This window comes from Hibiscus syriacus, unplaced genomic scaffold, assembly GCF_006381635.1.
Source record: "Hibiscus syriacus cultivar Baekdansim isolate YM2019G1 unplaced genomic scaffold, ASM638163v2 tig00112864_pilon, whole genome shotgun sequence".
Taxonomy (NCBI): Eukaryota; Viridiplantae; Streptophyta; class Magnoliopsida; order Malvales; family Malvaceae; genus Hibiscus; species Hibiscus syriacus.
The window spans coordinates 4,566-116,557 of NW_024063414.1; the positions used below are offsets into that span (position 1 = coordinate 4,566).

Here is a 111,992-nt window from a genome sequence, read left to right on the forward strand (position 1 = left end):
ACACATATAAATACAATTAATCAATTTTCAAGAATGTTCGTCGTAAAACAGGCGTGAAAAACATATCTCTATAGGAGAAGTGTGATTCGATGACATTCAAACGAAAAGTGAACTTGAATTTAATTAATCAATTTCAATAAAAATGATCGTACTTTAATTATTGACTCGAAATTGCGATTTCCACTATTATGACAACATATAAGCGATTAGCTACCGATTTTGAGCGTTGTGTGGGTGTTTACCTTTCCCCATGCGTAATCGACTCCCGAACTCTTAAAAATGAATCTTTTGTAAATGCATACCGATTTTTGTCTTTAAAATAGTTTTTTTTAATTGTTTTAAACGATAATTTTAGGTATTCGACCTACTTAAACTAAAGGTTGATGACGACTCTAAATTTCACATTGATTCAAAATCTCATTTTCTTAAATAAAGTCATAATTTTTTTAATTCAATTATTTTCATTTTAAAATGGTAAAGAATCAATTTTCACGAAATATCACGTGTAGAATAAAAAGTCATTAGGTAAAAAAGTACAAAATTATTTATATCTAAATGTGATTTAAAATTAAATCAACTTACTTCTAAATCTTAATTTGAAATATTTATTTATAAAAACATATTTCTCATTTATATAATAAACTTGCATAAAAAAATAAATGTACTCAAATTGAATTCCTTACTTTTTATCGTGTAATGAAAAGAGCGAAATTTTACTTGGATTAAATTGTTCCTCTTGTTACTACAGATTTTTTTTTAATTAATCATTGGTATCAGATTATCTATTGACCGACTAATCCAGATCAGGTACTGCAAAGGCGATGACGACTCTCACAACACAATTTACTCCATTCACAAACACCAGGATTCAAACTCTTGACCTTACTTAAGAGATCTAGTGCCTCATCGTACTAAACCAACTGGTTAGTCTTTTAAGAGAAGTTTTTCTACTCATTTTATCCGATTTTTTCTTTTGGATAAAACAATTTTAAGACACAAATACATAACTAACTCCAATTTGAAAGGCACAAGCCACTGAATTTTCTTATTTCCAACCCCAATAAAGATTGATCCCATCCACCATCAACAGTCACAGTAAATAAACAAATAAAATAATAGATACGAACCAATTTATCTCAGTGGTTAAAAAAATCGTTGTTTTCTAAATATCATGGGTTCGAACACCAGCGACTGTAACAGAGTGATTAGACGTTTATTTAAAAACGATCGAGAGTATTTAGAACATATATTATTTTATATTTATCTTAGCTTAATAAAAATAAATAAATAAAATAACAGAGAGTGCGGTTCTAAAAAAGTAAAAGACGAGCTGATGTCATACGGGATCCGATGCTGGGGGTGCCGGTGCGTGTGATCTGAGTGCTGGCTTGAAACGGCTAAATGGGATAGCGGCGTGGGATGGCGTTTGTGAACGCGTTCGAGGCCCATGCGCCGTTCTTTGTCCTCTGTCTGGTAGACAGTTGAAAACTTTGATTACCTTTCTGGGATTTCGCATTTGGACGTTTCCTCGTTTACACACACACACACACATATATATATATATATATATATATATATATGGCCTTTGGGTATCTAATCATTAATTATTTTATCTCCCATTGTTTTACCACTTCTGCTTGTTTACAATGAGGTTTCTCTCTATTAAAAAATAATCATGTGATTATAGAATGTTATTTTGTTAAGTTTATTGATTATTAAATGTTACAAAAATGGTCATTCGACTATTTATTGTATTTTAAACTTGTCCTTTTATGTTAAAAACTGACAATTACCTAAGTAGGACGTTAACATGATGACTGAGATATGATAGTTGTTTGAGATTATGAGATCATATTTTATCATATCACAGTTAATATGTTAACGTTCAACTTAGAATACTGTCATTTTTAACCAAAAAGGACGAGTTTGGAACATAATGAATAGTCGGGTGACAATTTTGTAATTTTTAATAGTCAATGGACTCAACAAAGCAACACTCTATAGTCAAATGACTATTTTTAACTTTTAATAATTGAAGGACTTAATAAAATAATATCCTAAAGTCGGGTACCATTTGCGTACTTTACCCAATTCATAATCCACACAAATCAAACTTATCAAAGTATACAAACTTAATTTATGGGACCGGATAATTAATTATTTGAATTTATAATGATCTTGATTAGAAATAATTCAATTCCAAATTCATAATAATTAAGCTATATGAACGGCAGCTTAATAATGGGACGGTTCTAATTTGACCACTAATTTATTATTTTATTTCAATCAAAACATTTAATTAGGGTTAATTAGGGCGCTAAATGTTAACTTCAAACAGAAATATTGACGTCACAGTTAAGTAAATTTTTATAATTTCGCTTTTAGTCTTTCATATTTTATAAAGTCAGTTAATTTAGTTGTAATTCAAAAAAAAAATTAGCCCTTAAATTTGTAAATCTTTTTAATTTGATCTTGATTTTAATTAGAAATAATATAATAACGTTTTTCAATTTATGACCAAATTGAAACAATTTGTAAATGTCGAAGGCTAAATACACTCCAATTAAAAATTAACGTTTAATAACTTAATTGATACCATTTAGATAATTAGTGGCCTGATTGAAAAAAAATAATATATCAATAATCAAATTGAAAATGTCCATAATTAAGTGAGCTCACATTGTCCTTATTTTCAAAAACTTTAGCAAGTGGAGCTCCCATTATCATTTAAAACTTTTCTTTAAACAATCTAATTTTATGGGTCAATGTGATTGAAAACTACATCTATGGCCCCAAAGCTGAAAATATTTTAGGGTTTAGTGTTTATTATTTCCCCATCATTGAGCTAAGTCAGTCCCTCGAAATTGTATAATTTCTCTCTAGTCCTTTAGAAAACTATAATTTAATAAAATAAAATAAAAACATTCTAATCCCTCGAAAATTAATGATTTAATCTGGCTTAATATAAAAATAAGTGTCCAAATTATATTTTTTTCATTTAAGAGCCTAAACTCTTTCACGATCAATTCAGGTGTCGAACATTTTTCACGTTACATTTTTAGGTGTTTAGACCGTTATCGTAGTTAAAATTTACCGTTAAATGACACTTGACGACTTTATATAATTCTTAAAATTTATATTTTTAAAAAAATTCTAAAATTACCTGAGCATGACACATGTCACTTAATGACAAAACTCAACATCTGTCACGACCGGGGCACCTAAAAGTGTAACGTTGAAAACGTTATACACCTGAATTGATTGAAAAAACTTTAGGCACATAAATAAGAAAAATTATATACTAAACCGTTTAATTTTTAACATGTCCTGAAGTAATATAAGAAACCCTAGCCGCCACTCTTTTCTTTGAACCTAGTTTTCTTTCAATGTTAATGATATGAATTATATGATATGATATAAGATATATGATATGAACATAATAGATCATATAAACAAGAGAATAGAAATATGAATGATAATAATATGATAATGATAGATTAGAAGACAATTATATGCATGTGTGGATTTGATATATGAATGGATATATGTTTGGGTATGAGGTGATAGCAGTAATTGTTCATGCATGATTACAAGTTATAGTTTTCATTATATGTTTATTGCCTCACTAAGTCATAGACTTAGCGTGTAAGTGATTTACACGTAGGTTTTAAGAAGAGTAAAGAGAAATGTGGAACAAGACATGTCAGTTCTCCTTACTGAAGGTCAGATCAGAAGAGAGGTGAATAATATGTATTTTATATACATAAAGTTTTAGTTGGCATGTATGGTAAAATAATATATTGTATAAGCTCTGAATAGTTTTGTAAATGTTTTGAATACGTTTTATATGTTATAAAAGTTTTAAATTACCCACTATTTTATACAAGTAAATATTTTGAAAAGTCAATGTGACACCTCAGACTCGTATTCGGGTTGAATATGGGTTGGGGTGTTACAAGAACGTTATCATCGTTAAATCTTACCGTTAAATGATACTTGATGCTTTTATAAAAAATTTAAAATTTATATTTTTAAAAAAATAAATTTTCCAAAAATTATCTAAGCGTGACAAAGGTCACTTAATGACATAATTCAACATCTGTCATAATCGGGGCACCTAAAAATATAATGTTGAAAACGTTAGACACCTGAATTTATCAAAAAAAACTTTAGGCACCTAAATAAGAAAAATTGCATACTAAACCATTTAAATTCTAACATCTCCTAAAGTAATATAAGAAACCCTAGCCGCCTCTCTTTTCTTTCAATCTAGTTTTCTTTCAATATTTTTTGTGTCTTTTCTTCTTTCTCTTCGATTTTTATTTAGCCGGCAACGGCACCAATCTTAATGTTGGTTGTCGACCGCCTGTGACTATTAGTTCTCTTGTATTTTTATATTATGTCTTTTTATCTTTTTTGCTTGAGTCTTTTTAATTTTGAATAAGATTCTCTGTCCTTGTGACATGATTTTTCTCTGCTCTTATGGCACGTGTTTTCTCTGCTCTTGTGGCATGATCCTCATGCTTTTTGGTACGTTTTTCGCATACCTTTTGCGGTCGTTTTGGTTCTCGCACAAAATCTATCACGACATTTATTTTCTCATTGGTTAGTTGGTGGTCACGTATAGTCAGATCCCTTCATTTGGTAAAAGATTGCTTGTCGATGTAATTAGATTGTATAGCGAAACAGCTCCATATAATTTGGTTCGCTCTCCACTCCTTTATCACTTAGTTAAGTGTCTCATTCGACAGAGACAATAAGCTTTTATGAAGGTTATTGGATTTTGATGTTGATCGTATTTTCATTGAAATATTTTATTTTTCTTCGTAACTTCAATTTAATTTTTTTTTTGTATGAGTATTTTGATGACTATTGTCTCCAAAATTATGTATATATTTTGATACTTTGTAATTTTAATTTCTTCCATTATTAATAAAATCCAACACAATTTCGCTTTCGCTAGCCTGCTGGCCGCAAGATGAAAGAGACACTTCATAATACGGTGGCCTAAATGAATGTATATATTCGGAGATGCACCAAGGGGTGAATGGGACAATCAACTCCTATAAATTTAAAATTATTATATATTTTAATTTTTTTTAATATTTTATTAAAATCTGTTTTTATCCTCCTGAAATTTTTTATGTTCAAATTCATCCTTATCACCAATCTCATAGGGAAAGCTTTTCGAAGGAAGTGTCGATAAATGGCCGGCAGGGCCGATCACAAAAGGTGAAACCACAATCTCACCGCTGACTTCGCAATACAGCCAAACCTTTCATTATCCCCACTTGTATTTTTCATTTTTCTCGTGATCAAATCTTTAAATAAAATATGTGTTGTGAATAATAATGAGTGATTGATTATAAAATAATAACTATATATATTACGTAAAAAAAATTAAGAAAAAAATTACTACATGACAGAATAAATACATTATAAATTACAAGCAATGCGCAACCAACCCTAAACGCATTACTCTATGTACTAAAACTTACACGAATCAACTTACTAATTTATCTCAGTGGTTAAAGGAATCGTTGTTGTTTCTATAAAGGTCAAGGGTTCAAACACCAACGACTACAACAAGATGATTGAACGTTCATTATCAAATGATTAATAATATTTCGAATGAATACAATTTTATAATCATCTTAACTTGATATATATATGTACACCAACGACTACAACAAGATGATTGAACGTTCATTATCAAATGATTAATAATATTTCGAATGAATACAATTTTATAATCATCTTAACTTGATATATATATATATATATATATATTAAACCCTATTAAAAATCTCCGAGTACACCACGAGTTTTTCTTGTCGTTTCTTCTTCCATCAAGCTTTGAAATGGTGTGTTCTTGTCCCACCGCCGTGAATGGACAGCCACTTTTACAATTATTTTCTTGAAATTCAAGTCACTGTGTGCCCTACTGGGATTTGACAAATATAAAAAGGTGTGGTATGATTCATCCTTTTCCTCCTACTTTTACATTGTTTTTAAAAAAGATACATAGTTTTGTATTAGGAAATGATTATCCAGCTCAGTTGGTAGAGCACAAGGTTCTTAACCTTGAGGTCGTGGGATCGAGTCTCATAGAGGGCATTTCATAATTTGGAGGTCTCCTACGGAAGTTACTCTCAACCTAGTGTTGGGAGTAGCCTACTATCTTACCTCCCACTTACCCCATTACATATGAGAACAAGGGACATCCATTTTTTTTATACCTAGTTTTGTATTAGTTGGGAATTCTTTAATTTAGTACGTGATTACCACTCTTTTATTCTTAAAAGTTGATCTTTGATATTATTCAATCTAAATGAAAAATAAATCTCATTACTCGTCATATTTATGTTCAATTGGTCATATTTAATGAACATCTTTGATTAATTTTTTTGGTTAAAAAAGTTTAGATTAAGGGTGACTTCCTCAGTCCAGCGTCAGGGCATACTTAAGATAAAATTGGGATCCATATAAGAATTTACAGATTGTTCACCAAAAGTGACGGTGGTAGGATTTGAATTTGAACTTACAAGCTCAAATTATTGAATTCAAACCACTTGTACCAACACCTGTTGGCGAACATCAATGATTAATTACATGTATTTTTAACTAGTGAATCCACTCAATTACATCATAAGTTTATTAATCTTATGTTATTGATACGATGATTAAAAACGGTCTTTTGAACATGGATTTAATATAAAAAATCTTAATTATTAGGGTTCTATAAAAGTAAAGAGAGAACTGTGGCTCAAACATGAGCTGACACAAACCAACTTACTTCAATGGTTAAAAAAATTGTTGTTGTTCCTAAAGGTCACGGGTTCGGGCACTATAGACTACAACAAGGTGATTGAGCGTTTATTGTCAAATGGTTAAGAGCATTCAAAACATATACTACTTTGTAATCACCATAGATTATTAAAAAAAAACATGAGCTGCTGACTAATGGTGTATTAAAGTCAACAATCTTACAGAACAGAATCTTAACCCAACCAATACTAATGATTTTGTTTTGAAGTCGAATACACTAGTTAGATCTAAAGTCGGTCCATTTCTGAACCAAAAACTGAGACCAAAATGCAAAAGGTGTTCCATTTAATTCTTCTTTTTGCCTACGATTGGCATCTTTTAAACCCTAAAATTCTGAACACCCATTGTCAACTGAAAAACTGTTCATTCGAGAAAAATGCCATGGTTTAAATCTTAATACAAGAGGTTTCATTTAATATGTTCTTTATAATTATTATGATAGAGGATCAGTCACATATCCAAAAGTATTTTGTATTAATAACATAAAATTTTCGTATGGGATGGGCATAACCAATAAAATAAATAACTAGTCGAAAAAAAATTAGATTTCAAAATGGGAACAACCACTAGAGAGGATGTGTGCTCCCTAAATTTGAATCCAATCAAATTTTAAAATAAATTAATACAAATTTATCTAAAATTAATACACATATTTCTTACTATCTCTAAATGCATCACACAAATTGAGATGTCAATATATACATATATATTTGGTTAAACTAGGCATAGTATTTAAATTTTAATTTTTTCAAAATCATATCTAATATTTAGTTTTTATTTCATTTTAGTACCCATCGTTAAAAGCTTAATGCATTTAGTACATAAACTATTAGTTTTCGTCATTTTTAGTAACCAAACTTCCATTTTCCCCAAAACTTAACGTTTTATTTTGTACAAGAGTACTAAAATAAAACAAAAACTAAATTTTAAGTATAGTTTTGAAAAATAAAAAAATTAAGTACTAAATCGATCAAAATTAATAACTTAGGTACTAATGCATAATTTATCCTATATTCGTATTTCAAGTGCAACAGAACTGGTGGGTTGTTTTGAAAAATAAAAAAATTAGGTACTAAACGGATCAAAATTAATAGCTTAGGTACTAAATGCATAATCTACCATATATTCGTATTTCAAGTGCAACAGAACTGGTGGGTTGTGCCATTGGCATTGCTATTGATAGAACTGGTGGGTTGTGGCATTGCTATTGATAGAACTGGTGGGTTGTGCCATTTCTATTGATAGAACTGGTGGGTTGTGCCATTGCTATTGATAGAACTGGTGGGTTGTGCCATTGCTATTGATGCACAGCAAGCAAGGCAATGACTGAGCAAAGTAGACTACTTTTACCCTACTGTCAATAATAGGGTAATAAAACTAAAAAGTTGGCCGTCAACACTTTTATTTATCTTGAGCTGAGTGATTGAGACCATTGTTAATCTATCTATCTATATATATATATATATATATATATATATATATATAAAAGAATAATAATTGATCCAGAAATTTAAGAATAAAATTTAATATTTAATATTTTTAAAAAGTAATGGGTATATAAAAAAATTTATTTTTTCCATTTTACTTAACATATTAAAATAAATTTCACATTTTTTTCTTGACCCCACAGCATCTGCCCTTGACGAAAAACCCTAAAATGGCAGTTAACAAACCACCTTCATATTTAAATTTAATTAAAGTAAATAAATAAAAAATTCAAATCAGACTCGATATGATATTCCCACTTTTTATCTCGTCAATGAGAATAATACGAAAACTCCAAGAGCCTTGGAAATCGAGTTAGTGGAGTTGTTTGCATTTCCCCACAAACATGCCTTTAACCCAACTCCAAAAATCAAAAATTTTACTCGAAAAACATTTTAATTAAATTAACCAAAAAAGAAAAAAGAAAAGCAAAGCAAAAAAAGCTAGGTTGTGGCCTTTATATACGACCCATCATGTCCCCTCACGCCTATATCCAATCTTTTCTTCACTAAAACTATTCTACACATATAGCTTTACAGAGTTCAGACCCTGATTAAACTCAACGATGGTTACCGGCAACCTGCGACGATGTGTCGGTATCGGCCGTGAACACAACGGAAGCGACGGCGGTGGTTGTCGGTGGCGCGACGACCGACGGTTCTTTTGTCATTACTGGTGAAAACGATTAGCAGAAAGGAAACAAACAAGGCTTTGCAATTGCGCTCTCCTGAGTTTCTAGCTCGGTGAAAGAGGCAGAACCGGGAGAGCAGCATCGTTGCATCGCGGGGAATTGAGGGTAGCGGTCCGATTTTACTTTAGAAAAAAAAACCTTCTTTCTTTTCCTTTGTTTAAACACGTGTACCCTGCATGTTTTTTTTTTTTACCTTGTGTTTTTAGGACTAAAGTAGTGTTGAATTACGGGATGTAAGAGATGCATACGAGGTAGCTAGCTAGATAGCTTGTATGGGGCTTTAGGTAGGTTTTGTTAAACATAAATGCTGCTGGGAATGCATCGCTTACACCTATCATGTGTATTTGCTTTTGTGTTGAATAAAAAAAATGGTACTTGGTTTCCATTTGTTTGAATTAGGCCAAGTTGTCTGTACTGTAGTAACCCCTCGCAATTTTCGAGTTGTCGTAACAAAAACGATGTCGATCCATAAAGATCGAAAATGTTCTACGTTTTCTTAAAATTAAACCAAAATTAAAAGTTTAAGTAGTAAAATTAACCTAAATCGGTAGTTTAGGTATTAAACGTATTAAGTTTTACTTCGATAGTGGACAACTCCAACTGGTTTTCCCCTTGCTATAGCCGCAAGCTTATCAGCTACTTGGTTGGTTTCCCGATAGACATGGCGAACGCTAGTCTGCCTATCCATTGCAAGCATCTTTCGAACAATGGATATTTACACCCTTTCGTCCCTGTTCTGGGACGGTCCCAACACAAATATATATAATTATTTTTTATTAGGTAACAACTATTCATAAATATATAAAGATTAACTATATTATATCTTTAGTATCGGATCGAATATTTTAATCCTAAAATTCGACTCGACCTTATGTTTCAAAAAACCAACCGGCTGAAACTCAAATTCTGAAAGAAAAAAACTTGATCTCATTAAATCAAATTAGATCAAATGTCTATTCGTATTTACAACGGTGATCGCCTCCGGCAGCCATCGGATCTTTTGCTAAATTGTGTATTTTGCATTTGTCCATTGGCTGGCATGAGGCCTTAATCAAAGGGCCAATGTTTATTCTACTTTTTCCTTTTGATCCGTCAGTATGTGATCCGTCCCGGACCGAATCGAGATTGGGGCTGCCAATTATTGACCCAAGTTGACTCGTAGCAGCAGCATACCATGTAGGGATAGTAATTTAATTTGAAATCGACGGTTTCGACCCGATCCGATTTGATAAGGTCAGTTTTTTTTTAAAAAAATAGGTTTGGGTCAAATTGGGTCGTGGTTTTTAAGGTAGTGAGGTCGTGTAAGATTAGGTTCATGTAATGTCATTAAAAAAATTTATTATTATTTTTAATGAAGTACTTATTTTATATCGAATCAGACTGGATTTATACTCCGAAAATTTGAATCAGGTCAGAGTAGGGTGTATAATATATATTTTTCATGTCGGATTGAACTGGATGGAGAATATATAATTGAGTGGAAGATATATATTTTAAAATCAGATCGAATTTTGACAAAAAAAATCAACGTAATCCGACCCGTTGCCGTCCCATTGCATGTGATTGCCATAACTTAAATCAATTCAATACTGTAAAAGATAATTTAAGTAAAGATTTGATCCATGTTGGAGTTAAATACACACATGTAGCCTGTCATTTCAATTTGGTTTCCAAGGCCAATATTGAATGCACGTATATGCATATGTAGATCACCGAATTCAGTGATTTTTATAAGTGTATTTTAATAATAATAAAATATCAGCTTCCTCTAAATGCGACATTGATATTGCTGTCGGGTGTCGTGTAGGGCTTTGAGTTTGATTATGTAAAATGACTAATAATACTAATAATTGTCTGTCCAGCTTAGTTGGTAAAACATAAGGCTCTTAACCTTGTGGTCGTGAGATTAAATTTCACGGTGGGCAATTCATAATTGGAAGTCTCCCGCGGAAGCTGCTCTCAACCTGGCATTGGGAGTAACCTACTATCTTACCTCCCCCTTACCCCATTACATATGGGAATAGAGTCAGCTAATTTACTAATAATTTAAAAAAGGAGAGGAATCTGGGCATATGGCCATGAGGCTTGCTCCCCCCGCATTCGTTTTTATACCATACATTTTGGGTTTACTTCATTAAATTAAAGGGTAAAATACATTTTAGGTCATTTAGTTAATAATTCAATTATAAATAGATTATCTTCTTAAGTTACGATTTAGTGACTTAATTAAAATATTTTTACAAATAATTTAGTGATTGTTAAATTTGAAATAGACGTGTCTAATGTAATTTGATATAACAATAATTTTATTCTTCAAGTTTATAATATTTCAGTCAATAAAATAATCTTTCATATTTAAAAATAATTTTGTTCTTTCATAAAACAACAAGTTAATGTTAAATTGTTATTATACCATAAAAATAATATAAATTTTATGGAGAAGAACAAACGCTTTGAGAGAAAAAAAGATTAAATTAATTAAACTGATTTGAATCAATACCATATTGATAGAACCTATAAGTTTTGGGACTAAAACTATTACTTCCCCTATCGCGTTAAAAGTGTCTTTTTGGTTTATAAAATGTTCCCATTTAAAATGTATTATTAAAAAAGTTAATAAATAACAATACTCATATTTTTTTCTACCCATATATGTATCACTTTTTTACACTTACAAAAATAAATCAGTTAGCTCTATCAATCATCTTTTTAAGGATAATTTTGTCATTTCCCTTAGTAAAATATACCTCCTAAAACTAGGGATGGGCATGGAACTTGAAGCTAAAGGGGTTTCGACCTGACCCGATTTGATCGGGTCAGTTTTTTTATTTGGGTCGAGTCGGGTCGAGTTTTTTATAGGTAATGTTCGAGTTGGGTAGGGCTCGGGTTTGGGGTGAAAAATACCCAACCCGACCCGAAAAAAATAATTTACCTTATATATTTAGAGATAATTATAATAATACCCATCTATATATTATTTTTTTCAATTAAATTCTTATTTTTATTCATTTATTGAATAAAAATAATATTTTTATTATTATTTCTAGTCGGGTCAGGCTGAGTTCGGATTTTATTTCGATCCGTGCCCATGCCTACCAAAAACTATGTGTATAGTTAATATATGACACAAATTATGGGACGGAATGAGTATTATATCATGTCACATTACTATTCCATCTAATATTTTACGATTAGTGACTTATTTGTAATAATATTTTAATTGAGTGACTAAATTATAATTTCTAGAAGAAAAATAACCCTTATAATTGAATGATCTAAAGGTTTATTTTACCCTAAATTAAAACATTTTGCTTTGCTGGGTATGATTAGATGAGATTTTGGAGTAAAAAAGTGAAGGTTTTTGCTATATTAATTTGACTTTATATTAAGAGTTATGGCCACCTCCCTACCCCAACCGGGTACCCATGCCCCACCGGCCCGGCACAACCACGAGTCCTCGTCGTTATGCTGTATCATTGCCGGAGTGTCGGGACATGAAGCCAACGGACAATTAAAAGTTCCATATTCTTTTCTTCTTCGTTGCTATGCTTTCAACTTGGCAATGGAAATGACATGAGTTGGTTTTGAGGACCCCTTTATTGTTCCACTTTTCGGCTTCAATTTGTGTGGATGGTTTTTGAAAATGGAAGGCTTAATTATAAAATAAGGGATCAAACTATAGTGTTTTTTTACGAATAAGTGCCTAAATTATTTTTTGAATGATCTCGGTGCATAACGTTACAAACGTTACCACTTTAGGTGTCTAGGTCGCTAGCCGTGTTAATTTCCTCCATTAAATTGGTAATTTTAAAATTTTTCTTTAAAATTTGAAATTATATATATTTTTAAACAAAAAATAGAAAATTAAAAAATAACACCAAAACTTTGAAAATATTAATTTCAACCTCTAAAACCACGCTGACCACTGCCCCTTGTCCTAAATGAAGCTCCACTTGACCTCAACTTCCCCCAGCGACGAAAACCCCTATCAAATCGTGACTGATTGACGACCGATTGATGGTGAATCAAAGTTTTATACCCTGCGAACCCTAGGATGAAAATCATGATCTCACGCGATTCCGACAATCAATTGACGGCAACTACGTGGACATATGACCATGAGGATGACAGGGGCTACGTCGTTGGCAGTGGTCGTGGTCGGAAAGGGCAACGGTGGCAGGTTAGGCTAGGATTTAGGAATTTTAGGGATTTTGGAGTTTTTTTGTCTTAAATTAGAGTTTTTATAAATATAATAATATTTTTTTAAAAAATAAATTTCAAAATTACTAGATTTTGACATATGTCACTTAACGGAGGAAATTAACACCGTTGACGGTCCGAGCACCTAAAGTGGTAATACTTGTAACGTCAGACACCGGGAACATTAAAAAAATAATGTAAACGCATATTCGTGAAAAACACTATAATTTGGACACTTATTATATATTTAAGCTATAATGGAGAGGCAATCACTCCCATTGGGCCAAATCCTCCCTTTAATGCCCCGTATTCCGGGTTAGTAGTTTCGGTCAACCCGAGACCCGTTAGTAGAGCCCATTAGATTTTCCAAGCCAATTTTAGACCAATTTTTAAGAGTATTGGGCTCAGGTTGGCCCAATAGTTATAGGAAAGTGGTGTTTTTAAAAGTAAGTAAATAATATAATGACCTAAAGTGTAGTTTATCCTTTTTGTTAAAGCTGAAAGCTTTTCCACTCTTTTTATATCATTCCACGTAACCAAACTCCCTATAATATCTCACCCACTCTTCTTCTTTCTCATTCCATTAGTTTCTATTTTTTCTTTCTTTCAAGAGCCAAGTTTTAAGTATTCTAAGCTTAGTTTGTTATAGCCAATGTAAGAATGTTTTCCTCAATCCTTCAAGCTTTGTTTTAAGTTTCATTTTGTAAGTTTTAGATTTTTTTTCAAAAATGGGTTTTATGAAAATTAAGGGGATCCATGAATCCAAGCTTGGTTATAGTGTATTCAAGTTACCTAGAGCATCTTAAGTTTTAATCCAAGAACTTAGTTAGTTTAGTAACCCCTTTTCTTGTCTTTGTTTAGTAAGGGAGGTGGGAGAAAACTCTAAAGTAAGTGGGAAAGAGAAGTTACTCCTTGGTTAACTTGAGAGAGTTTATAGCAAGCAAGAAGCACGGTAACACACTATCAACTCTTTCATATTTCTAGTGATCATTAGAAATGAGTTATAGCTTGAGAGTAAGTTATGAAGGTTAGAGTTATATGTTAATGGTAGATTACATGATTTATATTATAAGCATGATATAAAGCCTTATTATGCTCCTTGTAATCACATAAGACTTTAAATAATGTTTGGGGATCTCACTAGGGTCTTTGGGATTGAAATATAGTATTTTCATATGTGTTTTATGACTTTTGCAGGTAGAGTATCGATACTATAGGGATAATATCGATACTATAGGGATAGTATCGATACTTGTTCTTCATTTTCGGCAAATTTATGAATTTCTAGACAAGAGTATCGATACTCTTTCAAGAGTATTGAAACTTTGGTTCATAGTTTCAACTCCCAAAAAGTTTCGAAATTGGGCATAACTAAATGTTTAAAAGTGTCGGTACTTATATAAAGTATCAAAACTTTTGCAAGAGTATTGATACTCTTGGGCTAGTATCGATACTTTCAGTTTGTTTTGGACAAAAAGGTCAGTTTTTAAGGGAATTAGACTCAAGGTACCCCAACACTTTAGTGTTTCCTCACATAAGACTTCAAGTGAGAACATTAATGATGTTTAATTCAAATGTAGAAATGAGAATAAAGTATGGTGAAATAAGATTAGCATTGTTTGAATGCTTGAGAAAACGACTAGGACACCCGAGTTCCTTTAGAAAATATGGCATAGTAGAAAGTATATATTCAGTTCGGATATACTTAGGAAGTGTGCAAGGCACTTTAAGTTGACTAGTTTGGGTGCAAGGTCTGACACTCAAGGAGTTGGCTAGTCGAGAAAGTGGTGTTAGATGTAGAGATTTCGAGGGCCATATTCTCGGTAAACTAGAGGGGTGTATGAGCTCCGAGATGTAGAACCCTAAGCCACACCATGATGTCTACCATAGAATATAAAGTGAGTATACAAGTATGCTCACTAAAGAAAAATATAACAGACTAGTAGACTATATAGCAGTAAACTTGATAGCTTGAGCATTTCAGTGATAAACTTTTAGTATGTTTTAGTTGTTAGTGTGGCGCTGAGCTAACTTCGGATTGTTTTCCGTGGGCAGGTCATTAGATTGAGAGTTCGAGGAGCAGTAAATAGGTCAAGGTCCAGACTCAGTGCAGATTCAGAGTACATCTCAGTAGTTTTTAAAGGGCATGTACATTTATAAACCTTGTTGTATCAGTTGACTCATAAATTTTATTAAGAGTCAATCTGTAATATTTTGATTGTAAATATTTATTTTGGGAGCTCACTGATATAAAATTTTAAATTATATTATTTCATGAATGTTTTATTTGTGGAAATGATCGTTTTATAATACAAGAAAAGAGTAAGGTGTTGGTCAACCACTCTCCGGTGGTTCCTTGTGGCATCCTACATTGGTTGACTGTGTGTCATACTAATATAGAGTGTTACATTTAGTGGCATCAGAGCGTTAGATTTAATGTTCCTATGGTCAACAAGTCAGTGTTGATAAAAGAGTTTATGAGTATACATGTCTTACAATGTTATGTCGTACTTCTGTATCTGCAGTAGTAGTAATTCCTCGTTTCCTCTTAATTTCAGAATTCTAGAGATGGATAAGTGCCCAAATCGTAGCAGATAGGGTAGGGAGGAGAATAAAGCTTCTTTAGTAGGTGATTTAGGAGATGAGTTCATCACAGACACAAAGTTTGATGAGCCCGAATGTGCAGTGGTAGATGAGGCAAACTTCTTTAGAAACCTGACCGATACCTTGGACCGTACAACTAGAGCCCTTCCTACAATGCATGTTCAGCCAGCCCAGCCCGTTTCTCCAGTTATAACGTCTTAGGAAACACCAGTAGAAAGGCTCCGGAGGTATCGAACCACTTAGTTCTTTGGGTCAAAAGATAATGATCCCGTAGTAGCAGACCAATGGTTAAGAAAAACCCTAAGGACTCTTCGTTAGTTGCATCTCACTCCATAGGGTATGCTAGAGTGTGTAATCTCCATGTTGGAAGGTGATGCGATAGACTGGTGAGAGATAGTGGAGATGTCGTTAGAGCCTAAACGACCTACTTAGGACTGATTCTTAGAGGAGTTCTGTCAAAAGTATGTCAAGGAGGCCCATATGGATGCAATGAGAGATCAATTTGTTTAGTTGGTTTCCTCAGAATATCAACGCTACATGAAGTTCAAAGAGGGTCTCTGACTAGACATCCTCACTCATTTAGTCGTCAATCCATTGAAAGTTTTTACCGAGTTAGTTCATCAAGCAAAGGGTGTAGAGAGAGTTGTGGGAAAGAGAGCAGCAGAAGAGGGTGCCACTTGAGGTAAAGGTAGAGAAGTGGTTGGGTTAGTAGAACTATCCCAACCATCCAAGAGGTCGAGAGAATCTCGAGAGTCTAAGAGAGCCCCGACATGTCAGTTTACCTGACCAGTTCAAAGAGTAAGTGGAGGAGGGAGTAGGACCAGTTAGCTTTGGTGACTTTTGTATAATGCATCGGTAGCTAGTGTTAGAGGATCACCGAGAGCGTATTCATATCCTTATTGTTCCCTTTATGGTATGAGGCACTTAAGAGCCTGTAGGGTTGGGTCTAAAGGTTGTTACCCTTGTGGATCCCTTGATCATTTTCTCTAAGATTGTCCAAAAACTCATAATGTAGCTCCAGTTTCGACCCAACAGTAAGCTCTTACAGTTCAGAGATGTAGAGAATTCCAAAGATGAGAGAGTTCTTTTGGTCAGACTCGTAGAGATGTCATACAACCCTGAGCCAGCGGGGAGCCTAGAGTTGCAGCCCGTCAGTTTGCGATTAGAGCTAGAGAAAAAGATGATGCAACTAATGAGATCTCATGTAACCTACATTGTTCCCTATTCCAGTAATCACCATAGTCAAACTAGCATTCAACCTTTAGAATTAGATGTTCTAGTGGTTGAGATTTTTCGTAGATACTTTGTTGAAATTTTGAGGACAAAATTTCCTATTAGGAGGAGAGATTTGTAATGCCCCAAATTTTAGGTTAGTAGTTTCGGTCAACCCGAGACCCGTTAGTAGAGCCCAATAGATTTTCCAAGCCAATTTTAGACCAATTCTTAAGAGTATTGGGCTTAGGTTGGGCCAATAGTTATATGAAAATGATGTTTTTAAAAATAAGTAAATAGAAGAATGACATAAAGTGTAATTTACCCTTTTTATTAAAGCCGAAAACTTTCCCCCTCTTTTTATATCATTTCACGTAATCAAACTGCCCATAATATCTCACTCACTCTTCTTCTTCCTCCTCCTATTAGTTTCTATTTCTTTTTCCTTTCAAGATCCAAGTTTCAAGTATTCTAAGCTTAGTTTGTTATAGCCAATGTAAGAATGTTTTCCTCAATCTTTCAAGCTTTGTTTTAAGTTCCATTTTGTAAGTTTTAGAATTTTTTTTCAAAAATGGGTTTTATGAAAATTAAGGGGATCCATGAATTCGAGCTTGTTTATAGTGTATTCAAGTTACCTAGAGCATCTTAAGCTTTAATCCAAGAACTTAGTTAGTTTAGTAAACCCTTTTCTTATCTTTGTTTAGTAAGGGAGTTGGGAGAAAACTCTAAAGTAAGAGGAAAAGAGAAGTTGCCCATTGGTTAACTTGAGAGAGTTTCTAGCAAGCAAGAAATAATGTAACACACTATCAACTCTTCCATATTTCTAGTGATCATTAGAAATGAGTTCTAGCTTGAGAGTAAGTTATAAAGATTAGAGTTATATGTTAATGGTAGATTATATGATTTATATTATAAGCATTATATAAAGCCTTATTATGCTCCTTGTAATCACATAAGACTTTAAATAATGTTTGGGGATCTCACTAGGGTCTTTGAGATTGAAATATAGTATTTTTGTATGTGTTTTATGACTTCTGCAGGTAAAGTATCGATACTATAGGGATAATATCGATACTTGTTCTTCGTTTTCGACAAATTTGTGAATTTCTGGACAAGAGTATTGATACTCTTTCAAGAGTATTGAAACTTTGGTTCATAGTTTCAACTTCCAAAATGTTTCAAAACTGGGCATAGCTAAATGTTTAAAAGTATCGGTACTTATATAAAGTATAGAAACTTTTGCAGGAGTATCGATACTCTTGGGCTAGTATCGATACTTTCAGTCTGTTTTGGGTAAAAATGTTAGTTTTAAGGGAATTAGACTCAAGATACCCTAACACTTCAGTATTTCCTCACATAATACTTTAAGTGATAACATTAATGATGTTTAATTCAAACGTAGAAACGAGAATAAAGTAGGGTGAAATAAGACTTGTCTTGTTTGAACTCTCAGGAAAACGACTAGGACACATGAGTTCCTTTAGAAAAGATAGCAAATTCGAAAGTATATATTAAGTCCAGATATCCTTAGGGAGTGCGCAATGCACTTTAAGCTGGCTAGTTTGGGCGTAAGGTCCGTCACTCAAGGAGTGAGCTAGTCGAGAGTGTGATGTCCGATGCAGAGATTCTGGGGGCCACATTCTTGGTATATTACAGGGGTGTGTGAGCTCCGAGAAGCAAAACCCTCAACCACACAATGATGTCTACCATAGAATAGAGAGTGAGTATACGAGTATACTCACTAAAGCAGAACAGAACATACTAGAAGACCAGATAGCAGTATACTTGATAGCTTGAGCATTTCAGTGACAAAGTTTTAGTTGTTAGTGTGGCGTTGAGCTAGTTAGCTCAGCCTTCGAATTGTTTTCCATGGGCAGATCAGTAGATCAAGAATTCGAGGAGCAGTAGATAGATTAAGGTCCATACCCAATTCATATTTAGAGTACGTCTCAGTAGTTTTTGAAGGGCACGTATATTTTATAAACTCTGTTGTATCAATTGAGTCGTAAATTTTATTAAGAGTCGCTCTGTAATATTTTGATTGTAAATATTTATTTTGGGAGCTCCTCGGTATAAAGTTTTAAATTATTTTATTTCATGAATATTTTATTTGTGGAAATGGTCGTTTTATAGTACAAGAAAAGAGTAAGGTGTTGGTCAGCCACTCCGATGGTTCCATGTGGCATCCTACATCGGTCGACTAAGTGTCGTACTAGTCTAGGTTGTTACACTCCCCGTCAATTAACATATGAGCAAATGCTAAAAGTTTGGTCGTTCGAGTTCAACATGTGTGGTTTTGTCCGGGGAACTCATGCCGCATCTTTCATCATCTGTCCAATTTGATGGCCACAAGTTGCTTGGTCAGTGTGTTCACTTCACCATCATGGACACGGTTCCTGTTTCCACACATCCCACTTGCCTTTTCTTTTGGATCCCACCCTAATTACGATAAGATATGTTGTCTAAAGTCCGGCTATCTATTCAAACCGGTAGATCCGATCATATATCATTTGTGAAGGTATACTCATATTGCCTCTTACTCCCGGGACCCAACTTAACAATTAGGTTAAGCAAGCAAATCTACTAAGAGATTTAGTGAGGTAGCGAAGTAAAGAGTTTATACTTAAATTTCATTGCATGCATCTCTCGTAATGATTAAAAGCAAATGTTCTGTTCATGGTGAAATAATGTAATCATTTAAAGAAGATTGTAAATCTAACAGCTTTAGTAGTCAAAGGGATTAGTGGAAACCAACTTATAATTAATAGTATTTTTAAAATGGCCAAGCATGCAAAACAGCAAACTAAAAAGATGTTTAGCAAATTTAAATAAATTCTAAAATCAAAAGAATAGGATTATGAATTTGCATTATGACTAGGGTCCCTTCTCCAAGTGCTGGCCCTAGTCTTTATAGGCAAAAAGAAGATATAGGATGGTTGGAGGCATATCCGTCTTAAAGATGGAGAGGTATTATACTATTTTTTTAAATGAGAATTTTAAAATATTTTATAATAAGATTAAATTATAAATTATCGAGCTTTATCACATCATGATTATATTTTTATAAAAAATTTAAAAAAATCAAGCATATAAAAATAAGGCACGTCACAAAACAACTTTATTATTATGACATTTTATTTAAAAAATATTATTCTTCAAACGCTTTTAAAAATTGAATCATAATATTTAAATTTTAAGACCATGTCATATATTATATGTCACACTTATCGATGAACGGGTCCGATTGGCGGTGGAGCCCTGGTCATAATTATTGAGGAGGGGTTTTTGGTTTGGCATAATCAATATGAAACATGCCTAGGTAGGATGAGTAGCTGGATTATTCTATCCACCTACCAACGTCACTTATTCTTTTGCCACACCCAGTCAGGTGCCACAAAACTCAACATCACAGGTACTGTTCCATCCCCTAGAGAGAGATAAATTTGTACCCAACATCTTATCAATGGGACACACATACACTTGCAGGTTACATTAATTGAGAGGATGAATGTTCTTGTCTCTTTGTGTTTGTCTTTGCTTGCTTTTGTTCTTTCTCACTCTCTTTTATGGTTAAATTGGCCCATTTTCATAATGGTAGATGACTTATTTTGATTTCAAGTAAAATATCTTGTAAATTTAATATTATTTTATTTTTTATTTTCATTTATCCTATTTTTTATTTTATACATCTCTTTAAGTAGGGTTGTAAATGAGTCATGTAAAGTTTGAGTATTGTTAAGTTCGATTTGACTCGAAAACTCTAGCATATAGCTTTACTCAACTTGAAAACTCTAGAATATAGCTTTACTCGACTTGAAAACTCATGAGCCTAAAATTTTTAAGCTCGACTCGAACTCGAAATCATGAACTGAAGCTCGTAAACCTTGAAAATGCTTGAAATGAAAAAAAAATCTTAAACTTAACTCGATTCAAGCCTCAAACTCGAACTTAAACCTTAAATACACAAAAAAACTTACTCGAAATCTGTCTCGTCTCATTTATAATCATATCATCAAGTTAAGTTTTAAAACCTTTTTGATTAATTTAGGACGTTTACACGTGATAATATCATAAGCAATCACTAGAGTTCGAACCCGATACTTCTAAGAATAACAATTATTCTATCATCAAGTTAAGTTTTAAAACCTTTTTGATTAATTTAGGACGTTTACAAGTGATAATATAAGTTCTAAAGACTCTCAACTATTTGATAATGAGTGTTTAAATATCATGAGTAATCACTAGTGTTCGAACCCGAAACTTTTAAGAATAATAACTATTCTTTTAACCATGAGATTGCTTAATCCGTGTATTTATTTTTTTTAAATTACATCCATCTTACTTAAGTTTGGTGAAATAAAATTAATGCATGAAAATCTACTTTCCATTATATTCCAAATCCTACATATCAATGTTGCCACCAATCGGTCAAAGATACTAAATCTTTGTGATTGACAAACCAACCCCATTTCATTAAAGCTCTTATTATTCAATATAATAAAGGCAATTAAAAATTTAAAAAAAGTTTAGCATTATATCTACACATATCATAATCACACATGATTCTATCATTTTAATAATATTTATTATCATTGAAAAATCAATTAAATTGATACTAATCATTTCATAATATCATTTTAAATAAATATTTAAAAATAAAAAATTAACTGATTATGCTTAGAAGTAATTTACTAATTTTAATGTCCATGATCCAATCATATATTTAAAATTACAACTAATTTTCCAAAAAAAAGCACGTGACTTGGAAACAACAAAAAAAATAACAGGATTGGTTTTAGTATTAAGTAACTTAATATCGTTTAAGTAAGGTCTAGGGTTCGAATATTTGTGTCTATAGAAAATTCTCATTGAAAAATTCATCTACCAAAATCAGATGTGCGATGCAGGTCGTCCGAATTAATCGAAGCCTTTATAACTAGATAGAAACGATGCTAGTTAGATAAGAGAGAGAGAGAGAGATCAAGTCAACAATCACTTGCTTAAAAATCATAGTCAAATCTAAAGGTTGAATGAATTTTGTGGAAAAGAACTTGATCCGTTCGCCAACTAAAGACAATATACATCAACCTATATAGCTCTCTAAAGGTAAGGAAAAATTTTAAAAAGAGATTTAAATATAAATATAAAACGATATTATTAAGAGAATTAATCATAATATTTTTAAATTTTATCCTCAAACTTTTATCTATTTCAATTTCATCCCTAAATTATGATTTTTTTTAAATTAGTCCTCAAACTTTTAAATATTCTAATTTCATCACCGAATTATGATCATTGTTCTAAATTAGTTCCCAAAATTTTGAATTTTCCAATTTCATGCCTAATACCATATGAACATGTAATTCAATTTAACCTGACGATTTTATTAACATGAAATATGGTTAGCATGCAATAAAATAACACTTCAACTCCATTAAAATTTGACATTATTTGATTTATTTATAAATAGAACCATTTAATGATAAAGAAACTAATTTGAAATGATTCAATAAAAAAGGGACCTATATATATTTTCACCAATTAGTTAATTAATATGTAATATAGACCAAATCGTTTTCTTCTCTCACATTCTCATCTCAAGCTTCTCAGCTCAGCTACGAATCTCTCTTTGACGAGGAAGAAAGATTAATGTCTGGTAAAATAATAAGAGTATATATGTATATATGGGACGTACATAAGTGTAGTGTTTGTTTGAGAGTGTTCCCAGATTTTGATGAATGACAAACACACACTGTTTCATTTCTTCTTTTATACCAATTCAATTTATTGATATATTTGTGTGTTGATTCCTTCATTTTTTGTCGATCTTTTCCTCTTAGCCTCGGGACACGGAAAACTCCAAGGCCCGGACCACTGCCGATCTTCTGCTCACTTCCATCGTACGGTTAGACCCTTTTCTTCTCTCAGCTTCTTCTCTTCCGTTCTTCTCACGTCTGTCTCTCTTTCCACCTGAAGCTGTTGCGTATTCAATTTCTTAACCTCAATCGACGCTGTTAATTCTTCTTTCTTACTTTAAATTTTCCGGGTTTTATATGGAAATCATGCATCCCTTTCTCTAATTTTCTGTGAGTAATTGTTTCCATTGAATGCTTTCGATTGGTTTTTTGTTTCCTTTTTAAGATGAAGTTTTCTTGTTTTCTAATGCTGTTATATTTACATGCAATAAAGCTTTTTGAGATTCGTTTGGATTTAAAAAAAAAATAAGTAAAATTTCAGCTACAAGTTAATTTTTTTCCTATCGACAGTTCATTTTCTTTGATTAGCTTAATAATAGAATTCTCGTTACTTCTTTTTTATTCTAGAACTATGCTATTTATTTTATTTTTCATTTGAAATTTAAGCATGCGTTTGGAACTGTTATTAATTGGTTTAAACCTTGCAGTAGCTCGAGTTAATTATGTTATTATTTCTCTCTTTTTTAAGAAAAAGGTTGAGCAACTTTTGATGATCAATGGGTTTATCAGTTTAATTATGATTTGCATGTGAATAAAAGTTTTCTCGTGTTGGAATGTATTTTTGTTTTCTATTTTTTCTGACTTGGAATTTGGTGATTCTGGACATGGAAAGTGATTAATTATCATTCTTTTCTATTATCAGAATGGACTTTGTATCTGTTCTTTCCTTTTCCTGGTATAGTGCATAAGAAATCATTATTGGGTGCTATTGCATTTATTCTTTTATGTATATGATCTCGTTAATGTGCTTTGCTTTTGCTTTTTAAAGTATATGGATTTGTTTCGGTGAAGCTGTTTACTTTTATGGGTTCATTTTCTGTTTGCATCTCAAGTTTTCCAAGACATAACTGCCTAGTTACCAACTATTATTCTATTTTAAAGGTATTGCCAAGCTTGAGATTGCTCTTCTGTGTTATGATCTAATGATCCAGAAATGTTTCTAGTTAGCTTCCTTTCGAGGAGTATTTATTTGCTGTTTTTAAATAAATACTGTAACTATTGTAATAGTCCTTGGTAAATTATTTTCTTAAAACAAGTTTTTTGAGAGGCACCTTAAAGTTTGGATCCTTTTAAGTTATCCTCCTACTGAAATTTTTTGCTTTTTGATGATTAAAATGACCACTAGCTTTGAATACTATAATGCAAATAAAGCAATTATATTGATATTTGTTATGTGGTTGATAGATTACAATGTAGTAGGAAAGTGGATTGTCACATCGTATGAACTGGTGTTGGATATGATTTTCAATCCTTGGCCAAACTTTAGGTACCATAGATTTAGGAATTCTCTACTGGTTTAATTTCACCTTTAATAAGGTTGTGCTTTACATCTTTCGTTATACTAGCGTACAAATTTACAATGCGTATAGCTTTGTAGTTACCAAATCTTCCTGTTTCAGTTAAGATGACAGAAAAATACAAGTTACTAATGTTGTGAGTTCGGTTTATTAATTTTTTTCATCTGTATGAAGAGAGATTTATATGCGTGTTTACCCATGAAAATGATGTAAATGTTTTGGATGACATGGAACTTACATTGTAGCTATACATTCTTCCCTTGAAACTGCATTAGTTAATGGGGAGGTAACTACTGTTTTTATATTTTTAATAGACCTTGCCATTAAGAAATAGCTTAATATCTTGCTTTTGAGAAACACCCTACATACTTCTTCCCAAGGCTCTGTTTTTTTTAACCATAAATAAGATAAAAGGAAAAGTATCTCATTTGGTGATATATCTGATGATAAGAGTTTGCCGTCTTTTCGTTTTCCCTTTTTAAAATTTATCCTCATCTTTCCCCATAATGTTGGTTAACTTTAGTTAAATGAAATTATTGTACTTTGCGTTCATATCTTTCTTTAGTCTTGTGTTGTACTTCTCTTTTTGCACGTGTAACTTTATTTAGATACAGATTTTCTCTTACTCTTATTTGTAAGATTATCATGTGTAGAAAATTTGAAGTTCAATTCCCTCGATCTTACTTCCATTGTTGTTCTGCAGTGTGTTTCTGAAACACTGAGCGTATATGGAACCTAATGGTCATCGGAGATCGAGGAGAAGGGATCATCTAGTCCAAGCAAATGGACATACTGGCTTATCATATTCCATAGACGAACTAGATCCATGGACTGCATGGGCATATAAGCCTCGTACTATTTCATTATTATTTGTTGGTGCATGCTTTCTCATGTGAGTACTATGCTTAATATTTACCTTCTCAACCATAACTGTGCAGTTTTCCTTGTTAGGTTAGCGTACATATTTTATGTTGTTTCCTCTTCTTTGCATTTATACTCATGTTTTTGTAACAAATGACTAAATGTTTTGGTACTCATCAACCATATGGTTGTCTTTTGGTCCTTGTTGTGGAGCTTGTTTCTGGTGCATTCTCCTAGTTGCCATCCCTTGTAGATATATACTTGATGATGCAACTGTGTTGCCAACTGTGCAGCGAATCAAGGTTTTGAGCATGTGATGGGGTATCCTTTCTAGAAAGGACACTATGGTTGCTACGAAGCAATGGTTTTGGAGGCGTTTTCAGTAATTTTAGGAAAATATCATGGCGGCCTACACATTTGATTTTATTCTATATCATTCAACAAATATTATTCAAATGTGGTGGCTTCTATTTTTTTTCTCCCCAGTTTGCTTGGTAAAAGTGACTGTTCTGAAAGCAAACATTCTTTGTATTATCTATTTGGCTAAGTTCTGCCCGCAAAATTATACATGTTACTTTCATTTTATTATGAATGTGATTTCTTATAATAGTGTTCCTAAATGTTTTAGTCAGGCAGAACTAGTTCCCCGTCCTTAGGTTGCATCCTACTATATACATAGCAGAAAACCATGAAGAATCTAAAATTGTTTTATTTAAAAGAATGAAACACGTTCTGCTTTTGTTTTAATATTTTTATTTAGTTCAAATTCTCTCGATTCTTATATTACTATTCTTTTATTAATTGTCTGCATATATCTACCAGTTGGGCAAGTGGAGCCCTTGATCCTTCGAGCAGTGAGTCTGGCGATCTTGTAACATCAGTAAAAAGGTTCCAATTTAGTTCTGATGACTAACCGTCTTTTCTGTTTTACTTGCCAACTCATTTTAAGTATTTGCTCATCTGACTGTTTTTGTAGGGGTGTATGGGCAATGATTGCTGTTTTCTTAGCTTATTGCTTGCTGCAGGCTCCTTCTACGTAAGTTATTAGTTTGATTTCTTCTGCTGAACTTGGTGTGTTTAACTGTTTGCCATTGGATTCTCTACTTTTTGTGTCTCTAAAGGTTTGCTTGTGCATTCTTGTCATCTAGTGGTATGACTAGATTATATTCTCCAGCAAGTCACATTGGTCTTTGGAGAAATCTCTTTTAAAAGAGTCCAAATGCCTGGGAATTTGGTTAGGCTTTATCACTTTATATGAAGAAACATTTTGAGATTATGCTGGCCAAAAACTTCTATGAATTTTCTTTATGGATTATTATAAAGTTTAATCTTTTTTTTGTGTGTGTGCTTGAAACTCTGTTATAATAGCCAGAATTTCATTTTAGTATCGTTAGGGGAATGCTTGTTTTATTGCTCTATGTAAAGATCAGGATTTTACACTTCTTTATAGGGTCCTTATTCGGCCACATCCTGCAATTTGGCGTTTAGTTCATGGAATGGCTGTTGTTTATCTTGTTGCCCTCACATTTTTGCTTTTTCAGGTTAGTTTCCTTATTTTCAGCTTTCCATTTCTTATCTATTTATATTATATGCCCATAACCATGTTCATTTATAGTAGCTTTTCTACCTATTCTTGGCCATACTGCACCTATAAACTTTTGGTTGCACTTAGGAAAACCTCCCCCTCTTTTCCCTTGTTTTCCTTTAGCTAAAGTTAGGTGGTAACATAGCGTGAGTTAAGAATATCAGAAGACACCCTTTCAAAATAGATGCTGAGGTGCACTACTTACAAATACAAATTCCGTCTCTCTCTGCTCACACATGCTTGGAAAACACATGTATCTATGCATGATGTGTTGATATTCAATATGGTTCTGGAATGGTTCATATTTAACCCACTCACACAACACAAAAGCTATCATCTATAATTGAATATATGATTGGTGATGGCTGCTCTCAAATTTGTTTTCCAGAAGCGTGATGATGCTAGGCAGTTCATGAAGTTTCTCCACCCTGACCTTGGTGTTGGTACTGCTTTTGAAAGTCTAGTTTCATACTTGTTCAGCTATTATAAATTTTATCGAAGTTTCCTTAATTATTGTTTGCATCATTATGCAGAGCTTCCGGAAAGATCCTATGGTGCAGATTGTCGCATCTATATCCCTGAAAATCCCTCAAACAGCAGGTTTAAGAATGTTTATGTATGGATCTTCTTGCACAACCTGGTTTCTGTATTTTATTCTACTTCTTTTACCTCTTCTTCTTTAGGCATTTATTTTAGTTGCATGATTGAGCCTCTATTTCTGATTGCAAATTATATATACATTTCGTACTTCTAACTTTTGTCATGTATAATATTTCTTCTAGGAAACGCTATTTGATGAATTTGTAGTAGCCCACATCTTTGGTTGGTGGGGCAAGGCCATTTTAATCCGCAATCAGCCACTTCTTTGGGTCCTCTCAATCGGATTTGAGTTGATGGAGGTTAGTTTTTTGAATGGACACAAATTCTCTTTTTGTTTTATCCTCGATTCACATTTAGATTTATGGTAGTAATTGGTAAGTCTTGAATGTCCTCGCTGTCTGTTTTGCATCCATAAACTAACTAATCTGGTGGCATATACAGTTTACCTTCCGACACATGCTGCCGAATTTCAACGAGTGCTGGTGGGACAGCATTATTCTTGATATTTTGACTTGTAATTGGTTTGGTAAGATCTCAAGAGCTAAGCCTATTCTGTATTATTGTGATCTCAAGTGCTAAGTCTGTTCTGTTTCACCTTTTGTTTTATTTATTTCTTGTACGGAAATAATGTGTTGATGGTTCTTCGACCCATCTTGACAGTATATTTGCTTTGCACATAGGTATTTGGGCTGGAATGCATACCGTTAGGTACTTTGATGGGAAAACATACGAGTGGGTTGGTATAAGTCGCCAGCCTAACATCATGGGCAAAGTATGCTCCTTGCTTTGTTATTACTTCTTATAAATACGAAAATTGCTTTGATTTTAAACCTTAAGTGTGTTTGGACATGGAAATATAGTCTATTTTCCCTTACAGATAACTTTTTCTTTTGTTGTACTGTATTTTTCTCATATTTTCCTTGTATATATACTCTTTTCTGTTTCCAGGTTAAACGAACCTTGGGACAATTCACGCCAGCACAGTGGGACAAAGATGAATGGCACCCGCTGCTTGGTCCAATGCGTTTCGTTCAAGTTCTCAGTCTTTGTATCGTCTTTTTGACAGTAGAACTTAATACATTCTTTCTCAAGTTTTGTCTGTGGATTCCTCCTCAAAACCCTGTGATTGTGTATCGGTTGATCCTGTGGTGGCTAATAGCAATACCGACAATTCGCGAGTACAACTCATACCTCCAAGACCGGTACCCTCTCTTTCTCTCACCCAATGAAGAATATTCTTGTTCAACTTAAAATACTTGGTTATTCTATTTATTTATTATTTCAGAAAACCAGTGAAAAAGGTTGGAGCATTTTGTTGGCTTTCCCTTGCAATTTGCATTGTTGAGCTTCTCATTGGAATCAAGTTTGGACATGGTATGTCCCAAGTCCCATACATAATGATAATAATATTTCATTTCTTTTGCAATCACTCTGTAATATTTAACAATTTCCGTCTCATCAGGCTTATATCCGAAGGCGATGCCGAAATGGTTGGTAATATTCTGGGCGTCTATTGGAGTGGCTCTTGTTTCATTCATACTCATTTGGTCTTGGAAACTGCAGCACAGTTACGACAAAAAGAGACGATAATTTCGGGATATGAGGTGAAACTATTACTATTCTTTCGTAGTTATTTTACTAGTGGCTTTTATTATATTGATGGTTGTAGATACCATGTATCACTTCATAAATACTGTATTGTAAATGCTTATTCTTAGTGTTGGTCTGTTAGGTAGTGAATCACAGATTCAAGTGCAAGTCCCATATATATTTTATTCTTTCTTGTTTACTTAGGTAGTCAATAATCACACACCACCTAACAATGATAATTTAATTTCATTCTCGTACGTAGTTCACCGGGGCTTGACACCGAGCAAATAGCAGCTCCTCTCGGGGTTTCCGTTGCTTGGTGGTCGGCACCGGGCATGCCATTAAGATGATCTGCATTTAGTTTCCCATCCCCATTGCCACAATCAAACATCTGGGATCTCTGAGCCCAAATTAAGCCTGGACGCCCTTTGTTTGAATCAATTATTTCCTTTCTCCGTTCCATCTTCAAACAATATTATTATTTTCCTGTTCTGGTCAGTCATACATACATGACACATACATATGTACATATGCATGTATGTGTATCAAATCTTTGGCGTCCATCTGGTCCTTCCCCTTTCCATCTCTTCATTTCGAATCTCCCCTTTGGTTCGAAGATGAGTATATCCGTACGTCACCGTGTTCATATCCAGTGGCTGTCCATTGCCTCCCACCATTCCCAGAACATTATTTTTGAGCAGATTCCGTTGCGCAACTCCATTTGTGAATAAAATCTCGTCTTCATCCGGTTGGCAAAGCGATTGAACCAGATCCGAACTCCCGCATTCTCTCCTATATTCGAGTATGATACTCGACAGCTGATTACACTCCAAAAATTTGTCTGGGATAGTCTCCAGCATCCAGTTTACATACTCGACATTATTTACATGGTGGTTCATGTCCAGATCACTCCTCTTTGGCTAAACATGATATTAATTTAAACCCCATTAGCTCTTTCATGCATAATGTATGTTGTTATAAATGTAAATTCTACCTTCAGGTCCGAGTTTATGTATTTTGCTCTATCGTCCAGCTCGACAATTTTCTCTGGTACAGCCTCTTTGATTGCTTGTTTCTCTATGAACCATGGAGAAATTTTGACAGTCGTCTTGTTTGCTCGTTCACCATCACCCATGTGCTGTTTAATCATGCATGTTTTTAGTTAATTAAGTTGTGGTTCTGCATGCAAATATACAATAATACCTAGTGGCACGAGCATAGGTTATGCCTGTGGCTTGACTCCTGATTATCCAGTCACGTCTCATCCCGTTCTTTCCCGATGCTCCGACCCATGTGTCGAGTTCGATTACCTCTCCCCTGCACCACTCAGAATTTGTGTCAAGCTGAAAACTGTTTAAAATCATCGGAAAAAACTAATCTGAAGTCGTAGTTGACGAGAAAGGCTGACCAGATGGGATAGTAATCATCCCATGTGTGGCTCCAAATCCATTGCTTAGAAGTCCAGACATCCAGACATGATTCAATGCTGTTTCCTACATAAAGAAAAATTACAATCTCTGAATAATTACCAAGTTATCTGCTGTATTGAAGGATCCAATGAGCTTTAATTTATCACCTGGAAAAGGTTAAGTAGGGTTTCCAATGAACCTGTTTTATCGATGCCAACTTCGTAAGACCAAACCACAACCGTCTGTCTATACCCGACTCCCCTTTAGACGATGAGCCCTTGACGGTAAGGGTTGACAAACTTCTCCATCAGAATCCTCTGACGAATCTTCTCCTCGCTTATATGCCCGTTTCCGAGGAACTGTATACAAGTCAAAGAAGTGGGGTTTTTTTTTACAGAAATCTCATTCACTAATGCATGATGCTTAAATGGCCCGGCAGAAGCATTCCCATTAACATTAACATTGACTCTATAATCTCCAAGGTTACCATTCTATTTCGATCCATTGGCTCTATAATCTACATGGTTACCATTCGATCTCGATCCGTAACAACACCAGAAGGTAGAGAAGTGGTAATAATTTGCAGAAAAAATAATTCAATAACCAAAGTAGAGAAGTGGTAATAATTTGATAGATAATGATGTGATTTACCCTAAAATCTCACAACTCTCGGGCTGAGTCCAGATTTAGGAACATTATCCAGTATTCGGCCCGAATAGGACTGACAATTGTACTAATTTAAATGGCCCAAAAATACAGTAAAATCCAGTAAACCAACCCTAATGATGTTTTTATTTCTCAAGATATCCACTAGAACGATTTTGTCTTGGGTACAAAGGGAAAGTCCTTCCCCTAGTAATTACAGATTTGAAGTGCCTAAATTCTACTTACAATACATACACTACACTAAACTCTAAGGCATAGTATTAAATTACGACCGTAATACAATATAACATACATTACACTATACTTTAAGGTATAGTATTAAATTACGACCGTAATATAATGTAACGACACATCGCAACATTTTTTTAAGATTATCGTAAGACTGCAAATCGCATTCGCAACTCACAGTGAAAACCGCAGTTTACTACTATGCTTTTAAGGGCTAGTCCCCATCATCTCCTGACGTCTCTTCAATGAAAGCTGCTTCTGCAATCTCATTTGACAATGGAATCTCTTTATGAACAAGTCAGCCACTCGGTCTATCTCGTCTTCCAGCCTGAACTCTTCCCCTCTGTCTTCTTTCGAGTTCTTCACCATCTCGATCACCGAACCTCCCGAGTCGGCGAACTCCATTTCTTCCGAGTCGAAAAGCGAGTGACTCAGATCAGGGTATTTTTCTTCTTCTTCATCATCTTCATACTTGGTCTGTGGTGTGCTCGGTATCCACATGGCCGCATTGCCGCTGTTGTGAAGAACGATCGACGGGCTTCGTTGATCTCCGCTCACACGATCGTCTTCTTCCTCATTGGAGATTTCCTCATTGCGCCCCATCAAGGCATTGAGCTTGTCGGACAACGAGCTCACCACCAGAAGCTTCCTGTTTTGAAGCAAGGAGAAGATGACGAGGCGGGTCTTGATGGCCTTCGTCTTGCTCTTTATGGCCATGGATTTGGCCTTCGCTATTGCGGCTAAACCATTGATTATCTGCTTCAACAACCCGCTTGCCCTCATTTTTCTTCTGATATTTCACGACGGCAAATCTGATGTTTTTGGTCTTGGTCTGCGTTGTAACAAAAGAAGGTCGAAGAGTTTAAATAATGGGTAATGGAAGAGTGGGGGGCTAAGGAAAAGAGAAAGCCATTGGAGTGAAAGTTAAAGTGGGAAGAGGTTAAAGGGAAGGACAAGTGGTTGCATTTCGTGGCTCTGATTGCCGCACGGTGGTTCCCGATGCATGGCCGCTACGTTTCGTGGATTTTTTGTATAACTTACTATTATATTGCATTAATGTTTAGGTATTGGCAAAAAAGGAAGATAATTGGTGTTTAGGTGGGGACCTTTTCGTTTTTGAGATACGTACGCACTCAAAATTCGTAAATAGAATTCTAAGTACAATATCTAAACGGTTAAAAAAATATTGTTTTTAGAAATCACGAATTTAAACATCAAAGATTATAATAACGTGATTAAACGTTTAATGTAAAATAATTGAGAGTATTTAGAACATATATTATTTTGTAATCCCTTTTAACTTGCATAAAAAAGTACAACGTATAACGAACCCAATTTAACAACAAAAATATTTCATCGATTGATTTTTAATTTCATATTGTTTTATATTTTTAGTTTTGAAATATTTTATTTTCCTTTTTTATAGTCTTTCCTTTCTTTATCAAATAAAATTAAGATTAGATTAATGTATCAACTTTTTAGAGATAACATCAAATGATTTGGTTGATATTATTTAAATAATTTTATAATTTTATTGAAAAAAAATTAAAAGATTCGTGATCGAATTAAAATGCATAGATGTTAATTTCAAGAGCCATACAATTATTTTTTATTTTTTGCACGATTAGTCATGTGAAAAGATGAAAATACTTGAGATTATGTTTAGTTGTTTTTCATAAAATATTAAATGTTGTTAGTTTGTTATCGATTAATGTTGAATTATGTTTCTTTGTTGCATGTTTATGTGTCAAAATTTTATTTAATTCTATTTTCGTTAAATTTCTAGCGGAGAAGTCGTACTAATTCTTTATATGATTAATGTGACATTTGATATTCTGTTTTCGCTAAATGTGAAATATTATATTTATTGATGTTGAAACAATTAATAGTTAATTAAAATTCTAAACTCTTAAACATCCAAATTTGAATAATCACTTATATGTACAACGAAAAGCTTATTCTATTTATCGACCATATGAGATCAGCTACGCATTTGTCACGGAGGGTTATTGTTTTTATATTTTACAAACACAGTTTATTTATTTTTAGTTACAAAATATCAAATCAAGGGTTGAAACAACTTTATATTGAATGATTTTTGCTGATTTTATATTTATTTTTATAATTTATATTGAAAAATAATATTTATTTTTTAATAATAAAGTTTAAAAATAATATAGAATGGCAATATTTCAGGCATGAAGTAGTATAAATTTTGTGAAAAAGCAAATTTGGTCATCCCCCAATCATGCCTTCCATCGCATCCCAACTTTATATATATTTACGGATCTAAAAATATTTTTCATTATAGATATTATGAATTAATAATATTTTTTTTATGAACATACACAATTAAAATTTTAAGATGGACACAAAAAATAAAATTAAAAAATAACATAAAAAAATTAATTTTCAAGGTGAACACATGTTTACCCTAACATATACATAGATCTGTCACTATATATATATATATATAATCTTAAAATTAAAAAAATAAATAAATTACACAAAATAAATAAATTCTACTTCTATCGATATATATATATATATAAATTGTGACGAATCAATATGTATATTAGGATTGAGACACGTTGATCCTGAAAATTGAACTTCTTTATGTTTGTTCATGATTTACGAGAAGAATAGAGTGGAGGGGATAATTAAATAAAGGAGTAAATTGGTGGTGTTTGTTGCTTAATGCGATTTTGTTATTTGGTAAGTGGGTAAGTTAGGGTTAATCAAAATTCTGACACCTTTTATTTAGGGTGTTCGTTGTTCGATTAAAACTGAATTAATCGACCAAATCGAAATTTCGGTCAGTTAATGATTAATTTTTTTAAAATGTTAGTTTCGGTTAACTCGGTTCGAAATCAGTTAATTAACCGAATTAATCGTATTAACTAAAATTATTAAATATTTAATATTATATATATATATATTATTTAGTTTTAGGGGTGTTTGAACTCGGCTTTAAATGAATTAACCGACCAAATTAATCGAATAAATAAATAATATATAATATTTAATATATAATATATATTATTTATAAATTCCGATTAATTCGGTTAACCTATAAATTAACCAAACTTAATTCGATTCGATTAAATTTTAAAAAATAGTTCGGTTAACGATTAATAAAAAAATCGACTAATAAAATTTGAACAATTCAATTCGATCAATTAATCAAATTACTTGTTTTAACATCCCTGTCTTCCATCACTTTAAAGTTTGAATGAATGGTTGGGATTCTTAATGTTTTGTTGTATTATTTTCAACCTCTACTTCTATGGTCAGAATGCGACAATATTAATATACAGTTAAAAAATGTATTACTAAAAACATTATAATTTTTATCGATTTTGTTATTTTTTCCACCGATTTATTATTAATAGGCATTTTACTAGAAATGATAAAAAAAATATTGATATTTTATGTAGAAATAATAATATTTTAAATAATTTTTTATTAATTTTATTATTTAAATAATAATAAAACTAATAACATATTTTTTTAATTATATATTAAAGGTGTCGCACTGTATAATTTCTCGTTTATCACCTTTACATGCTTAGCCCTTTAAGTCTGGAAAATTCTTAGTGATGCTCAACCCCCAACCCACGTGTCATCCCTTTTCTTTTATCACCAAGTGGATATTATCCTCACAACAACAATAACCTAGCCTCACCATTTTTTTTCCCGAGAAACAATAATGTTTTTTTTTCTCTATACAAAATGAATTACAAGTCTTCCTCAACTCTGGTTTTCTTTTACACTATTCATTTCAAGTCCCAGTGAAAAAGGCGTTATGGTTCAACATATTGAGAAGCCGGTAATTTTGGCCCAATACCGTATGCGGGTTAATTATTTAGCCTAATACGATACTAGATTTTTTTATTTTGAAAATTATAGTATTTACCAAAGTGACATGAAACTTTTCGCGTTGAGGTGATGAGTTCTAATAAAATATAATTTTTATTAGAATTTGTCACTCCAACATAACAAAATTTAATAAAAAAATTATATTTTATTAGAATTTGTCACCTCGACGTGATAAATATGAATAAAAAAGTATTATATGGGTGATATCGTCATGTGAGCGTGACTAGTTTACCCTGTACTGTAACATTTGTCATAGATCCAAATTTATTTTGAAGATGACTTAGTGGATTAATTTTTTCACCCGCATCCCCTATTGGGTCAATTTTGCCTTGAGAAGCCTCTCGTGGGTTTGTATCGCCCTTTTAAATGATCAACTATAAGGCTCTCATTGGTCCAACTTGTCATTTTAAAAGAAAATATATATAAAAGAGAGAGAATATATATATATATATAAATAGATATTGTGGCATTTTTTTCTCTTTCGGTGTCAGGGTTTCACTCTGATTAAACTAGATTGACCTGCATCTCACACTTAATTTTGGTTGGTGAGTCTTCCAACAAGAATTTTCTGCTTACACAAAACTCAAACATATGTTTAAACGATGTCAAACTACTTATCACTCGAACTTGACGTTTTTTCTATTATATGTGAGCTTATCGTCCCAGGTCACTGTTATTGTAGGAATGATATTCCTTCATAGCAGGGAAATCCTTTATCTATGCCACCAGGCCACATGATCTTTCTTGCATTTGCATGCTATTTTAAGGAAAAAGGGACAAAGGCGTCTCCACCGTTGTATAGATTAACCAACTATAACTGGAAAAGAATGAAAATAAAACATGTTCTTCATGCTTGAATTCAACTTCCATTATTGATATCTTCTTTCTGGATTTTTTTCCTTTTTCTTGATGTCCTTTTCAATTCGATTTATGATCTCAGATTTCGCAACTTTAGTAACATGATATTGTAGGTATTACTATTCGATTCGACCTTCATAATATGAATTATGTCGCGTGACATATTTGCTGTGTTATAAATTTTACAGAACATGTGATTTCAGAGAAAAAAATTTCGATTCATGTTCACGTGTCGAAAATAGGAGATATGTAACACTTTTTAGACTGATTTAGTTTAGATATTTTCTTGCTTTCCTAGTCCTAGAACCTTGTTTTACTTTATTATGGCCTTTGAAGCCTATAAATTTGAGGTTGCCGAGCATTTGGAATTTCATTGCTTTAATCACAAAGAGAATGTGCAGTCATATTGAAGAAGACAGTAAGCTGAGAAGAGGGCCATGGACCACTGAAGAAGATGCTCTCTTGACCCATTACATCGATCATCATGGGGCTGGTCGTTGGAATATGTTGGCAAGATGTGCAGGTACCAAAACTTCTTATCAAACTACGATCTAGTCTCCTTTTCTTTTATGTTTCCTTGTTGATCCACTTTCAGGCCTCAAGAGGACTGGAAAAAGTTGCAGACTAAGGTGGCTGAACTATTTAAACCCCGACGTTAAACGCGGAAACCTGACGCTCGAAGAACAGCTCTTGATTCTTGAACTTCATTCCCAGTGGGGAAACAGGTGAGTTTGTTCAATGATCTAGCGCAGGTTTGTTTGATACATGTGGCCTGAGTTGTGTTTATGTCTCTAGGTGGTCGAAAATTGCAGAGCGTCTTCCGGGTAGAACGGACAACGAGATCAAGAACTATTGGAGGACCAGGGTGCAAAAACAGACATGCTCTGCTTCTCATTCGAAAGGTACGGGTGCTCAAGTACCGGAATGCGTAGTCCCGTCGTCGTCGACGATTCCGGGTTCGTTTGCCGCGGAATTCGTGAACATTTCGGAGGAAGCCGATCGATTCGCCCAACACCAAGCGAGTCCAAACGTGTATGACCAAGTTCTGAATGGAAGTTACGATATCGGCGGCAGTGGGCACGGCACGGAAACTATGGCTGCTGCCGGTGAAGGGTGTTGTTGGATATGTGATGAGATGACGGATGATGGGTTATGGCAAAGTGGAGCGTTGGAAGAGATGGGCAACTTTGTGTGATAGTTATAGATTATGGTATATGCTGTGGCATATGACCCATCATATAAGGTGATGGATGTGATCTTTAGTGGATATGTACCTTCTTTAGGAATTAAGCACTGTATTTATAGGACTGGTTTCTTATGTATCCATACAACAACTTTATTAATTTCAGAGTTTTGATTAAGAATAATTATAGATTGGATCAATTTTTTCCACTTAAACCCGAATCTAATATTAAACCCCTTCATCCTCAATTCGGAATCTAATATTAAACTATTTCATCCGCATTCAATCCGAGTTTAAAAACATTTCACTCGATCTTAATTTTTAGGTTAAAACTCACACTCAACCCTACATCTCTACCTATAAATTTATTTTAATTAGATAAAAGGATTTGATTAGACAAATGATATAGAAGAGGATATCATTGTAATTTTTTATAAATATATTCCTGATAATTATTATATTATATCAGATTAAATTTTTGGTAAGCTACGTATTTAGTACCTAGACTATCAATTTTGATTCGTTTTAATATTTAAACTTTCAATTTTTTCAAAATCATACCTAACATTTAGTTTATGTTTCATTTTAGTACCTTGCCGTTAAAAATTTAACACATTTAGTACATATACCATCAGTTTTGGTAGTACATAAACTTCCAAATTTTTTCCCCGAAATACAACGTTAAGTTTTAAACGAGGGCACTAAAATGAAACAAACTTTAGGTATGATTTTAAAAAATTAAAAATTTAGGTACTAAACATGTAGTTTACCCTAAAGCATTGTCAATTTCTTTTGTGTTTGTTGAAAGTCCTAAAGCAGCCTGTTGATCGACCAACAACGCTAAACAAGAACAAGAAAGCATGTGAAGTTTTCGAAAACGAAGTATCCGATCAACGCAAACAAGAAGAGCATGCTAGGTTCGATTCTCAAGCATCCTCGTCGATCGAAACAAGCAATTCTGAAGCTACAGAAGAAAGCCGTGGCAGACTAGCAGTATCGAGTAAACTAATCAAAAACAAATTCACCAAGACGAGCTTAAAGAACTGCAGATGAAAGAACCAGGAATTTAGTTGAGTGCAACACAACACAGAATTAAAGACAAGGGCTGCATCTCATTCAACTATTGTTACCATTGTCACCTTACTTTGTACATGATTATTCGGCTCGAGATAAAGAAATAAAATGAATGAAGATCATATTAAAACAAAAATTAGCATTGTAAAGCAGCCGTAACCTAACCAGAAACATCAGAAAAATTCAACTTTGTTCTGTGAAATTCCTAATCTACAAAGGTTCGGTAACCCTGTATACGAGTCTGAATAATTCTGGTCACAAAATTGCCGAATGATTTCTTTAGACCTTGTTGCAAGTTGAAACTCCCCTTTTTACTACCTCTGCAAGAAAGTCAAAATGCCAACAAGTCAAGCTCACAAATCTCGACTCGATCATAATACAGGGATCTTAAATTAGACCCTTTTCTTTCATCAGTTTGGTTGCTGGGAATTTAGCAGAGACAGAGATGAGAAGAAGGTGGGATATTTTTGAATTAAAGAAGATTTACTTGCCGTTTTCAGCCAACTCCGGGACCTTGTAAGAATCCACCGTTACCTCCGTCAGCCACAACCCAGGAAACAAGTACTGTAGCCAAAACAATGAATCAACAAAAATGAATAAAGAAAGAAAGAAGAACAACAAAAACAATCGGAAAAGTAAAAAAATTTAGAAGAAGAGGAAACTTACGTCCAATTGCTTCTGAACGTTACGTGCGCGTTTCTTTGGCCTTCTAGGAGGGCGGTGGCCAACCATGGCCTTGAAATCCTCTTCGATCTCCTCCTTTGATAGCGATACCGAGAATTTCGGTCGGGGTCTTTTCTTATCGGCGGCGGGTGGAGCCGATGCCAACGACGGTCCCTTGTCTCTTACTCTGAGTGACTTAAACACCTCATTCGTCATCGGAGAACTGTAATTGTTGTTAGTTACTTCTCCGTCAATCGGAGCCTTACACGCGGCACGCCTTGCCCTGAGATTCCACGGTCTCGGCTCCACCTCTACCGCAGGCGAATCTTCCCTCTCTTTCTCTTTTACTTTCTGCTTATTTTTAGGCTCTTCGAATTCGTCCGCGTCGTCCGACCCTTCGTCTCTAAAAATTGCACCTTTGATCTCATCCGCCGCCGTTTTAAGATCTTTCATGATCTTCTCCCTAACTGCCTCGATCCCCGCCGCCGCCTCTCCCTTCGGTATCATCAACGGCTGCTCTCTCGCACAATAGGTGTTCTTTCTGCTGGGAGACGACGACGACTCCGGTTCGCGCCGCCGCATTCCACCAACCACCAAAGTCTCAAGCTTCGACGGGGGAGATCGGCGCCTTTGAAAGACACGACGACGACAATGCTGGTATTGATCAGCAAAAGCGAAGGATGAGTTGGTGGCGTTTGAAGCATCGTCGAGTTTCATACACCTGAGATGTCTCCGATTTCCCCACTTCAAACAGGGAAGGTCGAAATTGTGAAGAGGTTTTGATCTCCGGGGTCCCATCGCCATGTCTCTCTCACCAGAACACACCATTGATCGCATCACCGAGCGAGTTCAATCTTTAACGCCAAGAAAAAATTCAAAAAAAGCTCTTTTTTTTCTCTCGGTGAATTCCCGATGAAAAAAATATGATTTCCCTTTTCTTTTTAACCTGCTTCAGAGAAATTTTCTTTAATATCCCGCTGCCGGTAGGTATCTTCTTTTGCTATGCCGATCGCCGGGAAAGCGCAGAGAGAGTTATCGCCATATGATGGATTATATGGGAGTGAGGGAAAAGGGAGGGGGCGGTTTTAAAGTTCAGGTTATGAGATTTCTGGGGGTCTTATTGTAATTTCCTTTTTTAATTAGGGGTATTCTGCTAAAATGCACCGTGGTGCATTAAGATTACCGGGATTGGGGATTTCTTAGGTGAAGCATCCTTTTCGAGTTGGCGAAATTACACGTTTGTGCTCTATATTTTAGATCAATTTCTTCTCCTAGTCCCTGTATTGTATTTAAGTTAGGAGCTAGTCCTTATAATGGTTGTTTTTAATATTTTAATATTTTAATTCAATCTAAATGATAGATATGAAATATTTTAAGTAGAGGTCATCGCAATGCTTTATTTTAATTAAGTAGTCAGATTCTCCTTATACGTATTAGTTTTGAGTTGATTGTTTGTCGCTCGAGGAAAGCCCCAAAGGAGTTATTCGTAGTCCGTCCCCCAGTCGCACGTGATGACCCACTCTGGTCACAGGAGCAGCTCGAGCAATGCACCAACAGTCGACGGGTTCAAGACTGGGACCCGTACCCAACCCTCAGACCAATCCTTTTTCCAATATTACAAATCTATTTTGTCGACTTCCCTTACCTACATTGTTCCATCGACTAGAAGGTGTTGGAATTTGTTCGTACAAGGAGTTATTTTAGATGAATACAAATTCAAATTTATCCAACAAAAAATATTTTAAGTAAAATTTTGTTATTAGACTATATGCACTACGGTCAAGTATAGAGACTAATTGATCAAATTATAAAAATCAAATCTATGCTTTATGTTTTGCATAATAGTTGATATAATTTTTTTTAATTTCAAACTATTCTTATCGAGTTATTTGAATTTCGTATCATCACGAACTAAAACTAAATCATTTTCTGACTTCAACTAAATAATTTGATTATTTAGTTAACTCGAATAGTTTAAATTATTTTTTAGTTAACTCGAATAGTTTAAATCATTTTCTTTCAGGTCTGAAAATTGTAATTCACCCTAAGAATACTTAACATGTAGCATGCACGAGAGACGCTAAATATATTGATAAAAATCAACACATATTAACCATTTCTACGCATCTTAAAAATTTCTTGCCACCAACAAATATTTTGATCAGCCTTAACGTGACAACTGATTCAAGAGTCCCCGGAAAGAGAGGCCACGGTTTTCATTGGCAAAGATTGATGAATATTAAGGAAAAATCACGGCTGCCTTCTGGGACGGGGCAAGAGAGCAAGAAGAATCTTTTTCCTAGGGCCCTGCAAATCAAACCAGCTTCATCAGAGACGATTCGGAACCGCTGTTTCCTACTTCATAGGGCTTACTCTTAAAGCGGTCACAATAAGCGGCCTCATTCCGGTAATCAAAATTAAAGCAAAAGATGTCTAGGCACAAGACAGTTATGTTGTACTTAAGTGCTCAAATCATTCCCAGATGTGCCCATATCCTAGAAGATTTTTTAAAAAGAATTTTAAATTTAAGCCTGATGAAGAAAGTGCGATACGTACTAGACAATTTCAATTTGTGAATCTAACTCGGCGGAAATCTCTGATTCTATATTCGGATCAGTTGTTAATTTCAACACATCAATTATGAAAATGAAGAACACAAATTTAACAAAAAATAGTACAAAGACAGAAAAGGGTAAATACCATTGGTATTCCTAGCTCTTTAAGGTCGTTTTCCCCCATCTGCTTCAGTGCAGTCATGTCCACCTGTGTAAAATACCCAATACACATATCAGCTGAACGAGGAGAATACAGGGGGGGGGAACCACTAAACAAGAAATTCTCCAATCAAAACCAACTTTCAGGTCCGTGATATTTCTCTACATACAATCAGTTTGGAAGCATCAGTAAGCAAATCTCTGAAGATACTTAACATTGCTTTATAAGACATTCACAAGTTTAACAACTTTACAAAATATTGCAACCGATTCAAAGAGACCAATACAGCCACAGCTGGCAGAATAGACTTATCTGATCCACATCCTAAGATTAAATCTATGAGCTCCACAATGGAAGTCTCTTGATCTAACCACTGAATTTCCAGTTTTTGCAACATAAAACATACAGACTAGTCTTTGCTTCTATAAAGTTCCATGTTTAGTCTTATTTTGACAAATGTGTGTAGACATCTTTACATTAAGAGCAACCTCTGCCAGGACCAAGCTATAAATATATAACAAGAAAGGATACATACAAAAGTTGATACTGATGAGTAATCCCAAATACTACCAAGATCATTTGACCACGGAAAGATAAGATGCCAGAATCACAATTGATAATAATTTAATCAATGAGAAAATCACCAAACATCCCAATTAGGTGAAGATGAAAGAAACACTCTACCATCTTGCATCGCTAAACTACTGACGTACACAAAGAATAACAAGTAACAGTAAAAAATTACCAAAGATAAGATGCCAGAATCACAATTGATAATAATTTATTCAATGAGAAAATCACCAAACATCCCAATTAGGTGAAGATGAAAGAAACACTCTACCATCTTGCATTCGCACTAAACTACTGACGTACACAAAAGAAAACAAGTAACAAGTAAAAAATTACCAAGAAGAAATAACAAATCAAATGAATATGCATCATTGTTCTTAGCTGATTAGTCTTTCAAAGCATCTCCCAACACCTTTTTTCTTTCAAAAACGAAAAAGAATTTATCCTTACTAAGAATTGAAGTCAATTAATCACTTACTTCTTCTGCCTTGAAAGTGATCGCATACTTCCCCAGCCCTAGTGAATGCAGCAAGCCTTCAACAGTTTGTTGTTCAACACCCTATACGGCATCCATCCAAAGAGGAGGGGGAGGGTAAGAAAATCCATCTAAGCGCCACTCTTTATAAATCAAGGTATGCATATAGTTTATAACTATTTTGAAAGACGATCTTTAGGACCATATAAACGCTAGTTTTTATACATGAGCTGGAAAGCAAACAACATTAAGAACTTGATAAAAACAGGGTTGGAAGTTAGCAAAAATATTGTGTCATTGTGTGAAGCAAGGAGGTCAAGAAATCAAAGGTACCGGCAGAGAGGAAGATGAGAGAGGGCACATATAACTGTCCAGATTTGATGAGCAAAAGAAACAATAAGCAAAATCATTCATAGAGAAGATTCTTTGTTTATATTATGAAAGGTAGTTAAATGGGGTGCGGTCAGAGGGGTTTGTGAAGAACACGTAGCTCCTACCACTGGAAATTTTATAATGTAACACCACTACATAGGCATCTTACCATACAGTTTCAAAGAAACCCCAACTGCTACTTGTTAAGAACCAAAAGCAAACACACCAATAAATACCTAAATAATGTGATGTTATAGTTTCCAAAGGACAATCTGAATATCAAACATAAAATTAGAGGATTATTAAACTTTTAGCTTTTGTCCCATAGTCAACTGAAAGTGGAAAGATACAGACAAGTTACAATATTCTTATCTACCTCGGATGGAAATATTTTATGATAGGTCTAGACTTTCCAAGCATGGTGGTCTGAGAATGTTAGCAGGTTGGAAAGGCTCTTCTTTGTCACTGGCGGGCAGGCTGGTTCTAATTAAATCAGTCCTATGTTCACTTCCTATATACTATTTGTCATTGTTTAAGGTTCCAGCTTCAGTATACAAGACCCTAAACTCTATTATGTCAAATTTTTATGGGGGGAGGAGATGGGAGGAAGAAGATCCATTGGGTAAGCTGGACCGACGTTTGTAAACCAAAAATTGAAGGAGGCTTGGGAGTTCCTAATTTAAATACGATGAATAGGGCTTTATTGGAAAAGTGGGCTTGGAGGTTTGCTATTGAGAGGAAGGCGATTTGGAGGGAAATGATTTGCATTAAATATAAAATGGATTCTTCATTGATGCAGTTTGACAGTAAGGTTTCTCCTAAATTTTCTTGGATATGGAGATTTTGGTGAATAATCATTTTAAAGCTGATTCGATGGGCTGTAGTATCAGAAGCAATTATAGCTATAAAATTGGCAATGGGAGGAATATTCGGTTTTGGCAAGACAATTGGGCATTGGATCATCCTTTGATGGTCATGTTCCCTAGACTATTCTCTATTGCAGTGAACAAAACTGGAAGATTATTTCAGTTTGGGGATTACAGCTCTGGGGGCTGGTTTTGGAACGTCCAGTTGAGAAGGGAGTTGAATGACTGGGAATTTGAACAATGGTCAAACTTGATGGCTGTTATTTCAGATTTTTCTGTTTCTGCTGATGTTTTTGATGGACTGTTTTGGAAGGGGAATGGAGAAGGTTTTCAATGTTAAATCATGTGCCAATCTAAATTATTCGGGGAGTTCCGATTCGGAGGAAGCTAATTTTTGGAAATCTATTGTTTGGAGGGGCCTGCTGCCTCCAAGAGTGGAGACTTTTCTTTGGCAAGTTATCTTAAAGAAGCTGGCAGTGAAGACAGCTCTGGTTAAGAGAGGTGTTCAGGGCATAAATGATTCTATGTGTCCTTTTTGTAATCTAGAAGAAGAGTCTTCATCTCATCTATTTTTTTCATGTTCAGTTGTTTGGCCAATATGGACTAAATTCATGGGCTATTGGAATTTTCAGTCTGTTTTTCATGAAGATGCTAAAAAATTCTTAGTAGCATGGACTAACTTGAAGACCAACTCTCTTATGTGGTCATTTATCCCTGGAGTGGTCTTATGGACAATATGGAAAACTAGGAATTATATAGTGTTTGAAGGAGGGAAGCTTGATCGAGAGGAAATATTCTTTCTAGCAAGGTGCAGGCTTGCTTCATGGTTTCTAGCTAGGAAAACTCAGATTTCTATTTCCAAGGATGCTCTTATTGCCGACCCGTCCTTAGTGGATTCTTGCTCGTCTCATACTAATCGGATTTCTACTAAGTTTCCTTGGTCCCCTCCTCCAAAGGGTTTTATTAAACTTAATGTGGATGCGGCTACTTCTAGTGATTGGAAGAGGAGTGGTTTAGGTGTGTTCTGAAAGACATTTCTGGTTCGATTCTTAGCTCCTTCAAAGAGCCTGCTGATCCGGGACCTCCAACTTTGATGGAATTGAAAGCTATTCTAAAGGGGTTATATTATTATGAATCTATTCGCCACAGATTTAAAGAGAGATTGATTATCGAGAGTGATAGTAAGGTGGCAATTGGTTGGGTCAAGGATGTTGGCTCTTGTCCTGTCGTTTATGTTCAAGTTGTTAAGGACATTATTCAAAAGCTTAGTGTTTATGAAGGTCTTATTAGATGGGTTAGTAAGACAGCCAATATAGAGGCGGATGTTCTAGCCAAGGCTGGTATTGGTTGAGAATTATGTTCTGTTTAGGGTTGTTTCTTTTTGGCTTTTTATCTCTGGAGGGAGATTAGACTTTGTATTACTTTGTAATGTTTTGAGGTTAATGAATTCCTAGGGCACTCTTTTCCTCCTTCCGCTGATTAAGGAATATTTTCAAGTTCCATTAATCATGAAGGGGGTTTTTAGTGAGGCCTACTATTCTTATCAAAAAAAATGGTGGTCTGAGAATAAAACTAACATATTTCTTTTTACTGTTTAAAAAATGAAAACATGCTAAAATTTTATACAAAATTACAAAGTACAACACGATTTATATGGTAAAGAACAGACTGAATTCATTAACTGTTGGTTATTGATTCTCTCAATTAAAAATCCCTAAGTATTAGGCTGTTAGGCTTAGATTTTAAATTTGAAATAGTTCGTTAGATTTTTCTGTTGCAGATTCCTATAAGAGCAGATTTTACTTTGTAAAAAGTGAGAAGAAAATAAAATTCAAGAGAGTTTAGTTTCTCTAAAACTCACATTAACATAAGCAGATATTCACAAGAAAATATAGTCAGAAAAATAGATGTAAAACGTGTTAGTTGCATGATTCACTGGTAGAACAGAAAGTTCATGGAAAATAGTACATACCGTTAATGAAGGGTTTTGTACAATGCTACTTGGAGGAGGAATTGGGCATGGAATTTGGGGGCCTGGTGGTGGCATGGGCTTTGTTGAAGTGGTTGGCAATCTGGACTTTGTAACAAAAGATGTTGTACTCACAGGCCCTGGAGCATCAAGAACATCTTTGCCCATGTATGAAACTGTTCTGACACCATCGTATGTCCTGCTTGCTTGCCTTCTCTGAATTTCTCCAACATTTCTTGGGGGAGATAAACCCCTAGAAGCACCCATTACTCTTTCTGGAGACTTTGTCTTAAATGATCTAAGGTCCAAGGAGAATAAGAGCTTCTTGAACTGGTAACACGAGGCAAATCATCTGTATTTCTTGTGGAAGGAATTCTGCTCAATATACTAGTTTCCCTAGAATCTGGCACTCTCGCCCCCAGTTCAAGAATTCGCTCCCTAGAATCAGGCATTTGATGTTTCTCATAAGGCTGTCCCATTCTTGACAACTTTTCACGAAGGTCCATATCCTTCTGGTTTTCATCACCCCGAGCTCGGTTAAACACATTCTTTTGCATGAGTTTAAATCGGAGGTCATTTTTACCAATGTGACAGCTTTTTCCACACAAAAAATGAAGTGACATTAGTAATTGCATAAACAATTCATAGAACAGGAAAAGAAAGATTTTGCAACACGGGAAAAAGTTTGTTACCATTCAAGCCATTGGCATTCAAGCTTGAAGTATAACGATCACCTCTTTGTCTGTCGAAAAGGCAAACCAGCAAAATATACTTTTACACAAGTAAATCATTGATAAAATAATAAGGTGAAAGTTTAACAACATAGAAATAAATGCCAAAGGTAGGCAATGTATTACTTCTCATAGCCTATGGGGCTGCGACATTTTATTTTGCTTACAGAATCCTTGTCAAACAAATATCCAACAGTCGAGATGGAAACATGATGCAGTCCTGAACTCCAAATATACAAATAATATTGAAGAAAAAAATTAACACATTACCGTCTAACAGCACTCTCAAGTCCAGGCAACCCATATAATGGAACATATTGTTCCAGTTGAAACCCTCCCTAAACTAACAGGTCTAATTTGCAAGCTCCATATGATATGAATACAACAGTCTCAATATCTTCCACAACGAAATACAATAAAATACTAGAATAGATATTGCATAAGCACCAATCCGACGTAGCAAAGCAAGATTTAGAAATGCTGAGAAACCAACAGCGAAATTCTTGAAAGCATACCGTTTGTTATTCAGCTGAGTCCCGTGCAACAAAGAACTATCTCCGTTGCCTCCCAACCTATCCCTTACAGACCGCTTACTTCCAGAAACAGGATGAGAATCAGAAAAATCACCACCGGATGCAGGTCCAGCCCTCTTCGCCACCTACATCAACATAATCAGTAAAGTTCAACAAACCAGTCGAAAAGAAAAAAAAATAGGGGAACCACACCGGCATTTTTTAATAACAAGCTTAACATTTCAATGAGGAATAAGGAGAAACCTACCGCGCTATTCTAAATCATTCAAAGCCAATCTGGATACAATTTATGCTCAAAGGATAAAATCCTACTAGTTTCAAGCTTATTTCACAAATTTTACTAGAAAACAAACAAATATACTTGAACATCATCACACAAAATTACGAAAAAGAAAGAAAAAAAAACATTAAGAGGAAACTAAAGTGAAACAAATACCTGACCAGTACGACCGAGAGTAATAGTAACACGACCTCGCGAAGGTTCTGCCATGAAGAAACCCTAGACTAGTTAAAGATCGATTAATCGGTTCTTTCGGTAATGATTCTGAAAGATGAACAAAAATTATGCTTAGCATAGCCTTTTCAAATAAAAAACGTATAAGAGCAGTAACCCTAAAACACCTAAATGACTACAAATTAGCCCCCTTTTTTAGAGATCGAATGCAAATTAAAAGTCAGCGTTTTAAGAGTAAAACTCTAGTTCGGAAAATTTAGGGTTTCCAAAAGAGAGAAAATGAACGTAGAAGAAAAGGAAAGAGACGAACGGATGCCGTCGAGACTCGAGAGGAAATGTGGTGCTGTCACTGGAAAAATTTTCGGTGCGGTTGATCTTGTATGTTCATTTCAATATGAGACGTCCGATTCATTTAATAACTGTGGGACATCCATATACTATTTTGTCCCTATTGTTCTTTATTTGCTACTTGTTAAAATAAGGGGTAAAATGTGCTGCTATATTATAAGATACTATTTTATTAATTATTTAATTATTAAAAGTTATAAAATATTTTTTATTATAAAATATTATTTTATTATTAAAAATTACAAAATAGTCACTTGATTATTCGTTATATTTCAAACTTATCATTTTTCGTTAAAAAATAACGATTATCTAAGCTTAATTTAACGCGATTACTGAGATATGATAATAGCTTGAGATTTTGAGATTAAATTTTATCATATCATAGTCAGCAGGTTACCATTCAACTTAGAATACAATCAAATTTTTGACTAAAAATGATGAGTTTGGAACATAATGAACAATTGAGTGATCATTTTGTAACTTTTAATAGTCGAGTGACTCGATAAAGTAATACTCTATAATTAGAGGACTACTTTTTAACTTTTAATAATCGATAAACTTGATAAATTGTATCAAATAGTCAAGAGACCATTGAGTACTTTACCCCCAAAATAAGTTGAATTTTTTAAGGGAAAAAAATCAATTAAATTCACCTAAACTTATGCTCTTGATTGAATTTTCAAATATGAAATTTAAAAGTTATTTGGCTGCATTGATTTTGAGTATATTAACGAGTATTAAATATGTTGTAAACGAACTAAACGAATATGAACGAGAATATGTTTATGTTCGTTCATTTAATTTTAATCGAAAAAAAAGAATGGAAACAAATAGCTAAACGAACAAAATTTTTGTTCGTGTTGGTTAATTAAGAAATTTAGCTAATTTGTGCTCGTTCATGTTCGTTTGTTAAAATGATAAATGAATGTAAGCGAACGAACATAAAATTAATTAGATTTATATTTGTGAAGAGTTTTTCTGTTTTCAAATAATTTTAAGATTTATAATTTCTTTAATTGATTTGAGTATTTTTATTTGGGTTTTAATTAATTAAGTTTCAAAAAATTAAAGGGTTTAAGTTTTTTTATTAGTTCTCACTATTTTAGGCGAGTCTTGAGATTGGGTTAAATATAAAACAACAAATATAAACGAGCATAAATGAACGAACATAAATGAGTGGATTACCAAATGTTCATGAACGTAAATGAACGAACTAACACTTTGTTCATATTTATTCATTTAATTAAACGAACATAAAATCTAATTCATTTATTCGTTTAATAAATAACCAACTTCCCAACATTTGTTTTTCTACATACCTAACATTCCATATTTAATATTCACTACATGATAATATTATCAATTTTGTTAACGTAATTATAAATATTTAAATTTATAGAAATCTAAAAAAATAATGTGTGTATACAGTATTGTGTAGGGCGGCGTTTTTTCCGATATATCACATTTCATTTAATTTTCCTGTCAGGCACCCTTAAGACTATTTTTCCGATCTAACACCCTTTGCAGTAAGGCGCGTCCCTTACAGCGCATCCCTTACAGCGCGCTTTACGCCACGTAGGGTAATAGCGCGGGGCAGGAGCCGCGCCTTAGCTTTAACTAATACAATTATATAAAGCGCGGTTCAGGTACCGCGCCTTGTATAATTATAGCAACTTTTCTCGCTAAAAATATCATTCTCCCCCGGTAAACTCTTCACATCTCCCCTCTCAACTTATAAATTAAAACAATTCCTTCAATGAGTCAATAATTCCAGCAATTTCTCATATTTGATTTAGAAGTTCGTGCGATTTTTCGTTATAAGGTAATTTTGTTATAATTTTTTTATTATACTTATTATTTATTATGATTATTTGAAAAAATATTATACTAATTGTTATATTTTCGTTCATATATTATTCATTTAATCAGGTTTGTTTCAGTTGTTTTTCAGATATAATATTGTCGCACTTTTAAACTCAAAGAATGACGCGGATTTCAGCTATTGTTTATTATGATGGTGAAATTCGAGAAGATGAAACCGGCGTTGTTTTCGTATCAAATGAGCTTGTTAAAATATCATTTAAGAGAAACATAACTCTTGAGGAGCTGATAACGAAGATTTCGAGGAAAATTCATGTTAGAAGTAGTAGAAGAATGTCGTCGTTGCAGTATAGATTTCAAATAATTGTTGCCATTAACTTATACAACGTTCGAACTTTCGAACAATGATGATGTTGAAGTGATGGTTGAATCTCAAAGTAATTATTCAGGCGCCGATATTGAGATGTATGCAAATTTTGTTCAAGTGCGTGTTGCTCGGGGTCAGTCATTAAGCTCTCACTATGGGCTTGCTGAACAAGTTGATCAAGTTGACAGCCCGACGACAGTAATGTATAATGATTTTAATGCCATAATGGGATACATTCATCCACAACTCCTTAAGATATGTACCGAGGTGGGTCAACGAACAATTGTATGGCAACATCGCGTGCAGTTCAAGGGGAAGACATTCATCTGCAAATCCCTTTGACCTTAATATGGACATGCCATCGACGCAATAATCTGTGCACTATCCATTTGACACGATGGCTTCAAGCTCTAGGGGGAGGCATTCGACTGCGAGTTTTTTCGATCTCAATGTCGATATGCCTTCCATTCAAGGGGAATGCGTGCAAGTAGTAGGTTCTTCGACCTAAATGTGGAGAGCATGAAGGAACCATCATCTCCACCAGAAGAACCGCTTCGTGAGCCTGGTGTGGATTATGCTGAGACTGGACTATTCATTCACCCATAATCACCGCAATTCAACTCCGATGATGATGATGTAATGAAGTTCCAAGAAATGTGGCACAAACTGACCCTCCTGCACACATGTATGAAGTTGATTATGCTACAATGTACGGGCCAAATTTACGGATATGCCTCATCTTGATGACTATGGATATTACTCATCAATAAATAATAGTGATTATCTTTAGGCATGGAGTTTTCAAGCAAAGAAGAAGCGATGATGGCTATAAAAAATTATAATATCCGTAATTCTGTTCAGTCCAGAGTCGACCGCTCACGACCGAAAAATATGTATGCTACTGTGCTCAACGCGAAAACGGATGCAATTGGATGGTTCGCGTATCGAAGAGGAAGAGGAAAAACAACAGATGGGAACCAATAGTATACAACGGTCCTCACACATGTTGTGCTGGAGGGGTCAACCAAGATCATCCCAACTTGGACTCTGAAGTGATATGCCAAGTCATCATGCCCATGGTAAAAGCAAGCTCTCATATAGTTGTTGCAGAGTTGATTTAGCTATACAATCGCAGTATGGATACATTGTCTCCTATAAAAAAGTTTGGTTGGCAAAACAAAATGCCATTGTCAAACTTCATAGCGAATGAGATACATCTTACAACGAACTTCCAGGTTGGTTTAGGCTGGTGCAGACACTGAATCCTGGGACAATTGTGGACTTCAAAACCTCGTATGCATACTATAATGATCGAGTTCTACGCGATCGATGCCAATTCTATCGGGTTTTTTGGACTTACCCACATGCATTAATGCTGTCAAATACTGCAAACATGTGGTCCAGATCGACGAGACTTTCTTGTATGGAAAATACAAGCAAGTTTTATTATTGGCAGTTGTCCAATATGGCAATCGCAACATTCTTCCAGTTGCTTTTGCTATTGTCGAAGGAGAATATACAGATTCTTGGGCTTTTTCTCCGAAACTTACGTGCACATGTTATCACGAGGGAAAAAATATGTGTCATTTCAGATCGCGGAGCTGGGATCAAAGCAGCAATGGAGTCATTGGGTCCAATATGACAACCACCCTTTGTCCAACATAGGTATTGTCTCCGACACATTGCTGCGAACTACCATGGAAAGTACAAGAAGAATGATGAGCGTCAATTAATTGTGCGCATGGGTAAGTGAAACTGATGTAGTTTATTTTTTTCGATCATTTTATTTTTGCAAAGAAAGCAAGTTAGTAAGTTATACATTTTTTGATCATGTTACGAACTACTTCCTCGAACGTTTGAATCAATGCTTCAGGATTTGCAGGCGAAGAACGAGGAAGGATACGATTACATCAGCCAAATTACTGGTGATGAAGGATTTGCGGGCGAACAACCAAATTGTCGAGCACGCGATCAGTGAGTGCCACTCGACGATCGCATAACAGATCAAATGGACCATCGCCATCCAAACATCTAATGGGCCCCTCAACTCAGGTGAGATCACCATCCTCACATCATCATTAGAATATGAAACCCATTCAAATTAAAATAAATATATATTTTTATCAAAATAATAATCTAATTATACAACTATAATCTAAAATCAATTTTTAAACATTAAAAGGCATACATATGTGTAAACCTTATGATCGATTAGCACCCTCATTTTTTCTAAATCATCAGGTAGCTCCTGATGATTTTTCTATCAGTAGACCACCTATTCAAGGAATTTTTTTATTATACACTGTATAAAATGATTAATATACGAAATCAGTTTTATAATTACCTCAATAGTAGTGAAATACGAATGAGTTCTTGACAACGGGACATAAAAAGGCAATCGATACCACACCTAATACTGCAGCAGCAGGAGACATCCGCCGATAGCATTTTTTGTGTAGTCAATCGCACGACACATCTCCCTATACAGTAAAGCTAAAACTGCCGAGCCCCAACTGAGTGATCCGGCCAGATGAAAGTCGCCAAGATGTCGCAAACACATACAATGAAATTGGTTGCGCGATTTGTCCGACATCAGCAACCATTCTATCAGCTGCAGTATGCATGCTTGTGCATACATTTTAACTTCATCATCAGAGGCGTCCTCGCTCAACTCCCGATAATTGGCATCTAACCAATTTAATAGTATCCGACCACCGTTAAAACTTTCCAGGACACGTCCTAGATAGTCCCGACATAAAGCAATCCATGAACCGTGCGCCATCCCCGATATCATCTCCATCCACCGGAAGCCCCAGGAACATAGAAACATCCTTAAGTGTAATCGTACACTCTCCGCACGGAAGATGAAATGTGTGGGTCTCCGGCCTCCACCGCTCCACTAAGGCAGCAATAAGGTATGATTCTATCTTACATGACCCTCATATCTACTTATGTGACCGAATTCAGCCTCTACTAAATACGACATGACACGACCAGGTATCACTAACTTAATGTTCCTAATAAAAGGATCTAATATACGATATCTCTTCTAAAATATAAATAATTACAAATATTATTTTTTAAACTAATAATCATGCATTAAATAAATAAATAAATTATTAATATTAATTTAAATTAAATTAAAACGTTAAAATGTTACGTATCAGCAAATTGTCGAGATATATGATTTCCATCCAAGCGAAGCAGACCGCCTTCCATTTTATATATATAAAAAATTAATTAAATACAATATTAAATCATTTAAATACTTAAATAAATTAAATATAAAATATAAAATATACCTTAAACAGAGAATATAAAAGTATTTGAGAGAGGTTTAGAGAAGTTGAGGGAAGTTGAGGGAAGTTGAGAAGATTTGATGTGATAAAAGTGATTGAGGATGGAGGTATTTATAGGAAGGGATAGAGTGTGAACGGTCGGGTAGGTAGGTAATTAAACCTAAGGTGCGTGCAGGGCACACATTTCTTATGCGTGTCAGATTTATAGGTAAGGTGCGGTGTTTATACCGCTTTAACATGTGTATCCAGTCAGCATAAGACGTTTTTCAAAGGTACTACTTACCCCATGTGACGTCAGATGCGTGACTGATAAAATTAAATGAAAAAGTTGATATATCGGAAAAACGCCGTATAGGGCAGGGGTAGCAAGTTGGAAATTACACGAAAAAATCTACCAATTGAGGAGGAGAAAAAAGGCATTGGACAAACGAAAAAAGAAAAAGCAGACTATGGCAAGCACCAGCGCTGCTCTAATATCCCATTTGCGGTTCAACGGAAGCTGCTTCAAGCTCGTTGAGCCAACCAAGACTCAGCTCGAGTTCACCTCTCTCAAATCCAGGCATTCAAGGACAGGGGGGCTGGAATTTGGTGCTTCGCGGAGCAGGAGAGGTTTTGGTACAGTCGTTTGTTTGGCTGCCGTTGACGACGATGCCAAAGAAAACCGGCAACAAGCCTTCAGTAAAACCAGCAGCGCCTCTGCCACCGAAGATAGACCTGGTATCAATCAAATGGAATCCATTTTTTTAAATTCCAATTGCTTGCTCTTCGTGATTTAAAGCTTAGTTTCATTGTTCCTGTTGTTGATTTGCTTTCATTATTTTTTATAACGTTAAAAATTTGCTATAAAACAAATCCAAAGCGTGAATTGCAATTTTCCCCCGATTTTGAAATGAAAGTTTACTTTGATTCCTGTTTAAATAAAATTGAATGTTTGGCATCAAGTTAGATATTTTAACATACTTCAGATGCTTATATATCTGATTTCATATCATTAGAAGCACATGAGCTGCATCTGTTGGATTGTTTTGGAATTATTTCATTTCCTTAATCTAGTTCTCGATTATAATACTCTCAAAGTCTCGATAGAATTTCATGCTTCTACGTAAAATGTAGACATCATTTATTTGATTATGATATAGATGTGGCTAGTATCTCAGCAGAAGAAACACCACAAGGGTCCGAGCAGGATAATGACGGAAGCGCGCTTTATAATTTTCTTTATCCCGATAAAGATCTTCTCCCAGATGATAAGGAAATGACTATATTCGATCATCTCGAAGAGTTACGACAGAGGATATTTGTGTCTGTATTGGCTGTTGGAGCTGCTATCTTGGGGTGCTTTGCATTTTCAAAAGAACTGATTGTATTTCTTGAAGCTCCTGTTAAAGCACAGGGTGTACGATTTCTGCAACTAGCTCCTGGCGAGTTTTTCTTCACGACGATAAAGGTTAGATTGAATGATTTCTTTTGAAGTTCAAAACATTGGATGCAATGTATTTAGTAATAGACTTAACTATGGATTGGGTATTAACATGCACCCTTCTTGCCTTATTTCATGTTTATATATTTATTTTTGGAACCAACTAGTACAACACCATAGGAGATAGTATACCTTTTGTGTGATGTGCAATCAGCTTATCATATTAGGGAAAGCTTTAAAAGTTTCAGATTAAGTTGAGAGTTAATTGCTGTACAGTGTTATACCTGGAAGAATGTGACATTGCTAGTATAGTTTTAATCCTATCCTGCCTGATTAACTTTAACCTGCAGCTGGCTTGCTGTATTAATATTTGCAACTTTGAATTTTGATTAGATAACAAAATAGCCAGAAAACTCGCAAAACTTGATTTAGTTCACGGTGTTCTGCAGGTGTCAGGATATTGTGGCCTTCTTTTAGGAAGCCCTGTAATTCTGTATGAGATCATAGCCTTTGTTCTTCCGGGTTTGACCAGAGCAGAGAGAAGGTTTCTGGGGCCTATTGTGTTGGGCTCCTCGGTTCTTTTCTACGCCGGTCTTGCTTTTTCCTACTCGGTTCTGACTCCAGCAGCCTTAAATTTCTTTGTTACTTACGCCGAAGGGGTTGTAGAATCTTTGTGGTCTATTGATCAGTACTTCGAGTTTGTACTAGTGCTAATGTTCAGCACAGGCTTGTCTTTCCAGGTATTTCCTACTTTTATTGGGGTAACACATGACTAGAAATTAGCCACCATGCATATCTCTATGTTCTCAAGTTCACATATTCAATTTTTCCCGCCATAAGATCTGTCTGATGATTCTCTTAAGCTTTTAGATTTCTGCAACCACGATTTTAGGGGAACCTAAACTGATACTGTCTCGTGCTGAGAACAGACCTTTACCTCGAAGCTTAGATGGTTCCATTTGATTTATCCTGCAGGTTCCTGTCATACAATTTCTTCTCGGACAACTCGGTCTTGTATCGGGGGACCAGATGCTTTCCATTTGGAGATATGTAGTGGTTGGTGCAGTCATTGCAGCTGCTGTATTGACACCATCAACAGATCCTGTAACTCAGATGCTTCTGGCAACTCCACTTTTGGGTCTTTACTTGGGTGGTGCATGGGTTGTAAAGCTTACCGGACGGTGATCGCTTTGCCATTGGAATCTTCAGTCGGGATCGGTCTAGCGGCCGGTGCATCGCAAGCGTGCTCGTTTCGTATATTGTCAAAAATTAGTCATAACAAGATCAGCCTATAAATTATTTGTACCGAATCTGTACCATTATTGTAGAATTTTCTTTTCTCCTCCTACGCTTGAGAAGCTCCATCTCTTGCCCTTGTTGTATATCATATTTTCTCCGAAGGCAGCTTCATTGCATCAATAAGTTTATATATCATTAGTTTAACAAAAACATTGGATTTATAACATAATTAAAATAATTGAGTTTTATTTTGTGTAAATTTATGTGTAGGTTTAAGTTTAGATATATTATACACGAATCTAGCGAGTTCAGTAGTTAAAATATATTTGTTGTTCCTAAATGTTTTGAGTTCGAGCACTAACGACCGTATAATATTTGAGTTTTCATTGTTAAATGATTGAAAGTATTTAAATAATTATCACTTATAACCACTCTAGATTAATAAAAAGGTTTAAATATATTATGATAAGAATTTTATTATATGTGAGATTTGTTCAGTTTTTTAAGAGTTTGAATATATTTCAATTATCGATCCATTTAAACATTGGGATAATCGATTCTAATTTTGGTTAATCGGAATATATTGCTCATAATGATGATTATTTGTACTTATAACCACTTTGAATTTGTATAGTTTTTTATAGATCAAATCAACTTTTTCTTCTTTGATTTTTATAGTCGACGGTGGCACCGGCTTCGATGTTGGTTGCCGACCTCTGATTCTCTTTTCTCTTTATTTTTTCTTTTGTTTTTTTAATAAAAGTAATTCCATCTGTTGTACGTTTATCTATGTTTTTATGGTACTTTTATATCTACATTTGTGGCACGTTTTTCAATTTTTTTGGGTCGTATGTCCGTTCTTTTATTTATATTTTCTCAGGGTTGAATTTGACGTCGCCACAACTGATCAAGATGACGCTTATTCAAAGTCTTGTTGATGACCTTTGAATTGAATTTAGATGCTCGATTTTGCGCATGAGAATAGTTTCTCACGATGCTCGACTCTAATATGCAGTTATTGGTGGTATTTCAATAGTTTAATTCTCTTTTGTGGTTCGTTTACCGATGCAATCATATTTATTCGTATCTATTTTAGTCTCTTCATTGGGTTTTTAACCTTTCTCATGTATTTAGTTTACGATTACGATGATAGTTGTAAACTTTTATTGTAATTTTGCATATTTTTTATTTTTTTAATAATACTAGCGGCTATTCAATAAAAAATCAACATGAAAATTCAATCATGTGAAGAAAAATAAAATTTTTTATTGAATACGCTTCATGTTTAAAAAAAAACTAGCAACTATCAATAATTCATTTTTTTTTTGTACTTAAAACTAGACATAATATTAATGTAGACATAGAAACCGAAACCGAGAGAAATAATCTAATAAATTGCTCCGCAAATAATTTTGAATGCATTGATAAACTATCACAAAAGATGATTTAATTATACAATACCGTCAACCTTTTATTATCAAGAGGTGCTCCGTGATGAATATAACACGAAATGTCAAACTATCATAACGATATACAAAATCGTGTCTTAAAAGTAAACAAACAACTATACCATAAAAACATATAAAAACAATCGCTTCAAGAATATGCAAAAAAAAAATCAAAACATGATGATGCTTATTTAAATTTAAATAAAAAAATTAAGTAAAACTAATAATAATAATAAGGAAATGAGAGGCGACGGCGTAGATGACACTTTGAAACCATTTATTATTAAATCCGAATATTATTTTCAGAATTTACACTAATCAAATTATTTATGAGATATTTAATTGTAATAAAGTAAAATGGATAATAAGTTCGAATATCAAAGTATATTACAAATTCAAAAGATCCAATACCTTAGATAAAGTGATACAATAACATATGCATCAACGTTATATCCATAGTCGGATAAAAGAAAAAGGATGGATCATTCACCAAACTAATATAGAACTTTATACATTCGAAATATTGATATTCATGGGTGATTTCCAACTCTGAATTAACCATTGAAGGTTGAATTACCTCTCATGAAATCGGATTTCGGGTTTACGGAGGTGGATAAGTCGACATATCGGAACGGAAGAAATAGAATTCAGACCTCGACGCCGCCGACCATGGCGGGTTCGGAGAAGAAAAGGCGTGCGATGAAGCAGGGCTGAAAAGGAAAGCGAAAGCATCGAGGAAGAGGAGGAAGATGGTGGTGATGGGTGCCATTTTTGAACTTCGACATAGTTTAACGGTTTGATGGAATTATATTTGTCTACATTTTATAATAGTCTCTTGTAGGGCCATTGGAAATGGTAGTTTTGTAAAATAGTAAAGTTGGAGGTAATAATTAGTATTTTCTTGGAATGGGAATCTCTTTTTTAAAGAAAATAAGTTTTTATTAAAATTAGACATGTAAAATAATAAAGTTAGGGTAATAAAGTTGTCTTTTTTGAGGAACATTGAAATGACCATCCAACTCAGTTGGTAGAACACAAAGTTCTTAATCTTGAGGTCGTGGGATCGAGTCTCATGGAGGGTATTTCATAATTTGGAGGTCTCCTACGGAAGTTGCTCTCAACCTAGTGTTGGGGGCAACCTACTATCTTACCTCCCCCTTACCCCATTACATATGGGAACAATGGACAGCCATTTTTTTTCTTTGAGGAACATTCCAGTAAAATATAAAGGGGTGTTTGGCAAATAATTGATAGCTGATAACTGATTATAATAGTTGGTTTGATTAATTGATGTGACTAATTAATTTGAAAAACTAATTTAATTAATTGTTTATATAGAAGTGTTTGATAAAATTTAACCGATAATAATTGATAGGTGATATGAGTAAAATGATAAATAAGTGTATGATATATTTAGTTGATAAGTATATATATGTTTTATAATACTTTAGTCTTTATTATGGTGAAATTATTCAGTAAAATATTTTTGACAATAAATTAAAAAATTCTTTAAAAAATATTGAATATTTTTAAAAATTTTGAATGTATTTTTAAATTTAATATTTACAAATATTAACCTTGTGATATGATACATATTATTACCCTTGTACAAAATATATATACTACATTTTTTCTACTTTCATGTTTTGCTATATTTTCTTAATTAAAATATATTTGAGAATCTACAATTAAAAAATAGAATAATAAAATAAAATTTCACTAAAATATATTAGGATGGAGGCTATTTCATTATATTAGGTTTTATAGCAAGGATGTAATTATGAAAATAATAAGGTCAAATATGTCATTTAATATCTTATTTTGCAATAAACTCTCCCAAACCGCTGAATTTTCCAACGTTTTCATTTTTAACTTATTTTGCACAATAAACTCTTTAAAAAATGTGTTTATCAAACACTAAAAATAGAGTGTTTGACTAGCAATAAGCTATTTATGCTCAATTAAGTTAAAAGCTCTTCAAAAAGTTATTTACAAAACACCCCCAAAGTGAAATTGATAGTACGAGTATTCGATTAAGTTGAGTAAAAAAATAACAAAAAAGCATAAGAGATTCTTATACTTTAAAAAAATTAATGTGACTCTCGTGTTATTTTCTCTTAATGTGACTTTTTAACTCATAAAATATTCAATGTGATCCTTTTATCAAAGTTTTTTATTGTTGACCGTTACGGTGCTGATGTGACAGTTCACAGTGCTGACATGATGATCCACAATACTGACATGACAATCAACGATGGTTGATAACGTAGTGATGACATATCAGATGGGCTAAATTGGTAACTCAAACATGGCGATGGACTGCCACATCAATATTGTGGACAGTTGCGTCAACACCACAATGATCAACGATGAAAAACGTTGTTCAAATGGTCACATTGGGTTTGTTTCCTATGTTGGAGGGTCACATTGAAAGAAAAATAATATGAAGACCACATCAATTTTTACAAAAGTACATAGATTTCTGATATTTTTTACCAAAAATGATTAATTAAATTTATAAATATTATTTATTATTATGAAATTAAATTAAATTTATGAAAATCAAATCAAATCAAATAATTATCTTCTTCTCCAGTTCCATTGTATCATCATCTAAGGCAGCTGCTACCTGAATCTATTGCAGGCCTAGCTTACCAAGTAAACATGTAGACAACTTGTCATTGTTAAATCCCTCGCCTATTAAAAGTTACAAAATAGGTACTTGATTATTCATTATGTTCCAAACTTGTCATTTTTCGTTAAAAAAATTGACGGTATTCTGAGCTAAACGTCAGCTTGTTGGTTGTGATATAATAAAGTCAGATCCTAAAATCTCAAATGACTATCATATCTCAGTCATCATGTTAACATCTAGCTTGGACAACCACAAATTGTTTAACAAAAAAGGACGATTTTGGAACATAATTAATAGTCGAGTGACCATTTTGTAACTTTTAATAGTCGAGGGACTCAACAAAGCAACACTCTGTAATCGCATGACCATTTTATAATTTTTAATAATCAAGAGACTTAATAAAATAATATCCTACAGTTAGAGGACCGTTTATATATTTTACCCTAAAAAAAATATCAATTTATTTGGACTAATTAAGTGCCGACACATATACAATTTCTACATCGCGCAAGCATATAAATAAATTAATTAATTAATATAATATGCTCATCTAATGATAATTAATTGTTGATGCAAGTGTCTCATCTGTTGCTTACTTGTCCCTCATTATATTCCGATACTGAAAATTATGTTATATTATCTTTTCTGATATTGGGGATCACGTCTCCTTGAATAAAATAATAACACTTGTTTCACAATTTAATAAAAATAATAATGGGGCTTAATTATAGAATAAGTGTTCAAACTATATTTTTTTCATAAATAGGTGTCCAATTTTTTTGAACGACCAAAGTGTCTAATGTTACAAACGTTATTACTTTAGGTGTACAGGTCGTAAATTTTCTCCCACATATCACATTCAGGTAATTTTAAAATTTTTATTTAAAATTTAAAATTAAGATTATATTTAAGAAACACACAAATTTTGGGAAATCCCAAAACTTTAAAAACCCTCATTTCAACCCTTAAACCCATGCCGCTCACTGCTCTTTATTGTCGACGAAGTTCCACCCACCCTCACCTCCCCAGACTATCATTAATACTATGAAATCAAGACCAATTGACTACCAATCAATATTTTGTACCCCGCAAATCCTAGGCTGAAAATCACGACCTCACGTGATTCCGACGGCCAATCAGCGGTAACTATGATGGCGTATGTCTAGGAAGATGGCAGAGACTACGTTGTCGGCGATGGTTGTGACCGACAGTGATAAGTTAGGTTTTGGAATGATTTGATTTTTTTGTAATTTAAGAGAAATTAGGGTTTTTTTATAAATATAATAATTTTTTAAAAATTAAAATTATCAGAATGTGACACGTGTCACTTAATGGAGAAAATTAACAACAACTAAGACTCGAACACCTAAAGTAATAACGTTTGTAACGTTAGACACATGTATCATTCAAAAAAAAATTTAGATACTTATTTGTAAAAGGCGTTATAATTTGAGTACTTATTTTATAATTAAGCCAAACAATGGATCGTACGTAAGTTGAGGAAAACAAATTTTTTATGATTTATAAAAGAAATAAATAAAAATAAACATGAAAGAATATATTTTAAATAAATATTATTTTACTAAATATATATTTTAATCCTTAAACTATGATTTTTATTATGATTTTTATTTTTAAATTAATTAAACATTTAATAACATCGTCATTTTAATCTTAATATTGCATCCAAAACTTATGGACAAATGACGTGTCTAATATCTAAACTATATATTTTTTTGTTTTAGTATTTAAATTTTTAATTTTTTTTAAAATCATATATAACTTCTAGTTTTTATTTTTATTTTAGTACATTGCCGTTAAAACTTAACGAGTGATCTGCAAGTGGCACGTTTTTATTGGTAAATTGCACCATTAATCACTCAATTATCTTCTCACCCTTATTGGGTCACTAAAGTTTAGTTTTTTTAATTTAATTACTTAATTTTTAAATTACTCCTAATTCAATCACTCCAACCTTCAAATTTTATCTATTTTTATTTTTAATTATATTTTAATAAAAGAATAATAAAAATTATCATGTCACAAAAATTATTAATAAAATAAAATAGAATTATCAAGATAGGAGAGATTTAAAAGTTGAGTAGTTAACTTGAAAATAAGAGTGAAAAGATAGTTGAGTGATGAATGATGTAATTCACCTACAAAAAATGCAGTGCTATTAAGTCTTTATCGATGAGGTACTAAAATAAAACAAAAATTAAATATTAGATATATTTTCTAAAAAAATTAAAAATTTAAGTATCAAAACAGATTAAAAATAATAATTTAGATATTAAACGCGCAAATTATCCAAAATTTAATTAGATGTTCAAAGTCAACGCAAACGCAGCAAGATCCCGGAGAATTTTCAATCTTTGCGCCTTTTATTATAAAAAAATATAGTTAAAAGCTGGCAAATCGTTGCTCGGCTTCGACTTTCACGTGGCAAGAACTACAAGTCCAAGAACATATGAGAACTGTGATCCAACTGTCAATAAATATTCCTCTGAATCGGCTTACTTTATAACCCGCCTTCTGCCATTGCCGGTTGCTCATCCGATCCGCCATCTAAAACTGCTGATACCAATAGGATTCATCAAGCATGGCGGCAGCTTCCAGGATCTCTTCATTGCTTTCCCGTTCATTGGCTTCCTCAACCTCTTCTTCTCTGATCTCCAAAGGTATGTTGATTTGAATCGATTACTTCCTCTGCAATGAATTTACTGCCTAATAATATTGAAAATTATTGTTCTTTGATTTCAGGGAGGATCTATGGAGTGGGGAGATCAGTGGTTTGTGGCTACACCACCGCTGCTGCTTTAGAGAAACCGATTACTCCTTCGGTCAAAGTGACCTACACGAAGCTTTTAATCAATGGAGACTATGTTGATTCAGCTTCAGGCAAAACTTTTCCGACGTATGACCCCAGGACTGGAGATGTGATTGCTCATGTTGCTGAAGGTGATGCCGAAGATATAAATCGAGCAGTTTCCGCAGCACGCAAGGCGTTTGATGAAGGACCCTGGCCAAAGACGACTGCTTATGTAATTAACAGTCTTTTACTTCCTCTGTCATATACAATAAGCTATCTTCAACCCTGCTAAAATTTGTTTTTGTTGTTTTCCAGGAAAGATCAAGGGTATTATTCAAATTTGCTGATCTTATTGACCAACATACTGAAGAACTTGCTACACTTGAGACTTGGGATAATGGGAAGCCATATGAACAAGCTGCTAAGGTTGAACTGCCGATGATCTCCCGCCTGATCCGATACTATGCTGGTTGGTAAAACATCTGAATTTGTACTGTGTTCTTGTCTTCTTTATATGGATTAGTGTTTGACACAGTGTGTTTTTTGGGTTATTTAGGTTGGGCAGATAAGATTCATGGTCTTACAGTTCCAGCTGATAGTCCCCACCTTGTGCAAACCATACATGAACCAATTGGTGTTGCTGGTCAAATTATTCCATGGAATTTCCCTCTTCTCATGTTTGCTTGGAAGGTTGCACCTGCCTTGGCATGTGGCAATACCGTCGTCGTTAAGACAGCGGAGCAGACTCCGTTGTCTGCTCTTTATGCCGCCAAGCTACTTCAGGAGGTACTTTTTCTTTTCGTATCGATTTCTCGCTTCGGAAACATGAACAATCGGATTGATTATTGATTCCTCATTCTAACTTGGAATCATTTTCACAGGCTGGGATTCCTGCAGGTGTTGTAAATGTGGTTTCAGGTTATGGTCCAACTGCTGGTGCTGCTCTTGCCAGTCATATGCAAGTCGATAAGGTACTTTACATCGTTAAAAGAAACTACAAAGTCCTAGAGTAATTCATGTTCTGTGTCATTTTAAATGCTACTGTCAATTTACAGCTTGCTTTCACTGGATCAACTGAAACTGGAAAAATTGTCCTTCAATTGGCTGCAAAAACCAATCTTAAGCCCGTAACATTGGAACTTGGGGGAAAATCGCCTTTCATCGTATGCAAGGATGCTGATGTTGACAAGGCAGTTGAGCTGGCTCACTTTGCTTTGTTCTTCAATCAGGTAATGTCCGATGAAATGCACCGAAATCAGTTTAGGAATTGGGTTCCTTTTTATCGACACTGGTTATAAACCATTTGTAGGGACAATGTTGCTGTGCTGGTTCTCGTACATACGTACACGAGAGTGTGTACGATGAATTCTTAGAGAAGGCGAAGGCGCGTGCATTGAAACGTAGCGTCGGCGATCCATTTGTAGCAGGTATTGAACAAGGTCCTCAGGTAAATCAACCACCAACATATAGAGCCTTCTGTATTCTCTCATGGTAGCTACCAGCTAGCTGTACTTACACTGATGCATACTCGAATCAGATTGATTCAGAACAATTCGAAAAGATCATGAAGTACATAAGATCAGGCGTCGAAAGTGGAGCAACCCTCGAAACCGGTGGCGAGAGGATCGGAGACAAGGGCTACTACATTCAGCCCACCGTTTTCTCCAACGTAAACGAAAACATGTTGATCTCAAAGGATGAGATATTCGGTCCAGTACAATCCATCCTGAAATTCAAGTGAGCAAAATCATCCCGCTTGCCCTATTGAACAAATTTAACGTGACCAGTGCTGATAATAGTAATTACTTCCCCTTAATCGCAGGGACATCAACGAGGTTATCCGGAGGGCGAACACGACCACTTATGGGCTGGCGGCCGGTGTGTTCACGCAGGACATAGACACGGCGAACACGTTGACACGAGCATTGAAAGTGGGAACGGTCTGGGTGAACTGCTACGATGTGTTCGATGCGGCTATCCCGTTTGGTGGGTACAAGATGAGTGGACAGGGAAGAGAAAAGGGTATTCACTGTCTTAGCAATTACTTGCAAGTCAAGGCAGTAGTCACCCCCTTGAAGGATCCGGCATGGATCTAAAATTTGTTCCGCCACGAGTCTTTTACGTTACTGCATCTGTTTCATTACCTGGCGGAAATAAAGAGAGAAAATTGTGGGGGAAATAATTATAATTAAGCCAAGAGTGTGAGTTTATCATAGCTTAATTCGAATGATTTAAACAATTTGAGATCATATTCAGGGAAAGTCGCTCCCTTGAAAATTTAAAATTATCATATATTTTATAAATTTTCTATGTTTTTTCTATTGAAAATTAGTTTTCGATTCGTCCTAAAATTTTATAAGTCCAAGTTCGCTCCCCTGAAATATTAAAAGTTTAAATTCGACCCTAACATAAAATCTTGTGTCCGTCTCTTGTTATTTATATTATATTTTTCAAAAGAAAAGGTAAATATTAGTGTAATAAAAGATGACTTAATCAATTTCCTTTGAACTATGGAAAATTTCATATGTCGAGAATAGATAGGTATTATATAGGAAAAGATAAAATGCATGAATGATAATAATATATGAGATCTTATTCTAATTTAGAAATGATCATCCAGCTCAGTTGGTAGAGCGCAACCTTGGGATCGTGGGATCGAGTCCCACGGAAGTCATTTCATAATTTGGAGGTCTCTTACGAAAACTGTTTTCAACATGGCGTTGGGAACAACCTACTATCCTACCTCCCCCTTAACCATTACATTTGTGAATAAGGGACAACTAATTTATTATTCTAATGTTAGAATATCGAAATCTTTTCACTGTAAATAAAATATTTTAAATTAATAGAAATTTAAAAACTAATGTAGAGAGATAAAAGAAAATAAGCTTAAAACGAAAAAGAAATTTAAGAACAAAAAATTACTGGTCAAATAAAAAATGATCAATTTATTTAGTTAAAGACAAAGTTATAGAATAATTTTTAATTATTTAAAATTTAAAATTTAAACTCAAAATTCGAACCAATAATATGAGTAGACTAAAATAACTTAAAAATGTCAAAACTTAAAAATAAATTATTTTCTCAAATCATATAAATTTGTATTTTTCCCTTATATTAATAAACATTTTTTTAATCCCACTAGACCTAATTTTGATATTTCTAAACTAAACAATGAGCACGTTCTACATCTGGCCTATATTTAGTAAGGGTAAATTACAAATCTGGTAACTAAACTTTACCTTTTCTCGTATTTCACTCACTGTACTTTAAATATTTTTAATTTCTTCACTGAACTTAATATATTAGGTTTTTTTGTCATTCGACCGTTAAATAGTTAATGACGATAAAATGAGTTATTAGTAGATGCAAAACGACGTTGCGTTAGTGAAAAGTTTATTTCTTTAAAACATCATTTTTATGTCACTAACTATTTTGGTGACTAAAGTAGGAGAGAGAGTAAAATGCAATGATAAAAAACGAACTCAAAGTATTATGTTTAGGCAGGAAGTTGAAATCTTTTAAAGTTAAGTGATCAAAATAAGAGAGAGTTAAATGTTCAGTGATAAAATTTGAAATTTACCCTTATAGGTTGCATAAGAGAGGTAAAGACGAGGACGGAATAATTATTGAAGCAGGTTACAAAACGGCGTCACATTTGCCACACTGGAAATATCCCCTTAAATTCTCTATCCACATTCCCACCATACCCGTTTTTGGGGAAACTGTGATTCAAGTTTAGTTTGCATTTATTCTAAATTTAAAGGAAAAAAAAAACTCTCCGAATGGGTTTCTCCGGTGCATCCACGACCGACGGAGGCCCAGAACCCGACACCGAGTCCGTCCTCCTCCTCCGCCAATCGCCGAAGCAGGAGGATAGATTCAACTTGGCCTACATCATCTACTTCACTTTAGGCGTCGGAATCCTCCTCCCATGGAATTCCTTCATCACCGCCGTCGATTACTTCTCCTACATCTACCCGGAAGCTTCGGTGGATCGTGTATTCGCCGTCTCTTACATGGTGGTCAACCTCTTCAGCCTCGTCATCATTGTGTTATATGCTCACAAGAGTGAAGGTTACGTGCGGATCAATGTTGGTTTGGTCCTATTCGTGGTTTCCCTCCTCATCGTGCCTGTCATGGATGCGGTTTATGTAAAGGGTCGGGTCGGGTTGTATGACGGTTTCTACGTTACCGTCGGGGTTCTCGCTTTGGCAGGTATATCAGATGCGCTTGTTCAAGGTGGGCTCTTCGGGGCGGCTGGGGAACTGCCGGAACGCTACATGCAGGCCATTGTTGCCGGATCCGGCGGTTCTGGTAATTCAACAAAGACCCCCCTTTTTTTAGTAATTATAGATATGGATATTGATTTAATTATTTGATCTCATGAATGCTTGAAAGTTGGATTAGTGGATTAGTACTTAAAAAGTCATTACTTAATTGCTAAGGAACTTGTTCATTGATTACTTGAGAGCTGAGAAATTGAGCTGTTTTGTTTAACTTAATAGTAACCTTACTAGTGGTTTGTCGACCATAACTTGGTTGTTTTCAAGGTATGTTTCACTGTTACAGCACAAAGTTCGCCCCGGTTCGTCGGATACCTAATAAAGCTCCCGATTAATCCTTAGTTACTATGAACTCTGAATCTGTTTATATGCAGCACTGTGCTGCTTCTTGTTATTAACCGGGGGTGATACTGATTAGTGATAAATATTGCATCTGATGCAATTTTTAATTTGTCAAATTGTTGGCTTCAGGGGTCCTTGTTTCACTGCTGAGACTCCTAACCAAAGCTGTATTTCCACAAGATGCTGATGGCCTGAGAAAAAGCGCATATCTTTACTTTTTCACTAGCATTGTGTTCATGGTTATATGCATAGTCTTGTACAATGTGGCACACAGACTTCCGATTATGAAGTACTATGAGGAGTTGAAGACCGAGGCTGTTAAGGAGGAAAATGTGGAGAAAGGTCCGATTACCGGGCCTGTTTGGAGAGCAACCTTGTGGAATATAGTAGGAACAGTCAAATGGTATGGATTTGGGGTCGTTCTCATATATCTTGTGACTTTGGCTATATTTCCAGGATATATCACAGAAGACGTGCACTCGTTGATTCTCAAAGACTGGTATCCAGTCCTCCTAATTATGTGCTTCAATGTGTTTGACCTGGTTGGCAAATCGTTGACCGCTGTCTACCTCCTTGAAAATGCAAAGGTTGTAATTTATGCTTGTGTTGTGAGGTTACTGTTCTTTCCCATCTTCATAGGCTGCTTGCACGGTCCTCGGTTCTTCCGGACAGAGATTCCCATCTCGTTACTAACTTGCCTTCTAGGGCTAACTAACGGCTACTTGACAAGTGTGTTAATGATCATGGCTCCCAAGACTGTTCAGATACAACACGCCGAGACTTCCGGCATTGTTATGGTTTTGTTTCTAGTTGTTGGTCTGGCATCAGGATCGGTCATAGCCTGGTTCTGGGTCATCTGATATTCAAGCTTTTTCTTCCTTTCGGATTCCATGTACAGGTGATCAACATAAACTTCTGTTAATGGTGCTTTCATCTTTGTAAAGGTGACAAAAAACTTGTAAAATTTTATGATAAATGCTGTGCAATGCATGCATAACTGCTCTCGTAGTATGTCTGTGCCTTAAAACCGTATGATGTATCAAATGTTCTGGAAAATGAATATGGGCTGTTTCACCGGAAAACAAATTTCTGGACATATTTATTTATCCATATCATGTTCACATATTTTACGTCAATTTACTTGGAAAACATTTGCACTATACCAATCTAAGTTTTAAGGGAAAAAATATTGGGAAAAATGAGAAACGAACGAAGACTCTCTGGGCGCACGTTAGCAGGTCTAATGATCTCTCAGATTTTCTTCCTTGCTTTTAATTCTTGTTCGTTCTCACTATTCGGGGGTATTCTTGATCTGTTGCTGGAATGGAATCGGGTTCCTTGAGTCTGGATTGGAAGGATTTGTTCGTGGGTTCGAAGGACCAGTCTCTCGACTTTTTTCCCTGAGCTAAAGGATGGAGTGGCTACTGTTAAGCCTCCGCCTGGTGATTGATGAAGGAATTGCATACTGGAATCATGCTCTGGTGGGTCAATTTATCGGATCGACCCCGAGCTTTGGATCTATGCAACGAATAATCGAAACGATTTGGGGAAAAATCTTCCCAAGTTAAGGTTAGTCTAGCTGGCCCTAACCTTTATGTTTTTTCGTTCTTGGATGTTGGTTTGAGGGACTGTGTTCTGGAAAATGAACCTTGGCATGTCCAAAATAAGCCATTAGTCTTGAGAAATTGGTTGCATGGTATGCAAAAACTTAGTTTTGACCTCTCATTTATGTTGATTTGGGTATAACTCTATAATGTTCCATTAGAGCTCTATTCTTAGAAGGGACTAAGTTACATAACTAGTGCCTTAGGTAACCCTTTGTATATGAACTCTATAACAGTTTCAAAAGAGAGACTCGAATTTGCTAAGGTGTGTATGGAGATTGAAGCTGGAGCTGTTATTCCAAAATTCATTCATGTTATCTTAAAGGATGGGTCATATGTGAGTGTGAGGGTGCATGTACCTTGGTTACCCAAATGTTGTGCTAAAGGTAAATCATTTGGGCACCATGTTAACTCGTGTACTGAGGCTAGACAGCCTACTTAAAAACTTAAAGAGGTGCAAGTCTGGAGGAAGAAGGATATGAAGGATATAGAACATGTTAGAAAGGAAACCTTGCCAGTTACTGCTATTGCTAGTATAAGGACAACTGAGTTTGCTAATACTTCCAAGGAGATGAACCAATGCCCATACATTTTTTCTGGCAGTGGAAACAATTCTAAGGAATTACAAGTGGGCAATGCTATGGAGACAACAGTGCATGCTTTGCAAGAGGCCAATGAGCCTAATTTGGAGGATGCCATGAAGCATGCTGTTAATTCTTCAAAGAATACCACTGTGACACAGAATATGGAAGATTCAGATTCAAGTGAGCATGTGAAGGCTCTTGCTGAAGAAGATATTGCTGGTAACCATTTACAGGAAATTATCCATTATGGTGAATTTCCTTCCCTTCAGGACTCTTTAAAGAAGAAGCCAAAGGAGAGGAAAAAAGAGGTTACTGACTCTTCAAGCAAAATGAAGATTGTGGCAGAGGGTATTAGGAAAGCCCGAGTGGCTTCTATGGGGGTAGCCACGCTGCTTAACGAGATAAAAACTAAAAAGAAAGATCACCTTGAGAAAGCCAGGAGTACTGTGGTGAATTTGAGCACTGACAGTAGTGCTCAGCTTGCTTCATCTTGATGATTGTCAGTTTCTGGAATGTTAGGGGGATCAACAATCCCCTTAAACAGCTGAAGGTGTTAAAGAGATTAGATTCTCGTGGAGTGGATATTTTTTGTTTGATGAAATCTTGCATTAGAAGAGAGAGTTTTGCTAATTTTACTTCTGCACTGTCTGGAGATTGGTGTTTTGCTGAGAATTATGATTTTGCTGAAGGAGGCAGACTGTGGATCTTTTGGAGGAAGCATCTACCATTCTCTGTCCTGAGATGTTGTGATCAGGCTATTTCTATCATGGGGACTATTACTGCTGTCTATGACAGAAACAATGGTGTTGTTAGAAGGAGTCTTTGGGAACACTTAAGTATTGTTGAGAATTACATTGGTTCCTCCTTTTGACTAATTGGGGGACTCTAACATCATTGCTAAAGCTGAGGAGAGCTCTGATTTTGATTTCACGAGAGTCCATTGCACCTCTGATATAAAGGACTTTCAAGATTATATGGAGGGTCTAGAGCTTATGGATCATCCATTCCTTGGACCTTTATTCACTTGGTCCAATAAACAAGAAGTTTCTTATTTAGCCCTAAAGTTGGACAAAATTTTAGTTAATGATCAATGGCTGATGGATTTCCCAAAATCTTTTGTTGAATTCAAAGCCTAGGGAGTCTCTGATCACTGCCTTGGATTACTGTGGACACACAAGGGAGTTATGACCAAGAATCCTCGGCCTTTCAAGTTTTTTAATTGTTGGACTGGCCATGAAAAGTTTTTGGATACTGTTAGGGATTCTTGGCAGGGCCAATGTGGTGGATCTGCCATGAGCTGTATGTTTAACAAGATGAAAAGACTTAAGCCTCTAATTAAGGAGTTTAACTTGGAGTATTTTTTTGATATTTCTGGTAGAGTCAAAAATAAAAGGGCTGAATTGGAGCAAATCCAAATTTTTAACCTGGCTCACACAAATCAGAGGATGATTGATGAAGAAATGAAGATTCGTGCTGATTTAGTGGACTTGGAAGTTGCTGAATCTTGTTTTTACAAATAAAAAGCCAAGGTTCATTGGCTAAGGGAGGGAGACTTGAATACCAAGTTCTTTCACCAGAGGGTTCAATCTAACAAGAAAGGGAACACTATAAGAGTCATTAAAGGTGAGGATGAGCAGAGCTATGACTCATGTGAAGGAATAGCTGCTGAATTAGTGGGTTACTTCACTAATCTCATTGGCTCTCCTGACCCTTTAGTTAAAGGGTGCTCAGCTGAAAACTTGAAAGATTTGCTGAATTTCTCTTTGCCTGAAGGAGCATATATCTTACTTACTAAGGAGGTGAGTGATATGGAGATCAAATAGGCCCTTTTTAGACAAGGAAATGACAAAAGCCCAGGCCATGATGGTTACACTTCTGGTTTCTTTAAAGTTGCTTGGGACTTTGTTGGCAGTGACTTTGTTTCTGCTGTGAGGTATTTCTTCCAAACATCTTGCTTACTGCCTGCTTTTAATTCCACAACCTTAGTTTTGGTCCCCAAGTCCTTAAATGCATGTTTGGCTAAGGAATTTAGACCTATTTCTTGTTGTTCAGTGGTTTACAAAACCATTACTAGAATCTTGTTAATAGGCTTACACCTTACTTTCCTGGCATGATTTCCCATAATCAGTCAACCTTTGTCAAGGGTAGGAGTATAGTTGATAATACTCTGTTAGCTCAGGAGAGTGTGAAAGGATACTCTAGGAAAAGCCTTTCTCCTAGATGTGCATTTAAAATTAACTTGCAGAAGGCTTTTGATTATGTTAATTGGGACTTCTTACTGACTGTTCTTGGGGCAATGGGATTTTCTGATGTTTTCTGCAACTGGATCAAGGTCTGCATTACTACCTCAATGTATTCTATTTGTTTGAATGGCAGCTTGGTGGGGTATTTCAAGGGGGCAAGGGGAATTAGGCAAGGAGACCCTTTATCCCCTTATCTTTTTTCATAATGATGATTGTCCTATCCTCTCTGCTGAATATTGCTGCCAAACATGGAATTTTTAGATTCCACCCCAAATGTAAAAGAATCTCCCTAACTCATATTTGCTTTGCGGACAACCTATTAGTTTTCTGTTATAGCTCTCTTGAATCTGTGCTAGGTGTCCAGAGCACCCTAGAGAGATTTTATGAATTATCAGGTCTTAAATTAAATGCACTGAAGTCTGAATTTTTCGCATGTGGCTTAAATGAGAATACTCTTGGCCTGATATAATCAGTTACTGGATATAGGGTGGCACAACTCCTTGTTAGATATCTTGGGGTGCCCCTAGTAACTCGTAAACTCACTGGAAATGATTGTGCTGCTCTATTGGTGAGAATTAAAGACAAGCTAAGTCAATGGTCCAACAAGAAACTTAGCTTTGGGGGTAGGCTACAACTGATCAAAACTATTCTGTTTAGCATCTTTAATTATTGGAGCAGTCAGCTCATTCTCCCCAAGGGGGTCGTTAAGGACATTGAGAGGCTTTGCATGCGTTTTTTCTAGAAAGGCAGTGATACCTCAGCCAGAGGAGCTCGTGTAGGCTAGAATCAGATTTGTTCACTAAAGTCTGAGGGTGGCCTGGGACTTAGAGATCTTTCTCTGTGGAGTAAAGCTTGTTGCTAATAAAGAATATTTTGGCTAATGATGGCTCAATTTGGATAGCATGGATACAAGAGTATTTCTTCAAAAATGTGAGTTTCTGCAAGGTTGATTGTAAAGCCCACTTCAGTTGGATTTTAAAAAAGTTGTTGAGGCTTCGAGAGGTGGCTAGAAGATTGTTTTTTCCTTGTGCTAATTGGGGGCCTAATTAGAAGCAAATGTGTAACATCCTCAATACCAGGTTAGTGACCAAATTGTAAAATTTCAGAAATTGGTGATTAATTAGGATAAATGAATAGTTTAATGATTTATTGGAAATATGATTAAGGTTATTTAGTAATTATTGAATGAAATAGAGGGTAAAATAGTCAATTGACATGGAAGATTTTATATTCCTTTTATAAGATAAGGAACCACGTGGGAAAAGAGAGAATTATCCAGAGTCTTCTTTCTTCTTCTTCCTTCTCCCGTATCTCCAAGCTCAAAGGTGAGTTTAATTTCAGCTGTTTAATTCTTGGATTTATACGTTGATTTTGATTCTTTGAGTATTATATAAGCTTAAGGAAAGCTTATATAAGCTTAAGGAAAGCTTATATAAGCTTAAGGAAAACTTATATAAGCTTTAAACATCAAGAATATAGAATTAAAAAGAAAATTATATGAAGGGTGTAGAAATGGACTTTTGTTATAGAAAGGTTTTTGAAGTTCTAAAGCTGGATTTGACTTGTCAAGGGTCTAATTAAGAAGTTAGAAGCAATTGAATGGAATTTGGAACATGTTAGAAATTGAGTATGATTCTTGAATTTCATAAGGAAGATAGGATTTTGAGGTTAAAGATGATTTATATGGATATAAGTTGGTTTAAGTAATTAATGACATAATAGAGGCTTAAAATAGAAGAATTAAGGGAAGAGTTGATGATCTTCGTGCTAAAATGCAAATTCTGAGCAAGGTGTATCGATGCATATTCAATGTGCATCGATGCACTCTTTAAAGAAGAAACATCGAATGCAATTGGTGCATCGATACATCCCCTTAAAATAAAAACATCGAAGGTAATTTGTGTATCGATGCATGGGTAGTGCATCGATGCACATGTTAAAGAATGCATCGATGCACTGTAGAATGCATCGATGCACTGTAGAATGCATCGATGCACTGTAGAATGCATCGATGCACTTCAAGGGGAAATTGAAATAGACATTTCTTTTAGTCTAAGAAATTATAGATTAGAGTATATCAATTGGATACTGATATGTATCAATATGTGATTATGTAGATATCGAACACGAACAAGTTCCGGAACGATCATCAAGTTAAGATATCGAAAGAAAGGAAAAATCATAAAAGTGGATTGGAACTTAGTGAGGCTCAGGTGAGTGCATATTAATTCGTTTATGGTGCTAAATGGAAACAAGACTTGTGACAAGTCTATTTCCTATGTTGAATGCATGAATATATGATTATACATATATGCATGACATAAATTGTATGTATGCATGATTATATGTATTAACATGCTTTTGAATGTAATGATAGGAGAAGTATGTGCTATGTGATGTTTATATATATGAGCCATATGACATGATATATGTGAACATGAGAAAACAAAGTATAAGATATAAGCTATGTAATCTTATGAGAATATGAAAAGAAGCTATGTGACTATATGTATATGTGAAAGAAGTTATGAGCTTATATGACGTGATATGAAAGTGTACATGTGAATATGTGACATGATAGATTGCTAATGCTCATGTTATGTGTAAAGAGAGCTAGAGGTATAGTTGGCATGCCAAGAGTCGAGGGTTCTACGTGGTCATTCGGGACATATATGTATTCTTTGGAACATTTACAGGGTCTTATGAGACACATATGTGATCCATTGAAATATGTATATGGTTCTTAAGGAGAGGTCATTCGGGATAAATACAGTACATAGGTCCTTCGGGATAAAATTCATAGCCCTTAGTGGGACCCTATACGAGCTGTGGTGACAGCATAGTGCACAACCTCAATAGACTCACATATCTACAGTTCTCACAGATGTACATGGGCTAATAAAGAGATAAACATAAACATATATATATATTACATGTAAAGTATATGTTTTTGTGATATGAATTGTATTATATGATTGATATGATGATGTGTATATTTGTACATGTGATTACATGAAATGCTATATTATTTTGGGTGATAGCATAATATGATATGTTCAAGCATGGTTAAGAAGTTAAAGTTTCTCTTATAAGTTTAATGCCTCACTAAGTCATAGACTTAGCGTGTGAGTGTTTCACATGTAGGTTCTGGAAAGCAAAGTGAAAAGCTAAGAGGAGCAAGACAGGTCAGCATTTTCCTTACAAAGTTTCAGATCAGAAAATAAATGATTTAAATGTGTTTGGTTAATCTGAACATAGTTGGCATGTACTAATTGATTGAGTTGAATATGCTCTGATCGATTTTGGTTATTTTGGTCAATTTATGTAAATAAACAGTTTTTATTTTAATGAAAGTTTTAAATTTTCTTTGAATTTTGTCAAGAGTCAAAGTTTGAAAAGTCAATGTGACACCCCAGACTCGTATTCGGGTCGGATACGGGTTGAGGGTGTTACAAAATGGATATGGGATAATATCAGAGTCAGTAGGAAGAAGGTAAGCTGACACAAAATTATTTGGTTTCCTGCTCATATATCTAAGTGTTCCCTTATTTCGTGGATGGTCATCCTCGATAGGTTGCCTGCTAAAGATAGGCTGGTTCGATTTGGCTTGATCATGGAAAATGGTTGTGTTGTGTGTGGTAATGGACTGGAAACCCGTGACCATCTTTTTGCAGATTGTTCCTTTGCTAAGGAAGTCTGGGGTGCTATTCTAGATTCTTGTGGGATTCGTTATGACTCGTGTAGCTGGGACGAACGAATGGATTGGCTAGTTGAGAATTTGAGGGGCTAGTCTCTCCGAGTGTGGATTCTCAAGCTCGCTTGGACTGGTTTTTTGTTTCACATATGGGAGAAGCGTAATCACAAGATTTTTAGGGGGTTAACACGTTCAGTTGATGCAATTGTGAATAAGATAAAGGAGGTTGTGAAATACAAATTGTATAGACATTGCACACATAGGATGGATGATGTAAATAGACACTTGTACATAAGCTGGGGACTGATCTAGTGTTAACAGTTTGTTTTGTAGCAGCTAAGCTGCTTTCTTTTGGATGAATATAAATTACTTATCCAAAAAAAATCTAAGTTTTATAATGTAATTTCGTTCAAGATATTCTGCATTTATAACGATTAAAAAAAAAAGAATCCGCACTTTTTTCTTTGCATAAATTACATATAAAGATTTGTAAATTAAATTGAACCCCTTCAAGAAAAGCACGTCACATTTAACCAAATCGGTTCGAATTCAACGACAAGAATAAGAAAAAAATACAAGTCTAACCTGCCCTACTTCCTACTCCACTCGTCTGAGGTGAGGCTTGAGACAAGAATAAGCAAAATTTGGTCTGTTCATAATCCAAGAAATCACGTACTGGTACCAGTGTTGAGAGCCACCCGGAATTGCTCTGGAACGCGAAGCAAGGGTGCTTTAATTGAACCAGGGTTCCCCAGCTGACCACAGGCAGCCATCTGATCATCGCCTCTACTGAATCGCATAAAAACAGTGCAACCACCTTTTGCTAAAACATTTCTGAACTCAATCATCTTCTCGTCGCTGCTCGGTCTAAATTGAGACCCAGAATGAGGATTGAAAAAAATAAGATTGATTTTGCAAGGAATACCCTTCACACGATCTATTAATCTGTTTGCATCCTCGATGCTGCAGATAGAAATCAATGTCATTGACGGTTGGAATTATATCAATTCAAGATTACAAAAACTAATAAGCATGTCAATGGCTTCAGAATATGGCAATCAGAGATTCATTAACAACAGGGATATTCATTTCTGATAGCTGGAATTGGTGTTTTACTGTAGATTAACTATTGGGATATCGAAGTTTCAACATTGCAAAGGAAACTGATAGAAACCCACTGACATTCAGTCTATACACCCAATAACAATATTTAAGGTCAAAGATAAAGCAAAATGTTGGAAACACAATGCGTGTTAAATGGAATCACATCAACCCAAATCTCTGTTGCACTTGAACTTGCCCTTGAAATTGATGCACACACAATGATTATGAAATTAATCAACACTCCACAAGTTTCAATATTTAAAGAGAAAGGATGATTGATTGCGTACGATCTAACTCCGCGTCCTTAAACACTTGAACAATATAAAGTATTTCTTAAAAGGGCAAGATTATATAACCTGTCATTGATTCCCGCAAGTATCACATATTCAAATAGAACTTTGTAGTTATTTTTGAACTTTAGTTCCTCCCTAAGGTTCTCAAGAAGAAGGTTTAGTTTATACTTCCGATTAATTGGCATGATCTAATTCCTGACCTGCATGATTTGTCAAAAAAAAAAAACTCTTTTATGTGTATAAGTGTGTATATATGCAAGAAAGATGAGTAGCAGTAGGAATATACATATGATAATAAAATACCTCATCAGTTGTAGCATTCAAACTAACAGCTAAGGCACATTTGGATTCATGGAGAAAACGTTTCAGGTGGGGAACAAGTCCACTTGTAGAAACAGTGACCTTGCGAGGGCTAAAGTGAAGGCCTTGTTCATCCACCATGATATCAGCAGCTTTTATGACATTTTCAATATTATGAAATGGCTCTCCCATTCCCTTCAAATACAAGTAGCAACAACAGTTAAGGGCACAATAGGGTTCACTGAAAATAATTGAATATTGTGCTACCAGATAATCTAAGAAAACCTTAGAACCCACTAGTAGTCTATAAAAACAGGAATAAAAACCCACAAGTTTTTCATTAGTAAAAATGAAAAAAAAAATGTTTATTTGAAGGACAAGTCTTTTGAGTGTCTACACACATCATATGGGATTGACAACAGAAAAAAGAAGAAAATTTTCGCTCAGAAACTGACTCTCAAATAACTAGCACTTCAAGACTACATACCAATTTAATGCTGTTCGTTTAAACATTTTCAGAGCTAAACTCCATCTAGTAGATGCACAACATGCCAAATTATGAATATATAAATGTAGATTCTAATAGATGAAAGACAAGCAGATCCCAACAGGCAAGAGACCCATAATCATTTTCCAAGAAATAGAGTCAATGAACACTGAGAATCTGCAGTAAACATACCATAAATACAACATTTGTAATGGAACCAATATCACCATAGAGCAATCGCCTTGCATGCACAGCTTGCTCTACGATCTCAGCCGCAGTTAGATATCTCCTCAGACCCATCCTACAATGTAAATCCATGAATAAAAGAAATACACCTTAGAGAGGTAATGATTTCAGAGAGTCCCAAACTATCTAAATTGCCAATTTAGGAAAATAACTTGCCTGCCAGGGTAGCAGAATTGGCAATTCATGGCACATCCCACTTGACTCGAAACGCAAACTGTCGTCTTGCCCCCTATCACAAGGTATCACGACTGTTTCTATTACCAATCCGTCGGTCCAGCACGAACAAAATCTGCAACCTCCTGTGTGAGTTTCAAAATCAATGAGAAGACTCTCAAAGTAGTGCAAGCAACTGACCCAAGGTGGAAATACATATTTAAGGTGTTATGAAAAGCATCCGATTCAAAACAAACAGTCTACTGAAACTGCAAGAGCTTGATCATTATAGGATCATGTGTACCTTTCTAGTGCCATCTGATGCAGTGCGAATATCTTTTAAAGATAAGGCTCTAATTTCAGCATGCTCACTCAGCATTTTCTTGAAATCTTTGTTTAATCCTAAAATCCACGAGTACCCACTAATCGAATCATTCGCGGGATTAAAAAACAAAAAGAAAAACACGGTTCTCCAATGGATGAAGTAAACTTGACAGAGACTAAGAAGAAGAAGAAGAAGAAACCTTCTAGTTCATCGATACCATGTGCCCAAATATTATCTCCATAGAGACGCTTCCACAGCATTAAAGCCTGACCAGGCCGGAATCCATGTGATTGAACCATTCCTGATGAATAAAACCCCAGAAGATTAGACACAGAGATTCAAAATCACAAACTTCACACACCATAAATTATTATTTTTTTAATAAAGACCCACTTGAAGTTCGCCGTAGTTCATTCCTTTGAGAAGCACCTTGGAGCTCTTGGGCAGATTTTGATAGCTTTCCCCACGTTGAAAATCAGGGAGATCGTCGTTTTCAGGGAGTGGAAGAAGTGGGGATGCAGAAGAGCAGCAAGTGGGGGCTGAGATTGAAATGGAGCGACGACCATGTGAGGAAGCTAAGGTAATGAAATGAGGTGGTTTTAAAAAAGTGAAGGAAAAAAGAGGGCGACGGGAAGCATATCGGAGGGAGGTAGCCGGAGAAGAGGGAGAGGGAGTTGCCATAGCTAGGAGGAGAGAGTTGGCTCCGAATCGGCCTCGCCTCATCCACATATACCCCATCTCCATTTTGAGTTTTGTTGTTTACTGAGAATTGCCGGGTTTTATCGGGTTTGTCAAATTATAATCCCTGTATTTTACTCAAAATTAAGATGTAATCCCTATATTTTAAAATTTCTAAATTAAGCCCTTTTAATTAAAAGGGTAAACTTTGTATTCAGTCACTCAACTATTCCTTTTATTTCATTTTAGTCTCCCAACAATTTTTTTTTCAAATAATACTTAAGGTTACGTTTTAGTTCCATTTTGATCACCCGTTGTTAAAAAATATCGATAATACTGACATGTCACCATAAGATAATGTCAAATCATTATTACAAAAATAAAAATATTACCACGTTAGTAATTCTATATTTTTAACAGCAAATAACCAAAACATAATTTTAAGTATGATTTTGAAAAAAGAAATAGTTAGATGACCGAAACAAGATCATAAAAATAGTTGGGTCACTAAATACATATTTTACCCTAAAAATTATAATCCAATAGTTTAAGCCATTATTTTCAATCGAAATTTGCTTACAATCAATTATCAAATAGTTGGGTAAACATGGTTGTTGTGTTCGACTTTTTCTTGGTTCACAATATTGAAGGAAAGCAATCGCTGCTCGGACAAAGATACACAAAAGATCACTCTTCAACAACATCAACCAGCTCGTACTCGATCAGCGACAAATTGGTATCTTCCTTCACGGTGAAACTTGCAGGTTCATCGACCTCGACGCGACCCCACTTGTCCACCGCAAGCCTCATCGATCCTTTAAACATGTCTGTTTTCGCATTGCAAAGTGTAACAGTAGTTCCCTCTTTCACCATGTCCACTACAAAGTGAAGATTGTCTTAGCTCTCAAGTAATAAACTTCTCTAACAAGTGTTGGAGCGCAATAATAAGGCACATTGCACTCCCTAGGAAAGACCCAAATTTGAAACTTGGAGACGACATTGTTGCGAGGGATAGCTCGAACCGAACCCCGAACATGGACAGTAAAACGGACATGAATCTTGTTACACTTCCATGGGGACAACCAAAGTTATCGAGGGACTAGGGATTCTAGAAGCTATTCAAGCTATTGTTAGTTCTTCTATGTAGGAGTTCAATCTGTACCAACCTAAGATAAACCTTTTCAGAATAAATTGTGTTAAGCAACTATCAAACACAAGTCTTCGCTACTTTTCCAACAGAAAGTATTATCACACCACATGCAACCCAATGAAACAAAACAATGACTAACCATATTCAAACTTGGATCAGAAGAATATACCTCGTTCATTTCTAGCGGTAAAGATGATCATTCGCGTCTCGTCTCCTACCAAGCATTCAGCAATTCGCATTTGACGAACTTGAGGACCATCAGCACGACCCTTCTGCAACACCATCTTCGCGCCGACAACCTTGCGGTAATAGTGTAACCACTAGTGGCAAGGCGAAGCTGGTCCACCTTGGTGAAAACAGGTTTCCTCAACGACTTCGATTCCGCCATTTCAATACATTCGGAACGAAAACATAGAGAAACAAATCAATAAAACCATCTTTGACGAAAAAATTGCACCACATAATGATAAAATAAGCGTCTTAACCATGGCAGAAGTTACATCAGATAATTTTACATTTAAAATGTTCTCGAATCTAACTAAAGTGATATCAACTTTGAAACTCCAATTGATGTTTATTCATATCCAAACAGTAAGCTTTTACATCCAAGAACAATACTTGGATCAATGCAACTCGAAATTCTATCTAACAAGAAAGCATAACTCTAATCACAAATAGTAATTTTAGATAAAACAGTAAAATGTCTAACTTTCCCTGAATAACTTGAGACAAATCTAACGAATCAGAGTCCGCTAATTCTCGTTTCTGGTCACCTAACAAAATGGTGACGAAAGATGGTAAAAATTTTCAAATGAAATACAATGAGAAAGAAATGCAAATTGTTAAAAAAACATAAATTTACATATTAATGGGAGAGTTGAAAGAATTCAAGGTTTCGATGTTACCTATGGAGATGTGGAGAGAGACACTGAATTGCGGATCTAAAAATTTATTTTGAGGGTGAGCTAGAGCCGGTTCTGATTTTTTCTTGGTCAGGGGTAAAATTAAAAAAATGAGCCCTAATTTAAAAGAATATTGAAAAATATGCAATATAATTTTTTAATTATTTTTTATTAAATTAAATAAATATTAATTCATTACAATATCAAAAATGTCAAAAACATATTTAAGCATATAAATACTTATAAAAAAATTGCTTTCGAACATTTCTTGATGCAAAATAATTGATGATAGTGTTAACATCAATGCATCCAACATATTTTTCTAATATATAACATAGCTAGCCCATTCAATCTTTCTTATGACATTGTTGACCTTAAGTAACTTCTTTCCGCGGATGCTACAGTTACCAGCATTGTTAATAAGATTTGATAAGCAATTGAAACATTAGGATAACAATCTCTAGCTTTAACAAACTCAAGAACTTCAAGCGCTGACATGAATACATTTGGCAAAATCAATTGCAATATTTTCATTTTAGAATAAAAATCATCTGCATCAACATCCGACAAATTATTATAAGAAAAAATAATCTTAAAATTATTACAACATTCTTTTAATTTATTGTCATCCAATGACTTCAACCTTGTAGAATCAATTAAAAATCCAAAATAATTTTAAAAAATCTTTAACTGCTCAAATCAATCTTTCAAAGAAGCAACCGCCATATCAACAACAACAACAAAATAATTAACTTTGAAAGACTCATCTGCTGATTGCATTTCTTTATCATGGTAATTCTCATCAAATTGTCTTTTTTTCTAAAAATACAGCGCTTAGTCGGAAAAATTAGCTCTATGTTCATATCTAATGCAAGACTTTTAGCAATATCTATACTAGCTTCGAACCCCTTATTTCTATAGTTTTCAAAATTGACATTATGATTAATTTAGTTTTTAACGTTATGATGAGAACAATAAGTCAATAAGAAATAAGTTTATAAGCCATGCTTCTAATTTAGTTTATTAATATTTATGGGCACTGCTTTTAATTTAGTATATTAATATAGTTTTTAACGTTATGATGAGAACAATAAATCAATAAGAAATAAGTTTATGGGATCTCTTGCATTAATTAAGAAAATAATATATTGATATTTATGGAACCTATTTTTAATTTAATTTATTAAAATATGATAAATTAATATAAATTAAAATTATGGGCCCTGGGCGGGTGCTCCTCTTGCCCCTGCCCAGAGCCGACCCTGGGGTGGGCACACCTATACGAGTAATATAAAATATTTATATCTTAATAGATATGATAAAATATTTTATCAGGATGGGCATAAACATATATTATGAGAAAAACTTCAAATTTTAATTTTTTTTTTGAATTCCATAAAATTTCAAGGGGACATTAACAAGAATGTGAAATAAAAGAGGAAAAATAATATCCAAAATTGATAACGGAGTTTAACCAATTTTGCCTACGTCTCCGGACTGCTGCAGATCTTTTACTAAAGAAAGAAAATTTACAGGTGTTTACAAAACACTCACAACTCACAAGAAAGCTCTCTAAACTCTTTAGTATTGGAAGAAAGAAATGTTTTGGGATGATTTTGAAGCTAAATGAGTTAGAGTATTTATAGTTGAAGCTTAAGGACTAATCTTGCAAATATCCTAAAGTATAATGACTAATTGTATGATTTAACCATTACAAAAAATCAACAATAATATCCCCTTTTGACTTTCCCATTTTCGGTGCCTACCTTTGAAAACCAACATCTACCAAACTTGAAAACCATTTTCAAAGTTCAGTGACAACTTTGCTTTGAACTTTCAACATGTTGGGGGTGCAATAATAAGGCACATTTCACTCCCATGGAAAGACCCAAATTTGAAACTTGGAGACGACATTGTTGCGAGGGACAGACACGAACCGAACCCCGAACATGGACAGTAAAACAGACATGAATATTGTTACACTTCCATGGGAACAGCCAAAGTTCTCGAGGGACTAGGGATTCTAGAAGTTATTCAATCTATTGTTAGTTCTTCTATGTAGGAGTTCAACTGAAAATATTTTCACACCACATGCAGTCCAATGAAACAAAACAATGACTAACCATATTCAAACTTGGATCATAAGAATATACCTTGTTCATTTCTAGCGGTAAAGATGATCATTCTCGTCTCGTCTCCTACCAAGCATTCAACAATTTGTATTTGACGAACTTGAGGACCATCAACACGACCCTTCTACAACACCATCTTCGCTTTGACAACCTTGACAATAAGAGTGTAACTACCAGTGGCAGGGCGAAGCTGGTCCACCTTGGTGAAAACAAGTTTCCTCAACGACTTCGATTCCGCCATTTCAATATATTCGGAACGAAAACATAGAGAAACAGATTAACAAAACCATATTTGACAAAAAAAATGCACCACATAATGATAAAATAAGCGTCTTAACCATGGCAGAAGTTACATCAGATAATTCTACATTTAAAATGTTCTCGAATCTAACTAAAGTGATATCAACTTTGAAACTCCAATTGATGTTTATTCATATCCAAACAATAAACTTTTACATCCAAGAACAATACTTGGATCAATGCAACTTAAAATTCTATCTAACAAGAAGCATAACTCTAATCACAAATAGTAATTTTAGATAGAACAGTAAAATGTCTAACTTTCCATGATTAACTTGAGACAAATCTAACGAATTAGAGTCTGCGAATTCTCGTTTCTGGTCACCTAACAGAATGATGATGAAATATGGTAAACATTTTCAAATGAAATACAAAGAGAAAGAAATGCAAATTGTTAAAAAACATAAATTTACATATTAATGAGAGAGTTGAGAGAATTCAAGGTTTCGATGTTACCTATGGAGATGTGGAGAGAGACAGTGAATTGCGGATCTAAAAATTTGTTTTGAGAGTGGGCAAACCTATACGAGTAATATAAAATATTTTATCAGGATGAGCATTGTAACACCCTTAACCCGTACCCGACCCGGATACGAGTCCGAGGTGTCACATTGGCTTTTCAAACTCTGACTATTGACGAAAAAATCATGGAAATTTAAAACTTTCATTAAAATAACATTGTTACTTTACCCAAGTTAATCAAAACAAGACAAAACTGATCAGAGCATTTGTAACAGACACTTTTCTTACATGCCAACAATATACACGACAAAATACATACTTTATCCGTTACTTCTGATATGATCTTCTAGCAGTGCTGCTGCTATTCTTGCAACCCTATTTCCACTCTTCCTGATTCTTAGTACCTACGTGTAAATCACTTACACGCTAAGTCATAGACTTAGTGAGACATATAAATATAATAATAATGCATTCAGTATGAATATGAACATGCAATCTATCCATTCAATCCTGTCGTATACAATTCAATGTAAACAATAATAATATGATAACATATAACTATAACAATGTAATTACCTTTGATAACCTTTTATAGGCCCATGTACATTTTTGAGAACTCAAGGTATTCAAGTACATTGAGGTTGTACACTATACTGTCACCACAGCTCGTATGGGTCCTACTAGGGGCTATGAAATTTGTCTCGAAGGACCTATGACTGTATTTGTCCCGAATGACCACTCCTTAAGAACCATATACATATTCAAGTGGATCAGATATGTCTCAAAAGACACTGTAAATGTTCCAAATGATACATATACGTCCCGAAGAACCACCACGTAGAACCTTCGACTCTTGGCATGCCAACTATACATGTAGCTCTCATATCGTATACCATGGGCATTATTCTTATGTTTCATGTGTTCATGTCATTTCTCTTGTGATCACATAGCTCATATCACTTATCATATCACATGTGCATTTGAGTCTTTTCACATATATCATTTATCAAATCATATGAACATATATACTTCATGCATTTATCATAATAATTATCATGTATGCATGTTTATAATTATTGTGCTATGAAAATCAACATAGGAATTAGACTTATTACAAGTCTTATTCCCTTATACCATACTTCTAATATGTACTCACCTTAGCCTTGCTTGACTCGATTCTAATCCTTCAATTGTTCCGGAACGAGATCACGTTCTAAATCTACATATTAATACATTGATACATATCAATATACTAATTGATATATTCTAAAGTATCATTCCTTAGGCTAATAAGAAAGCTATTTTTATCTTTTAATGAAGGCATGCATCGATGCACTATACCATGCATCGATGCATCCCTTGACAGGTGCATCGATACACTATTCATGCATCAGTGCATAAATCCTATTCGATGTTTGTATTTTAAGCAGGTGCATCGATGCACTGATTGCATTCGACGTTCATTTATTTGAGAGTGCATCGATGCACATTGAAGATGCATCGATGCACACAACCCAGAATTTACATTTTAAACACGAATTCACTCTCTTTCAGTTTAATTCTTCATCTTTCACCTCCTTTAATATTCCTAATTTTCATATACATACTTAAACTCACTTCTACTCCATAATCACTTCTTTAAACTCAAAATTTTATCTTCCATATGAAATCCAATAATCATACTAAATTTTCTACTTGTTCTAAATTCAATTCTATCACTTCATATCCCTTAATTAAGTTAATGACAAGTTAAATTTGTCTTCCAATATGAGTAATGAACTCTATTCCAAGATTTCATTCAAGAACTCAAAATCTTTAATCTCTCATATATCTTTCATCTTGTTGTTTAAGAACAAATTAAATTTTCCATAAGCTTAATTATCATCTAATGATCATAACCCAACCTTTAAATCAACAAATAATCAAGAAATCACAAACTTACCTTTGAGCTTGGAGATACGGGAGGAAGAAGAAGAAGAAGAGAGTTTCCCAGATAACTCTTTCTTTTCCCCCACGTGTTTCATTCTTATAAAAGGGGAAAATATATTTCTTATTAATTGACCAATTTGTCCTTTAATTCATTCAATAACTACCAAACAATCTTCAACTATATTTCCAATAAGTCATTAAACTATTTTACTTTTATCACCAAATTTCAAAAATTCTCATTTTAGTCACTGACTCGGATTTCGGTATGTTACAAGCATAAACATATATTAAGAGAAAAACTTCAAATTTTAATTTTTTTTTGAATTCCATAAAATTTCAAGGGGACACTGACATTAATGTACATCCGCCGCTGCAGTGGAATTGAGAATTTGAGAGTTAAAAATCAAAAGAGAAATTTAGCTTTACCCGTAAACTTCCAGATACCTAATTGCTTGAAACAGTGTCGTTTCAACTTTTCAAAAATGTTCATTGGCACCTATTAGTCTTGCTCTTAGGCGAGTATTTTTTTATTAAGCTAAGGTGATTACAAAGTAGTATTTGTTCTAAATACTCTTAACTATTTGACATTGACTGCTCAATTACCCTACTGCAATCGTTGGTGCTTAAACCCGTGACTTCTGAGAACAACAATGACTCATTTAATCAATTTCTGAATATTGATTAGATCTGTTAACGAATGAACCCTTTGATAAATACCTCGATTCTAAAATCTGACCAATCTACAGAAATCCCACGTTTTCCTTCCTTGATAACTACCAGTGCCTCCGAAAAATATATGAATCCTCTAGTGTGTTCCCTATATACATGGATATTTTCTCTGTTTATAAAAAGAACGACTCTGATATTTGAATTAAAAACATGGTTTATGATCTCTATTTTTTGATATATGGTTTCTGATACTATATACATCTGGCTCTTGATTCCGATATTTCTGTTTACTGGTTAACTTGTTTTATATTGAGGTACTTTCTGGGATTTGTTATGGAGTTATGTAGGTTCAATCATAATCAGGATGATAAATCCTTACAGACTTAAGGTGACCCTTGGGTGGGCTCTTGGGCTCAATGGGCCTAGTGGTAAGACCTTATGGCACTCCCATAGGGTGGCTCATTTGCTATGGAGATGTGAAGAGAGACAGTGAATTGCGGATCTAAAAGTTTATTTTGAGGGTGGGCACACCTATACGAGTAATATAAATCTTAATAGATATGATAAAATATTTTATCAGGATGGGCATAAACATATATTAAGAGAAAAACTTCAAATCTTAATTTTTTTTGAATTCCATAAAATTTCAAGGGGACACTAACAAGAATGCAAAATAAAAGTGGAAAAATAATACCCGAAATTGATAAGGGAGTTTAGCCAATTTTGCTTACGTCTCCAGACTGCTGTAGATCTTTTACTAAAGAGAGAAAATTTACAGGTGTTTACAAAAGACTCACAACTCACAAGAAAACTCTCTAAACTCTTTAGTATTGGAAGAAAGAAATATTTTGGGATGATTTTGAAGCTAAATGGGTTAGGATATTTATAGTTGAAGCTTAATGACTAATCTTGTTAATACCCTAAAGTGTAATGACTAATTGTATGATTTAACCATTATAAAAAAATCAACAATAATATCCCCTTTTGACATCCCCATTTTCGGTTCCTACCTTTGAAAACCAACATCTACCAAACTTGAAAATCATTTTCAAAGTTCGGTGTCAACTTTGCTTTGAACTTTCAATAATCTCCCACTTAAAGAATGATTTTAATCTGTCTTCACGTCTCGATCAATGCAACAGTATTTCTAGTTTTATTATTCTAGCATGCCAACTGAAGCTGAACACAACTTCAGTTTGTCTGTAGTCACCGTCTTTGTTAACATGTCTGCAGGATTTTGAGCTCCACTAATCTTTTCAAGTTTTAAAATTGCATCTTCCAGAAGAGACCGGATAAAATGATATCGCAATTGTATGTGCTTCGTCCTGGAATAAAAATATGGATTCTTTGCTAGATGGATAGCACTTTGACTGTCGTAATACAAGACATTGTTTTCTTGTTTCTTGCCTAACTCTTCCAAGAAATTTTGGAGCCAAACCATCTCTTTGTTGGCTTCTGTAATAGCGACATATTCTACTTCAGTTGTGGAGAGAGCAACTATCTTCTGTAGTTGAGAAACCCAACTCACTGCAGTACCTTCTAGAGTATAGACATACCCTGTAGTGCTCATTCTGATGTCAACATTTCCGGCTAAGTCAGTATCTACATAGCCCTGTCAGTATCGTATCTCCACCTTTGAAACAAAATGCTTTGTTTATAGAACCCCGCAGACATCTGAGGATCCATTTGACAGCTTCCCAGTGTACCTTGCCTAGATTATTCATGTACCTGCTAACAGCTCCCACTACATGAGCAATATTTGGTCTAGTACAAACCATGACATACATCAGACTTCCAATTGTTGAGGCATACAGTACCTTCACAATGTGTGCATGTTCTTCCTCCGTCATTGGTGATTGTTCTTTGGAGAGTCTAAAATGAACACCTAAAGGTGTACTTACTGGTTTAACATATTGCATGTTGAACCTAGAGAGTACTTTGTTGATGTACTCAGCCTGTGATAACATCAAAGTCCCCGACTTTGTGTCTCTCTTAATCCTCATCCCAATAATCTGCTTTGCAGCGCCCAGATCCTTCATAGCAAACTGCTTCGATAATTTTTGCTTCAAGTTTATAATCTATTGCATGTCTGAGCCTGCAACGAGCATGTCATCAACATACAACAATAAAATAATGAAGCTGTTGTTGAACTTCTTGATGTAGCAACAATGATCTGCTTGGCATCTGGTAAAACCACTACTACCCATGAAACTATCAAACTTCTTGTACCACTGTCTAGGAGCTTGTTTTAAACCATACAAGCTTTTCTTCAACCTGTATACCAAGTTTTTCTTGTCTGCCTCTATGAAGCCTTCTGGTTATCTCATATAGATTTCTTCCTCCAAATCACCATGAAGGAAAGTTGTATTTACATCTAACTGTTCAAGATGTAGATTCTCTGTAGCTACAATTTTCAACACCAGTCTGATTGTAGATAGTTTCACGACTGGAGAGAAAATTTCATTATAATCAATACCTTTTTTTTTTTTACTGAAAACCTTTGATAACCAATCTTGCTTTGTAGCGTTTGCTCTCATCATGCTCTTTATTGATCCTGTAAATCCACTTGTTATGGAGCGCTTTCTTGCCTGGTGGTAATTCAACTAATTCCCACGATTGATTTGACATAAGCGAGTCAATCTCATCTTTCATGGAAGACTCTCACTTGACTGAATCCTCCACCTGCATTGCTTCATCATAGCACTCTGGTTCACCATTGTCAATCAACAACAAGTAGTGCAAAGAAGGCGAATAACGCTGGGTTAGTTTAGGAATTCTGGAGGAGCGTCTTATTTTCGGTGTGACTGGTTCTTCTTGAACTGCTTCATGACTGATCTGAACATCATTTTCAGAAATCTCCTCAAACTCAGCAAATTCCTTTGTTTCAGCTTATGTATTGGAGCTACTTGATTCTATGGTTGACTTTTCTTTGTACATCACATTCTCATTGAAAATGTCATCTCTGCTTCTGATGATCTTTCGATTTTCGTAGTCCCAAAACTGGTAACCGAATTCATCACCACCATAACCAACAAAGACATATTTGTTGGACTTGGCATCAAGTTTACTTCTTTCAGCAGAATTTATGTGTACATAAGAAATACAACCAAACACTCTTAAGTGTGAAATATTTCTTTCTTTCTTATTCCAAACTTATTATGGTATTCCACCATCCAAAGGAACTGAAGGCCCACAGTTGATCAGGTAAGCTGCAGTGTTTATAGCTTCAGCTCATAGCAATTTGGACAATTCGACATGTATCCTCATGCTTCTGGCACATTCATTCAGAGTTTTGTTCATGCGTTTTGCTACGCCATTCTGCTACGGTGTCTTGGGAACTGTTGTCTCTATCTTGATCACATTGTTTGCACAGAAATCTCTGAATATACTATTTTTGTACTCTCCTCCATTATCAGACCTCAACCGCTTGACTTTCAAACCAGCCTCATTTTCCACCATGGCCTTCCATTTTCTGGAGGTATCAAAGACTTTTGATTTCTTCTTCAGAAAATAAACTCACACCTTCCTTGTAGAATCATCGATGAAGGTGACATAATATAGTGAACCTACAAGAGATGGAACTAGAGATGGTCCCTATACATCAGTATGAACCAACTCTAACTTTTCTGCCTTGGGTGTCTTGCAAATCTTTGCAAAACTGACTTTCTTTTGTTTGCCAAAGATGCAATCCTCGCATAGTCCGACATCTACACTCTTTAGATCCAATAGCTTTCCTTTTGACAAAAGTATCTTCATCCCTTTCTAGTTTATATGGCCAAACCTTTGGTGCCATATGATTGATTTTCCATCAGTATCTGCTACTGCAATGATATTCTCCAAGTTTGAGGTTACAAAGAGAGTACTAGTCTTCTTACCACGAGCAATGACAAGTGCTCATTTGGTAATATTCCATTCAGAGCCTGAAAAGGTTGTATTATACCCTTCTCCATCAAGTTGTTCTACAGAAATCAAATTTCTTTGGAGGCCAAGAATATGTCTCACACCTTTCGGTGTCCAGGTGGTCTGGTTTGTCAACTTTAATCGGATGTCTCCTTTTCTGACGATCTTCAAGGTTTCATCATCAGCTAGATGAACCTTCCCAAAATCACCACTGACATAGTTCTCCATGATTTCTTAGCATGGGGTGGAAAGATGCCCCTGAATCCAAGATCTAAGATTCAATGGGACTGTTAACACTTATAATCATGGCATTACATGTCTCCTCTGTCATGTTGGCAGATTCCTGTGCGCAAGTATCTTTTTTCGGTGCTCGACAATCTCTTTTAAAATGACTATTCTTGCCAAAATTATAACAGGTAAAATCTTTCTTTCATGATCTTGATTTTCCTCTTCTGGACTTTGATCTGCCACGATTTGAATTTCTTTCTAAAGTTCCCCCTCTAGATTCCGTGTGTAAGGCTGAGGAGCTTGATGCTTCACCCGATTCTCTCTGTCGAATTTCTTTACTCAATACCAGATCCCGAACATCGTCGAATTTTAATTTGCTGTTTCCCGACGAGCTGCTGACTATTGTAACAGTAGCATTCCAACTATCTGGTAGAGATGATAAGATAATTAAAGCTCAAACTTCATCATCGAATTCAATTTCCACGGAACTCAACTGGGTTGTGATTGTGTTGAGTTCATTTAGGTGTTGAGCCACTGATGTCTCTTCCGCTATCCGCAAATTGAATAATTGCCTCATCAAGTGAACTTTGTTTGAAGTTGACGGCTTCTCATACATACTGGAGAGAGCCGCCATAAGACCCGCCGTGGTCTTTTCCTTTTCTATGTTAAAAGCAACATTTCGGGACAACGTTAGTCGGATAACTCCGAGGGCTTGTTTGTCGAGAAGAGCCCAGTCTTCATTCTTCATGCCCTTGGTTGTTTTCCTGAGAAAGATTGATATAGATTTTTCTGGTACAGAAAATCTTCAATCTATATCTTCCAAAAGCAAAAAGTCCGCACCATCGACCTTTTCAATTTTCATATTCCCTTCGTCTGCAGTCATCACTCCTACTCGAATCTGGCTTCGTTTGGATCGTTTCTGACAATTCTTGCGAACCACCGTGTATTAGAACACCGTCGACAAATTCGTATCATCGACAAAATTTTTACTATTCACAAAATTTACTATTCACATAAATAGTAATTAATAGTAACCTCACAAAAATTTGACAAAATTCATAACCAAAAGATCTAATTACCAGTTGTTGGGAAATAAACGAATAATTTCTCTATAACCAGATTAGTGAGAATGTGAAATAAAAACGGAAAAATAATACCCGAAATTGATAACAGAGTTTAACCAATTTTGCCTACGTCTCCGGACTGTTGCAGATCTTTTACTAAAGAGAGAAAATTTACAGGTGTTTACAAAACACTCACAAATCACAAGAAAACTCTCTAAACTCTTTAGTATTGGAAGAAAAAAATGTTTTGGGATGATTTTAAAGCTAAATGGGTTAGGGTATTTATAGTTGAAGCTTAATGACTAATCTTGTATATACCCTAAAGTGTAATGACTAATTGTATGATTTAACCATTACCAAAAAATGACAATAATAGCTCCCTTTTGACTTCCCCATTTTCGGTGCCTATCTTTGAAAACCAACATCTACCAAACTTGAAAACCATTTTCAAAGTTTGGTGCCAACTTTGCTTTGAACTTTTAACATGTTGGGGGTGCAATAATAAGACATATTGCACTCCCATGGAAAGACCCAAATTTAAAACTTGGAGACAACATTGTTGCGAGGGATAGACTCGAACCGAACCCCGAACATGGACAGTAAAACGAATATTAATCTTGTTATACTTCCATGGGGGACAACCAAAGTTCTCGAGGGACTAGGGATTCTAGAAGTTATTCAAGATATTGTTAGTTCTTCAATGTAGGAGTTCAACTGAAAATATTATCACACCACATGCAGCCCAATGAAACAAAACAATGACTAGCTATATTCAAACTTGGATCAGAAGAATATACCTCGTTCATTTCTAGCGGTAAAGATGATCATTCCCATCTCATCTCCTACCAAGCATTCAGTAATTCGCATTTGACGAACTTGAGGACCATCAGCACGACCCTTCTGCAACACCATCTTCGCGCTGACAACTTTGACGGTAAGAGTGTGACCACTAGTGGCAGGGCGAAGCTGGTCCACCTTGGTGAAAATATGTTTCCTCAACGACTTCGATTCTGCCATTTCAATACATTCGGAACGAAGACATAAAGAAATATATCAAGAAATCCACATTTGACCAAAAAATCGCACCACATAATGATAAAATAAGCGTCTTAACCATGGCATAAATTACATCAGATAATTCTACATTTAAAATTTTCTCGAATCTAACTAAAGTGATATCAACTTTAAAACTCCAAATGTTTATTCATATCCAAACAGTAAGCTTTTACATCCAAGAACAATACTTGGATCAATACAACTCAAAATTTTATCTAACAAGAAAGCATAACTCTAATCACAAATAGTAATTTTAGATAGAACAATAAAATGTCTACTTTTCCATGAATAACTTGAGACAAATATAACGAATCAGAGTCCGCTAATTCTTATTTCTGGTCACCTAACAGAATGGTGACGAAAGATGGTAAAATTTTTCAAATGAAATACAACGAGAAAGAAATGCAAATTTAAAAAAAAACATAAATTTACATATTAATGAGAGAGTTGAAAGAATTCAAGGTTTCGATGTTACCTATGGAGATGTGGAGAGAGACAGTGAATTGCAGATCTAAAAATTTATTTTGAGGGTGGGCACACCTATACGAGTAATATAAAATAATTTATCAAGATGAGCATAAACATATATTAAGAGAAAAACTTCAAATTTTAATTTTTTTTTTAATTCCATAAAATTTCAAGGGGACACTAAAATTAATGTACATCCACCGCTACAGTGGAATCGAGAATTTGAGAGTTAAAAACAAAAACAGAGATTTAGCTTTACCCGTAAACTTCCAGATACCTAATTGCTTGAAACAGTGTCGTTTCAAGTTTTCAAAAATGTTCATTGTCACCTATTAGTCTTGCTCTTAGACGAGTATTTTTTTATTAAGCTAAGGTGATTACAAAGTAGTATTTTTTCTAAATACTCTCAACTATTTGACATTGACTGCTCAATTACCCTACTGCAGTCGTTGGTGCTTGAACCCGTCACTTTTGAGAACAACAATGACTCCTTTAATCAATTTCTGAATATTGATTAGATTTGTTAACGAATGAACCCTTTGATAAATACCTCGATTCTAAAATCTGACCAATCTACAGAAATCCCACGTTTTCCTTTCTTGATAACTACCAGTGCCTCCGAAAAATATATGAATCCTCTAGTGTGTTCCCTATATACATGGATATTTTCTCTATTTATAAAAAGAACAACTCTGATATTTGAATTAAAAACATGGTTTATGATCTCTATTTTTTGATATCTGGTTTCTGATACTAGATACATCTGGCTCTTGATTCTGATATTTCTGTTTACTGGTGAACTTGTTTTATATCGGGGTACTTTCTGGGATCTGTTATGGAGTTATGTAGGTTCAACCATAATCAGGATGATAAATCCTTACAAACTTAAGGTGACCCTTGGGTGGGCTCAATGGGCCTAGTGGTAAGACCTTATGGCACTCCCATAGGGTGGCTCATTTGCTTTGTGCTTTGGGTAAGTCCTTATAGACTTGAGGGTACTCCCCTCATGTGGCTCTTACGCTTCAGCTATGGTAAGTCCTTATGAATCAAGGTGCTCCCTTAGGTTGGCTCCTATGCCTATTGGGCTTAGGGTAAGTTCTTATGGATGCAGTTCTAGGGAACTGCATATAAAGTGTTCGGTTGAAGGGTATTATTGTGTTTTTAAAAAAACTTATTTTACTGAAATAAATTATTATTGTTTTTAAACTATGATTACATTTTATTATGGTTTTGAGGGAACACACTAGACGTCTATTTTTAATCTCCTGAACCTGGTCCTCTGAACGTTTCCTCTGAATTGTAAGCTTTTTGTCTTTTATGTGAAGAAATATTTGTAGAACCTCAACTCATCATGAAAACTTGTAGATGTCTGAACCAATGAGAAAATTTTTATGCTTGTCTTTTAGTTGCATATCCTTTAGCATCATCTGGTAGTTGTGTATTACTGAGCTTCCCAAAGCTCACTCTTTTACTCACCATTTCAAGTTAAAAGAATCAATCCAATACAACTATCGACTTCAGTAATGGGAGTTCCTTCGGTTTTGTTTGGAGAGTATGATACAAGTATAATTAGGGGGCATGTATGCCACATTTGATTTTTATGCTGAGTTTGGAATTGATATGATTTTAATTATCTTTGTGATATATGAATGGTTTTCTAAACTTGTATTTTATTTATAATTTGTTTTATGATTTTACATGTTTTAACTAAAAATTTATTTTTCCCCGGATTTTTATTATGGGTCGCTCTGTTGGCCCTAATGTGACACCCCGTATTGAATTGGGTTACTCGCATTGGTCTAAGGGTGTTACATATATACTATATATAATGATTTTCGAGAATGATTTTAACAATTATGATAAAACTCATCCTCAAATTTACTTGCAAAATTGCACCTTGTTTGTGTATATCTTGAGTATGGCAGACCAACTCGTTTCTGAGATTTTGATCGCCTTTAGGTGAACAAAAAAAATTAGGCCCTTATCAAGGATTTAAATTACAATTTTTATTTGTGTTTTTGACCATGTTGTGTTTATCGTTATTACGGACATAATGAATGATATTGCAATCACTATAAGTATCGTGATTGTGAATTTTTAATAATATATACTATTGTGGACATAACAATTGTGGATATCGTAATTTCAAATAATATCGCTGTCACTGTATAATGGTCATTGTTGTTGTTACAAACCTTTATTTAAGTAATTGTTCTTAATAACAAGAGTTGAAAAAATAAGAGTAATTCTATAATTACAAATATTTTAGAGACTGCCAAGATGTCAGAGGAGTGGAGAGAGTCCACGGTGATACCAATCTATAAGAATAAAGGAGATCCCCAATGTTGTGGTAACTACAAAGGTATTAAACTACTCAGTCATACCATGAAGCTATGGGAAAGGGTGATAGAGGCTAGGTTGAGACAAGTTACTAGGGTTTCGGAAAACCAATTTGGATTTATGCCATGAAGGTCTACCACGGAGGTGATTCATCTACTTCGATGACTTATGGAGAAATATAGGGAAAAGTCTAGAGATCTTCACATGGCGTTCATTGACCTTGAGAAGGCTTATGATAGCGTTCCCCGAGATACGATTTGGAAGACTTTGGAAACGAGACGGATCCCAACTACTTATATCAGGGCGATTCGTGATATGTATTGTAGATATACTACACACGTCAGGACTACAGTTGGCGACACCGAGGCATTCCCGGTGGAAATCGGACTCCACCAGGGGTCGACTCTTAGTCCTTACATCTTCACCTTGATTATGGACGACATCTATTGTGCGACACCAGACGGTGTACCATGGTGTATGCTTTTCGCTGACGACATTGTCCTAGTTGCTGAAACAAAATCTGAGTTGAATAATAGATTGACTACCTGGAAGACTGCTTTGGAAGAAAAAGGTCTAAGGATCAATATTGAAAAGACATAGTATTTATGTTCAAACTTCAGTGGGGACCAAAACGATGAAGATGTAGAAGTATGCATAGAAGGACACGTTCTCCCCTCAAAGGATTGTTTCAAGTACCTAGGGTCTATGATACATAAAGATGAGGGTGTAGATGATGATGTAACACACCGTATAAAGGCGGGATGGCTAAAGTGGAGGGCTGCTACTGGAGTTTTGTGTGACAAGAAGGTGCCTCTAAAACTTAAGGGAAAATTTTATAGAATGACAATAAGACCAGCGTTGTTGTATGGATCAGAATGTTGGGCAACCAAGAAGGATCATGTAAGGAGGATAGAGGCTGCAGAAATGAGAATGCTTCGATGGACATGCAGTAGGACTCTGTGGGATATGATAACAAACTCTACTATTAGGATGTCCTTGAGGGTGGTGCATGTTTCTGAAAAATTGAGGGAGGGAAAACTACGGTAGTTTGGGCATGTCCTTAGGCGACTACCGTCGGATGCGGTCAGGAGGGTAGAGTCGATTACAGTCGACGGTGCCAGAAGGAGAGGATTGCTTTGAGATCCCCTTACCGAGGACATGACCTCTAATAGGAAAGTATGGAGACTAAAGACTAGGGTAGTCGAGTAGTGTGGGTCACATATCTAGGGTGTATCATCTCTGTCTTCTTTTAATGCCTTTGTAGTAATTTCCATGAATTCTACTTTTTATACGTTTCTGTTATTGGTATTTATAAAGGCTTAGAACTGGGCTTGCTATCGTGGACTTCTGTGTAATATTCTCTTCACTTTTAAATCTAGTCGGGTCTTACGTTTCTGTCTATATGCAGAGATTTTTTCGCAGGGATTTATTTGCAGGGATTACTTCCCATTTCAAACGCGCATATGATATTAATGATATTTATGACTGCATATGAATACTGTTCAACTATGTATTTATGTATTTATTTATACATGCTTTGCATTTTATCTATATTTTTAATTTTCTGACTGCCGGAGGTCTTCCACGGAAGCTACTCTCAACCTGGCGTTGGGAGCAGCCTACTACCTTACCTTCCCCTTACCTCATTGCATATGGGAATTGGGTTTTGTTGTTGTTGTTGTTGAAAAATGGATCCATACTAACAAATATTAAAAAGAAAAAGTAAGTTTGTCTTTATATATTTTTAGCCTTGCCTTTTTGAGAAAGTAAAGAAATTTATTCAAGTTTCTTTAATAATTTAATATAATATTTAAGTTATTCAAACAAAAATATTCATAAATAAAAGTATTAAATATTTTAATTTTATATTTTGTTATATATTAATCTAATTAATTTTAATTATTAAATTATTCTAAAAATTAAATAATCAAATAAAAAATAAATATGCATAAAAAATACTTTTCAAACTTGAAACTTAAATTTTACTAATTCTTACCTTATTTTATTGAATCTTAATTTTTAAGCTTTAAATCTTAAATTATTATTATCAAAATTAACAAATCTTAATCCTAAACTTTTGAAAAACACTAGGAAATCCTGGCGGAATAAATAATATTGTAATAAATTATTAAAAATATAATAGAGTGAAAAATAAGTAAAATATATGTGAAGTAAAAACAGTTAATTGGTGTTTCTTTGAGAGAGATGAAAGGGGAAAGATGAGAGTGAAGAATAAGAATGATCGTTATCTCACCTATTACGAGTCTCTACCCAAACTAAAAGAAATGAATTATAATAAACAATCGTCGAGATAAATTTATTTTTATCAACAAATATATATGTAATATTGATTGTAGTATTTGAATGTGTTTTCCTAGGGTCATAATTTTAAAAAATAATACATAAATAGACTTACTTTTAAAAAGGCACACATTCTATACGAGTAATAGATGTACGTTCCTCGCAAGTGTATATATGATCGCTTGGATGTCTTTTTTCTTCACATGCATCACAATGGTACTTTTTTAAATCGTCTTCCGTGAAAGTGTCTTTAAGAGTTAAAGGATGAATGTGGATTTTTGATCCCACAACTTGAGGTACGGGTACACATTTTATGTGGAAATTTATGCGACACTCGAGACATCGGTAGAAGGATTGTCCGCTGCAAGTTTCACCACAGCGACTACAAGAAAGTCCAGCGGAGGGGTACATGGGAAAGAATCGATGAAATTCACCCTAGAATAGTAAAGATGGTCGGGGTGAGAGTCACGTTTGAGAGAACGCCGTAGGGAAATTGAACATGCAATATGGAAGTGGAGGCCACAATCTTTACATCCATAGCTACTTCCATCTGATAAAAGACTTGTTCCACAAGCATGATTCGAGTCAAACTGTGTTGCGAATGAATTGGGACTCGAACCTCTTCTGGTAACCTAACAAGAGATTCATGAATAAACCAATTACATCTCATGCACCAGTAAGTTGGTCCCAAGATTTGCAGTCCACAAAACCGACATTCTATTTGACGTAATGTGTCAGGGTAATTGCCAAAGATAAGCTTATGGTTGTGGCTGAAATGGAATAACTCAGTCTCCCTCTCCCACTCTTTCAGTGTCGATGCTCCATGTGCAGAGGGTTCTCGAGTCGCGCATTTCAGATCTAGCTTGAAGTCACACTCCCTGCAACGATAAACGAAGCCGAAAGAAATATCTTGACAGTTATCACATAAAATAAAACCCCAATCTGTAGCAGAGAGGATTAGTCGATGTTGGGGATGAAGAGAGTGTTGTATCTCATCAGCTAATTTAGCACAATTTTCATGTAGAAAAATTCCAGTCGAGAGAGTTAGGCATTCCTCACAGAAGTAGCCTGGACCACTAACATCTAAACGGCAAGCTGTGCAAGTGCGACTCCCATGCTTGAAGTTTTCATCAGTTGCCTCGAAGAATTTCAATGGATGTAGATGGAGCGAAGGCCGAAACTGTACTTGTAAATAAAGAATGAATAGACTTATTAATTCATCATGTTAACGCAAAGGCAACATACATAGTAATGATAAATGATTATATTGTTGAAATGGTAGTTTGTTACTTACCAGGGTCGTTTCAGTCTGCTCCATTTCCTTCAGCTCTGAATCTTTATCGTCCATGAATACGGTAGCTGAGGATGAGTCCGGTTTAGGTGAATCTTCCGCCAAATGTATGAAAAAAAGTAATTAATTCACCATTATTAGAAAATTGGGAATAAAGTAAATATATAATTTGTTAGTAACAAAAATGTCTAACCCGATTGAGCGTGCATTCAATATGAGCGATAAAAGTGCATTCCTCGCAAGAATAAACTTCATGTGTGGGATCTCGTTCTGTCTCGCAAATATCACAGAAATACTCTCCATTCTCATCTTCACTAATTGGTTTAGATAGGATGAGGGGATGTCTATGATATCTGTTTTTAACTGAAGGGGAAACCGGAACACATTTGAGTTGAAAATTGAGGTCGCATTCCACACATCGATAGAGGATCTGCTGGTTTCAGAAAAAAGCTCACGGCAGGAGTGGCACCTGGAATTTTGCAAATGCTTCATGAGAGTGGGACCAACATAAGTGTGGCTGTGGTGGTGGCACTCGTGTTTAAGGGTTGGTAACAGCTTTGCACAGCCAATATCAAGGTAGAATCTGCATTCTTGGCAACCATTGCTGGCTGTGTTGTTGAACTTTTCGCCTCCAACATCACCTCTACAAGCTTTGCAATATAGTACACTTCTGGCGGTGGACTTCACATAGCCATGGAAACCCAAGCGAAGAGGGTGTGATGGATTAAAAGGATGGTTCAAGGTTTTCGGTATCTTATCAGTACAAAATTCATGGAGGAAGAAACTGCACCCTTTTCAACCATGGACGGTGCAAGTTAAAGGCTTGTCACACCAACTCCAATTGTAATCAGTTTCACACGCAGTGCTAAATTTGTAGAGGATCAGTGGGTGGCGGTGACAGTGATGTTGAATCCTCTCGTGATCCCTCTCTGCGTCAGATCTCTGTGTCGTCCGATGATCATCACCACCTGCAAAAGCGCATGCTAAATCGACCTCGAAATGGCACTGACAGCAGCCGTAGTTGGTGCCGGAAGAAACTTTCAGGCATAAGTCACAGGTGAATTCTTTGTCAGGACCAGACCAATCGAGTACAAGATTGTGGTCAGAGTGGAGAGGATGTGTAATCTCCCGAGGTAGATGTTGCAGACCTTTGGCGCATGATTCGTGCAACCAAACTTGGCACCTTACACATGCATAGGCAGCACCACGAATTTCCTCTCCGCATTTATCACAATACTTATAATCGCCCTCATGTGTTAAAAGTCCAAAGGTTGACAACCAACTTTGAAAATGGTTTTCAAAGTTTGGTAAATGTTTCTTTGAAAATGGTTTTCAAAGTTTAGTAAATGTTTCTTTGAAAAATGTTTTTCAAAGTTTGGTAAAGTTTGGTAGATGTTTGTTGAAAATATGAATGAGTAAATTCACTTTAGTCATTGCACTATAGGGTATTTTCAAAAATTAGTCCCTAAGTTTCAACTATAAATACCCTAGCTCATTTAGCTTCAAAACGATCCCAAAAATCATTTCTTTCTCCCAATACTAGAGAGTTTTCTTGTGAGTAGCGAGTGTTTTGTAAATACCTGTAAATTTTCTCTCTTAGTAAAAGATCTGCAGCAGTCCGGAGACGTAAGCAAAATTGGCTGAACTCCGTTATCAATTTCGGATATTATTTTTCCGCTTTTATTTCGCATTCTCACTAATCTGGTTATAGAGAAATTATTTGTACTCGGTTTATTTCCTAACAACTGGCATCAGAGCTTTTGGTTGTGAATTTTGTTAATTTTTTTGCGAGGTTACTATTCATTATTATTCATGTGAATAGTAAAAAATTTGTCGGCGATACGAGTTTGTCGACGGAGGTGTTCTAATACACGGTTGATGCAGGGGGATCCGAGACAGATGATGCTGAGCTGTCAGATTGCACGTTGATGGCGCTGAGATACCATGAGTTGGCAGATCAGCGCAAAGGCGGGAATTGATTGTGACATGTTCCTCATTGGGGTCGTTTTGAGTATGTTTCAGTCTTTTGGCCATAACTTTGGCTACAGGTGTCAGAATCGCGCATAAGACCCCAATCCGGAAAGCTCTTTTCGACGCGCACGCTCTCCACATGAGCTATGCTCATGTGGCCTTTTTTTCAACCTCAAATTCTGCCGTTTTCCCCTCCGAATCACTAGATTTAGTTATTTTTTACTATTTATGGTAATATTTCGATTGTTAATTAGGAAGTCAATTTAAATCCGATTTAGGCCGGATTTTTGGGAGATTGCTTATTTTATTTCGAATTTCAATTTAGAGTGATTTTCGGGATTTTGCTATTTTTGGCAAAATTCGAATAAAGACGATTTTTTTGCTATAACAGTCCGGCTTGTGGACTGCTTTTTGACAGTTTTGATTTTATAATATTTTATTAAACCCTAGAGACTTTTTCTCTGGTTTTTGGGCGAATTTTCTCTTGTGAATCGTCTGTCGGAGCTAGCCTACAGGATAATCACTATTCTGTCTGGCGTCAACAGTGGTTCGCAAGAATTGTCAGAAACGATCCAAACGAAACCAGATTCGAGTGGGAGCGATGGCTGCAGACGAAGGGAATGTGAAAATTGAAAAGTTCGATGGTGCAGACTTTGGCTTTTGGAAGATGCAGATCGAAGATTTTTTGTACCAGAAAAATCTATATCAACCTCTCTCAGGAAAGCAACCATAGGGCATGAAGAATGAAGACTGTGCTCTTCTCGACAGACAAGCCCTCGGAGTTATCCGACTGACGTTATCCCGCAATGTTGCTTTCAACATAGCAAAGGAAAAGACCACGGTGGGTCTTATGGAGGCTCTCTCCAGTATGTATGAGAAGCCATCAGCCTCAAACAAAGTGCACTTGATGAGGCGATTATTCAATTTGCGGATGACGGAAGGGGCATCGATGGCACAACACCTAAATGAACTCAACACAATCACAACCCAGTTAAGTTCAGTGGAAATTTAATTCGATGATGAAGTTCGAGCTTTAATTCTCTTATCATCTCTACCAGACAGTTGGAATGCTACTGTTATAGCAGTTAGCAGCTCGTCGGGAAATAGTAAATTGAAATTCGACGATGTTTGGGATCTAGTACTGAGCGAATAAATTTGACGGAGAGAATCGGGTGAAGCATCAACCTCCTCAGCCTTGCACATGGAGTCCAGAGGGAGAACTTTATAAAGAAATTCAAATCGTGGCAGATCGAAATCCAGAAGGGGCAAATCAAGAACAGGAAATAAAGATTTTACCTGTTATAATTGTGGCAAGAATGGTCACTTTAAAAGAGATTGTCGAGCACTGAAGAAAGATACCGATGCACAGGAATCTGCCAACATGACAGAGGAGACAGGTGATGCCATGATTCTAAGCGTCAACACTCCGATTGAATCATGGATCTTGGATTCAGGGGCATCTTTCCACTCCACCCCATGCCGAGAAATCATGAAGAACTATGTCAGTGGTGATTTTGGGAAGGTTCATCTAGCCGATGATGAAACCTTGAAGATCGTCGGAAAAGGAGACATCCGATTAAAGTTGCCAAACCAGACCACCTGGAAGTTGACAGGAGTGAGACATATTCCTGAACTCAAAAGGAATTTGATTTCTGTAGGACAGGTTGATGGAGAAGGATATAATACAACCTTTTCAGGATGTGAATGGAAGATTACCAAAAGAGCACTCGTCATTGCTCGTGGTAAGAAAACTGGTACTCTCTATATAACCTAAAATTTAGAGAATATCATTGCAATAGCGGATGCTGATGGAAAATCAAACCTATGGCACCAAAGGCTTGGCCATATGAGCGAGAAAGGGATGAAGACACTTTTGTCAAAGGGGGAGTTGTCGGATCTAAAGAATATAGATGTCGGACTATGCGAGGATTGCATCTTTGGCAAACAAAAGAAAGTCAGCTTTGCAAAGATTAGTAAGACACCCAAGGATGAAAAGTTAGAGTTGGTTCATACTGATGTATGGGGACCATCTCCAGTTCTATCTCTTGTAGGCTCATTATATTATGTCACCTTCATCGATGATTCTACAAGGAAGGTGTGGGTTTATTTTCTAAAGAAAAAATCAGAAGTCATTGATACCTTCAGAAAATGGAAGGCCATGGTGGAAAATGAGACTGGTCTGAAAGTCAAGCGGTTGAGGTCTGATAATGGAGGAGAGTACAAAAATCGTAGATTCAGAGAATTTTGCGCAAACAATGGGATCAAGATGGAGACAACAGTTCCCATGACACCACAACAGAATGGCGTAGCAGAGCGCATGAACAGAACTCTGAATGAACGTGCCAGAAGCATGACGATACATGCCGGATTGCCCAAATTTCTATGGGCTGAAGCTATCAACACTGTAGCTTACCTGATCAACCATGGGCCCTCAGTTCCTTTGGATGGCAGAATACCAGAGGAAGTTTGGAGCAAGAAAGAAATAAACCTTTCACACTTAAGAGTGTTTGGTTGTATTTCTTATGTACACATAAACTCTGCTGAAAGAAGTAAACTTGATAGCAAGTCCAACAAATGTGTCTTTGTTGGTTATGGTGGTGATGAGTTCGGCTACTGGTTTTGGGACTATGAAAATCGGAAGATCATCAGAAGCAGAGATGTCATTTTCAATGAGAATGTGATGTACAAAGACATGTCAATTGTATAATCAAGTAGCTCCAATACCAAAGCTGAAACAAATGAATTTGCTGAGTTCGAGGAGATTTCTGGAAATGATGTTCAGATCAGTCCTAAAGCATTTCAAGAAGAACCAGGCACACCGGAACTAAGACGCTCCTCCAGAATTCCTAAACCAACCCAACGTTTATTCTCCTTCTTTGCAATACTTGTTGCTGACTGACAATGGTGAACCAGAGTGCTATGATGAAGCAATGCAGGTGGAGGATTCAATCAAGTGGGAGTCTTCCATGGAAGATGAGATGGACTCGCTTATGTCAAATCAGACGTGGGAATTAGCTGAATTACCACCAGGCAAGAAAGCGCTCCACAACAAGTGGATTTACAGGATCAAGGAATAGCACGATGGGAGCAAACGCTACAAAGCAAGATTGATTGTCAAAGGTTTTCAGCAAAAGGAAGGTATTGACTACAATGAAATTTTCTCTCCAGTTGTAAAACTGTCTACAATCAGACTGGTGTTGAAAATTGTAGCTGCAGAGAATTTACATCTTGAGCAGTTAGATGTAAAGACAACTTTCCTTCATGGTGATTTGGAGGAAGAAATCTATATGAGGCAGCCAGAAGGCTTCATAGAGGCAGGCAAGAAAAACCTGGTATGCAGGTTGAAGAAGAGCTTGTATGGTTTAAAACAAGCTCCTAGACAGTGGTACAAGAAGTTCGATAGCTTCATGGGTAGCAGTGGTTTAACCAGATGACAAGCAGATCATTGTTGATACATCAAGAGGTTCAACAATAGCTTCATTATTTTATTGTTTTACGTTGATGACATGCTCGTTGCAGGCTCAAACATGCAAGAGATTATACACTTGAAGAAAAAATTGTCGAAACAGTTTGCTATGAAGGATCTGGGTGCTGCAAAGCAGATTCTTAGGATGAGGATCAAGAGAGACACAAAGTCGGGGACTTTGATGTTATCATAGGCTGAGTACATCAACAAATTACTCTCCCAGGTTCAACATGCAAGATGCTAAACCAGTAAGTATACCTTTAGGTGTTCATTTTAGACTCTCCAAAGAACAGTCACCAAAGACGGAGGAAGAACGTGCACACATGGTAAAGGTGCCGTATACCCAGCAATTGGAAGTCTGATGTATGCCATGGTATGTACCAGACCAGATATTGCTCATGCAGTGGGAGCTGTTAGCAGGTACATGAATAATCCGGGCAAGGTACACTGGGAAGCAGTCAAATGGATCCTCAGATATCTGCGAGGTACCACAAACAAAGCACTTTGTTTCAAAGGTGGAGATACGATATTGACAGGCTATGTAGATGCTGACTTAGCCGAAAATATTGACATAAGAAGGAGCACTACAGGGCATGTCTATACTCTAGGAGGAACTGCAGTGAGTTGGGTTTCTCAACTACAGAAGATAGTTGCTCTCTCCATAACTGAAGCAGAATATGTCGCTGTTACGGAAGCTAGCAAGGAGATGGTTTGGCTCCAAAGTTTCTTGGAAGAGTTAGGCAAGAAACAAGAAAACAATGTCTTGTATTGCGACAGTCAAAGTGCTATCCATCTAGCAAAGAATCTGTCTTTTCATTCCAGGACAAAGCACATACAATTGCGATATCATTTTATCTGGTCTCTTCTGGAAGATGAGATTTTGAAACTTGAAAAGATCAATGGAGCTCAAAATCCGGCAGACATGTTGACAAAGACGGTGACCACGGACAAACTGAAGTTGTGTTCAGCTTCAGTTGGCATGCAAGAATAACAAGACTAGAAATGATGCTGCATCGATCGAGGTGTGAAGACAGATTAAAATCAGTCTTCAAGTGGGAGATTGTTAAAAGTCCAAAGGTTGGCAACCAACTTTGAAAATGGTTTTCAAAGTTTGGTAAATGTTTCTTTGAAAATGGTTTTCAAAGTTTAGTAAATGTTTCTTTGAAAAATGTTTTTCAAAGTTTGGTAAAGTTTGGTAGATGTTTGTTGGAAATAGGAATGGGTAAATTCACTTTAGTCATTGCACTGTAGGGTATTTTCAAAGATTAGTCCCTAAGTTTCAACTATAAATACCCTAGCTCATTTAGCTTCAAAACGATCCCAAAAATCATTTCTTTCTCCCAATACTAGAGAGCTTTCTTATGAGTAGTGAGTGTTTTGTAAACACCTGTAAATTTTCTCTCTTAGTAAAAGATCTGCAACAGTCCGGAGACGTAAGTAAAATTGGCTGAACTCCGTTATCAATTTTGGTTATTATTTTTCCGCTTTTATTTTGCATTCTCACTAATCTGGTTATAGGGAAATTACTTGTACTTGGTTTATTTCCTAACATCATGAAACCGATGATAATCCAGTGGATGTTCATGACTAGCAAGTTTGATCTCCATATCTCAAAGAAAGATGAGATTATTTGTAAAAAGAAGATAAAAGACGAACGGATGGATGGATAATTAAACAAGAGAGATATATAAAGAGAGAAAGTGTGTAAAAGAGGAAGAGATATATGCTAGCTTTAATTATTCGAGAAGGGGGGGATATATTAAAATAAACAAAAAGATACGTATAAATGAATGACAGAACAGAAATAATAGAATATGGCAGAGTGCATGAAGCATTTCAAACCAAAACTAAACCTAATTTAAACCCAGTGTGCAATCATTCAAACCGGTGACACTATATATTCACTATACAACCATCTCTTGTGTTCATTCAATACACCAAACATTATTTGGTTCAGCTTTGGGTGAGGGGGGGGGGGGAACCAATGCTGATAACAAAGACTATTCAGGGTCTTCCAACTGCGGTTTCACTTATCTTGCTTCTTCAATCGGTTGCAGTTGCTGCAACACTCGGATAAAATCTAATATCGGGCTTCACCTCAATTTTTATTTTGTTGCATGAGTTAGATGGACATATCTGAAATACCTGTGGGATAAAAGAATTAGTGATATATATATGTAAATGTATATGCTATATTGGTTCTAGTATTTAAATGAGTTTTCCTAGGGTAATAAAATAAACGAATTTAGTTTTAGAAAAGTAATACACGAGAGGCTTACCTTCAAAAGAAAAAGGAATACATTCTATATGAGCAACGAATGTACATTCGTTGCATAAGTAGACATGATCGCCTGGATGTCTTTCTTCTTCACATGCATCACAATAATATTTTTCTGAATCGTCTTCTGTAAAAGAATCTTTAAGAGTTAAAGGATGAATGTGAATGTTTGATTCCACAACTTGAGGCACGGGTACGCAATTTATGTGGAGATTTATGTAACACTCGAGACATCGATAGAAGGATTGTCCGCTGCAAGTTTCAAGACATCGACTACAAAAAAGTTTACGGTAACTGTCAAAGAATCGATGGAAATTTGCCCCAAAATAGTAAAGATGGTGGACGTGAGAGTCACGTTTGAGAGGACGCCTTAGGGAAACTGCACATGCAATATGGAAGTGGAGGCCACAATCTTTACATCCATAGCTACCACCATCCCATAAAAGATCTGTTTTACAAGCATGGCACTCTCCACGTACCCTGCAGTTGAGAGTCAAACTGTGTTGCGAATGAATTGGGACTCGCATCTCTTCTGGTAACCTAACACAAGATTCATGCAGAAACCAATTATAACATCTCATGCACCAGTATGTTGGACCCATGATTTGCAGTCCACAAAACCGGCAATATTCTTTTTTATATGTTGTGTCAGTGTAGTTGCCAAAGATAAGCTTATGGTTGTGGCTGAAATGGAATACCTCAGATTCCCTCTCCCACTGTTTCAATGTCGATGCTCGACGTGCAGAGGGTGCTCGAGTCGCGCATTTCAAATCGAGCTTGAAGTCACACTCCTTGCAACGATAACCAAAGCTTAAAGAAATTTCTTGACACTCATCGCATAAAATAAGACCCTGATTAGCTCTAGCAGAGAGGATTAGTGTATGTTGAGGATGAAGAGGGTGTTGTATCTCATCAGCTAATTTAGCACAATCTTCATGTAGAAAAACTTCACCCCAGTCCCCTAGGCATTCTTCACAGAAGTATCCCGCACCACTAACATCTAAAAGGCAAGCTGTGCAAGTGCGACGCCTATGCTTCAAGATTTCATCAGTTGCCTCAAAGAATTTCAATGGATGTACATGGAGAGAAAGTCGGATCTGTACTTGTAAATAAAGAATGAACAGACTTATTAACTCATCATGTTAACGCAAAGGCAACATCATAGCAATGATAAATGATTATATTGTTGATAAGGTAGTTTGTCGCTTACCAGGGACGTTTCAGTCTGCTCCATTTCCTTCAACTCTGAAACTTTATCATCCATGAATATGGAAGTTGAAGATGAGTCCGGTTTAAGTGAAGCTTCCGCCTAATGTATGTAAATTCATCATTATTAAAAAACAGGCAATAAAATAAGAGCAAATTAAAGTGAAAATAATTGTTACTAACGACAGTGACTGACCCGATTGAGCGTGCATTCAATATGAGCTATAAACTTGCATTCCTCGCAATAATAAACTTCATGTGTGGGATCTCGTTCTGTCTCGCAAATATCACATAAATACTCTCCAACCTCATCTTCTCTAATCGGTTTAGATAGGATGAGGGGATGCCTGTGATACCTGTTTTCAGCTAAAGGTGGAACCGGAACACATTTGAGATGAAAACTGAGGTTGCATTCCACACAACGATACAGTGATCTGCTGGTCTTAGAAAAAATTAGCTTACGGCAGGAGCGGCATCTGGAATAGTCCAAATGCTTCATGAGAGTGTGACCAAAATAAGTGAGGCTGTGGGTGTGGCACTCATGTTTAAGGGTTGGTAAGAGCTTTGCACAGCCGATATCAAGGTAGAACCTGCATTCTTGGCAACCATAGATGGCTGTGTCGTTGAATTTTCTGCCTGCAACCTCTTTTCTACATGCGTTGCAATACAGTTCTTTTATGACATAGTCATGAAAACCCAAGCGAAGAGGGTGTGATGGATGGAAAGAGTGGTTCAAGGTTTTCGGTATCTTATTAGTACATAATTCATGGAGGAAGAAACTGCATCCTTTACAACCATAAACAACGTCAGTTAAAGGCTTGTCACACCAACTACAATTACAGTCAATTTCACCTGCAGTACTGCTAAACTTGTACAAGATCAGCGGGTGACGGTGGCAGTAATGTTGAATCCTCTCGTGCTCCCTCGCCGCATCAGATCTCTTCCTCGTCCGATGATCATCACCACCTGCAAAGGCGCATGCTAGATCGACCACGAAATCGCACCGACAGCAGCCATAGTTGGTGCCGAGAGAAACTTGCAGGCATAAATCGCAGGTGAATTTTCCGCCATTACCAGACCAATCTAGTACAAGATGGTGGTGAGAGTAGGGATGATGTGTAATCTCCCGAGGTAGTTGTTGCAGAGCTTTGGCGCATGATTCGTGCAACCAGACTCGGCACCTTGCACATGCATAAGCAGCACCACAGATTCGTTCTCTGCATTTATCACACCATATAAAATCCGAGTAACCAAACCGACAATAATCCATTGGATGTTCATGGCTAGCAAGCTTGATCTCCATATCTCAAAGAAAGATGAGATTATTTGAAAAACAAGGAGATGAAAGATGGATGGATGCATAATTAAACAAGATAGGAAGTGTTTAAAAGAGGAAGAGATATATGCTTTAATTATTCGAGGAGGGAGGAATTTGTTCAGGAGAAAGAATAAATGTGTTTCGAGTTTCAACTTTGCTTTGGACTAAATTCAAGTATTAAATTGGCAATAGAATCGTTCCGGTTAAAGTAAAAAGGAAGATCAACCATTCCTTCATGTTGCGTCCTACCCCAAAAAAGGTATTGTATTCCATTTCAACATATTGTAATAGGTATTATGTTCCGGATCCGGTTACTTTAAAGTCGTTTTCAAAGACCGAGATCAATCTCATGACTGATTATTTTCAATATTCATCGTTAATACTCAAGTGATTAGAGATTATTTTCAATTTGCGCATTTGTCGATGTCTTATTGGTCATAGTCATAAAAGGCTCGGCGACTAGACGATGGCATTGAAAACGAATTTCGATATATAAATCAGCAAAAAAGGCAAAGATGGAACTGGAAAACAAATTATAGTTGGTGATAGAAGCACAATGAGTGTAGATACATAAATACTCCATGTCTTTTTTATATAGAATTTTCATGTCTCAACAATAATGTATTTACTTATCATATTGGTATAACTTGATTTATGAATAGACCAAATATGGGGCATTACAACTTCAGCGAAGAACGATACTCCAACAAGAGACAAAACATTCGAACCAAAAGCATAAACAGATACGACAGCCAACGAACTCCAACGAAAACGAAAACAGACAACATACCAGACCTACAGACAGCCCCTTGCACAATTTAAAAAAAAAAACACTCACACCATAGCTTCTTTAATACTCTTATGGAATTCACCCAAGACTCGGGCCACACGAAATGAGCACACACGCACGGTGCCAGGAAAGCATAGGAATGCCTATATATGAACAAAAGTACTTTGAAAATCTTCAATCTCCTTAGTAGCTTTAGCAGCTCACAAAACAAAGAGAAGAACCAATGACAAAAGACTGAACAAAAGAAGAAATTTCACAGCCCACGGTGGAAAAAAAAACTACAGCTTTGAACAAACTTGATCTCGACATCCCGTCCACTGCTAGTCAAGCAGCAATCCGACTAAAGTTTCTCTCAATGAGAGAACTTGATTTTCCCAATGCGCTTCGACAACGAATCGATCTCCAAACAAGCTGGCCATAACTTCCACGGGCGATGAAGCGAATTCTCGATCCAATTTAGCACCAACGTTTCCACTCCCACACGTCCCGTTTCCACAAAAACCTTCATCGCTAACAGGAAGCACCCAACTTTACATGGTCTAGAGAAGCAACCTGAACATTATTCGCGAAAACTGCTCCAATTGAACCATTACTAGCATGGAGAACCCCACCACAACCTGCCTGATATTGCCAACACAACCTTCAACACTAAAAATAACAACCTTATCGTCCCGCGGAGACCAATCGGAAAAGTAATTTTCCGGAAATATCTTGAAGAAGAATCGCAACCTCCAAACTATCAATCTCAATTATGCCTTTCACTAAAGTTGTAATGCCCCCTATTTAGGGGTTGTTTGTTTACTTAATAATGATTAAGCTCTGAATGATTCAAAGGCTTTGTATGAATTAGCTCTGAATGTGACATGCTATTTGATAGTGTCTTTGAATCATTCAGAATGTACTTCTGTGCTGAATCATTCAGAATGTACTTCTGTGCTGAATCATTCAGGGGTGAAAAACAAACAATCTGAATGTTGAACGGTTCAACATTCAGTACTGAATGATTCTATTCAGAGCCAAACAAACAGCCCCTTAGTCTATTCATAAATCAAGCGGGTGGAGGTGGCAGTAATGTTGAATCCTCTTGTAGAGGTCAGTTTTGTCCGGGGTATTTTTATTGTCATTATTATATTTATATAATATTATTAATATAATTACTTTTTATTACATACCCAAATTACAAAGTCCAGACCAAGCCCAAAATACAAATCGGCCCAAAAGAATTAAGGCCCACTAGCATGCACATTTTAGGGTTTTATGAAACCTTAATTGCTTAACCTCCAAGTGCCGTCATTGTCAGTTGTTTGAGCTCTGATCACCGTTATCACCAGGAAGTCTATCCTGCAGCCGATCCAACTACCGCATCATCATCATCATCTCGCATCAACAATATCAAATAAAAAAAAAACTAAAAATACAAATCAATTCAAGCCTAATCCTCATTTTCCTCCATCTACCCTCTGCCATGA

At 35.3% G+C, this 111,992-nt stretch overlaps 7 protein-coding genes, 1 long non-coding RNA gene and 4 pseudogenes across 12 annotated transcripts; 5 read left to right on the plus strand and 7 right to left on the minus strand.

Annotated features, from left to right (window-relative positions):
* Positions 1-4,979: 4,979 nt before the first annotated feature.
* Positions 4,980-9,259, minus strand: LOC120184325. Its single transcript, XR_005522008.1, has 3 exons — positions 9,168-9,259; positions 8,987-9,126; positions 4,980-4,990 (listed from the first exon to the last, which is right to left on the minus strand). It is a non-coding gene; the product is annotated as an uncharacterized LOC120184325 (long non-coding RNA).
* A 13,582-nt stretch (positions 9,260-22,841) lies between these two features.
* LOC120184248 (CDP-diacylglycerol--serine O-phosphatidyltransferase 1-like) lies at positions 22,842-29,119 on the plus strand. 4 transcript variants are annotated; one of them, XM_039188758.1, is made up of 13 exons: positions 22,843-22,925; positions 24,997-25,185; positions 25,977-26,042; positions 26,131-26,190; positions 26,605-26,695; positions 27,128-27,182; positions 27,273-27,355; positions 27,522-27,638; positions 27,781-27,865; positions 28,020-28,111; positions 28,288-28,541; positions 28,625-28,713; positions 28,802-29,119. In XM_039188758.1, exons 2-13 carry the CDS (start codon positions 25,022-25,024, stop codon positions 28,927-28,929), a joined length of 1,284 nt encoding a protein of 427 aa, XP_039044689.1. In that variant the 5' UTR covers positions 22,843-22,925; positions 24,997-25,021; the 3' UTR covers positions 28,930-29,119. The 4 variants fall into 4 exon arrangements, with proteins under 4 accessions (XP_039044687.1, XP_039044689.1, XP_039044688.1 ...); XM_039188756.1 differs by having other exon boundaries at positions 22,842-22,925; positions 27,128-27,355; XM_039188757.1 differs by having other exon boundaries at positions 22,872-22,920; positions 27,128-27,355.
* Positions 29,120-29,474: 355 nt separating this feature from the next.
* On the minus strand, positions 29,475-30,843 carry LOC120184256 (annotated as a pseudogene).
* Positions 30,844-31,438: 595 nt separating this feature from the next.
* On the minus strand, positions 31,439-32,050 carry LOC120184295. Its single transcript, XM_039188796.1, has one exon. It carries the CDS (start codon positions 32,013-32,015, stop codon positions 31,440-31,442), a length of 576 nt encoding a protein of 191 aa, XP_039044727.1. The 5' UTR covers positions 32,016-32,050; the 3' UTR covers position 31,439.
* A 2,987-nt stretch (positions 32,051-35,037) lies between these two features.
* Positions 35,038-37,267, plus strand: LOC120184257 (MYB-like transcription factor EOBII). Its single transcript, XM_039188765.1, has 4 exons — positions 35,038-35,061; positions 36,306-36,492; positions 36,565-36,694; positions 36,765-37,267. The coding sequence occupies exons 1-4, from the start codon at positions 35,038-35,040 to the stop codon at positions 37,162-37,164; spliced, it is 741 nt and encodes a 246-aa protein (XP_039044696.1). The 3' UTR covers positions 37,165-37,267.
* A 974-nt stretch (positions 37,268-38,241) lies between these two features.
* On the minus strand, positions 38,242-39,943 carry LOC120184334. Its single transcript, XM_039188830.1, has 3 exons — positions 38,893-39,943; positions 38,714-38,790; positions 38,242-38,546 (listed from the first exon to the last, which is right to left on the minus strand). The coding sequence occupies exons 1-3, from the start codon at positions 39,724-39,726 to the stop codon at positions 38,432-38,434; spliced, it is 1,026 nt and encodes a 341-aa protein (XP_039044761.1). The 5' UTR covers positions 39,727-39,943; the 3' UTR covers positions 38,242-38,431.
* A 1,013-nt stretch (positions 39,944-40,956) lies between these two features.
* LOC120184258 lies at positions 40,957-47,610 on the minus strand (annotated as a pseudogene).
* Positions 47,611-53,787: 6,177 nt separating this feature from the next.
* LOC120184333 (sec-independent protein translocase protein TATC, chloroplastic-like) lies at positions 53,788-56,212 on the plus strand. 2 transcript variants are annotated; one of them, XM_039188828.1, is made up of 4 exons: positions 53,788-54,127; positions 54,544-54,856; positions 55,279-55,569; positions 55,805-56,212. In XM_039188828.1, exons 1-4 carry the CDS (start codon positions 53,859-53,861, stop codon positions 56,012-56,014), a joined length of 1,083 nt encoding a protein of 360 aa, XP_039044759.1. In that variant the 5' UTR covers positions 53,788-53,858; the 3' UTR covers positions 56,015-56,212. The 2 variants fall into 2 exon arrangements, with proteins under 2 accessions (XP_039044759.1, XP_039044760.1); XM_039188829.1 differs by having other exon boundaries at positions 53,791-54,126; positions 54,549-54,856; positions 55,805-56,208.
* Positions 56,213-62,645: 6,433 nt separating this feature from the next.
* Positions 62,646-65,185, plus strand: LOC120184297 (benzaldehyde dehydrogenase, mitochondrial-like). Its single transcript, XM_039188799.1, has 9 exons — positions 62,646-62,832; positions 62,915-63,195; positions 63,279-63,432; positions 63,520-63,749; positions 63,845-63,934; positions 64,019-64,192; positions 64,273-64,410; positions 64,501-64,700; positions 64,786-65,185. Exons 1-9 carry the CDS (start codon positions 62,754-62,756, stop codon positions 65,057-65,059), a joined length of 1,620 nt encoding a protein of 539 aa, XP_039044730.1. The 5' UTR covers positions 62,646-62,753; the 3' UTR covers positions 65,060-65,185.
* Positions 65,186-66,662: 1,477 nt separating this feature from the next.
* On the plus strand, positions 66,663-68,667 carry LOC120184300 (equilibrative nucleotide transporter 1-like). The gene is made up of 2 exons (XM_039188801.1): positions 66,663-67,280; positions 67,721-68,667. Exons 1-2 carry the CDS (start codon positions 66,749-66,751, stop codon positions 68,449-68,451), a joined length of 1,263 nt encoding a protein of 420 aa, XP_039044732.1. The 5' UTR covers positions 66,663-66,748; the 3' UTR covers positions 68,452-68,667.
* A 7,543-nt stretch (positions 68,668-76,210) lies between these two features.
* On the minus strand, positions 76,211-79,391 carry LOC120184306 (annotated as a pseudogene).
* Positions 79,392-79,979: 588 nt separating this feature from the next.
* Positions 79,980-83,727, minus strand: LOC120184259 (annotated as a pseudogene).
* Between the last annotated feature and the right edge of the window lie 28,265 nt (positions 83,728-111,992).

Coding starts and splice junctions, on each gene's coding strand:
- LOC120184297 (XM_039188799.1), top strand. CDS start 62,754: ATGGCGGCAGCTTCCAGGATCTCTTCATTGCTTTCCCGTTCATTGGCT. Junction 63,196..63,278: donor GGCCAAAGACGACTGCTTAT/GTAATTAACAGT, acceptor GTTGTTTTCCAG/GAAAGATCAAGGGTATTATT. Junction 63,750..63,844: donor CCGCCAAGCTACTTCAGGAG/GTACTTTTTCTT, acceptor TCATTTTCACAG/GCTGGGATTCCTGCAGGTGT.
- LOC120184248 (XM_039188756.1), top strand. CDS start 25,022: ATGGAACCTAATGGTCATCGGAGATCGAGGAGAAGGGATCATCTAGTC. Junction 26,191..26,604: donor TTGCTGCAGGCTCCTTCTAC/GTAAGTTATTAG, acceptor ACTTCTTTATAG/GGTCCTTATTCGGCCACATC. Junction 26,696..27,127: donor TCACATTTTTGCTTTTTCAG/GTTAGTTTCCTT, acceptor TTTGTTTTCCAG/AAGCGTGATGATGCTAGGCA.
- LOC120184334 (XM_039188830.1), bottom strand. CDS start 39,726: ATGCGATCAATGGTGTGTTCTGGTGAGAGAGACATGGCGATGGGACCC. Junction 38,791..38,892: donor ACGTTCAGAAGCAATTGGAC/GTAAGTTTCCTC, acceptor TTTTGGCTACAG/TACTTGTTTCCTGGGTTGTG. Junction 38,547..38,713: donor GAGTTGGCTGAAAACGGCAA/GTAAATCTTCTT, acceptor ACTTTCTTGCAG/AGGTAGTAAAAAGGGGAGTT.
- LOC120184300 (XM_039188801.1), top strand. CDS start 66,749: ATGGGTTTCTCCGGTGCATCCACGACCGACGGAGGCCCAGAACCCGAC. Junction 67,281..67,720: donor TGCCGGATCCGGCGGTTCTG/GTAATTCAACAA, acceptor TGTTGGCTTCAG/GGGTCCTTGTTTCACTGCTG.
- LOC120184333 (XM_039188828.1), top strand. CDS start 53,859: ATGGCAAGCACCAGCGCTGCTCTAATATCCCATTTGCGGTTCAACGGA. Junction 54,128..54,543: donor GCCACCGAAGATAGACCTGG/TATCAATCAAAT, acceptor ATTTGATTATGA/TATAGATGTGGCTAGTATCT. Junction 54,857..55,278: donor TTTTCTTCACGACGATAAAG/GTTAGATTGAAT, acceptor GGTGTTCTGCAG/GTGTCAGGATATTGTGGCCT.
- LOC120184295 (XM_039188796.1), bottom strand. CDS start 32,015: ATGAGGGCAAGCGGGTTGTTGAAGCAGATAATCAATGGTTTAGCCGCA.
- LOC120184257 (XM_039188765.1), top strand. CDS start 35,038: ATGGTTCAACATATTGAGAAGCCG. Junction 35,062..36,305: donor TTCAACATATTGAGAAGCCG/GTAATTTTGGCC, acceptor TGGCCTTTGAAG/CCTATAAATTTGAGGTTGCC. Junction 36,493..36,564: donor TATGTTGGCAAGATGTGCAG/GTACCAAAACTT, acceptor ATCCACTTTCAG/GCCTCAAGAGGACTGGAAAA.